At 40.7% G+C, this 121,896-nt stretch overlaps 4 protein-coding genes across 6 annotated transcripts; 3 read left to right on the top strand and 1 right to left on the bottom strand.

Moving 5' to 3' along the window:
- Nucleotides 1-3,215: 3,215 nt before the first annotated feature.
- LOC141964592 (homeobox protein CDX-4-like) lies at nt 3,216-13,246 on the top strand. Its single transcript, XM_074915175.1, has 3 exons — nt 3,216-3,645; nt 8,608-8,753; nt 12,464-13,246. Exons 1-3 carry the CDS (start codon nt 3,216-3,218, stop codon nt 12,668-12,670), a joined length of 783 nt encoding a protein of 260 aa, XP_074771276.1. The 3' UTR covers nt 12,671-13,246.
- A 12,268-nt stretch (nt 13,247-25,514) lies between these two features.
- CHIC1 (cysteine rich hydrophobic domain 1) lies at nt 25,515-48,466 on the top strand. The gene is made up of 6 exons (XM_074915399.1): nt 25,515-25,678; nt 32,698-32,752; nt 39,462-39,617; nt 42,333-42,389; nt 42,620-42,679; nt 43,434-48,466. Exons 1-6 carry the CDS (start codon nt 25,515-25,517, stop codon nt 43,482-43,484), a joined length of 543 nt encoding a protein of 180 aa, XP_074771500.1. The 3' UTR covers nt 43,485-48,466.
- A 3,326-nt stretch (nt 48,467-51,792) lies between these two features.
- On the top strand, nt 51,793-83,582 carry LOC141964795 (uncharacterized). Its single transcript, XM_074915546.1, has 16 exons — nt 51,793-52,293; nt 53,096-53,135; nt 56,107-56,191; nt 57,482-57,588; nt 58,666-58,724; nt 59,807-59,917; nt 62,524-62,654; nt 63,376-63,500; nt 65,572-65,677; nt 67,127-67,325; nt 69,305-69,331; nt 71,816-71,873; nt 73,448-73,503; nt 74,858-75,056; nt 77,011-77,169; nt 80,944-83,582. The coding sequence occupies exons 1-16, from the start codon at nt 52,200-52,202 to the stop codon at nt 81,074-81,076; spliced, it is 1,689 nt and encodes a 562-aa protein (XP_074771647.1). The 5' UTR covers nt 51,793-52,199; the 3' UTR covers nt 81,077-83,582.
- Nucleotides 83,583-83,691: 109 nt separating this feature from the next.
- On the bottom strand, nt 83,692-114,503 carry LOC141964794 (ligand of Numb protein X 2-like). Of its 3 annotated transcripts, XM_074915545.1 has the most exons (11): nt 114,391-114,503; nt 101,229-101,691; nt 98,427-98,653; nt 96,840-97,036; nt 95,123-95,491; nt 92,613-92,798; nt 91,368-91,542; nt 90,988-91,198; nt 88,462-88,620; nt 87,091-87,256; nt 83,692-84,496 (listed from the first exon to the last, which is right to left on the bottom strand). In XM_074915545.1, the coding sequence occupies exons 2-10, from the start codon at nt 101,627-101,629 to the stop codon at nt 87,121-87,123; spliced, it is 2,061 nt and encodes a 686-aa protein (XP_074771646.1). In that variant the 5' UTR covers nt 101,630-101,691; nt 114,391-114,503; the 3' UTR covers nt 83,692-84,496; nt 87,091-87,120. The 3 variants fall into 3 exon arrangements, with proteins under 3 accessions (XP_074771646.1, XP_074771643.1, XP_074771644.1); XM_074915542.1 differs by lacking the exon at nt 83,692-84,496 and having other exon boundaries at nt 84,505-87,256; XM_074915543.1 differs by lacking the exons at nt 83,692-84,496; nt 114,391-114,503 and adding an exon at nt 113,845-113,964 and having other exon boundaries at nt 84,505-87,256.
- Nucleotides 114,504-121,896: the final 7,393 nt, after the last annotated feature.

The raw sequence follows: 121,896 nt of genomic DNA, 5'->3' as shown, positions 1-121,896 counted from the left end.
CCAACAATCCATCTCTCTGAGGTATGCCAAAGAGCATGGCACTCTTGCTACCAATACCACACAGATTCTTCCTGTTCTGTCTTTAACAGCCACTGCAGAAAATTGTATAAATACAAACCTCCATATGGATGAGATTTGTGGATGTCTAGCCCACCACTCAGAACAGCTTTTGCTTTCCCACCAACCCAGAAAGTCATGAGAGGGGCCACAGTAACACAACAGGCCCACAAGCCCTTTACACAGGCTGAGGCAGCACACCAGCCCATCCTCTACCACCAGCAACTCATTGCCATCCCCTCACAGTGCAAATATGCACAAGGCAAGGGCAGTTAATTTTTTTCCTTTTTTTTTTTTTTCTTTTTTTCTTTTTCTGAAAGCAATGTCCACTAAAAGTGTTCCTGAAACTGCAGTGTAAGTTCCTGCTATATGCTGAAGATGCAGTGGTTCTTTGGCTCTGAAGGTATTGACATGCTGGATCTGAGCAGGAAGGACATGTGCATGGCCAAGAAATGACTCTTGGGAAGGCAGACTCAGATTAACAGTCAATTAGCTCTCAAAAAACATCAACCCTAAAATTTTGGTAACCTCAAACTACTAGACTACATGCAAAAGTATGGCTCCTTTTTAATACACCCACATGGTTGTTACACAAAATGGAAGGCATAAGAGTCAGGGTGCAGAAGATCATCTGAATGTTGCCATTTTAGTTATCTTATTCTCACTTGGGTGTTAAAAATCTGCAGTCCTACCCAGCAATCTTATCCTGCTATGTAAATCTTTTTAAACAAAATGCCTTATTCAAAGCTTACTATTGTTAGCAGATATCAAATCAGTGTAGCAATTCGCCATCGGCGTATCTTGATCTAATTACGTTCTGGAAAGAATCGAAATAGATCTAAAGAAAATTCAGATAATGGAACAGGCAAAACAAGAAAGGGAAAGGAGGAGCATAAACAAAAGATAAAAGAAGAACAGAGAATAAAGGATAAAGCTTTGAGATACAAAAAATAGGATTAGGTGATACTGAAATTGTGGGGGGTATGCACAGTGGCATCCCATAAAGAAAGAGGAAGACAAGGGATTAAAAATGTTACCGTCATCTAATGCACTCTATGAAATTAAATGTCATTCACTGAGATGTGAAAACAGTGTGCTTAGGAGTAGAAGTCAAACAACATCTCTGATCTGAAATGACCAACCAGTGTTCATTTGTACTATGTCAATGGATTTCAGATACAGTCAATGGAGACAAAACTTCACCCTCCTATGGATCTACCTATGACTGACAGCTCTGCATAACATTTAGCAGTACATCAGAATTTAACTGCTGACATAATGCTCACAAATAGGCCAAAGATTTCAAGGATACTTCTAGTATAAGAAACATAGCTTGTTTAATCTGGATGATGCTCAGTGTGTTTAGTACACACCAGTACTAAAAAGTCTGTGGGCTCTCAGACTTGTATTACAATTCCTTTCTTTCAAGATGAAGTGAACATGAGTCTCTTCCAATTTTTTTTAATGTCTATTTTTATAAGGATACACCCATTACAGAAGGCCTTACTTTTTCCATGTTCTATCCCATGATGTCACTTTCCTCAACATTCTCAGATCCCAAGGATTAACAAAGAAATCTGTAAATATTGCGAAATTAATTATAAAGATTTTGCTACACTTCTCAGTAAAAATTCTTTCATAAAAAAAAAACCAAACCCAAACCAAAAAACACCAAAACCAACCAAGCCCCAAAACCCCCAGAAGATTAATATCTTTTCTGTCTTTAAGTACACACTTAGAATCCTTTAGTGCTGGAATTAGAAGGGATGTGTGAATAGAAGTAGTGTCAAAATACAAAGGATACTGAATGAAACACCACACCTTTGTAAAAGGAAACAACTCATTGTAATTTGCACCTCTTTTGCAAGCATATCCCTTGACAAATAGCTGATGGCAAAGAAATCCATCCAAGATAAAAATATATCAAATTCACTCTACAAACTGTAGCTAGACAAACATATAGAGGCAATTCTCAAGCCATAAGATATGGTTTAGTTCTCCCATGTTAATGTCAAGCTCTTAATAACGGCATAAAAACACGTACAGAATATTTTTTTCTAAGTGGGAACCCTTACATTGACCTATCGGGCAGCCGTGTGTCAAGCTTTACAGAAAAGCATCAAGGCAGTTCTGATCCACTAACTTAACAACCCAGATGTTTCTCCCTGCTGATTTCACTTACCTAAGCTGCCACCACTGAAAACAGACTACTACACAGCAGTTTCAGAGGAAGGAGCTCAGCCTTTCAGGCAGATAAAGGTTGTTTTCAGTTTAAAACAGAAGCCAACAATATTACTGGGCTTAATCAAAGATTTTTTTCACTGCTTTTTACAGTCATTTTCTTTGTACTTCTGGCACCATCTTTGTTAGGAAGATCTATTGTTTGCTTTTTAAAATGTCTCTGTTTGCAAAGGACACCAGATGAAGGGAACTCTTTAAATCACTCTGTATGGGGAGAGTGTGAACATGTGCATCACAGTTAGAGCTTTAATTTCTCCCATGCTGGAAAACCACTTACAACCATCAGTAATGAGGGGAAAATCTTTGAGACAGTTATATTCAAGACATGCTGTTTTACAAGGTGCTCTGTATTCTGAAGTTACAATTATTAAAAAAAAATAATTTTTTTTTTGAGCATCTGAGAAATTAAGAGAGTAACAGATTTACTTGTTGATTGATAACCTATCCCAAAATAATGGTTTCAGACAAGAAGCATTTGAACACCAAACATCGCTATTATAATTATCACTGTCTTTTCTTTAAAAAAAGCTCTATTTACTAGGTTACAAATGCAAGCAACTGTTGCATCATCTTACAGTACTGGAATTGCTATTGAATATCAGGGAAGGGTAATAGGATAGATAAAGGTTCTCTAAAAGAGAAAGCACCAGAACTAGCAAAAAGGTGGGGTTGGTCAGCCCTTCATTTGAATGTAAATGTAATTATGAGGCAGGCAGTTAGGCTGACGTCAGACAAGATCTTGGTAAACCATTACCACCAGCAACTGGTAACACAGTTGATAATAAAAGAGGATGAAGTAGAAGATTCCAAGCAGAGTGGCATTATTAGAGAAAATCAAACACAATTATTTTTAAGTGAGAAAAGAAAATACCGAAGAACAAGATGTTGTGACAAAGTATTTACGATCTGTGACAATCATGTATGTGAGCTCTCTCTTGGATAACGAGAACAGCATGTATCCAGGATCTGCAAGGGAGAACAACAACCTGCCAGGGCAAAACTTTGTGTCTACTCCACCCTATTCAGATTACATGGGATATCATCCTGTGCCAACTCTGGACACCCATGGACAGCCTGCAGGAACATGGGGATCGCCCTATGGCCCACAGAGGGAGGACTGGAACGCTTACGGCCCAGGACCTTCCAGCACTGTTGCTGCTGCACAGATCAATGGCTCGTCTCCTGGACAGGTCTCCTACAGTTCTGCTGATTACAGCTCCCTCCATCCTGCTGGATCTGGGGGGTTACCTCCTGTAGATACAATTAATACACAGCAAATCTCTCCCAACAGCCAAAGGCACAGCTCTTATGAATGGATGAGGAAAACAGTGCAAGCTAATACTACTGGTAAGTGTATATTCAACTTTCAACCTGAGAAAGCGTCTTCTGCTATCACCAGTCTTATAAATAATTAACTTTACTTGAAGCACATAGGTTGGTGGGTCATTTACGACATTTATTTAACCTACTGCTGTTTAATGCAGTTTTAACTAAATTTGCACTAGTTTCACTTTCGTCCCATAATGGCTTTATAAGGTTACTATAGAGGAATGGCTGTTGTGTTTAGATATGACTACATGTCACTCAAGCCCAGGAATCTTTGTTGTAAAGCATTTTGGATTAAAAACATGATACTCTTGACAATGTTATGGAACAAAGAATGCAGCAACATTTAACAGCTACAAGCAAAAATACCACATACTCTTTTGTGCCTCAAGGTAAATATCAATATAAAATCAGGTTGATCTTTTTAAATTTTTACAGATTTTTCAATACTTTTAAAGAAAATTATGTGCTCTGATCCAACTGTAGTGATTATGCAATTTTCTGTGCTGTTCCTTTGTCTTATTTTTCTGCCTATATTAGGTGAGAAGAAATATTCCTAGAGACATAAACTGATCAGCATAGACTATTTTGTTTGCAGACCACATATCTCATCAGTCCTTTTCATTTAGTTTCAAATCAGTTTTACAAATTTTTCTCATGTACCAGAATTCTGAAGCTTGCCACAACTGTACAATTAAAAATCACTTTTTTGCAAGTGTCACTCGTTGATATGCCTGGTTTTGTTTGCAAGCCGCATGCCAAATGAACCTTTAGGTGTATATTCCCAAAGTGTAAATTGGGTATAGCAAGGTTTGCTAAATCTATTGTTAAGGTTAAAAGTAGTAAGTGTGTGTTAGAAAGCATCAAAGAAAATGCTCTATAGAAAAGCAATTACAACTGGAGCAATCTTAGAAGACACAGAAAATCAGCACTGCTTCTTGAGACACAATCCTCCTTCAAATGGTTATTACTCAAGAGCAAAATTAGTCTGCTAATTGTTTCTTTGTTATAAAGCAGATAGATACACACTGTTTTCTCACTGTTACTAAATAGAAAATGCCTAGTGAACATTAAGATATCACAATGCCATCCTTCCACTTGGAGCCTCTACAAATGTCTTCAAAGCCAGGCAGATCTATAGTTTTTTCCCCCTCATGTAAATCAGCAGTAACTTCATTAATATCATTGGAGATTTCCAGGTGTAGAAGTGATGCAAGGCTTGAGTGTAGACCAAATTCAACCGAGACTACTGAATGTCAGTGAGGCAACCCTGTCTCTGTCATGTTGTCACTGAATTTTAAATGTGTTACCCTTCTTCAAGAATAAAACATACTTAAAAATCTAAATCCTAGTTTTACACTTACTGCAGAGACATGGAAAATCCTGAAACGTTTTTCATGTGCTTGCTCAACTTCAGAAAATAGATATGCAATTCAGAAAAGCAGTTATGTGCTTAAATTCGTTTCTAGTCTGAAAAATACTTACACAGAATTCACAGACATGCTGAAATACTTTATGAACAATACTGGACAGGTGAAACAGGGCCTGTCAATAGATACATGTCCTGAGGCTGTGCATTCCTAGAGCCCAGTCCTTTGAAGTGTTAAAAACAGCTCAACACTTGACAGAATTGGGCTCAAGACACCAATCCAGTTTAAAAAAAGGGTGTGGGAGAGTAAACCAACAATGTGGTATTTTGCAATACAAGAAAAGTACCGAACAAATTTGGCTTTTCATTGGTGTTTTTAAAATAATGCTAACTGTAAAAAATGGAAAGTTTTAATACTGACACATAAAAAGTTGTGAAAAATTAAAGGAAATTCAAATAAATAATAACGATAAAATTATGCATGTAACAGCTACATATTAATTTAGCAATGCTTACTCTAGAAGATAATGTAAGAAAAATTACTTTATGCCATTATAACCACTCTTTGAATCAGACTTGATCTCTGTTTTTCCTTACTGCCATAATATTCATGCTATCAAAGTAGCCACTGGCTCCTTCGCTTCAATATTATTGCTGCTTAATACAGTTCATTGCTCTAAGATTTCAGAATTACAGCCCTAAACTTCAAGAATATAAGAAAATATGTGTATGTCCTTAACTTCACTAGTGGCATGTACTCACATTGATGTATGTGAGCAGCATGGAATAAGAGAAATCAAAACACATCTAATTCAATGAGGGAGCCTGCTGAAATACTGACCTAAAGAAAATGGGAATTGTTTTGGGGAAAAGATGTAAATGGAAATTTTTTCCCCTCTATTTAGGTTCTATTAAATACACAACATTCTGATTCAATATTCATATTGAGCATTTTATAGAAAAAAATAAATTGCAGGAAAAGTGAAATAAAAAATTACCTGAACAAGTAAATTCTCAGGATGACAGAACATCATGAAGACAGAACTATGTCCTTTCAACAAAAAAATTTGTTTTGAAATTACATATCCTCTTACTAAAAAACTATATATTCAGAAACAAACCTTTTTTAAATTTCAAATTGCAAACATATGGGGCAATATGACATTTTAAAAAAGAAACACTGACAGTGGGCTTGGTAAAGATATCTTCCCAGACAGGCTGAGAAAAAGAACATCTATCAAATTCCTTACAGTTTGATCTGGTTTTTACTAAAAATCAATGACAAAATGCCCTAACAACTTCAATTATGTAAGAGCAGAACTTCAGACCAATTAATTTCTAAAATCTGTGTAATCAAGTGTAAAATGTATATTTTATGAGAGCAAGTGAGCCTTCAAAGCACGAAACTTACTGAAAAGAAGTTATCTAAACAAGGGCCTAGAAAACAGCTTTTGTATCTTTTAAAAATTCAACTGAAACATCTGGGAGTGACCCTTTCCAGAAGGAGAACAGACTTTAAGGGGTTGAAACAAAAGGACAACATTATTTTTATATTTTTCAAGATCAACCTCAGTTTCTTGGTTTTTTTAAACTATAGTCCTCACATTTTAAGTCTTTATTTAAACAACCTGTGATGTACAAGTAAATCAGATTACATGACAGCAGAAACACAGCCAGAAAGCAAAATAGAAAAGCAGGAAAAAAAGGCTAGGCCTCTGCTCTAATGCTAATTTATTTTTCTTTGTAAACTACTTGTGACATCTATTTTCCACTGGCCTACATTGTCTGAGGTTTTGAGGCCTATCTGCCATATTGAGGCAGCAGACCCTTTTAACACTTCACTTTGCTTTGATATGCAGTCTTGTCTCTTCCTTCTCCCTCTTTTCTTCAGGAGTTATATTGCCGGAAAGGGTGATGATTTTCACAGCAAATAAAGAGGCCTTCTCCTAGCTTTATTGTCTTCAGAAGAAATGCTCTGTGAATTTTATGACCAAGGGGAATGGGGAAAACTACTCCTTTTCTCCACCCCCTCAAATCATGGTCATATTTGCTGATTGTAGTGAAGCCGGAATAACCCTGTTGAATTTTAACCTATTTTCAAAGATTACCTTCTAAGCCTTCAGTTTATAAGGAACCTGAATATCTATACTATTGTTAACATTATAACTATCACTTAGAGCAAATATTTCAAAGCCAACAATTTGTACCTTGAAAAAAGTAAACTTAGTTTGATGATTGTTTTAGTCCTGCAAATTTAGGCAGTAAAACCTTGTACACCAGAAGTCAAAGTGGCATAGGATTTGGGAAAACCTTCTTTAATTATGCATATTTCAAAATGTCTTAAGCTATGTCTACCTCTAGCCATCAGATAAAAACACTGCAGTCCATTCTCAGTGTTGGTCCAAAATTAAAGAGAACAGAGGAAAAAATATTCCTTCATCTATTTCTGTCCTTTTTCCCTCCGCTAAGATGAAAGAGTCTGACATTTGTTTAGGGCTTGTAAATTCCAAACCAATTGGCTTGTGTTTCTGAATGTGAAAGGGGTTCTTGATAAGATCTCCTTGTCGCTCCTTTGTGTGGCGTGTGCTCCATCTTAACACCTCAGTGGATTTTAGGGAACCACTTTAAAGGAGTCTTTGTCCTACAGTTTGTCCCAGAAAACTCACATCAAAAAAAACCTGGGAAGATCAGAAGAAAAAGGAAAACTATCTGGCTGTTGAAAGTGCAAAGGAGAATAAATAAGTGGAAAAGTGATCTCTCTGTATTATTACATGAAGAATTGTTTTTAAAAGCCTATGAAATGAGAGATACCTTCTAAACATCACATAATGCTTCTCTTAACAGTATTTATCCAATATATCTAAAATACTTCTTTTATACACTAGAGAGAGGATGATACGGAAATCCTTTTACAAGCATTTTATTGCCTCGTCTTACAAACTGACAAGTGCCTTCAGCTGGAAAGGGAAGCTCAGCACACAAAGTACCCCCAGTAATACCTCTACAGGCACGCAGCATCTTGGAAGACTGAATCTTTTTGAAAAAATAAATTCAAAAAGGTTGAAAGTTATTTAACTTATTGAACTTATAATCATGTCCTATGGCCACGCAAGAAAGCAAAAGCATTTCTAGTAGGACATTTCTTTGTGTTAGAGAGGTGATCTTTAAAAACTCATATAAAGAATTAGGACATGGTGCAACTAAACAAATTGTGACTGAACTTCAGTCTAGAAATGCTGTGGTTTTATGCCTGCATATGCACAGAAGTCACTTCATGAGCACTGAAATGAAACCCCTTTGAGATGAAATATAGCCATCACCAATTATGTACTGCTGTGAATTATTTAAGATGCTTCAAGGTGGTTTTCACTTACGAGCTTTACATTTAAATGTATCTTTACAGAGAGGAGGAGGTGAAGAGGGAAAACCAGTTATGATAACCAGTACTCACTTACTCACCCTGCACATCCTATTCCTTCTCTGTAACACAGAAAACAATTCCATGCAAGTACTCTGTAGGTCAATTAATATCTGTAAAATGTTTGAGATGTTTGAAAGAAAGATGCTTTAGAAAATAAAATTCAACATATTAATAATATTTCTTTCTTAAACAGGTAAAACAAGAACAAAAGAAAAGTACCGAGTTGTTTACACAGATCATCAGAGACTAGAATTAGAGAAGGAATTTCACTGCAACAGATACATTACAATAAGGAGAAAGTCAGAACTTGCAGCAAACCTGGGACTATCTGAAAGACAGGTACACAGAGACTGTCCGTCATTCATATGCACCCATTCATCAGACACTGTTACTGCCAGGGGACGTGAGCAGCATCACATTCGGCATCCAAAAGTAGTGCAAAGGCAACCATGATACAGCTTCCAAGTATATTTGACACAATGCAAATACAAATTAATAAATTGGTTCATTTGACAAAAACCTCCAGTTATGGGTCACTGAATAATTTATAGTAGAAAAAGTACTTATGTGCATAACAGCCTGTGAGACAGCTAGACTTTAAACAGCTATTCTTAACATTATCTCAAGCTATGTTCTCAAGAGTTATGATATTCACCATTTAATTTCTTCTTGCAAACACAAAATGGTGGCCAGAAAAATTCCAAAGTACTGAATATATTTCAGCTGTAAGCCAGGAAAATGAAAACTCAGCACTTGAGGAACAAATGAGATATCTGTATTTTTTTGTTACAAATTTATTGCCACTATTTCCATAGGCCACATTCTTCCTCAGTCAGTTGGATTTCAGCACATTTTAAACAGTTTTTACAATCTTTGATTTTCAAGTCAGGATTTCATTTTACTATTATGTTCACAGGTACTTCACCTACAGTAGTAGCTCACACCCACTATATACACAATGCTTCAGGCTGTACAATTTGGTGCCAAATTTTTATGTGTATTATACACATATATGGAGCCAAGACTATCCATTCTGGAAATTTTCAAGTGCCTACTTAGATCCATTGCTTCTTTGGGAAGCAGCTCTGCATTCATTCATATCAAGTATAAGCTCTGTCCTGAATAAAGATAGTCTCTTGAGCAGAGGCCCAGGTATCGTACAAAGCCTAGGGGGATTCAGGCTAAAGAATTTCCTAAAAATCACAGTGTTGAAGAGCACACTTACAAGGCACAGCTCTGCAGTCTGCACATATATTAACTGTGGAATCCAACCCTCTTTATACAACAGTTTTGCAATGGTTCTGCTACAGTTAGGAGGATGAGGAAAGATTTGGCAGTACTGAATAAGGCATCTCATACCTTAGCAACCAGATTTACTGCCCTCAGGTAAAATAAGAGACCTTTCATTTCAGAATTTTACAAACTTCATTATTTCTGAATATACACATTCAGTTCTTTAATATATTCTCTTTCAGTAGCCTCCTTTGCTTCTGCATTCAGTCTGTGCAAGAATATGGAACAGAGAGGGACCAATTGATGCTGGAAGTGTAAGGATACATAGATAAGCAATGGTATTTAAGGATCGAGCACTGCATTTTTACAAACATATTGTGGTGCACTGATGTTCAATCCCAGACCCAAACAGTACATAGATTGCACTCTACACATTTTAAGTTGCCCCAGAAAAACAAGTCTATCATTCATAGAATCACAGAATGGAGTGGAAGAGATCTTGAAGATCACACATTCCCACCCCCCTGCCATGGGCAGGGACACCTTCCACTAGCCCAGGTTGCTCCAAGCCCCGTCCAACCTGGCCTTGAACCCTGCCAGGGAGGGGGCAGCCACAGCTTCTCTGGGCAGCCTGTGCCAGGGCCTCACCCCCCTCACAGGGAAGAATTTCTTATATCTAATCTAAATCTACCCTCTGTCAGTTTAAAGCTGTTACCCCTCATCCTATCCCTACACCCCCTGATCAGGAGTCCCTCCACACCTTTCCTGTAGCCCCTTTAAGCACTGGGAGGCCACTCTAAGGTCTCCCCAGAGCCTTCTCTTCTCCAGCTGAACACCCCCAACTCTCTCAGCCTGTCCTCACAGGGGAGGTGCTCCAGCCCCTGATCATCTTTGTGGCCTCCTCTGGACCCACTCGAGTGGGTCCATGTACTTCTGATGTTGGGGGCCCCAGAGCTGGACAGAGAACTGCAGAGGGAGGTCTCATGAGAATCAAGTAGAGGGGGAGGATCCCCTCCCTTGACCTGCTGGCCACACTGCTCTTGATGCAGCCCAGGACACGGTTGGCTTTCTGGGCTGTGAGCGCACATTGCTAGCTCACAGTCAGTTTTCCATCCACCAATACCCCCAAGTCCTTCTCCGCAGGACTGCTCTCTCCATCTACTCCTCTCCCAGCCTGGATTTGTGCTTGGGATTGCCCCGGCCCATGGGCAGGACCTTGCACTTGGCCCTGTTGAACTTCATGAGGTTCACATTGTTGCCCCCCCCTCTCAGGCCTGTCTAGGTCCCTCTGGATGGCACATCCTTTCCTTCCAGTGTGTCAACTGCACTACACAGGTTGGTGTCATTGGTGAACTTACTGAGGGTGCCTTGATCCCACTGTCCATGTCAGGGACAAAGATGTTAAACAGCACTAGTCCAAACATCGATCCCTGAGGAACGGCACTTGGACATTGAGCTGTTGATCACAACTCTCTTGAATTCTTTATCCATCAAGCGGTCCACCTGTCAAATCCACGTCTCTCCAGTTTAGAGACAAGGAAGTCATGCAGGACAGTGTCAAAAGCTTTGCACAAGTCCAGGTAGATAACATCAGTTGGTCTTCCCTTATCCACCATCCATTGATGGACTACAGTTTGTTATACAGTAGGATATGGCTGCATTGGAAAATTTTTAGAGAACTGCAATTATGATGAAAGATTCAAAACCTCCACCTTAATGTTATGCAAGCTGGCTGATTTAGAACACAGACATGCCTCGTGTAACCAACAATGCCACAAAATCAGCAGTTTCCTTTTACATAGCTATTGCTATTAAAGCCATCCAATTTCTGACTGGCAGATTTCCTTCAAGTATAATGTCCACAAAATACATAATCCTCATTTCTACAGGACTCATGACAGACAAAGCTAAATGCTTCTTACTGTCATTAACTAGTAAGTAACAAAAAGTAACTAGAACAAAATAATGAGATTTTTAATACAAAGCAATGGTGCAACTTTCTATAACATAATGTATTCAACACACCTTAAAAGATATCACAAAAACTGTAAAGTAAGAACACAAAAAATTAATGATAAGGAAAACGGTGTTTTCTACTCATTCATACTTTCACATAAGGAAAGAAAATACAGATACTGAAACTAAAAGTAGATTTCAAACTGATAGCAGTCTTTTCATATGCACAATTAGCCTGGAAAATTAACTGTTATTAAGTAATGCTGATATCTATTCATAGACACAACATAGTATATATGTATCTGTAAAATACATATATATAGTTCAGTAACAAAAAAAAATAGAAACTTAAAAAATACATAAGAATATAAGTACACACAAAAATCACTCACAATATAAATGAAGAAATAGAACCCTCACTATTTGGGTTTAAATTAATCTGTAACATAGATGATAAAGAAATATTCAAAATTATTACATAATTGCATCTTCTTAAAGTATGACACATGCCACTGTCAAAGTTTAGCTGATGAACTAGTTGGACCCCAAGTCTACACGAGTAAGTTATTCCTGTGTTCCTAAATATAACACAGCAAGTTCACTTCACATCAGGTCTAAGAAAGGAGTCTCATTGTTTATTGATTATGATGCAAACAATGAATACAAAGTAACTAAAAATTTTTTTTACTGCACAAATTCAGTGTTTTGTGGTTTTGGGGGGTTTGGGGTGGTTTTTTTGGTTTGTCTTTTTTGGGGTTTTTAATAATTCTTTTAAACATATCTATATTTTCAATGCTGTTATTACTGTAAAAACTTGAGCACTGCTTTGAGTTAATCAGCTATCATTTATAACACCACAGGTGAAAATCTGGTTCCAGAATCGCCGAGCTAAAGAAAGAAAAATGATCAAGAAGAAAATATCTCAGTTTGATGGCAGCGGTGGCTCAGCTCAGAGTGACTCTGGTTCACTCAGTCCAAACGAAATACCTAGCTCTCTGTTCCCACCACCACATGGAATAAATGGATTACAGCCTAATGACATTCATCAAGTCATAGTTTCAGAATGAACAGAGGAAAAAAAAAAAAAAGGAAAAAAGAAAAAAAAAAGGAAAAAAAAAAAAAGGAAAAAAGAAAAAAAAAAGGAAAAAAGAAAAAAAAAAGGAAAAAAGAAAAAAAAAGGAAAAAAGAAAAAAAAAGGAAAAAAGAAAAAAAAAGGAAAAAAGAAAAAAAAGGAAAAAAGAAAAAAAAAGGAAAAAAGAAAAAAAAGGAAAAAAGAAAAAAAAAGGAAAAAAGAAAAAAAGGAAAAAAGAAAAAAAAGGAAAAAAGAAAAAAAAGGAAAAAAGAAAAAAAGGAAAAAAGAAAAAAAGGAAAAAAGAAAAAAAGGAAAAAAGAAAAAAGGAAAAAAGAAAAAAAAGGAAAAAAAGGAAAAAAAAAGGAAAAAAAAGGAAAAAAAAGGAAAAAAAAGGAAAAAAAGGAAAAAAAGGAAAAAAAAAGGAAAAAAAAGGAAAAAAAGAAAAAAAAAGAAAAAAAGGAAAAAAAAGGAAAAAAAAAGGAAAAAAAGGAAAAAAAAGGGGAAAAAAAAAAAAAAGGATGAGTTTTGCCACCATTTGTCCATACACCACCCCCACCCCACCCCCTTTAAAACTCCACTTTGCAACGGACCATTCTCATTTAACTGTCTTCAGAGTGCTGATTTATAAGTACAGGATCTGGGACTATTATTGAAATACTTTAATTATTGTGGAAATCTCAGGGAACTTGTGCTGCTAAGATTCATCACTCAAAATCTTTCAGTAGGAGGTAATTTGCTTCAGACACACAAAAATGATACAATTGAAGATTCAAGTAAACATAGTTCTAGTCTGATCATATGTATACACAGAAAACTAAGTGAACTGATTATAAAATAGAGTACTATTGCATAAAATATAAGATGCTGGGTGGATTTGGTTTGTTACATTTTATATAATTAGAGTAAACTGTAGATGTTAATAAATATTTACACCTAAGTGTACTGAAAAGAATGCTACTTTTTGAAAACAACAAAAAACATTTAAAACACTTTTAAACACTCAAGAAACATAACAATGTTGCTATACCAACATATAGCATTTAATCAAATAGAAACATCTTTTTTGCCCTATGAAAATGTATTCAAACATGCCAATCTCCTAAGCAATAGTTAGAGATATATAATATCATACCAAACCTGCCAAGATTCGTTCAATTTTAAGAAATGCAGCAATTTGTCATGCACATTAGTAAATGCCAGACAGTTTGGAAGGTAAGTATTACTTCAGTCCTCAATAAATGCACATATTATTGCTCAAAAATATGAGCACAAATGTAATGGAAACAGAACTGTTACTACCCACAAACCACCAAAAAGCAAATAAAGAATTTAATGTCTCTAAACCTTTGAAGTGCAATAGTAGCAGTCTTTGGCCACTGATTTTATACATGACACTTATTTTGGGATAAAGGCAAGAAATATTCCAAAGTAGCTGTATTTTGAAGCTGTTATCAAGCAGATTAGCATCCATAAAGTCACAGCGAGCATGTAACAAAAAGTGTTCACTCCATGGGCACTCCTGCAAGAGCTCAAATTAAGGATGAACATGCTCACACTGTGATTAGCTTTAATTATTAGTTCATGTTGGCAGGTAAGAAGGTAGCAACAATATACAGAAGAAAACAGATGAGTCTGGAAAAAGTACAAAGAAAACCCAAAGCACTAAAAAAAACCCCCAAACTCTTCTGTACTACTATTAATTGGAATTTCATACTATGCTCTACTGGAAAATAATATTACTGAAAAGGTCATCAGGAACAAAGGTAATAAAAAGGGAAAACAGAAGAATACTAACAGAAAACACCATTATCTGGCATAGGAAAACTCATGCATCACTTATTTCAACATCAAACTCTTGGTCTCAGAAACAGCAGATCAAATTCTGCTTTTCTTAATGTCAACGACCATTGATATTGCACTGAACAACACAGACAGAACTTGTCAAAGTGCTATCTGGATTTAATAAATCAGATAAATTTGAAGACATGCCTCACTTTTCCATTTAAAAATAACTGTTAGAATAATTCCATGAAAGTAATTCTACTAGGAGTTGCAAGAATAACACTCTTCAAAAATAAATACTAAATCATATAACTGTAGACATAAATGTCTCAAGCTAAACTAGGAAGAAAATTTGTAACACAGGATAAGTTCTTGCTGATTGTAAGCATTTTGTGGGTGCTTTTCCAATCTATTTCTAATAATCTCCTATTCATATAGTTAAATTAAGTGGGCATATCTTAATGCAAACTACTGTAAACAAAAATCTTCTGTATATAAATATGTATAAAACTCAGCCCTATGAGAAATTGAGACTACATCTGCATGGCTTTAATTCTGGATCTTCTAAAACTGCTCACTGATATTATAGTGTTACATGACTGCAGGAACATTTTAGAAGGCAGAGCAGCAGGTTACAGAGCATGCACACACACAGATCTACTTCTGTTTATATACTAGCTATATACATGCTAGCAGACAGCAAGACACATATGTGCTGCTGTGTTCTGCTTCTCATTCAAAGAAATCCATATGTTTGCTCTATAACAGATTTCGGAAAGAAGCTTTTCCCAGTTTCACCAGTCACTTCACCTGTGTTGTCCTTTCATACATGAAGGATGTAGAAGATAAAATAATCTCCCAAGAAACTCATGAAGAAAGAAGCTGTAATACTTTAGATATACAAGAGAAAAAGGGCAGAGGAACTTTACCTTGCTACCCAAATCTCAAATCTTCAGAAGGCCTACCTCTGTGGAAGAGCAGGAGATGGATTTTGTGAATGTTATTGGTAACACAGAAATGGAGCGCAAGAGAAAACTTTTTTCTAGTTTCCAGGTTTTTTTTCTGTGATGAGTTTTCAAATCAGCGTGGAAGAATAGCAAGTAAAGAGCTATAAGATACAACACATCATTCATTATATTTGTATACTAGAAATGCATGGCTTAACTTAAAATTTCATTCCTTCTAATTTATGTCAAAATTGAAATAAAAAACTTACATAGTTATTTACCAGGTTCACATTCAACATATGCAAAATTATCACCTTGCAGTTTCTAAACAAGCTCCAGTCTATCTGAATTGCCAGAGCTGGGAAACACCAAGCTGTTCTGACAAACTGGGCAGAAGAGCCACTGAAGCCATTGATTGTACTTCAGAACAACCACTGTTCATGAAGGAAACATTTTAAATGAGACTACTTCAGATGTCAAATGGGAGTTTGAATGAGATACAGAGCACCTCCTATGACATATTTAAAATCAGTCTTGTCAATAAAAAGTGTTTTCCCTTTTCATGATCTTCACCCTCAATTTTTTTCATCAGGTCTATTTTAAATGTATTCAAAGCATACATTAATAAATATTCAGGGAAGACACCCTCTTTCATGCACGAGGTAATGATCTCTAAGCTTAAAAACTGTATCAGATTATCTTCTCTGACTAGAGCTATGTCAAATAAGTTATTCCCCCTATCTTGTACTGTGCATAACTACCCCATCTAGATCATAATGTCCCTTTAAATCCAAGCATAGTGGCACAGCTGTTTCAAAATAATCTAAGGAAAAAAAAAAAAACACCTTTATTAAATTCTTTTAGACTAACAGGGATCATTTTTAGTAAACTTGATTACAGAGCAATTAAATATGCAGTCATGTTACCAGGTCAGGAAGATGGTAAGCCATGAAGAGGGGAAAATGGCATGCAGCTGAAAGAAGAGAATTCTTACTCTGTCTCTGACAGGGTTTGCACATTTTATCTAACTGTAGCCTACGACATTTGTTTTTTTTCCCAGAAAATGTCATCTCAAAGCAAAATACAATTCAGAACTACATGCTGGCACATTTTAATGGCCTATTAAAGACTACACGACAGCCTGACAATTCATCCTATATTCATGTTCTGCCAAGATCAACATGGGAACACAAGGATCAGGATACGCAGTTGGGTGGAGGCAACACAGACATTACGAAGCCCTTACATCGCTGCTCTTTTCTGGGCAGCTGTGTTTGACTCCTCTACATTGCTTATGTAAAAGAAAAGTTTCACAAGATGGGAATCCAGCCCTTGTATTTAATTTTTGTATTTATGTGGGTGAGAAGAAACTCTAAAAGGCTTCAAATAAGATTTTCCAATATTTGTCTTTCCTCTTTTGAAGACTTCTCCGGGGACTTTAATTAAACTCTCCTTTAGCACCATTAGGCAATTAAAATAATAATAAATCAAACACGATCCTTCTCACCCAGTGGGTATCTTCCTCAAGCTCTCTGTTTCCTGTTTTTTCACTTTATGTCAATAGAAAACCAACACACTGTTGAAATTCAGCTGTTTGATTGGTATTTCGAGTTTGCAAAGTAGTGAGCCACTTTAACACCATGCTGATATCACAAGAAAATTCTGCATCACACAACTCTCTAACTCCAGCAGCCAGCAAATTCCTTCTGACATTTATTTGAATCATCTTTATTCTTATAAGAATACAGTAGAGGTGCCAAAGCTTTGAGAACAACTACCTTTCTCAGTCTATCCCTAAATACTTAATCAAGAAGGAACACTCTACCACTACATGCTGAGACTCAGTGTAGCAGCACAGTGATTTAGCTTCATTAACTAACTTCTAAATATTGATCTGTGGGAGAAAATAAAGGAAATTACAGATTTATCTGTAGTTACAGTAATGATGGATAGTTTAGGCTAGAAATTGGAAAGGACTTTATTATAAGGTAATTTTTAAAAAATCATAATTTACAGAGAAGACAGTATAACTTAAACCCCTAATTGGCTGCTTGTAGTAGTAATACAGGTCAAATAAAAACCTGGATCAGAAAATTTACAATTGCTTGAAACTAAGATTACTATTGAAAATTGACCTACCTCTACATTAGGCATTTTCAGTATAAGCAGCAGACCTGCACGCCCCTGCATAAAGCCAAAAACTTTCTAGGCATTAGAAAATACTTGTACCACAAAACCAGATTCACCAAACCTCTCACATCACTCTTGACTTGCCTTACTTCAACAAATGAACATATCTAAATTTGCCTAATGAGTTACACATTTCTATTTCTAAACAAAAGATTGTGAACTTGCAGCCAGATGCTGGATGCACCTGGAAAGGGAAAAAGAATTCTGCTAAATGCAACATCCAAACCCATAAAAATTACCAGGGTCTTTTTCTCATAATAAATTCCATAACATTAAACAGAATCACCTAGACATTGGTTACAGCTCCTGATCAAAAGTCATGCTTTTATTTCCCAAAGAGTAAACTAGTAGGTAATGCTAACATTCTGAGATTTATTTCAAAAAAGCCTCAGATACTTATCAATCTTAAAATGTGTGGTTAATATTATTTTTTAAAAAATAGTATTATCTGCATTGAAGGAATGATTTTTATCATTCCATGGATGTGCTATACACTGATGATCCTACTGAAATTATCTGCAGCATATGTTGCACGCCATTTGGGTAAAGGTTTCATAATTTGAGAACGAAAAACGTGATCACAGGTGAACAGCTCAACAGGGGACTGAATGCTAGATGGCCATCTTGTAATCATGGATCTAAAACCCATTATTAGCTGCTGCTTCTCATGTGTAATTGTGGCTAAAACTGTTTGAAATGGCTATCCTACCAACTTAATACTTTGATCCACTGAAACTCTCTGGAGGCTGATATTCTTCCTATTGCCCCAGATATCAAAAGCAGAGCAAATGAAATATGAAACATTAATATTAGTGAAAAGTTAGAACACTGCCTAAGGATACCTGAAAAAGAGATGGGATATGGAACAGCATGCCAGTAAGAATCTCGACATTTCAGATGGTGGTTTTTTACAGGTTGCAGAATACTTCTGTGAGACCCCTTACCAGTACCAGTTTTCAGGAAGCCAGTGTAACTTTCACTGAATGAGGCACAGTTCTGCCTCAAGACAGTGCCAGGAACATGCACAATTTCCCAGGCAGGCATTTGGCATGCTGCCACCTGATATAGCTCAGAAAGCCAAACACCACAGCATCTCAGGAGGCTGCCTACAGTAACCAACGCAGCAATAAACACATCTTCCCCACCGCACTGTAGGGCTGAACTAAGAGGCAACAAGAACATAGTGAGGATGAGGTCAAAATCAAATTCAGACACGTACCTCACAAAGAGTCTTTAATTTTCAGTGTTTGACAGAATTCCAACCTGAGCAATGCAGCCATGCAGGTCTCCCAAATTTCATTATGCATCAGATGCTATTAAAGAGAACAGTTCAGCTTTTTAAGGTTTTTCCCCACTAAACTCTTATCTGTTTGTCACAGAATAACTTCAATCAGATCTATTTCTCAACTAGGAAAACAAGCTTGGATTAGTGTAAAAATAATATTTCAGCAGTAGTTTGGAATTCCAAAATGACTAAAAATATTTTCATTGAGATCTGGGCAGAGCTTTCCGTACTACAGAGCTGGTTCCTCAACATGAGGATTACTTTACCAGATCAGAAGCGCACGTCTCCCAATTTCATTAATGAAAGTCATGGAATCCTATCTCTCCTGCAACAAGGCACAGAATTGATAAACAAAAAGAAATTCAACCTCTGATGTGAGCTATCATGTTGCTCAAAAGCTGTTACTAGAAAAAAGTTATGAGGTTTTCAATGATAAAAACATTCTTGCACTCACTTTCTATGCCTCAAAATTCAGTATGTAACTAGAACCATCCTAAAGTCAATTACTGGTAAACTTATTTCCATGTTAAAAAACTCATCAGTTAAGCATGCATTGCTATGTTCAAGAATAAACCTGCCCTAGGGCTGAAGTAAAAGGGCAACCTAGCAAAACGGTGATTTGTAGTAAGGCTCATACACTGTGACCTGGCAGCGTTAGCAGCAGTTGCGTACAAAAGAGGACATTTTTAAAACTGGGTATGCAAAGAAAAACCAAATCATATAGAAGAAACCAATTCACAACTTAGAAACTAAGTACCTAGATAGAAGCAGCTTGGACAGAGAAGTACACAACAGCTACTGGGCAGGCATTCAGTAATGATTCTTTGTACTGGAGGAAAAGAGCAAGACCACACACTCACAGGGCAGCTGGCAGTTTGAAGGCTCTAAGGGGCAGAAGGGCAGCATCACGCAGCTGGGCAGCGTGATGCTGTCATAGAGTAGTCAATTCGGCTTTTAAGGGCACTCAGCCTCCAGCAAAACAAAACAGACTCTTCTTTTCGGCATAAACCTGTATGTAGTCACTGACCTTAGTCTTCTTGACATCTAGCTCATCATGCACATCCAACACAAAACACACCTTTATGTTCATTCATGTGTAAAAATCCTGTCCAGCCCCTCATACCACAGAGGGATGGCTGGAGCCCAGCTAGACTGCTAGTTTTATACTTAAGACTCAGACCATTTTCAAGCTTTGTCTTCATACAGTTCTGTAGGCATATCTGCTAGTTACTGCCTACTGCCATGGCAAATTCCTCAAACGTGATGTGAGTTCTGTGCCCAGACAGGACCATTTACTGTATCTTCCTCTCTTGGAAGAAGAGAAAGTGTAAAAATCAATCTGTAAGGCAATATAAGTCACCAGCAGCCTAGCACATGCAGGGCGGCCAAGAAAACAGAAAGCTTCACTGAAACAGGTTTGAAAGCAGCACTTAAAGAAAGCGGTTGTTCGCCAAAACACTACAAAGCATAAACACAGATGTTCTGACATTACCACAGCTTAACTTGCTTCGGTGTCAAGTTAATCCTGATTTCAACCAAGGTAAGTTCTCCAAAGCTGCTCATGTCACACTGGTGGAAACGATTCTTATGAAAACTGATCTTTTTACATCAGTGGAAGTATTTGTACCAAGAGACACCTCATTACTAACCACCACATCCTACCAGTTGATTTCTTCTACAAGTTTATTTCAATCTTTCCAGAACTTTTCACACAAGGAACTGCAGAAACAAGCTAACCAGGCAAAAAAAAAGAAAACCAAAACAAAACACCAATACCCCCCAACAAAAAAACCTCTCAAGATCTTGTATTCTGAACTCTCTCTCTCTCTCCCAAAGAAATCAGTAATCTCAGTTTATATAAACCAACACAGGAAGGGGGTACCTTACAGGTGAGGTCCAATACTGTTTATTCTGTTAACTCTTTTTGAAAAGGAGGATACTTCTGCTGTATCAAAACTGAGGCACTCACACCTCTAGCAAGGCCCTGAAGTTCTGAATCCCCTCCACCTCCTGAGTCAGTGTTGATCAAGAAACATGATGGTTCATTTGTTCACCAGCCTTATAATACATCCTCCAAACTCCAAGAATATATTCCTATTTTCTAACAACCACTTCCTTTGTTCAAACACCTAAGTGTCTGAAATGAGTGAATTTTGACAGCCAGCATGAAATCTCTTCTTGCATATTCGCCTTTCTGAATAATGACTGTGTGGTGGAGATTTATATGGAACAAAGAAGAAAAAAATATATTGGAAGAAGACTCAGTATCTCTCAGGCCCACATTAGCATTTGCTAATGTTCTCCCAATAGTGCTCTTATTTAATACTGGGCTTTGTTTTAACTCCTGTTTTCCCCACACTCTCCTTTTGTGTTTCATGCTCTATATAACAACACTTTTTATTTCAAGAAAGGAAGTGATATGGGTAGATAAACATTGCCAGAGACCATCATCTCTCCAACAAAGCATTCAATTTTTATGACATAATTGTTTATTTAATAAATGGCATCCCAAAAAATATGGAAAATGAGGCACTGAAATACTTCTTCCTGTGAAGCTATAAAGTTTGACAAATTATACTGAAAAAATTCCCTACAATATTGACATCTGAAACTCAGTACTAAGCAGGCATTCTTCAAATACCGATATGGGTTACAAAAGGTCTATTTTCACCCAGACAGGCATCATTCCTACTAGAAGAGAACCCACCAAAAAAATTAAAAGTCTACTTCAGCTGAACTTTGACTTCAGCCTATTAATTAAAAAGCATAAGACATTAAATATGAAGCTAGTATAGCAAAGCATCTTTTTCAATTACAGAGACTTCCTTTCTTGATTTGCTAATGCCCCAGACACTCATTATAAAGAGGTCATACAGTACATTATGCCAACACTCTACAGTTTCTCGTTTTACACTTCAATTCAGCAAATTATTTTACCACCTGTTTCAGTACCTAACAGAATTCATGCCTTAATTCCACCAAATATTCACTTCTGTCCATTTAAGTGTCGGTAGCATTAGCTTATTTATTAAATTAGAAAGCCAGCTGCATTAAAATGTTGGCTTTCCAATTACACATGCATGATACTGCTGCTGAATCTCCCTGTTTGCCACACCCTTCCCTACCACCTGCATCTCATCGTCATTTCTAATGTTTAAGTTAAAATCCTTGGAGACAAGTACAAGTTTCTCTATGTCACTTTATATTACACATACTGCTTGTCTCTCATTTTGTTTCATCCTTCTAAAATTTTCAACAGCTTTTTATTTGAACAAAACTGAACATATGCACGGAACAGGAAGCAGGGTTGGTTTCACAGCATCCAGGGGGGTCCTGAGCACTCTAAAAAAATCCAGCACAAATCTTCTTAAAGGGCTGGATCCACATCCCAAGGCACTGCAGAAGCGTATTCCAGTGAAAGCTGGATGATGCCAGGAGGGCACAGTGCCATGACCATGTGAAATCCCAGACTACAACCCTCCCAAGTTGCCTCTTTTGCTCTCACTTATTCACTTAAGCAGGCTGTGGACTGCTCCTTAGCCTCCTGTAATTGCCTGTTCCCATGGTTTACCTTTTTCCCTTACGTATCCAAGCATTATGCAGAGCAAGATGTGTAATTGCCAGACAAGGTTGAAACGGGGTTAAACTCCCTCACGCTCCCTAGCTCTGTGCAGCATGGAGCGAGTTTTGCCAAAAGACAGTGAGACATCTCAGTGGCAAACTGTCACCCTCTTATTCCAAATAATTTATAATTATGTTGAACAGCACTTAAGGCTGTTGGATTTCATTAGTAATCTTTCCCTGTTATAAGGGTTGTGTTTATCACTGTCTTTTGGGTTTTATCATTTAACTGGTCATTAAGCTCTCAGGCATCCCTCATCTCAGAGCAGCTTAGTTTCAGCAGTGAGACAATTTTATAGAAAAGTATTCTAAAACCAAAATACTTTTTATCAAGGGACTTGCCACCAGTGTCATTTTAGTTTTATAAAAATACACATAACACACAAAACCACACAGACTTATAGCAGATAGGGACAGGATCTCTCAATTCATAAGGTTACAGAGATGCTGTCACAAGTCATCAGGAAGTCTTTGCTACTAATGTACTCACAACTCCATTAATGGGAGTATTGCCAGACCACAGTCCAGACGAAACAATTATGATAATCAAGAAATACAGAAACTGACAGTTAGTTAAACACATAAAAAGATAGGAAATATCTTTACAAACATGCTTTCACCTAGTTATTCAAGACAACACATTTCATATCTTGGCAAGAGGCAGAAACCCTACCTGTGGCCCTCTATTCAAATTACTCCTTTGAGTAGGGAAGCACCTGCAAAAACTCTTCACTTGTGAGTTTAAATTATGCTAAGAAATAGAAATATTACTGCAAGGTTTATAAAAATCAGTGGTCATACAAAGCTTTAAGAAAACAGTAAGTATTGTAGCACCATGAAGAAGATAAAGCAATTATGTTATCACTATTTTATTCTGCGTTCTGCAGGGACAGTGCTGGCAAATGCTTCCATAATAAACTAAGAACGTGTTCCATGGGTTGCTCTGAAGTAGCCCCAGAGCTGTCTGACTTCTGCTCAGCAACAGAACACAGTCCTGAACCCAAGGGCTTGCACTGAGCGCACTCTCACAGGAAATGCTTGCCAAAAGGACAGCAGGTTACATCCCCTGCAGTTATATTTTAAATACAATTACTTTTCTCATGGATGGTTCACCAAAGCTGCCAAGATAATCTCAACTAAATACTGAAGCCTGTAATGTCAGTGCACTGCATCAGACCTATCCTTTTTTAAAGTGTTCTCAGCTCTGATTACAAGTTTTACCATTTTGACTTTCACATCAGTTAAATCAGACACTGTGAATTTAACTGAGAGTAAAATAAAGGCCAGTACTTTATTAGTAACCCCATATATAACTTTATTTCAGTGGTTTCAAGACTTTCTTTCCATGGGTTATGAATGGCAATCATGTATATACAAATGAAGATGAGTGGAAGAAATATTAGATCCTCAATTACAGAATTATTTCCACTTTTTGGACATATTTCTAAATAGGACATCTTTTTATATTTGGTCAATGACAGTGAGATATGTTCTGTTCCAGACTTACTTTCTCAGCAATTTATCCACAATATTCATTATTAAGCAAGAAAAAATTATTTTGACAAAAACAGAACATAGAACATATATTTTAATTTCATTTTATAATAATATCTTGTCCCTTAGTTATGATTTTTTTTCTCAAGTCATTAGAATGGGATTTACCTGCAACTCCAAATAAGATGGATAATGTGCTGAAGCAAGAGTACGTGGCACTGATAAAACCATAGCTCATCCAATTTTGCTTTCAGCAGTTGCAAAAATTTTCACGATCAAGGCCACTGCATTTTGCTGCAGTCTAGAAAGTCCTGAAAAACAGCAAAAACAATTTAGGAGGGAAGTATTTTCCCAGAATGACAGGGATAGAGATCCATTCTTTTAAGAGGTGGAGGTCCCTTCCTTAAAGTAGCTGTGGGTCAGAAATTCAGATTTGGCCACACAAGGGACCAAACACATCACTTTACAGTAGCTACAGTAATAATAAAACAAAACAAACACACCAAAATTTTAACAACAGCAACAACAAAAAAACAACCAACCAACCACACAAAAACCCTCTCAGAATTTTATTTGATTCTTCTATTTGGTGTTATTAATGGCTTTTTTGGCTCACGTTTGCAGTAGGTGACTAATAGAGTGCTTAACATTACCTCAATAATTACTACACCAAGGGGGGGGGGGGGGGGGGGGGCATTCCTCTCCTCTCAAGTATCCCAATATTTCTCTTCTCCAATTTTGGGACTCCTATGTGGATTTGCTTCCCTCTCACCACCCCATTACCCTTCAGGACTCAACTCGATTTCCAAACCGACCAACAAGCCCAGGACAATTACCTAAACCCTCAGGAAAATTCAACAACCGCTGGCCTCGCCGTTAAAATCGCCCCCTCTTCTTTCACCTCAGCCTCCGCGCAGCTCCCTGCCTACAACCCCGCACCCCCGGTGCGCGGCCCGGGTAACACCTAAGCAAGCAGGCTACTAAAGCTGGCAAGTGACAAGGGGAAGGTAGCCACCCGGATGTTTTTACTGAAGACGCCACAGCAATACACCTGGCACGGGGGTAAAGCCGAGAGGAAGTGCCGCCTGCCGCGCCGGCAGCCGGGCGGGACGCCCCCTCCCTGCCTCCCTCAGCAGCCCCTCGCGAACACCACCCCGGGCGCGCTGCGGCGGGAAGGGGCGCGCGCACCTGAGGCGCGACGGCAGCAGCAAGCAGCAGCCTGCTCTCGGCGGGGCCCGGCTAAGGCCCCGCGGGCACCACCTCCCAGAGGCGGCGGCGGCGGGGGATACCCACGTCCCCTCCGCCGCGGGCGGGCAGCCCGACCGCCTCCCGGCCGCCCCGCGGGGCGAGGCGCCCCCCTGCCCCCTCACGCCCCTTCACAGCGGCGCGCGCGCACACGCCGCCTCGGGCCCCACTGCGCGTGCGCGCCGGCCTCCCGCCGCCGGCGGCGCACGGGGCTCCGCCCCCCCCGCGCGCAGTGCGCAGGCGCGTGGCGAGGCCGCGCGGGGGGAGGGGTTGAGATGAGCGTACTACTCCCCAATATGGCGGACTTCGACACTATCTATGAACTGGAGGAGGAGGAGGAGGAGGAGGAGTCCGAGCCTGTGGTGCGGAGCCAGGAGCTGCCCCGGCCCCGCGATGCGCCGGATCCCGTAGCGGTACGGGGCGCCGGGCACATCACCGTGTAAGGAGTGGGGGCTGGCGGCGGGCACGAGGCAGCGTGACAGGCCGGTGTGGCGGGGCGGGGGCGGCGGCAGCGGCCGGGCGGGAGCACCGGGCTGCTGGCGGCACCGTCCTGCCGGGGCACGGTTGCCCGTTGGCGGTGCCGGGAGGGGGTGAGGATGCGAGGACTGTGTCCTATCCCTTTTTGTCCCCAGCCTCCCTCTGCCCCGTGGAGGCGAGCTGCCCGCGTTACCGTGATCTGCAGCCCTGCTCCCTTTCCACCCCCTCCGTCACCTGTTTTGTGAGAGGAGTTTTGCTTTTAACGTGTTAAAATGGGAAACTTTGTATTTTCCAGTAGCTCGAGGCAACCCAAAGTCATGAATGAACACCTGAAGTTCATTTGCCTGTTCGGTGCAGAAGCAGCAGCTAATCAGCCCTGACAGCCCTGGGCGTACTTCTTTTTCCGAACAATCTGTTAGATAAAAAGTAAACGCCACACCATGTGAGGATGAGCAGTCTGTTCAAACAATTTCACTATGACCCTACCTTGTCTCAGATGAGCCATGGAGCCCCCACACTGCACTGCGGAGGAGGCACACGGCTGCGTTGTAGTTTATCTACTCCAAACTTAGTTGCAAGTTTGGTTTAATTTTTTTATGGTTAGAATGCAACATGAGCCAGAATGTTTGCTAGTCATTTAAACAGTTGGATCAGAAGATGAGCAAACAAGTACACCCATAACAAGTTGTTGGTTGTTACAGTCATTTTCATGTCAGGGAAGGAGGTATTGAAATTTTTGTATTCTGGAGATCCATCTAGCTTGTGTTGCTTTGAGTCTGTCTTTGGATTGCATAAAAGAACACACATTTCTCTCTGTAAATAGGTGCAGTGTGATGTAGCTATCTGCAGCAAAAACACTGGGTGGGGAAGGCTCTCTCATCCTAATGTTGGATTTGATACTGTGTCCGTCATGTAAGTCTAAATCAGGTTTGCATTGAGCTAGTGCCAGTGGATAGTTGCTCTGCTGCACCGCAGTGTACTTGCTTGTGTTGATGGAATTTCTTTCTGTCCTGACCCCAAATAGCATGTGGCCTGACTAAAGGAGGGGTGTAACACAAGCAAAATGATCAGATTACCACATACCCATCTTATTAGTTACTTGGTTTTAAATGCTAAGCTAGAAACAGTGTTATACACTTATTTGCTTTGTCTGCTGTGATGCTTTTTGTGTATTAGCAATGTTCCTTAAAGATCCTTGGCTCCAGCATCTTTTGGGGATGGGCAGGAGCATCTCCAAGAACCCTTGTCAACTAGTGATGTCTACATCAAAAGAAAGCAATACTTGTAAGTGATGTGGAAATCATGAGCTAGCATACGTGTCCTTGTAACTACCCGAACTGAATTACCATCTACTGTATTTTCTCTTTCTTCCACTCCTCCCAGCTTTCTTCCTGTAAGAAGTATACCTGCCTGAATAGAAGGCAGCTTTTATCAGTTCATGGTCCATTTAAAAAATCTCCTTATATTAATAAAAACAGTTAGTGTATGTTATCAATAAAATGCAAATAAACACTGGACACTGTAGTATGTAATCCTAACCTCCATATTAAATGGGGAATATTTTGCTTCCTAAAGAGTTTCTGGTTAGTATGTATCAGCTCTAAAATTCTGTCATTTTTTGATCACATAGATCTGCTGCTTTTGAAATCAGTTGGCTTCCAGAAGCAGCCTGCTCTAGTTACTAAAGTGAGATACATCATCAAGTAAAACTTGTGTTTGTTTTCTGAACCTTTCTGTAATGTTGCTGATAAAAATTACTGTCCTGACAAGTCACTCAAAAAAAAAAAAAAAAAAAAAAAGAAGAAGAAAACTTTATTTTTAAAAAAGCCATTGTTTTCCTTGGATTTTTGTTCCAGGTGCTTTCTGTTCCTCATCTGATGCTGGCCTTCTTGGATACTTTTGGTGTACAGAGAAGGGATAATTCTCTAATTCCAGTGTCATCTTCTGGTCCAGCTTTTCATGTACAGTCCTCTTATAAAACTCCCAAGTTAGTAGATTCAAACTATATACTAGTTTCCTGCATGAGAGCTTTTATTCTTATGACCTTCTCAGTGAGCTGCTGACCCTAATAGGAGTTCTACTGCAGTATCCAGCAGTACTAAATATAAATTCTAAGAATCCAAGGATTTTTAGCAGGACCTTGCTTTCTCCACTGACTGTTTTGCTAACCCTTTTACCCCTGTGCGTGGTAAGCCTGATCATGTAAAGTGTATTTATTTTTATTTTACTCAGAGTGAGAGAGAATGTATGTGAAAGTGGTTAGCAACATTTATGCTCATCTTGTTCGATGCTCTTTCACTCATACTTGAAAAAATTAGTTATCAGTCATACTGTTTTCAAAGAGCTTTTGAATTTTAGCACATAGAAATTACTAGTACCTAGTAAATGCCTTTTTCTTTGCTTCTGAAGTTCCATTTTAGTGAGTTATAAACCCATTGTTCACTGTTTCTTGCATAGTCAGCATGACTCTGGTTGGTGTGTCCAAATATCTCAACGTAAACATTTTTAGTGAATCTGAGTCATATGCTTACCAAAGAAATGGCAGTAACTTTCAAAAACAAAACAGTAAACAAACTCTTAACTTGGTTATAAGTTCTTATTTATCTGATATAACTTTTCTATATCATTAAGTCCATGTGCATGGATAGTAATGACGAAACGAAATAGCCATTAAGCATATTTTTTCCCTTAGTATGCAGCCTTTGATTCCTGCTTAAGTCTGCAAACCCCCTAGTTCTGGATGCAAGTTAACTTTTGTTATTCCATTATGGGAGTGCCCCAGGGATCCACAATCCAGGTGGTAGTGAAAAGCGTATTGTCATCAATTAGGGGAGACGGGGAAGAGCCAGGTGCTCCCAGTTGTGATAAGATGACATTGGATTATTGTCTGATATTAGTTTATCTTCCACATGTTTAAAATTGTAGATTCTACATATTTAAAGTAATAAGTTACCTCAGCCTTCCACCAGTTATCAAAAACTTTGTTTTCCAAAATATCATCCATGGCTAAGGATGCTCTTCAGTAGTTCTGTTGGCTTCATAGGAAAAGCTCTTCGACTAGGAAGAGGAATGTTAAGTATTCAAGGAGGTTTCAGCTCAGGGCTCTTGATGAATGTCATCTTTATTTTGTCATGCTGGATAAAGCTTAGATGGTACCTCATAAAGAATAGTATGTAGAATCGAATTCATCTGTTCAAGGTAGGTTAAACATAACCTGGATTAGGAGTGGGGAAAGGAGACATGCTGAAAGGAGGCTGGAGAGGCTATTGTATGAGAGTTGACTAAACGGGTTTAGCTTGGGTAGTCTAGTAAGACTGATTACTATCTATAAATACAGCAGTGGGATAAATGAGAATGAAGTGCTATTTAAGTCGAAAGGAAAAAAAACAAATCATAAAGCACCTCTAAATATGTCTCGTCTAGATATGAGAAGGTGTTTTCCAAAATTGTCCTGTTTTGGTTCTGGGGATAGGAAACCTTACTTCCTTGTGCTTTGTAAACTAAGGGAAAGAATTTCGTAATGTGATACCAGTTGCAGGTGGGCTTTACAACTGATGATTCAGGGTGTTTGTTTCAGTCTTTAATTTTGACAGATCTTGCATACCTTATTACAGCTCCCTATGAGAAGTTGCATTCTCTCCACTTTACAAATGGGGACAAATGAGGTGATGGGACTTGTCTGATGCCATACATTAAAACAGGGAAAGAGAGACAGAAGAACTAGAAAGTGAGGGCATCCTAGTTCTGTTCCAGTGTTGTTGCCTACATGAAACAGTACCTTGCTTTTAGAGGTATCTGTCATCCAGTGAGAAAATTGCAACTGAAGTATATGGGTGACTTACCTGAATTTCTAAATGTTAGATCTTGGGCAGCTTTCACTGAAGAGCCAGTAAACTAGCCCAGAAATAAGTTGCCACCAACTGATGTTTTAAATGATTTAAAGGACAGGTACTGGAATTTATTTTACATAGCTATTTTTAAATATACTGAATTTTAGAAGACTTCATAGGCCAAATCATGCTAGATCATTAGTCTATTGTAGAAGGTCTAATGACATTACTTACCTCTTAACCAAGATTTTAGGTCTCAACTTTTTTTACATTAAGTATTCTAATAACATTTTGCTACTTTTACAAAGTTGCTTGCAAAGCTGTAGAACTATGTAACATGCTGTGTTAACATTTCTGGAAAAAAAAAAAAAAAAAAAAATTGGTTCTCTAATTCCCCCACCCCATCTAATAGGAGTTTAATGTTTCTGAACTATGTGGTAAATAATCACAAGGATAGTTTATAAAACTTCTAGAGACACTTCAGTAAAACTGTGCTAAAGGCCATCAGTGATGCTGACTAAACTTAGTATAATGTAACATAGTCCTGTTTTCAGTATAGTCAAAACCTTTTATATTTGAGCCATTTGCAGGTGCCAGTGCATTTCTGTAACTGAGGTTTCTTGGTTGTGTTATAACTGAATGGAATGTTTTGGCAACTGATAAAAGTTTGGGGTTTTAAATATGTTTAATGAAATTATCGGTCTTCAAATTTAATGTAATATTGTGGTCTTATATTCTTAACAGATCTGAATCAGAAAGCATTAATTTCTGGTTATTTCTTATGGAACTTGGTGGTGCAGTGGTAATGTTAATGAGTATATGTGACCAATGAGATAAAAGACACTACCCGTGGGTTAGGAAAGTTTTGAACTATGAATTATTGAAGGTCAGAAGAGTGTTCTGCAGAAATGCTAGTACATGTTTGCTTTTTTTTTTTTTTACCTGTTTCCTAAACATTTGTTACTGGCCACTGTAAGAGTCAGTGTTCTGGGCTAGTGGACCTTCGGCATGATTTAGTGGAATTAGTCTGCTATATAGGTAGAGTAATTCTGCAGTATTACCTGAACTTTCCAGTAGTTCATTTATTATGTTGTCTAGTTGCTACAACTTTGTGATCATTTCAGGTAGTTTCATTGCTGATACACAAAAAAGTCTATATTCCTCAGAACAAGCTTCTGTATGTGCTTCGTATCATTAGTCTCTTCTGTTGTTTTTTTTTTTTTAAAAAAAAAAGGCTGAAAAGACTAGTGCATTGGTCTTCAAGCTTCCTTAAAAATAAATACATAGTATAACAAAATGTGGAAGATTTCAGTTTAAAAAGAAAAGCTACACAATGTGGAGGCTGACTTGGCAGATTAAATTCAGAGAGAATGGAAATTTATTTACATTAGCAACCTTTGTGCTTGCCTGAAATCTTACTGGGTTTACTGTTTGTTTTTATAACAAAAAGTTCACTTGGATGTGCAGTAGCCCATGCCCTGCTGATGTTCAGTTTGCTCACATTCAGGTCTAGAAACTTCAGTGAAATATGTTGAATGAAACACACAAGTAGGTGGCAATTGGTTGTAGGGCTTAGAATATCTTAAGAGACAAAGGTTGAGAAACACTTCAATTAAGACCTACTCTTTGGGGGTGCTCTTTTTACACAAGTAGTGCTCCAGTATGCTGCCCTTCACAAGAGCCAGGGCTCTAACTTAAATTAGCCATTGAAGAACTTGATTGGACTTCACCAGTGTTGTTGACAAACATTTTAATTAGCTTACTGGATTTCTAAAGACAGGGCAAGTTCATTTATTATGCTTCTCTCTTCTTTAAGGTTTATTTTACGTTTTTGTATATTTCTGAACAAGTTACACTGCCAAGTTTGGATATCTGAATTATTATGCTGTGCACATGAGTATGACTGTATTATATAACAATAGGGGACTGGTGACGTTTCAGCAATACTAGTATTGGTACAAGTGATCAGTAAGGAGTACTCCGGGTGTTGGTTTGACTCAAAGCAAATACTATCTCTCCATAAGGTTTGTTTCTACAGTAAATACCACAATAGCAACTGTATATCTGCCTCCCCTTTTCAGCTGTGATCCTTTTTTTTAGCATTATTTTTTGAACAGAAATACTCAGGAGATAGATTAGCAGAGCTGACAGTAACCTTGATGTATATTTAACTTGACAAACTTAACATTAAGCTCTGTTCAAACGTAAAGGTTGTGGCTGAGGGGCCAGCTGCTGTTTTATTTTGGTAAAGTACTGCATTGCAAAGGTTAAAGATTTCAGTTACGGTAGAGGGGATGGAAGACGAGAGTTCTTCTGGAGAAGCTAGCAGGTTTAGCATCAGAGCTTAGTTAACTTCTTGCCTACTTAGATGCTTTAAATAAAATTAAAAAGTCAGCATGCACTGCTGGTATCTTGCTGTTCCACAAACACTAGCTTTTTGAAAATTTCAGTTGGTTCATTAGTTTTCGAGCTAGTGGTAACACAGGTTTACAAGCAAAGTCTAGCTCCCTGTAGATTTTGCTGGTTATAATGAAGACTTACCTCTTGCTCAAACCCAATAACATTTCAATGAAGAATAGTCACAGTGATGCCTAAGACTGAATTTTCCTGAAGTTCATAGTTGGTTTAAAACTGTTCTTTGTGGCTCTTACATGTTTTGCATGAGATAGTTTAACTCGGCTCAAAGCAATTTTTTAAAACTATATGGTTATAAATTTCTAAGGTGATGATGAATGGGTTCCTTATAGCTAGCTTTATCTGTTGCATGTGAATAAATTGCATGAGTAAAAAACTAGCAGTAAAAGGATTATTGAACCTAGAAAACTGGAATTTAATAGCTGGAGGTTTCTTAAAGCAAAGATTGAAACTTACTGCCATCCAATCACAGAAGAATTTTTACACTTTTAGTGACTTGAAAGTATTGAAGTAAGGCAACAAGCTATATATCTCTGTCTTGTAAATGACCTTATGAATGATAAATGAGACATATAAACTTAGATTGAAAGTTCATGAAATAATGTAAATGTAAGGGCAAAAAAAATTAATAGGTGTTTTTTTTTTAAATACAAAATCTATTAATTTTTTTTTTTTTATTAAGGGAAACAAAATAAGTTAGGTGGAATATATTTTGTTTGTCTCTTTTGTTTTCAAGGTTTGGCTTGAGCAACAAGTTTGATACAGAATTTCCTTCTGTTCTGACAGGGAAGGTAAGTGTGAGATTAAACTGTTCTTTTAAATGGAAAGATCCAGTGCATCCAGTGTTTTCTGTGTTACAGATACATGCTTGTGAATCCACAGTGCAGCGCAGGGCAGCACTCCACTGCAGACTGTTGAATTAACTCTGTCCTGTATGAACTAGCTGATTGATGACCAGTCCCTACAGTATACTTTGAAACAAGAAAAAACGATTTGCAGTGATTGCTATCGTTATTGACATTCCAAACACAGAAAAGCTCAACATGGCATCATACTGTTTTCATGCAGGCAATCCACGTGAAAGCCAGACTCACTTAACCTTGCTTTGTAGATATCTGGAGTTTGTGCTACCTCCTTTGTGAATTAAATTATTTCAAATACTGAACCTCTCAATATGTCTATCAAGCCTTGAGTTTATATTCAGACAGATCTCCACAAGAGAATCTATTTTATCTGAAGCTTTAAGCAACAAAACATTATAGTGTCAAATCTACAAAATAAGTTTTTCATACATTTTCAGAAATACAATAGTTGTTTAGTTCTGAAAATTAGTGGTGACAGTGTCTCTTGCATTCTCTGTCATCTTACTAAATGCAAGTTTAATAAATATTCATTTGTAGCTAATAATTCATGAAATCTTGTAACAAAATTCTTGGTTATGGTTTTATATTCTTTTCATAGTTTTATTTCTTTTAGACTTTTAAATTTTGAATTCTTTCTCTTTTGGATTTTTTTCTTTCTGCTGTGTCACTCTCTAGTGTTTTTATTTTGCTTCAATTAATATCCCCCTTGTGTATCTCTTCCAGAATTTGTGAGGAAAAATTTTATTTGGCTCTTAGTGCTTTCTCTAATGTTATACCATACAGCTACATTACCTCTGCAGCCTCTTGCAGTGGCTGTTGAGTCATATTAACAATATGCTACAATGCAGCTGGATGGCATCTCCTGGTTCTGCGAAATCATCTGGGGTTTTTCTCCTTCATTTTCACCCCAGAGTATAATGAATAAAATACTTGCTTTGAATTTGTCTCTAGATTTTTTGACAGCAGTGCAATTAAAAAGCAGGTTACTATTTGGAGTTTTTTGTTGTTGAAAGACTGCGTGGAAACTCTGGCCTTGCTTCAAAATCTCAATGAGCTCAAAAGGAAAAGTCTTACTGATTCCATAGTGTCTAGTGTGAGGGCTGGTGATAATACCATTTGCATTTTACTACTTTGCATGTCTGAGGTTTATTCTTTTCTGTGAAGCTCCTTCTGATCACTGAAGAGCCACAGAATACTTTTTGGAAGTAATAATTTTTATGTTCTTTTAGTTAAGTTGTAGTTTGTTATAAATAAGCCTACAGAAAATACCTATCAGAAGATGTTAAAACTTCATTTGATTATGTAATTTTTTCTTCTTTCTGCCTCTCTAAAATATGTATGTATTAAAAAAACAAACCAAACCCAGCCCCCGCAGCCTACACTTTTTAATATGAGCATCAATGCCTGTCACACTTTACACTTGATTGTCCTCCTCTTGTTAATTTAGACAGTGACCAAGAGTTTAATTTGAAGTTCATTTGACTGCTTGGACGTGATTTAGCAGAGAGAGGAAGTTGTTCTACTTGGCATTTACCCTCCTTGTTCTATAGATGTGGTCAGTGAGAATGTAAATCACATGAGCAGGGGTTTGCTGTATATAGGTATGCTTCTGTTGAGAATCTTGATATCCTGTTATCTTTTTCTCATAAGTGGATTTGAGGGGCTTTCTAAGTAAGAAGACTTTGAAAATAAATTAATTCCCTTTTGTGAGGGGAAAACACCAATCAAATAAGATAGTAAACACATTTCTTCTTACTACCTGCCACACGCTGCCATGAAGACAATAAAACCAGTTGTGGTTTTTTTGGTTTTTAATACTTTCATGAATTGCAAGAAATAAGTAATCTGCTTCTTCCTCTGATTGTGGCAGTCAATCACTGTTATCGCTATTGAAAATGAAAACTCAGTTTTTTCCGGTAAGAGGGTTTTCTTCAGATAACCCTGATAAATAATTCACAATATTAAGCATTATAGTCTATTGATACACCACTTTTACTGTGCTTAAAATATGAATTTTTACTTTTTATGAAATCACAATTTATGAATAGCATAGTGACTGCTTATATTAACAATTTGTGATTAAAATGTTTACTGTGAACTTGGATTAGTACACAGCTAATATAAGGCAATGTCATACTTTATTCAGAATGTCTGTGTAACATCGTTTAATGGCTTTGTTGTCCATTGTGAATTGATATTAATAATATATCCCATCTGCTAATGGAGTGTAAAAGGTGAAGCCATTAGGTGGGGTTGATAGATTTCTCTGTGGTAATGTTTTTCTTTTTAATAAGCACAGATGAAGATCTAGGTTTTTAAACACAGGATTAAAATCTATCCAATGCATGAGAAAAATCCAAAATAGATAAAACTAGCTATGCCTTTCACCCAGAAGCACTAACTTTTTGGATTTTTGCCACTGCGTGGTCTTAGGAATTTACTTAAGCTTCCTGACCCTCAGTTTGACCATCTAGATGATGATGATAGTAAACCTTCTGCTGGTTTTCTTTTTTTATATCAGAAATACCCCTTCTTCTTCACCCATCTCCCCTACCTCCTTGTCTCCCAGTCTGGATAGTTATTGTAAATTAGCCTCAAACTAAGATGCATGTAATTACATCTTAAATATTTGAGACGTTTGTTGCTTTTTTTGGAGAGGTCAATGTGTATATGTGAGGATAAAACATAGACAGTAAAACAGTAAAGGAAAGGAAAATATCAGGTAGGTCAGATGTTGGGCCTAGATGATTTAGCTAGGTTGACTTAATATTTATCTTTCGGTATGAGATGCAAGCTTCAGCTGGTTTATAAAAGCTGAGCTTAGGCTATTGAACAGTGCATTCTTTTCAATGGAATATTTTAAGAAAAGATTTGACTACACTTAATACAGAGGCAATATTTAACTTTCAATAATGTGATTGGACTTTGGCCTAAATTTAAATTCTGTATGCTACAGTTCTATAGGATTATTAATTATTTTAAAGCAAGCATTTAAAAGCTTTTAACAAAATACTCTCCATAATATATGACACAATAGCACACACTGCTTCAGGTGACAAGAAAATTATGAAGTTAGTGAACTTTAAGGAAAAAAGTGGAGTTTCCTGCCCTGATCTTAAAACAATAAGGCTCCTATACAGAGATTACTGTGCAACACAGGGAAATGTAAGCCATAAAACGTGGTATTGTGATCCCGTTGCAACATGTGATTGATAGGGTTTGTGATCATGATTGAAGGAGAAGGATCAGGCCTGCTGGGCTTTACTTGCTTTCTTCCTGTGTTTGTAGATTCTCTGGCATCCTGTTGTAAAATATTATGACACCCCCTCCTTTCCTTTAATGTTTTTTTTTTCCCCTCCCTTAAAGACCTAAAAGGAACTAATGTCTCTTTACAAGGTGTACTGCACAGCCAGAAGCTATGTACTTATCTCATTCTTTTCAAGACCAAGTCAGAAACGGTGAGAGTTTCCAAAATTACTCAAATCTAGAGTTTCTTAGGAAGCTTTTGCTGTGCAGGAGGCGCTGTTAATTCTCCATTTGTTTCAAATACATTAGTCATTTCACATTAACCTTTCAATATCTGTACCTCCAAGAAAGGCAAGACAAAATTATGACATAAAATCAAGAAAATTATTTGGTGACTGTTTCATTTGGAACAGTGATTTTATTTACAGATATTTTGATCTTTGTGACAGTATAACAATGTTTAACTCTTACTGAGCTGTAAACTGAGAGCAACAAAACTGTGTTTTGCTTCTGTTTATCACAAAATGAGGTTTATTTTGGTCACCAGTTCCTTTAGTTTCAAATGAAGATATGTCATTGGCTGACAGAAATATTTATTGTGATAACATTTCTTAAACAGAGGAATACATGCAGTAGTTTGGGTTAGCCAACACCATTTTAAGTAATTTCATCTTATGTTGCAGCTGAGAGGTTTGCCTTTACATGAAAGTATTTGATACATTAGCGGCTAGTAGTGGTGCTTTCATAATACTATATTAAGGTAAACATCATGCCGAAATTTCTGAAATAGATATTTTCTCTGTTTCTTGGTGGCATCCAAAGTTGGTTTTGAGTTTAGCTATTGGCAGTGCTGTGCTCTACAGGAAGGAGAGTACTTCAACACTGTTCTTAGAAAGTAGCATCAGACTGTTAACCTGATGTGAACAGTGACTCCCTTAAAAGTAGCGCAGAAATAGGGAATCTCACCATCCCAGTACTTGCTTATTAGGTCCCCAGTTTTTCTGCCAGCTGTGATCTAAATCTAGTTGACTTCTTTTCATGTTGGATGTTATCACTGATGATAAGGTTTCTTCATGTTAAACTACATTCTAGAGTGTGCAGTTCCATTGTTTTTGGTAGGTTTGTACAGCTGTATTTTGGGGTTGGGGTGTCGTGTTGTGAAGGCCAGGTAAACTTTGTGGCTAATAGAAAAAGAAACATTCTCTTTTCTTAGTGGGAATCATTGCAAAAGTACTAATGGGGTCAAGAAAAAAACTATTTTTATCCTTCAGACAAACTGAATGATACATATAAGTTGCAAAAGACTTACCAAAGAAAGTGACATTTGTATGTATGTTAGGAACATACAAACTTCCTTAAGAGCTGAGAATGCTAGTTTGTTAATGTATGTGATCTCAATTTACTTTGAAGCATGTCTGGCTGTAGAAGCTGTACAACGTTACTTGTACTGCATACAACCAACCCAGTTGTACTTTACTGTAAAATATTTTCCCACACTGATGATGAAATTGTCTTGGTCACGTGCATCTGATATTTGTTACATCCTAAATACAAGAGCCATCATTAGCAAAGAGATCTGTAAAACCTTCTGTTTCAGATACATGCAAGTACATGCTAGTTTTCCACATTACAATGTGATTTTTTTTTCTGTTTGTTGAAAATGTCCCAATACATAGGATCTCTGTTTCTCTTTGTCATTTTCTTTTTCTTTCTTTTTTTTTATAAACCATCTATTGTAAAAATATATTTAAATGTTGATGTTACCATCAGTCTACAGAATTTTTTTTTACTTGCTTCATTTGTATATGTAAAAAGAATTATAAGACCATATGTTTAATGGGGGGAAGGGGTGTGTGTGTGCCTGTATAATTGCAAAAGAAATACTTTCTGTACACTTATCAATTCCTGCAGTAAAATAATCACAGTGTTAAATTATGTTCTTATATTACTAACTGTAGGCCTGGCTTGTGTACAAATCCAGATGACCTCTGACTCTATACTGCATGATCTGAATGGCCAGGAAACAGATGTTGTATTTATTTACTCCCTTTCCTGCAATGTTTTATTGAATTTAGCTCTTGTGAATAGGCGGAGGTAGCAGGATCAGGTCCTCTCCATTTCCTGTCCCATAGTTTTGCTCCTTTGGTGAAAGGAGTCTTTGTCATTAAATTAATGCTTTTGTTGTTGTTGCCCTTGTTTGCAGAATCAAATGAACAGTTGGGCTTGCTTGTTGGGAAGGGTTATGTAGTAGTTGCACAGCTTTGTATGCAGACTAATGCTAGCGAATTTTTTCTTCAACATGGCGAGTAGTAAAGAAAGATTTCTTTTTTTTTTTTTTTTTAGTTGTTGTACCTGACTGGTCAAGTCTTTCAAAGCTGGATCTGATTATTCTGCTTTGTGCATTTGAATCCTGGATTGTGTTACAATTAAGAGTGCCATCTTGGAGTCAGTACCACAAATCCATATTTGACTTGTCAGATATAACCTATTTAGATTCTGTAGATAGATGAGGGATTTGGGGTATGTAAATAGGTAAGTGCTCTCTTTCATAAGAAACATGCTGTTAGCAGAGGAAGTAGCTTATTTTTGATAGAAAATGTGGTTTTCCACTGTGACTCTGTACTGGCAACATATAGAAAATACTATTTTGAGTAAGCTCTGTTGAATATTCCTCAATTTAAATAAGTTGTTGTTCAACATCTAGGCTTTATTCATAACCCTGTACAAGATGCATTTCTTTGCCTTGAATATAATCCAATATATGTCTTTCCCAGCTTTCATATTTTAGAAAGCAGCCACAAGAGAAGTTGTGGCCCCAGGCTGATAAGGACCACTTCAGGAATTAATTTGTGGACAGAGGCCTACCTTCACCCAAATGCAGTGTAGACTTCCATTGATACGAAATTAATTTGGACAATGTTATTCTTTTTTTCTATGTGACAACAAGTGTTTTTACTATGAAGCTGTCCCGCATTCCATTGGAAGCAAGACTATCTGTCAGTATTCTGTTGTTTTGTTTTGTTTTGTTTTTTATCAGTGTAGCCAGTGCATATCTTGTACAGCCGTGTTCCCCTTCCAGTTTTGTCCAGTTTTGTTTGGGGTCACTATGTTATCAGGACAATTGATTTATTAATGGTGCAATAACTAAGGATGAGGCTGTTCATCTAATCAATGTTTAGAATTTTAATGCGAGTTTTCACAAAGCATGCACCATAAATGAATTTGTTACAGGAAAGTGACTTTCATGATCACTAGGTGACTAGTGGTTTAGAAGATGGGGTCCTATTGTATAATGGTATTATGTTTCATTTACATTTTAATCTGTAGAGGCAGTTACTGAGAAAATGCGCCCATAATTGCTTCCCACTGAAGTTCTGCATTTCTGTTGCAGGTTGCCCCAGAAGAATTCAAGACCAGCATCAGTCGTGTGAATGCCTGTTTAAGAAAGAATCTCCCTGTCAATGTAAAATGGCTGCTTTGTGGCTGTCTGTGCTGCTGCTGCACACTGGGCTGTAGCCTGTGGCCTGTAGTCTGTCTTAACAAAAGAGTAAGTACATGTTTCATTCTTCTTATTCTATTTATTTTGCAATTACTGATGACATTAAATTACATTTAATAGTATCATTTCCATTTCAGACCCCTTTTTTGGTCTCTCTTGCATGCAAAAAGCTATTGTGATTTCTGTTCCTTAGAAAATAAAAAAAGATGTTTCTTACTGAAGTAAATGATACCAAATTACCAATTGAATTAGTATTTTTAGGAATAGCTAATCCCATCTCAGTTCAAAGAACAGGATGATAACCTAAATTTTCATGATGTCTAAAGGTCAAAGAATTGAATTAAATGAGTGCAGAACTGGACAGTGACCTTCAAAGACTGCCTGAACTGGAGTGAAAATAACTTTTCCTCTTCACACACTCACACCGCAGAATAAATATTTTTTTAAAATTAAAATCACTTTTTTGTATGTGATAGTTACCATTAACATTTCTGAGCTATGGTTTATTTGACATATTTTACTGTGCTGTTTCTATTAAGAACAAATGCAAATTCATTTTCTATTTGGGAGTTTTAAAGACTTCCATTTTATTTATTTATTTATTTCAACAGAAAATTAACAGTTCTTGTAATCAGGTCCAAAGTAATAATTCTGAAAAACACTTTAGCAATATCAGGTAAACATGATCTTAATTACCTCTATGGTTTACACTTAGAAGTGATTTATCACAGCAGTAAACGTTTAGGAAATACATAGGTGCAGTGTAATGATATTCTTTGCAGCTACATAGTTTGTGAGACTTGTAGCCATAAAATCTTATCCACAAATGTAAATAGTATGTAGTGCACTCGGGGGAAAAAAAAACCTCTCACGCTTCTCAATTTAATTATAGGAAAATATCTTACGTAAAAATCTGTTAAAAAGTAATACTTCTGGATTTTGAGAGTTTATGATCTTTAATGAAACAAATCAAAAGCAAAACCAAGGAATAGGTATTGCTTTTCAGAGAAAATAAAACAGAAGTGTTTTGTCAAACTTTCCAACTTACTCAAGGAAGTAACAGTTGCATTGACTGGCATTGAGTTTTTGGTTAAAATGAAATGCACTAAAGGCATAATATGTTAGCTTGTTGAACTGCTGGTCGATGAAGCCTATATCACTAAAAAGTTACAGGGCTTGTTTTAGCTCATTTTAACTGCTTTTGTACATGTCCTTATTGCAGAGGAATATTCTTGAGATACACAGATGGAGTATTTGCAGTTTTAAAACCATATTTAATATTCTTGTGCTAGTGAAAATCTAAATAAATGCCCATGTGATGTTGCAGTATTAATGTAATTCTCAAGGATATAAATAATATGTACCAAGTAGAAGTAGGGAAGATCATGTTACTTCTGTGGGTATATATCTGTGTATATATTAGAGAGATTTGATCACTCTAACAATCACAAGTGTAAGATGGTTCTTAATTTTCTCCTGTGGTGGGTTGAACCTGGCCAGCAACTAAGTTTACTTACTCCTCCCCATCCCCCCTGAGCAGGATGGGGAAGAGAATTGGAAGAGCAAAATTAAGAAAAACTCATGTGTTGAGATAAAGACAATTTAATAAGTGAAGGAAAAAAAGGGAAGAAAACCAAAGTGATGCAAAGGCAAATCACTCACCACCTCCCACCAGGAGACTGAAGCACAGCCTGTCTCTGGGCAGTAGGGTACTTTGGAAAGAATAGCCTCCTGTTTTATTGCTGAGCATGACATTACATGGCATGGGATATCCCTTTGGTCAGTGCTGTTCAGCAGTAGCTAAAACACAGCACCATGCAAACTGCTGTGAAGAAAATTAACTCCAGCCCAGCCAGTCCTCATACACTCATCTAGCAACAAAAGGCATTATGAGATCCAAAGGGTGGAATATGAAACTAAGCTGAAACAGGAAACAATGTGTACTTTTGAATTCCAAGGATGGCTTTGTCACTAGAAAAATTTACAAAGAAGTGGTGGATTCTCCACTATTAAGTCTTTGACTCAGAATTGAATAGCTTTGTATCTTTTTTAATGAGATGGTGCAGTGCACCTACCATTATTAGCTTTAGCAAAGAAAATGGTGGATGGAATTTCATGGCATACTATGCAGGAACAAGAGTAGAACATCACAGTGGTCTCTTTTGACCTTAAGAATCACTGAAACTCCCAAAATCTCCTCCTCTCCCACAACTGTGGAAAGAACAAAACATGAAGGTTACATGCACTTTGATATCCAAGAGTTGAAAATACAGGCACTGTTTGTTGTGAGATGGAGTTCTGTGGTGTTGAGATTTTTTCAGGATTCAGATAATAATTACATTAGCAAAATCTGGAAGGTCCATATATATAAATTAATGTATTGTCAGTAGACCACCTGTAGTGAGTACAGATCTGGCCAGGAGGATGTGGGAGATTCTGTTTTTGTTGGCTTGGCTATGGTAGGTAAAAATGCTAAATTCAAAAGGTTCTCTTATGAAGTAAATTAATTCTGGAAATGTTGCAGTCCTAAATTAACAAAAAAACTTGTGGGTTTTTTTTTTTTTTTCTGAAGAAGATCTGATGCTGAGGAGTGTGGAGTTGAAGTGGTAGAACTTCCATTTATACTTTTTCTTTTGCTTGATTCTACTTTTATAAAACTAACTTATTTTAAAATAATCTTAAGCCAGAAATGCCATAGTAAGATTCTTCTGGATGAGGCTGGCTTCTGAACCATTTATAATACAGTTCTGACTTACTTTTTAGACTAGAAGATCAATTCAGAAGTTATTAGAATGGGAAAATAACAGACTATATCATAAGGTAAGAAAAGTTAGAGTGCTTGTTTTTTTCAGCTTTAAAAATAGTAAGGATTTTTGCATAATTGGCATGTAGAAATTTTAGTCTTGTTATAATTTCCTACTTTATACTGATCTTAAACCTGTATCTGAAGTATTCTAGATCCTAATAATTTGATATTGCTAATGCTCATTATGTTACTAATCAAAACAATGCTGTGATATGTATTAATCCTTCAATAATTATTTTCTTAGCTTGGTTTGCACTGGAAGCTGAGTAAAAGGAAATGCGAAACTAGCAATATGATGGAATATGTAAGTATTACTTCTGTTACTTATTCAGTATTCAACATAACTGGTTGTATAGAAAAAATCCTTAATTTACTAGACTGTCGCCTGTCTGAGATTTCTCAGAAGGACGTGCAGTTGTGTTTGACATGAACCTATGAAGGATGCTTTTAACAAGAGCAGCCATGGCATATATTGAGACTTAGAAACTGTCACCACTAAATGTGTTTTCTCTTCATAACAATTCTACACATGTACTGCAGGTACACTTTCGGTCTGTCATTTGTAATGAGGGAGACCCACAGGCACACTTGGTGCACTGAGGTGATTCCCACACCAGTCCATAGTTCTTTAACACTTATCCACCTTTTCCATTGGTATTCATAATTACTTTGATTCAAATTATTTGTGCAGAAATATTACATTTTTATAGTAGTGGGTTTTTGTCTGGATATTTTATTTTTTTTTGCCAGCTCTGAATTTCATAAAGATTTAACCAGGACAGACAGTCCATGTACGAAAACAGAATTCTAAATATTTTGGTGATCCTACTACTCTGACATCCATTTTCATGTATAGATGTGAAGATTGTGTAGACTTGAAGAGAGATAGTCATCCCAAAAAAGTTAGGCTTTGTTACTCTGGGAAACATTCCCTCCTTACAAAATACCTCATGTATATTTAGTCTAAGGTACTAGCTAATGTTGCATGGAAATTGTGCTGAAGGTTTGAACTTCTTGGTTACTGTGTTTTGTTCTTGTCTTTTTCCCTTCTTCAACAGGTAATATTAATAGAGTTCTTACCAAAATATCCCATATTTCGACCTGACTGAGGAACAGCATTTGGTCTTTCATGTTACCTGTCATTTTCTACCCTTAGTGCCTTGTAGATGATTTTGGAAAGAAGATGGTCTACTTTGCTGTGACTTAAAAAATATCTTCCTTGCTATATTACTTTCTTTTGTTAAGAAGAGAACAATTTGCACATTTTTTTATGTTAAATGAGGCTTCTATGTTGCACTCTGAATTTTTAACATTAACAATAACTGATATAGTTGCCACTAGGGATCTAACATCAGTGCTGCTTAAACTTGTTCTGAGCATGCTGCCTTATTAATTTCTATATTTGCTGTCCTCAAACATGCATTCTAATGCTGTGTCATACTATATTTCATTCTAAATGTTGCAGTCCTATTAACCCTCAGTAGAAATGTCCAGGTAAGCGTCTTGTAGTAATGATCTTAGTATAACTTGCTTGCATAGGACTTGGAATCAACAGCACTGGTTTTGTCCTGCACTTTGCAAAATCATCATTTACATTAGGGGGTTAATTATTTTACCCACTATGGATTTGTAAATATTGACTCTTTGCTAATGTAAAGTGTGGTATGCCAAGGTTTACAGAATGTAATATAGCTCTTATTCTATTGCCAACAGTCTGACATCGTTTTATTCATTACGTTTGCTAGTATCTCTCTGATTGTATAGACCCATTCACATCCTGGTTTTATGGTAAAGCCATAATGAGTTTGTACATACTATCAGATGTGTAGGGCTCAGTTGCACTTTGTTTAGTAAATGGATGAAAAATGCATTTCTGTCTTTTTTTTTAAGTATTTCAGGTGTTGTTTGTAGCACCTGAAATAGGAAGCTTAAATACTGTTGACCTTTGAAAAAGTTGCATTTGTGGGGTAGATGGTGGCTGCTGTTAGGAAAATATCCTAAAGCCTCTTTCTAAGTTAGGAATATATGGATGTCAAGTTTTGTTTTGTTTATAAATGAAGAAAAAATGTGTTTCATAATTGGAGACTTTCATTACTGGGGAGAAAAATTTGGAACAGCCAAGTCAAAGCTGAAGTAACATTATTTTTGTATTGTGATAATATTTCAACATTTTAACAGCCAAGTGACATGGCATCCTTTCCAGTGGAAATAAATTTTATCTAAATCAGAGTAGTGTTTCAAAATATGCTGATGGGAGGAAGTGGATCAGTTGAAAGGCTTCATGTATGTGTTTTGGCATTCAGGCACACTCTGAAGAGCCACAAATGTCTTGTGGAATTCACAAGTATCTTTGGATTCTTCCATGTTTGTCTGATCTCAGGAAGGGAAGTAATTGTAGAAAAACTTCCTATAATGGCTGGCCTAAGCAGGACCAGTTGATAATAGTAAGCAAATAAAAAAATGAAAGTTCCCTCCCTTTCCTAACTAAGAATAAGAAATCAGAGAAAAAAACAGTAGATGACTTGAGTATCTGCAAGTTGTGATGAATGTCATTGTAAGTGTCCAGGCATTTCTTTGCAGCAATTTGACTCCTTGTGACATCATCCCAAGTTGCTTTTCAGCTTCAGGGTGACTTGGGATTTCCTCTGAATGTATTCGCATCTTTTCAGTATGCAATATTGTATTAAAATATAGTATTTAAGACCATTGCATTCTAATAACTGTAGTAGGCCGGATTTCTTGTATGCAGTATTTACAGAAGGCCAGTTTTATGCAAGTTGTTACTTCAAATCAAATTTCTTACTGTATAGCTGAGGAGTGTCAAGGCTCCAGCACTTGCAGTAGTTTCCAATCACAGACTGATGTTTCAGATTCTGAAATCTGTATATTTAGTGCAGAGGTTTCATTTGACTGGTAGATTGGTGACAACTAATTGTGTAATTGCATTTGTAAAGTAATGAATAAAAACCGACTGTGTTGTTTGAATTTAACATTAGCTACACCTTGCAATTCAGACTTCTATTACAGAGCCAAGCAAAGTGTTCTCTCCAATTTATTTTTTTAGGATGAGTGTTAACTGGAAGCAGAAAAAATACTTAATGGCAGAAAAATGCATTGTAAACCAAAACTGAAATAGCACACCCAATTCTATGTATTTCCCTTACAAAGAAGTTTCTGGAGTAAATGAAGGAAGCTTAGCTTAATTAACAAAACAATGGAAGTTTCTTACTGTTATGACAGAACTTTGTTAGTAATTTTCCTTTTTTTGTGTAAGAAACTCAAGAAAACTCAGCAGGTTCTTATTTTCTTCTTTATGTGACTATATTTTCAAAATGTTCTTTTCCAACTGAGAGAACAGGCAAGCCGAATGAGAGTTCTAGTCATTGCCAGCAGTGGATGCTGGTCAGTCTTCAGTCTTGCTGCTAAAAGAATTCCTCTTCAGTCTGTGCTGACTTTATTGTATTCAGTTCAGAATTTCTCAACCTGATTTATCTTGTTTCTGTGAAGTGCTGTGCCAAGGTGAGAGCACCCAGAGCTAGAGGAGCCCCTGGTCTCTCTGGGCTGCTTCCTGGCCACCCTGTGCTGGGTATGACCAGAGATACAAGGCAGAATAAGGTCTTGGCTTTGCTTTCCCACCCTTGTACCTTTATCCCCTTCCTGTGGGCCTGGCCACGTCCAGTGCCACAGGCTGCTCTGCCCACAACAGATTGTCTGTCCCTGGGTCTCTCCTAGGCACTGCAGGCACTTAAGCACAGAATATTAGTATTTAAAGTTTACATTTTAAGTTTGTAAATTCTGTACATTTTACTTTGTCCTTAATTGTTAATTGTATAGTCTTCAAACCATGAAAAGGTCTCTTTCTGTGTTTTAATAGACATTTAAATATGTGGCCATAAAGCAGCAAGTAAAGAGTATGAGCCAAAACTGCCATTTACAGTAAGCTTCATGTTTTAATAAGTAGATAAATTTGCATTAAAATGCAAAACCAGCACGCAGTATTATATTTGCATCTGAAAGACACAGGTTCCATAGCTCACTTAAAGATAAAGGCAGCTGTTAATACTGCTGTGAACTCATGCACTTCTGCCTACAGGTTCTTTTTGCCTTGCCTGTCCTTTGCTTTAACATAATAACATTCAGCATTGCATCTCACGAGACTGAAAAATCTAACTTTTGACAATAAAGAGTCAGCATGAATTGGCAAACCAGTTTATAGAGGATACTTCTTAATTGGAGAAAGAATTTGTAGCAATATAACAGAGATAAATGTTAGCAAAGTGTAGTGGAAGTGATAAAGTGCCTTGACTGGTTCCAACAAAAGAGAAAACGTCATAGAGAGTAAGGAGAAAAGGGAACTAGTAACAATCAGTGGTGTGAGTTTGCAGCAGATTTTTAAAAGCAGTTACAGTCTACCAAGTCAGTGTTTGAATGTTTCATATAAACATGTTGACACTAATTTTCCTTTCTAGTTTTTATCTAGGAAATATTTGGATATGTATCTAGTAACTTTTGTATTTAAGGAGTACTGAAGTATTAAAGAATACTGGCAGAGCATCAAAGCTCTTACCTACTGATTCCCCACTTGGATCTGTGAAGTTTTACCATAGAAGGAAAAAAAAGTGTTCTAAGACATGCACAGACAAGTCTAGGAAGTGTGGATTCTGTTGTAGATGGGTGACTTTAAAACAGAAAACATTTTTGCTAAATCTGGTGTGGTCTTGATAAATAAAAAAAAAAGTTCCTATGCTTTCCTTGATAGGTACAAAACTCCATATGCAAAAACATAAATACATGTTTATTATTGTCCCACTATGACAGTTTACTACATTTACTTGTCAACACACTACCATTGGAGCAATAAAAATGTCAAGCTATTAATAGTCAATGTAAATAATTCATCATTTTAGTAAGTAATGTTATGTGATTCTTCTGCCATACTTTTTGTTTTCTGCTTTTGGTGTCCTTATGGTGTTGTAACATTACTTGTACTGCTTAAGAAAAGTGGTTTTGTTTAAGCTGTATGAAACTGTTCTTAATGTTTTTATTCTGTTTACAAGTGAGCAGCCACTTTTTTAATAGGACCTCACATCTTGAGAGTTTTCTCTTTTTTTTTTTTTTTTTTTAATTAAAATAAAATTCTAACTGGGCTCGCTTTCTACTATTTACTGCACTGGCTTGTGCCATTAAATGAAGCTGGAAGTCAGACATGCTTAATCACTTTGAGACCTTTTTCTTTAATTAAATTTAAACATGAAAACTTTTGAATAGTGCAGTGTGTTTATGGGGAAAAAAACCCAGCTTCTACATCTCTCCCTGTAGCAGCATGCTGATCAGCTGTAAATGGAATGGCTGTAGTGGTGGGTTTTCTTTAAATAAGACACAATTCTGATACAGCCAGACCAGGTGCCTGTATTTGGACTTTCAGTATGGATTGGCTGATTTAAAAAGCAAGACTTGGAAAGCTTAGGAAGGCTTTCCAAAAAAGACAGCTGCAGAATGAGCATTGATTTAGTCTTCCAGATACTGTTTGGTTGACTTACAGACCCTCTGTGTAAGGACTTCTTGTAGGAGTCTCTTGATGCAGCTTTCCTCTCTGAAAAGCAGAAGGGTTTCTCCTGTGCTATTGTAGTTGCACCTCAAAGAGAGCCTAACCTGAGAATGGGTAGAGTGTGTTAATAAAATAAATCACTGGCTTATACAGAGGCTTGTGAACGCAGGACAATGCAGCCTTTTGTGTGTGTGTTAACAGGCTAGCTTTATAGCTGTGAAAGCAGGACTTAAAATTAAAGCCTATGGCTCATCCCTGAGGGAAAAATACTGCATTCCTGAAATGGGCATGTGCAATGTTTTTGTTGAAAGTTGGTGTCCTCAGTTGTTTTGGACAAATACAGGAGCATCTGGGATGACGTGCTGTTTAAGCATATAACTGTTACTGAATATTGTTTGAAGTTAATGCCGTGTATGGGTTTATGAGTTTATGAGATGTAATTGCCTAGACTACTAGCAAAGGTCCATTTAAAGAGTATTTGGGATTTCGCCCCAACTTCTATTGGCATGCAGTTTCAGAATTGTTCAGTAGTGAAACTTACTATAATGTCTGTGCCGATGTATTTATAATTCTATACATCTGTCATGTCAGATTGTTCTTCAGCATAAATAGTTGTAAGTGTTCCAGCTGAGTTTATTTTTCTAGTTAAGCTTATAGAGACTTAAATGCTCTTAGTCTTCATTTGCTAGACAAAATGAAATGTTAGTCTGGAAATCAAAGTTCTCTGTTTCTATCATTCTGCTTGCATTTGCTTGTGTTTATTCCAGTCTGAATTAATTTTCCTTGAATAGGTGTAACCAGAGACAATTAGATATTCCAGATAGTGGCTCATGGATAAGGCACCAGGTACTTCAATGTAGAGAGTTCCCACTCTTCTGTGAAAATAATGTAATCCTTTAAATTAATGGATTAATATCCTTAATGGCTGTATTGTATTTCTGATTCATAGCCATTCTGTGATAAATTTGGGACTTTATCTCCTCAGTCACTTCCAGTTTGTACTTTTTCCAGTGTCTAACAGACACTCATTACTAGTCCCCGTCAGTCCAGACTCATCATTTGACACTTTGTACTGTTGAATTTCTTGTTACTTATATTACAGTGGTCTTCCCAGTCCTTCAACTCTTCTCATATATGTGCTCTCATTTTTCCTATTAAAAAAATCTTTGTCACTGACTGATTCCATCTGCAAAGGTAACAAATGTTTTTACTAAAAAGTAGTTTCAAGATTGATGCCTGAATTCTGCTTGCAATTTCTAAAAGCCCCTTTACTTAGTTCCTTACCTGATGTAATTTTTTCTATTATTTCTCCATTTAGCTGAACCAGTAATTTGCTTGTAGTTCATCTGGTAGATTTAACATATTTAAACTTTGTTGATTTACACATTTTGTAAACATGTGGCAGATTTGGGTCTAGCCTAAACTACTGAATTGTAATCATTGGATCTGCTTAGAGGATTAACCTTTTAATATAGTCACATTTTATTTGACATTCTTTAAATAAACCATAGGATCCATAGTAGCCTTGTCTTGAACAGTAAATTAAAATTTCTGCAGGAAAAAAACCTGCCTTAATTTCACTGATAACAAATATTATCTGAGCTTTCTTCTAGAAAAAAAAACACTTTTTAAAGAACACTCTCACATAGGATATCCAGAATTGTAATAAAACTGGGAAGAGGAATTACAGCAGTTCTCATCAAAGGGTTTAAAATTAAATTAAAAGGCATATCTTTTACAAAAGGTAATGACTGTGATGTGCAACCCTAAATGAGTAATTGAAAATTATTGGTTCTCCTGACAATATCTACAAGGATATCATTGGACATTGATGACAAGGAAGTTTCTGAATAGGGCAACAGAAGTAAAAAGGGGTTATCACGTTGGCAGTGTTGTAGACAATGCACTAGTATGCCTTGTGGTTGTGATGGGTGCCCATATGACTTGCAGAATGTGGTCTGTAAGGACTTTCTGCAAAGAGTAGCCTGAAGGATGAGTGCGTAAAGTGGCTCAGAGTGCCCAAATAATAATGGGAATGGGTAGGAGAAACCACAGCGGTATGGGACAGCTCATCAACACAGGGCAGCTCAACAACTTAATTCCATGCTAGTTTCCCACATACCTGAACATTTCATCCTTCATCAAAGACTTATTTATTTTGACCTTAAAATGACAGTCTGTTGGATGGTAAAATGTGTAGCCAGAGAGTTAGCCCACATCTTAATCTGAGATAGATTATGAATTACAAAGTTGTAAATTGAAAACTAAGCCACCAGTTACCCTAACTGCTGTTTCCATCAAAGAACAAATAAGTTCCTTTCAGATCTAATTTAATTCCTGTTGTTTTTGTTTGTTTTGGTTTTTGGGTTTTTTTTAGATAATTCTCAAGTATTTGTAAGGTTCAGGTGTTATTTTGGGACCATCTGAAAAAAAAAATAAAAATCTATTGTAAAATCTGTTAATACACAACGAGAGTTGTTGGCCACTGCTGAGGCTCTTTGTATTGGTGGCAGTTTTCCACCTCTGTGAGTTAATCTGCAACCATTGGTAGCGTATGACATGAGGATATCGGGGGTTGACTCTCACTATAGTTCAGGGGTCCTGGGGAACAGTTGTCTAATTCCTATTCCAGTTGCCACGGTGAGCAGTTGTTCAGCGTTTCTTTCCACCTGTAGCAGAAAGCAGGGGATGATGAGGAGGAATGGATCCTAGCTACACTTGAACCATAAAGGGAAGAGACGCTTCCAAGGTAACTTTTTGATATATTTGTTGTCATTGTTGAGTGCGTGGAAAAGGTAACTTGCTTTATGATTCTTTATCATTTTTGGTAGCATCAAGTAGTGCTGAAAACCACATTGCTCTAAGTTTCCATGTAGTACTGATGGAATTAAGAGCTTTGAAACTCAGTGACACTAACTTGGTATGGCTACTCTAAAGCAGAAGCTGCCAGATAGCTTTGAATTGTGGAAGAGAGAATATCAAGCACTACATCTTCAGGGTGTAAAATGTGAAATTCACTTATAAGCTGCAAAGCCAGAAATGGGTCATGTAAATCCTATCCAAAAAGTACTCAAGTCTTTCATAGCGTCACCAACTGTTTTGTGAATACCACTGTATTGTCAGAGCAGCCGTTAGGACTTCTGAAATGAACACAAATAGCAGCAGCATTTGCCTCTGGTCACTCCTAAAAACCTCTTTGGGAATTCTGCTGGACTCATCAATCCGTTGGAGGAGCTCCTAGCATCAGGCGCAAGAGTCACAATGGCTGTGCTATTCTGCTCTCAACGGTGAGCTGATTTGAGTAGCTGAAACTCTCTGGAGCCTTAATCTTACCAGACTCATTGTGAAGGGCTGAAGAATATCTTCGTATTTTAGAAAAGTTTCAATGTGACATCCCCATTGCCAGACAGTGCCGTTGTAAAATGCTGGCGCTTGGCTGTGCTTGGGAAGCAGTTGTTAAACTCAGCCTGCGGTGCGCGTCAGATCCTACAAGGGCTGCGGCCGCAGGGCACTACACCAGACCTCGTCAGGGAGATTTACGATGTGAAGTTGAAAGACCCACAGATGGGGTCGGTGACGGTGAAACCCCGTGCCGTTCATGCGCGGTGGGGCTCTCGGGGCAAGGCTCGAGTCTGACTGGGAGACGGAAGCCAGCTTGTTCAGCTGGCGAGTGTCTGCTGCGGCTGCGGGGCAGCGAACCGCGGTACCCGCCCTCGCCGCTCCAGCCCGCCGGGGCGCGGCGCCGCGGCCGCCCCTTCCCGCTAAGCGCCGCTGAGGGACGCCGGGCCGCGCTCCCGCCCTTCGCGCGCGCCACCGCCGCTCCCTCGGCGCATGCGCCGTGGCGCCGCGCATGCGCCCTCGCTGGCCCGTCCTGCGCCGAGGCTCTCGCCCAGGGCCCGGCGCCTTTTGTAACAGCGGAGCGGGCGGCGCTAAGGCCCCGCGGCGGCCTCCGCGCCCGCGCCGGGGGTCTCGCCCTCCTCCGCGCCTCCCTGCCCCCTCCTCGCCCGCAGGAGCCAAAGAAAGGGCAATGGCGGCGCGTTAGCGAGGCGGCCTCGGCGCGGCCCGGCGGCTGCGGACCCCCCCGCCCCGTGCCGACCGCAGCGGATGCGCGCCTCGCCTCAGGCCCCGGCGGGAGCCTAGCGGGGCCCGGGCGGCCGCCGCCGCTTCTCCTCCTCCGCCTCCGCTGCCGCCGCCTCCTCCCCCTGCTGCTGCGGGCGCGAGGGAGGGCGGGCAGCTCGGGGCGCCCCGCTCCCCTCAGCCCCGCGGCGCGGCGGCCATGGCCACCGAGCTGGAGCCGCCGGCGGCTGGCGCCGTGCCGGGCGCGGCGCCGCTGGAGGCGGAGGAGGATGAAGAGCACTGGCTCTACGGGGGTAGGTACCACCGCCCCCGGCCGCGCAGCCAGGCCTCGCCCCGGCCCGGGGTGGGGGGCAACGCAAAGCACCCGGCCGTCCCCCAGCGCCTCCACCGACCCCGCCTGACGGGCCTTCCCCGGGATGGGGGGATGGGAGGTCCCTACTTGCCCCCCGGGCGAGCCTCCCTCTGGGGCCAGGCGCTTCAGTTGCTCTGGTTTTGGGGCTTGGGGGGGCGTGTGTGGTTGTGTTATTGTCCTTTTAACAATAACGCCGTGATGCAAAGAGGTTAACGTGATGCTTTGTTGCACTTTCAGTTTCCTAATCATCCAAATTTTGTTAATCTCATTGATGCAGGTGAACCTCTGGGTTAAGAGGCAACTGGGGAGGGTGTGTGTGTGTGTGTGTCTAAGAAAAAGTATAGGACTTTATTTAAACGTCTTTGTCCTCCGTAGACTTCCCAGCTGAATACTTCTATCATTCTTCCCTGGCATGTTAAAAGTTTCTATAAAGATCTTCATAGTTGACAAGTTACTTACATGATGTTTGCCTTTACTGTTGCTCGGAGACTTTGGATATGTATTTTGAATATGTAATATTGTGATATGTTGCTGTGGTGTGAGACTTCACATCTGCAGATAGGTTTTGTTTGGGTTGGTTTTTTTTTTTTTAGTTGCTCCATTTCTAGTTGAACTCTGAAAAGAGAACATTTGGGTTATAGTGCTTTGGCGCTACTAGGTGTTTCTGTAGCTGTGACGCATTTTATGCTTAGATTTAGCATTTTTTCTTTCCCTTGAATAATTTTTTGTTATTGTTTTTGCAGATGACACCACTGGTAAGCAAGAAGATGGACCAATTTCTGGGTGAGTCCAGAGGCTGTTTATTCATTATACTGCATATAATACATACTGCAAAGAAGATGAAGCCATGTTAAGCATAGCTTCATGAATGCTTTAGGCCATCACTGTTGCCAGAAACAGCAGCTTCTTTTCCCATCCCATGGGGTCATCCCCAGCCACCACACTTGGACTGGCACAGCATTTATGGATTTGGAAGGTGAACTGGATGAGGCAACTGATTTGACTTAAAACCAACTTTTAACCCCTTATTTCACCCTCCTCAATTAGTTTCAAATAAGATCTGTTTTCCACTTTAATTCCCTTGGAAAAATGGTGCCTTGAGGGTCGGCCTTTGTGCTGGCCTGGCATTGGTAAAACTGTGGCCTGTACTTTAGCCTGGAAAAGCTAAAAACCTTGAGCCTAGGTTAAAATCTTGGCATGAGCAAATTACGTGAAATCTATGAAGTATGTGGTTTGGGTAAAACTTTCAAATAAAAAACACTGGGGATAACTCCATGATCAGTTTTGTTTTCTGTGTATGGAAAGTATTGTCTGTCCTTGATTATAACTGCCCTATATTTGTGGCAGCGTGTTTTGCACCAGAAGAGTTTTCTTTCAGCAGTATTATCTGTTTGCTGTTTTTAAATGTAACATGGTTTCCAGAAGACTTGATCTTCTCTGGACTTGTCTGTGCTCAGCACCTTCAAAAGTTCAACAATATTTATTGTCCTTTAAAGTCATTGTGTATTCAGTATCTGGAATTTCTGAGTTTGGTACAGATACTGTCCTACTTCTGTAGTAAGTATCCTGTGCTTAGGGAATATGAAAGCTTTTCAAAAACAAGTTTTAGGCAGAATTGGTAAATTGGTACCTAAAAACATCAAATGAGCTTTGAGAGAATAAACAACTTTTAGTTTAGATAGGTTTACACAAGTTAGCAGTAAATTTCTGTTGTTCCTTGCTACTTTTATCTGAATGTAATTTTACTTTATAAGCAGAATTAAAAATTTGAATTTCCAGCAGCTGTCCCCAGTAACTGCAAGATGTGTGAAGGAAAAGTATTAGTGGTCATGCTAGCTCTCCTTTATTTTCCTCCTTTTTTTTTAAATTTTCTTTGTTGCACAATGAGAGTCTTTCTAAATGAAGAGCTGTGGGGTGGTTTAAGAAAAATGACTCTTTGTTTGCTATGTTGTCAAAGGCTGGAGCTCCAGGGACACATTGCTGGCTTGTCTAAAGTACTTGTCTCTACCCATGAAGCAGAAATCAGTGTAGTTCGGGATGCAGTATCCATTAACATTCCTTAGCCTAAAGGATGCATTAAATACCAGCAGTCTGTGCAGGATGCTGTTACATCGGCAGTGCACGGGGTTATGTTGGCATTCTGGGGAAATTAAATAGCTGCAACGTTGTTTTGCATGCAGATGATGGCTGTGGACTTGTCAGATTGGTCATTCCTGGGAAGCAAACAGGTTAGGGAATGACTGTTACTTAGCAAATGTTTATTTGAACTCCAATTCATAAATTTTAATGCACACCCACAGATACTTCATGTGACTTGAAGCTGAAGGTAATACTTGTCACTCTTCCTTAATTCAGTCATCTTGGATTCTTAAGAAAATTCTGGGGTTGAGGTCAATGTTATGAGTTGCTTGGATTTGACAAACAAGACAAAAGGTTTCAGAGCCATCTGTGAGATTTTCTCCAGTGGTACCTCTTTTGGTCCTTATATAATAGCCTATGTCTGCAGCTTTGAAATACTTTGAGAGGCTGATTTTCCCCTAGACATCTTGGCTGCTTTTTATAACTTGAAGTGTCTTCAGCTGCCACCCCAGGAATTTGGCGAAAATGGGACCTATGCTTCCTTGGTTAGCTGCTGAACCTTCATCCCTTCTTTTTGATCTTGGCTTGATTGTTGAATTTCTTTGTATATGGGACTTTTCTAAGATGGGAGCTTCAGTAACTGCTCAAATTGTTCTTGTTCGTTTGGTCTTTTTTTATGCTCAGTAATGCTTTCTGAGTTGTGTTAGTGCAATCTTTTGGCTTCCTTGTTTGGTGCCTCCTTTCCTGCTGCCTCTGAAATGGCTTTAATCTGACTGGTGTTTGGATTCTGTTAGGTGTTACGTACATTTCTTTTTAAAGAAAATCTTGTGTATGTTTATTATCCGACACGGGGTTTTAACTTAATAGCAGTGTCTCCACAAAGTACTGGTGGAGAATTGAGTTGACTGGGCTTGGTCTCTTTTGAAAAGCCGGAATTATTTTGAAGTTCTACTAGGTTTTACCTATGACATTAGAGAAAAATCATCTCTCTTTGTATTTTAGTTTTGTAACACTTATCATACTCTTTTCTAGCATGTGTATTACCAACTTGACTTTCTTGCTTGGCTAATGCAATAAACAATGTTAACATTCGTACGAACTCTTTAATTGGAGAGAAATCTGAACCTGCCTGTTGTTGCATTAGGACTAATTTGTAATGAATGAGAAGATTGGGTGGATAATTATCTGTCTTTTCTTCTTTGAATTTTAACTACTCGTTAATGTAAGCTATTTGTAGAAACACTAAAATCACTTTTTCCTTGATTTCTACGGGACAGATGCCCTTACTGCTTACTAAATATATGTATAATTATTAACATTCTTAAGGACAAGGTGAAATTTTGATTATTATGGTCTTATTTCTATCAGTTGTGGTTGTGCTGGACCAAAGCTGAAAGCTACTATATCTGCCACTTATATATTAGCTATTGAGTGGTGTTTGGCTGTCTGTTGGGCGCTCTCTGGAAGTGCTAAACTAATTCTTTCCAGTGAAGGGGAAGCCAAGCAAGGATGATTAATTTTTTGTTGTATAGTTGAGCTAACTGCCAGCAGAATAAACACACTACATGAATAAAGCCATTATATGAAAGTCACCTGGATGAATGCTTTAAAAATGTTTATAGGTGAACCTCTAGATTGGGTTTCTCCACTTTCTTTTATCTGTCACATTTACTAGACATGCAGAATCTTCTCATCCTTTGCAAGATGCTCCTCAGGAGAACCGGCCTGTCAGCAATGAAGACCGAGAGATGTCACAACACGTATGTGTTCTGCTGCAAATGGTAGACATAGTTATTATTGTGCCTATCAATACTCATAGATAAAAAGATGTAAATGTAAAGATGCTGGTACTGCCTAATACATTACGTTTGTGCTGTAGGAGTGTACTGGTAGTCAATTCCCAATGCTAACTACAGCAACAGGCTTCTCTTCACAGCCTACTGTGGGTAGTGAACCCTGATCTAAGTACTGCTTATGCTCGCCCAAGAGACAGATGAGGGCCTTTGATGCTCCAGTCTGGCAGAAAAAGCAGAACACGATGTTACCTCCAGCTCAATGTTTAGCATGACTTCTCGAGGGTCAGTAATAGTTGGAAACACAGGGATAGAAAGCCTCAAGTGCTGGGAATCACTTTTGATTCAGGCTCAGACCTCGAATTCATTCTAGTAACTCAGGGTTGAAAGAGGAGGAGGAGGCTTGCTTCACACCCCTCTTCCTCTGGTCTTTTTTACAGGTTTGTTTTCTGCCACTGTGGTCTGTCAAGAGGGCTCATACACAGTTCTGACAAACCTGTGTGCCCTGGAAAAGGAGGGAGGGTTAGGAACACCTTCCTCATGCTATTTTGTAGTGGTGAGGTGTTAATTCAGCTTGTGCATCTTGCACAACTGCACTGCTGGATATCTGGAAGGCTTCCTTTGCTTTTGTGCCCCAGCAGTGGTGTATCACTGGAGTTGGAATTGGCAGCTATAAAGTTCTTATGTAAAGTTAAGTGAGCTGTGGACTGATTCTGGCAAATAAGCCAAACTGAGCTCCTCAGCAGCTTCCTACTGCAGAAGTCGTGGTGAGAGTATATTTGCTTCAAGGTTCCTAAATGAAGCTTGGTGAATGTATTTTCGTGATTTTTATTTGTGATTCTATACTTTCACCATGGATCTGGTGAATGAGATGTGTCAGTAAACCCTTGCTCTTTCAAAAAGAGTAGGGGAGAGGAACTGTAGGACATGATGAAATTCTTAGAACTGAGCTAAACCTTCCCTACTTTCAGAAATTTCATCTCGATTCTCTTGTAGGGTCACTTCTTCAAAGGACATAACAGTTTCTTTGTGGGCACCTGTCCATTTATGTTGAAGGCTGGGTGCTTCCATGGTTTTTGCCTCCAGAGACAGCTTTGTATAGCCTTGGAGTGCAGTAGAAAGTTATGTCTTTATATCAGAACCATTCTGTCCAGTAGTCCTTCCATCACACAAGCTTTGTAAGATTTGGCTTACTGTCCCAGGGAATTTATCAGTTTTATGTATTAATGACCTCCTTTGTGCTTTTGTTGTTGCTAGGCCCTTCCAAGTGGTGAAGATGATGAAGATGACAGCGATAGCGACAGTGATGACGATGATGTGAAAGTTACTATTGGCAACATTAAAACAGGAGCACCATCGTACATGTATGTATTGCTGATCAAGGTGTCAGTTTGTGATCTGAGGTAGCTCTGGCATGTTGTTTGGGATTGAAAGTGGGGATGAGAGCTGATCTGTCTTCTGGGAGACATGGGAGTAATGGCTAGAACCCTGAAATGGGATTAGAAGCTGATGGGCAGCTCTGTCCTGCAGTTGCTTGTTGAAGAATCTGTCTGTAAAATAGGAATGATAATTCCTGGGTCTGCGGTTGGAAAATTAACTAAATAATTACTGTGCTTCATCAGGCAAAATCAAAGGTGGGAAGTTAAATTTAACTCATCATCTGTGAAAACTTCAAAAACCAAAATCTGAATTGATAAGAATTTGCATAAACTGTGAATTTACTGATTTTCAGCTGTCTGGGTTTTTTAATGATTTAGAAATGGTGAGCCTGGTTTGGCAAACCAGGAAATTATGTCACTGACTTAAAATTCTACCTAATTTGCATTGAATAAAAATAATAAGGCACTGTTTTTGCTTGCTGCTAACAGCCTCTCTATAAAGTGAATGTCTTACATGTGCTTTGCAGCATATTCTAATTCTTCCACTTCATGGATATTTTCTTTCTCTTGTAGAGGTGGTTTCAGTGCATCACTCTGAATAGCAATGCTCCATCCGTTAACAGCTCACTAGATTGTGCAGACATCCTTTTCAAAATCTGCCTCTACCTTTCTCTCTTCATTCTGTGTTCTTTGTGCAGCTATTATTTCCATGTTCTTCAGTTCCATTTAACTACTAAGTATGTTCCTAGGCAGAATGGTAACTACCACTCTCTGAAAGAACTTCTCCCTTCATGTTCAAGACAGTTCTCTTGTGTTCTCTTCTGTTGTTGGTCAGCAAGCATGTTTGCTGGGTTTCTGTAGGGTTAGAGGAACTTACATGGCGAAAGAATCTCATTTTTAAGGTGTTGAGACTTAGTACCAAAAATTGTAGCAAGGCATGAATAAACCCAAGTGAATTAAGTGTCTTCTAAAGGATGTCAGGGATTGAATATATTTTGTGTGAAAATCTTCAACCAAGTAATTTGTTCAAATACCAACGTAGTGATTCTTTTCCATATATAGGGGAACTCCTATGAATCTAAACTTAAAAACGGGTAGAGGCTATGGAGCATCTGCTTCAGGTATTGCTGTTATTTTTATCCTTCACCTTTTGCAATATTTCACTTATCTGGCAGTGACAGTTGCAGCAGCTACAAATCTTGGTCTCTGTTTGGAAGGATATAAAATTAGTGCAGCTTTTTAAAGTAGGAATAATAAGTGTGTTTCCTAAAGATAAGCACTCCTAAGACAGTCTGAGGGTCCAGTGTGCAATGGAATGATTTAATTACCCATCACTGCATCAGCTGATTATTATTCTATTTAAACTAGAAAAAAAAAATACATTGATTGTTACTTCTGTAGTGAAAAAAAAAAAAACAACAAAACAAAACCAAACCAGAATATTTCTAAACTATATTGTTGCACTGGAGCCAGTCTAATTGCCTAGAGAAGAACTTTAACTCTGTGGTCAGTATACTGAGCTACTTGCAGTGCAAGATACTGAGAGAAACAAACTGGCCTTGAGTATCAGCTATGCATATTTCTGCAGATGAAATCTTCCCCACCATTCAGTTTAGTGTGTACTGTATATTGAGACTTGGATTCTGTCCTTCCTCACATGTGAGACCGTGCTTTCATAGACTCATATGCCTCCTTCCATTAATTTCAATCTGCAAATTGACTTATCTTCTGATTGAGAAATTAAGAACAAATTACCCTTGAAGATTCTGTACCTGACAGATTTTTACTGTCTCCAGTTAGTACACGGTCCACTTAAGACTGATACTGAAAGTTTCTTTTTATGAGAAAATGTGTGTATCTTGGGAGAGAAAAATAAGTATTTTGCCTGGGGAGAAAAATACATTTTTTTCATTGGGGTAAATTTCTTGCATGCTCTAAGAATTTACTGTGTTTCTCTGTAGTACAAGTCTGGGTTGAATTTGCTTCCCTGCTGTTCAACTGCAAGGGCTGTACACCCTAGCTGTTTATTTATAGAATGACTAAAATAATTTTTATTAAAAAATTGATTGTCGTTCCCTATGTGCTATAAAGTCAGCAGTGAATTCACAGTAGTGCTTTATTTTTGACTGGAGTAATTCACTCAGCAAATTAGTGGATTAAAGACATTGCATTAAAAGTAGTAACAGTTTCTCTTTCTCCAAAGCCAAGTTGCAGCCCAAAGGTATTGACTTAGATGCTGCAGGGAATATAAATGGATTGCCTGTTATTGAAGTGGATTTAGATTCATTTGAAGATAAGCCGTGGAGGAAACCAGGTGGGGCCTCACAGTTTCTTGTGGTAAATATTTTCTGCAGTTTTAGTTGTCTCTATTTAATTTCACATTTAATTTCTGTCCATTTATTGCTGCCAGGGAACAGGGAAGTTGGAACAATATGTATTGCTCAGCCTCTGATGCCTGTCTAGACAATGTGACATTTAATGATTGATGAAGCCATGCTTCTACCTAAAATGGGGTTGCATTTACTCTATTAATTTAACTTTCCTAAGGGGAACAACTTTTTTTTTAATGTTCTGTTTTATTAATTCCCTAGTTCCAGAAAATATGACACTGATATCAGTACAATAACATTTGTTGGCCTTGGAGTCAATTGAGTAGGATCAAGATTTGGCTGTTGATGATGTGTGGTCTCCTTTTCATGTGCAACAGCTTGCTTATTCTGTCTCACCATGGCCAAGCTCAGTCACCCCCATGTACCCTTCTCATTTGGGTCCATGTTTTTGCAGGAAGGTACCCCTTGCAGAGGGCAGCGGTGGTAGGAGTTACCATGTAAACCCATGTCACAATAGGAAAGCCATCTTTTTGTGCTGAACTCTCCTGCTGCAAACAGTTGAATAAAAGGAAAGAAAACACTGTCTGCTCTCACAAGAAAGGCTGGGATTTTTCTTTTAGAAAAGCTGCATTGCCTAATTCTTTGCTAGATTCTGCCCTTAGGTGTGTAACTGTGAGTGAGCAGTCCCCACTTATTTCTTCTGGACGATATTATCTAGACTGTGTCGAGACAAATAGTACTTTGCACAGCATGTATTAAAATGTATATGGGCTCTTTTGTCTTCCTGGTTAGTGTTGGGGAGATTTCTACTCCGAAGCAGCTCTTGCGTGACAGCTGTAGGATGCTACAAATAAACTTCTGGTTTTCATTTGACTTTGATATGGAAGTAAATGAAGGAACCCAAGAGATCCAAATCTTTGCTGTGCTACACTTGTAAAATGTGCTATGATGGAAATGTTAACAGAAGCAAAAAATCCACTTGCCTCTTCTTAGAAATAATTCTTTTCCCCACCAGCCCCTGTACTTTATCTTTCAGAAATATTGCTGTGCAAAGTAAGTAGTGCTTTTATAAGGTTGTCTGTGGTGTGGTTTTGGTACCTCTTGCCCACCTGAAATGAAGGGCATCTGAGTACATAACAGTGCTGATAACTACATTGATGTGTCATGGTATCAGACCAGCACTGAATCACTCTGTGATGAATAAGTACAGATGTAACAGAAAACTTAGCCTTTCTTCTGCAGGGGATTTTCTGTTGATTGTGAAGTGAGAAAGTGAGCTTGGAAGAAAATAAGTTAGAAGGAAACAATGAAGTGAAGTTCAGAGATGAAGCATGGAAATTGTTGTGGTCATGCTGGCATCCCTGGACCAAAATGAAGCCAGATAGCCTTAAAACAGTATTGAAGTACAAACAGAAGGAAGGTGTCGGGAGAGGCTCATAACCTGTGAGTTTATTTTAGATGGCAAGTAGCTGGTTACTCAACAGCCTTTCAGGTTTATGTCCTTTAATTGTTCAGCAAGTTGGTATCTAAGTGAGTGAGAGGAAGAAGAAATATGGTGTGGAAGAACTGATAGAGGGCTGAAATATAGGCTGATAAAACAGATAATGTAGATGTCATGTTGCTGAGTCTGTGTTGGTGCAATCTTTGTATTTGGGTGGTACAACAGGAAGGGCGACCTACCTAGAAGATAAACCTTGTTGAATAGATCCAAGCTCAGCATGGTCAAAGTCCTTTGCTTAGCCCTTATGTATTGGCTCCTTGTTTTAGAATTGATCTGTCTAGGAATACCTTTGCGAGAGAGATGTTTGAGGGACACCTCAGCAGGGCTCGGAGTTGCTTTGTAGTGCTTCCAGTTATGAGGTATGCCCTAAAGAGTTAGTTGCAGCTGTTTGTCCCTCTGCATCTACATTTTCTTGGCAAGCAGTTTGTGGCCACCTCTCTTAGTCAGAAGTGCTCATGCTGAATTGACACTTTTCACAGAAGACTGTCAAGAAAGATAACAATCTTGGGAGGCTGTAGTTAGGATCATGACTGAACTGTAATTACTTGTGTGGTCTGAGATGTATCAATAAAAAACTTCCACTTTAGCCTTGTTTCACAAAATGGGTGAGTCCCGGAATCTCTTCTCAAAACAGCAAAGGTAGTGATGGTCAGGAGCAGGATGTGTTGGCTTAGCTCTGCCAAGAAAAAGGTTCTGTGGCACCATCCCGTTTTTGTGGTGGTAGCTGGAACTGTCATTCCAGTGCTCTCCCCAGCACTTGGCTCATTTGGACAATTGCAAGAAACCACTCTGAAAAAATCCAGTTGGTGAATAAATGCTTGCAACCATCGCTTTTAATAGCCTGCATACGTGCTGTATTTTATGTCCCAAACAGTCCCACTGCTGTTCAGGCTGTAGTACCCCTCCCACTGAAAGATGCAGCCATCTTCGCTGTGGTACACAGCAGCTTTCTGACAAAATGAAATGGAGAGTAAGCTGTGCTCTCTAGAAGATTTTTGTTTTCTTAACTCTTCATTTAAGCAGTTACAGGACAATTTGAGAATGCAAGTCTGCTTGAATCCCGGTGTTAACTGCTACTCCCTTTGTCAGGTGCTGATCTTTCTGATTACTTCAATTATGGATTCAATGAAGAAACATGGAAAGCTTATTGTGAAAAGCAGCGAAGGCTTCAACTTGGGCTGGATCCTGCTCCTCCCATCAGCACTGAAAATAAGATCACGGTAGGTAACATTACTCCTGCATATGGCTACCATAAAACTGGATTTGGTTTTGTAATCACATAGATGAGAGTATAAGAGCAGAAAGTACTTTAATATTTAACTGTTCTGTGTTCCTTTCAGTGATGAGAAATACAATCTTTAAAGATTAGATTTCTTTACAAAAAATCTTTTCTCTGTGGAGCAAACAGTTCCAGCTGCCTGGCAGGGCTGAGCCACTACAGTAGCAAATGAATTTCCAGTTGACTGTGAGGCTACCCAGCTATCGGGGGGTCTGGTTGGAAGATCCTGCGGATGTGAGAGGTGTAGCGAGGGGAGCTGGGCATCCAGGGCTGTTTTGCTTGTTGCTGTTGACTGTTACCATTGTGTGGCTGCCTTTTGTGTTTGGAGACTGCTTTGACCATCAGAAGTCTACCAGGTGGCCAACATCTGTTAATCAGAACTTCAGCCAAAGAGTCAATACAGCAAGTATTGTTACTTCCAATTTTGAGTTAAGGACTACGTGAAAAAGGACGTGAGACTTATGGACTTCTGACAGGAGAGAGTAGACAGCAGTTTACAGAAGTGTCTGTTGCCTTGACTGGAGAATAGGTTGTTTGTTTGCAAGAGCCCTGTGATTGTTTCTCAAGGGAGCCCTTTTCCTTTGCTGAGGGCTAATCTCTCTTGCTACATTCAGTTGAAAGTAAGGGCATCAAACCTGTGTGTTACATACTGCCTTCCACAGGTTCAGCAAGGAAGAACAGGAAATGCTGAAAAAGAAGTGGAAAACAACATAATCAAAACAGAATTCAAAACAGACTTCTTGGCTCTGGTGGGAGGACGCATGAAGGCTGGGCCACCTCCTAATAGGTAAGAGATGATGCAGACATAAAGCCTGGGTGCATGATGTTCTTCATAGGAATAGCTGGGATCCACCTGGGCCACATCTGAATCTCCTCAAGCTTGAAACAGAAGAAGCTTTTAAACTTTATAAGGAAGCTACTGTGGCCACTCGTTAACGATTGTCTTCAGCGGTGCGCTCCTGGGGGTTGTGCAACCCCTACCTACACATTTATGTCTCTTGGCAATATTGTCAGTATAGTGCCACACAGGGAGGGAAACCTGTCTCGCAGCTGAAGGGACACATTTCTGGAAGTGAAAAAAAACAAGGCAAATACCTCAGCTTTCAGGGTTTATACTGCTGGCTGCTTGTGCTTACTTGGCTTATTCTTACTCCCACGATGTTAATCTTTGCCTCCTTAAGTGGAAGTGGATTACATGTTTGGCAGCTGATAAGAGGAGCTATTGGTTTCTGAACCTGTATGCTACACTGCTTGATGCGTGCTGATTAGTTATTCTCTCCAATGAGAAAGAGGATCCGCAAGGCTGGACAAAGCAAAACAGTTGAGTCGTTTTGATTGGCAGCCACTGCTGGGAAAACTGCTTTGATTTATGAGGTTGATGAGTTTTTATCAAAAGCTTCAGAAAAACAAAGCTATGTGAAACCAGAAGAGCCAGACTTTTGGGATCTGGATGTTTCTATCACTTTATTCACATTACATCTTTTGCACACCTGTTTTGCAGAAATCAGTCTTGCATTCCAACTTTCCAATTTGTCTGGGAAACAAGTATGTGCTTCAGGTTTAAGCTTTAAAACTCTAGTTTGTCTGTTTACATTTAAGCACTTTGGTATCATTTCTGTCCCCCTTCATAGTGCATCGAATGCAATCAGGTTTGTTTCCAGCTCTTAGCGTATCTCATGATGTTTTTGAAAATTTACACCACCGCAAGATAAGCTGATGCTATTGTAACTATACAGTATTTTTGTCCATTTTAACTTGCAGTCTGGTTTTGAAAATACTGACAGAGAATATTCTGTTCCTGCAGCAGAGCTTTTGGTCAGGACCAGAACAAGTATCTTTATACACTGCAGTAGCATCAGAACCATGGTCTTAGTAATGAGTTGTTTGGATTTTTTTTCTTAAACAAAGTGAGCAGACTTCAGTGAGAGAACTTTGAACTTTCTCTCTAACTAGCCAGCATTTTTATAACCACTTTTTTCCTACTGAGAAAATTCTGCCATCTGACTTGGAAAATTGCTGTCATTTTCCCGTCCTAACTTCAGAAAGGCATGTCTAAGGCCATACTTGCACAAATCAATTGTTGCATGAATATAGGATGAGGGATTCTTAAACTCACTTGCGAGTGCTTCTCTCTCTGACAAACCTTTACTTGTGACGTTACAATGAGGTCCTATAAAAATGTTCTTCCCCTAAGAGTGACCTGGGTATGGAGATAAAAGAACATGGAAAATTGTAGGTTCTGTGACTGGTTTCCACTGGTGCATAGACAGCACTGTTTCTTGGCTACATTGATGTTTGGGGGTTTTTTTCAAGGATCTAGCCTTGACTTCATTGAAGGCAGTGGCAAAACTTTTGACTTTAATAGAAATAGTGTAGACCTCAGGGAGGTGAGCTAGAAAGTGTCTGAGAATCTGACCTGTAAATAACTTCAGTGTTACCAGCAACATTTGGAATATTAGACAGAAAGTAGGAAAAATCTGGGCTGATAACATTAAAGGCTTCTGATAAATGTTCTCTCCTTTCTCTGAGCCTGATCTGGGAATGATTATTCAAATCTGGAGAGTCAGTAAAGGATTTCAGCTCTGAACCAGAGTGTGCGATCAGTGTTATTAACCCATACATGGTGATTCTTTAGGTCATGTTTCTGGGCAGAGAGACATAACTTACCTTTGCAAGAAGAGCTCCAATTGCTCAGAAATGAAAAAGGGCTTCTCATTCACCTCTTGTCCGATGTGAGTGCTGCCTCTAAAGATGTTTGCTGGTGGAAAAGAATGTACAAGAGAATTTTGTCTAATAGTGGGAAAAACTGGTCCTTCTCATGTCTTTTTGCCTAAAAAGATGCATCTGCTTTGTACCAGGAAGCTGGGTGGGACAATTGATGTGATTGGTGGCCAGGCAGGCACAATCCGGAGAGTAGAAGGAAGACGACGTGATAAGCATGCCTCTGAGGAAAACCCAATCCAGGTAAACGTTTTGCAGTGTCTTGACAATTTTCTGATTTTATTGCACTTCTAGTGAACCCTGAGCAAATGTCAGTGCATTCCTGACCTCCCATGTCACTGTTTGTCTGCAAAACAGTAGGTAGTACATGAGCCCTGTTGAGGTGAGGTGTATGCATGTATCAGTCCCTTCTGCAGGTTGTATTAACTTCTGTTGTTAAAAGCTTTATCTTGCTAGGAGCTAGGGATCATCCTTTAAAGACTAGCCTCCCCACCTGAATGATAAGACCCCAGTTTCTTTTCTCATCAGCTCTCCTGCAGTATTCGTTGGGGTGTGTAGCTGGGACGCTCTTACATGAATTATTCCCTTCCCCTCCACTGTCGGGTTGGAAGCCCCAGTTCTGCAGGGGAGGACTTCTACTTGGGGCTTGTGTTTGTTTTTAGTTTGAAGTAACATTTGGTCTAAGCATCATTAGATGCAGCCTACACTTCAGACTTAGGGTGGGCCTGTGTTACTGGATCTTGTCCTTTATAAGAAATAAAAGTCTGGGCTTTAAAACTGGACACAGTTCTGACCTTGTATGTCCAGTGTGTGACCGTAATGTTCTGGTTGGCTTCTAGGTAGGAAGGTGCTACATGATGTGTAGTGTTTGAAGACCATCTGCCAAGAACTTCTCTTAACTGCTTTTCTCTTACCAACCACTCCTAACTCAAAAAAAAGACCCAAACCAAAGATGAAACCTTTCCCCTGTCTAGACATAATTCCTGGTTTTGCTTTTACATGTGTGTTTGTGGTCTGGTTTTTTTTTTTTAGTGGTCAGTTTTCCAAATTTTGCCAACAATGGTCCAAAAAAGAGTTTGCCTGAGAGAAAGAATTTGCTGGGAAATAGTTGTAGTTCCTCCCACTTACAAGCATTGACACCTGTATTTCCAGGTCATTCTGGTATCTCTGTGTATTGATCATTCCTTCAGCAGTAGTGGGTAGGTGACCTGCTCTTGTCTGACAGATGTGAATCCAGTCTTCCTTCGACCTACATGAGCATAATCTAGAGCAGAATTTGGCCTCTTGCTGCCCTCAGGAAAGATAAATTGAGTTTAAAAAAAAAAGCACTACTGTGTCACCCTCAAATACGGCAGTTTTTAATCTGAAGCTTCCAACAGTGGCAGTTCCTGTAAATAGAAGTTGTTCATAACACTGAAATGTCAACTGTCCTGCACAGTTGTGAATACAGCTAGAATCTAGACTTGCTGCTGTTCTGCATAAGATACCTTGCTAAGCATATTGAGTGCTTTGATCACCCTTCCTTCCTCCTCAGAAGAGGTTAGCCCCCAGTATAGCACAGCTTTTACTCTTTCCAGGTATCACAGTGCTGCCAGTTTTGGTGCTATGCCTCCTTTATGCCAACACAGTGAGGTCCTAGCTGCAGGAGCAAAGAGATTAAAATGCTCTCTTCTCATTCCTCTGCCTTCTAAGGTCCTTGGAGACCACGGAAGTAAGCCACAACCCCCACAGCAGCCCCAGCAACCATCACAGCCCCAACAGCCACCTCAGCAACAGCCGTTTGCACCACCAGCAGGCCCACCGCCTCCCCCGCTCGCTGGGCCACCTCCACCACACTTCCTCCACCCTCCTCCACCCGTTACTTCTGTTCCACCTCCCCTGCATCCTCCAGGTAGGTGTTCACACAGCAGTATGTGGAAGTCTGAGGCTGCAAGTTAGAACATCCTGGGCTTGAAGCAAATCAGAGGTTTAATTGTTAAATGCTATGGGACAGTTGAGCAATCGGGTACCAGGTCCTTAGACCTGGCCAGTCTTTGTTCAGTGTCTCCATCACCGTACTTAACATTTGTCCTTGAATACCTAAAAAATGGCAGCTGTTCCTTGTGAACAAACTCTAGGCTTTGTTTCCTTGAGAGCACCTTTGGGTGTTACCAATCTATTAGCTTTATTGATAAATGTGAAGAAATGGATTCCTGTTTGTGTGAAGGATGTTAAGAATATAAGAATGGCTATCCTGTGTCAGATCATCAGGCTGTTTAGTTCAGGATCCTATCTGGCTGTGACCAATTCCAGACATTTCAATGGTGATGCTGGAACTGGCAATTCTGCAACAGCAGCTCTAACAAACAGCTTTCCTCCTAATCCAGGTCAGTTCTTGGTTGGTTTATGCCTTGAGATACCAAGATCTGTATCTTTCTGTATTTGTTTCTATGCGTTTTATTGTACTAGCTGTCACTGCAGGATGATTCTTACTGCTACAAGAGTCTAATGTTCAGTGCAGACACTGGAACAGTGCTTCATTTTAAAAGCAAAATATAAATAATATAAATGAGGTTTTTACCACTGGTTTCTAGCCCATTGGGTGTGGTCAGTCCTCAGCACTGGCAAATTCGTGTGCTCTGATCAATAACCAGATAGGTTTGTATTGTGCTAAGAGCACTTGACACTTGAGAAGACACTGTCGAGATAAGTCCTGTGTCTGCAGGAGTGCCCTTTGCCCCTGCAGTTACAGACTGAGTCCTGAAGCCTAGTGAGATAGCATAGGTAAAATTTCTAACTTTTGTATACTTTGTTGTCCCGAGCACCATGGTACAGAACAGTTTCACTGTCTCTTCTGTGCACGTAATAACTCCGTTTCCAGTTACTTAATGCATCTGCAATGTGGAGACCAGGAGTACTCTTTCTGGGTACCAGGCAAAATAGAGCAATACTGGTGGAGAGAACAACGAACTTTGCAACTGAAAAGGCCAAATAAGCATACTCATGCAGCATTTTCCAGGGGAGAGAGTTGCTTTTCTGTTGACCCTTTTCAGTGCAAGTTTACAAACATACTGGCCACAGCCTAAGACACATTTTTCCATCTTCATTTCCTATGAAATCTGTGCATCTTCTGATCCAGTTTGAGTCATGTCTGTGCCCCTGTTGCTTCTGCCTTAAACAGTGCATCAAGGTTGAAGGGAAGGTTGTACTCAGGCTTTCCTTGTGAAACCAGCAGCCGGACTTCTGAGGAGTCACTAGGAGCATGTTGTGCAGTAATTCTTACATTTTGCACTGGCTCCACATTCAGAAGATACAGAACAAAAAATACAGTAAAATCTTTTAATCTGATGAGGATTATAACTGCAGTACTCACTGGTGGACCATGGTAGCTTTTCCTACTGCCTTTCATTAAAATGATTGGCAAAATCAAGATAAATTGTTCATTCTTTCTTTTGGTTATCGACCAGGTTGTCAGATTTCAATATGCAGTTGTGATTGAATTTAAAAAAAACCAACAAAACCACAACAACCAAACAACAAACAGTAACAAGCAAGAAAAAGAACACACTGGCATCTGCAGGAGTTTGTCCTCTTCAGCTCCTTCAGTTGTTCTGAAGGCCAAGTCAGTTGTGTGTTAACACTTGGAAAAAGGAATTCTCCAGTGAAGAGAGCAGCAACATTTAAAATTATAATTTAAAGAGATCAGCATTTGGGAAAATGATATAGTTTGTAGGCTAGTTACTGCTTAGCAGCACCATTTTTTCTACTGGTCTCTTTGCTCAAATATGTGAAAATTATTCAAGGTGTGCTTTTAGGTTTATCTTGAGGTACAGAGATGAGGTGTTTTACTTGTTGTCCTCACTTGTTTTGCTTGCTTGTTTATTTCCATAGGTCTACCGCCACCCGGTCCTATTCCAGGTAGGTGTTAACTTGCTCTTAATAACAGCAGTGATTCTGAACACACCAATGGCCCTGTCTGAGCATTAAGTAACACGAGCTAGGATGACACCAAGACTCATTTTAAAGAACAATTAATTTAATGCTAATAAACTCCAATGCAGCCTTGAACTCCAGCTGCTTATCTTATATTCTGGACCTAAATAATAATCTGTAAGTCTTCTTAATACTCTCTTGTTTTTTCTGAAGACCAATCTAGAAAGTGAAATGGAGAACTTCAGATGGCAAAAGCCACTTAGATTTGAAATGGTTTAGTTCTTGTTACGGCATTTGCACAGCAAAAGTCTGAGTGACAAATTGCTGCGTTGTATAGGAATTTGGAGTGTGAAACTGAGCAGAACAAATGCAATTTCCATCAGAAGCCTTTGCTCCCTGGTGCGCAGAAGAGATGGTGAATACTAATAAAAAAATGTAACAACTAACCTTGTGCTTAAGTTAAGAACCCCACTAATTCAGAGCTACTGTAAAACTAAGTTTCCTCTAGCTGTAATGTTTTTTTTTCTACTGGACATTTTGCCTAGTCCAGGAAAAACAAATTTAGCTGTTTGTCCATTCAAAGTGATAGTTCTGAGGGGATGCCATACATCTGAAAATCCAAGGCTGATGGTGACTGGGTGTATGCAGTCAGGCTGTTCCCTCTGTATTACATTTGATTCACGTACTTGCAAAAGGTCTGCACCCAAAGGACTTTGGAGTTGATGTGCTTGTCCTCACTATGTGTCAGACATGTTGGACTTGATTGGCAGCTTTTGTATCCGTGCTTTTGTATTCATGCTCTGCCTTGGGCTTTCCAAGTGGAAATATGGAAAACTACACTAAATGGGTTGTCCCTCGTACTGAGAAAATTCCTGTATTTGTAAAATGTCAATTTTCTTACTCATTTCAATGTACATTAATACTACAGAGCTGGTTTTCATTGTTGTACTAGAAGGAACCTGCTCATAATAAGCTTGGCTTTAAAAGAACTATATTGTAGTGAAACTGGATGCAAATTGGTCTTGACTGTAGACATTGCAGTACCCAGTTGCTAGTCAAGTGCATTTAGATTAAAGTTGTTTGGGAAGGGTGAGGTCTCCAAAAGGGCCAGGCTGTGGCAAAGAACTTCCACTTCAGGTAACTGGGTTGGAAAGGGAGATGAGGGAGAATACCTGCTAATTATGGTGGTGATGATGATGATCCACCACCACTAGAGTTAGTTCCTTATAACAGTAGTACTTTGAAGTACTTGCACTTGGTGAGCGATTGAAATGCTCGAGGCATTGCATTTTGTTGGAAGATCTTAGCAAAAGGATGGGGGGGAGGGAAGCATCTGAAAGTGAAATGTGCCCCCCAACTTGTTAGCAGCATAGATCTCTGCTAGGTTAGCTGGAGACTTCAGGCTACCTCTTTTTACAGGGAGATGCTTCTAGGGAGAGGTTCTCCTGACCCATTTTAGGTGTTCACAGTAAAAGGTGATGAATTGTCCCACAGTTTCATTGACTATGCTGGCTCAGTCTCCATTGACTTGAAAAGGAACCTGGAGCTGCTAGCTTCAATGTAAATGACAGCAGTTAGTCAGATGACTCAGAGCCTTTGTACAAGTACAGTTTGCTCCCTTTTTTGTTTAATAATAAACAGAAGTTTTTATGCAAAGTCAAGCCAATGGGTGGTTAGTCTGTTCTTGTTGGCATTAGTAATTGCCTATAGAAGTAGTAGTTTCTTGTAGTTGTGGAGACAAGTTTGAGAAGTTCCCTTAGGAGCAGTCAGCACGTCCCTCTCGCTTTCAAATTGATTAAGGTTGAAGACTTTGGCTTCCAAGCTTATGTCACTTTTAGAAGTGGCCTTCATAAACTTATGCTTAATTCTGCCTTCTTGAAGATACCGCCCTGTGATTTTTGTATAATAACTCTTCATGTGTTTGACATTGGGCCCATTTTAAAGTGTCAGACCTTTCAGACAACTCTCGGCATCATTGGTGCTATGTCTTTTCCTGATTTTTACATGTATATGTGCTCAGAAAATTGACTTTCTTCAAAAACAAACAAAACCAGGTAAATTCTGTTACGTACTTTGCAAGAGACGAAGTTCCTCATTTTAATTAATGTAGCAATAAAACCTTTGCTGTAGTTGCAATGTGTCTGTGTCCCAAGAACCAGGCTTTCTTTGTTTTCCACATAATGGTAAGCGTTAATGTTTACTACTTAATAAATCTTGCATTTAAAATGAATAAGCCAAGATAGAAGGTAGTTCTTCCTTTATTTTTCTTTCCATACCCCTACAGAACTAACACTGCTGTAGGGCTTTGGTAGGAGATACAACCCTGAAGGAAAATTATTCCATTTCAAAGAGGGCCTTGTTTGGAGTAAAAAGGTGCTTTAAGTGCGTTTAACTGTAAACAGCAATGAAGTCTTGTTCCCTCATGGCAAACTGTGAGATCTTTGTGATGACTTGCACTTCTGTCTCTAGGGTTGTTCCCGCCTCCTCTGGCACCACCACCAGCTCTCCTCATTCCAACCTTGGATGGGTAAGACTGCACCTGGCCTGAGCCATTGGTACAGCTCCCCTGTAGAGAGTGGGGGAGGAGAATAGGTCTAAAATTAATGGCAGTAGTTCTTAGTCTGGTCTTGGATCAGGGTGAGGGGGTGAGAGCAACGTCTGTAGTGAATGGCTGGATGGTTGTACTCAGAGAGTTGCAGTCAACAGCTCGATGTCCAAGTGCCGTTCCTCAGGGGCTGGTGTTAGGACCAGTGCTGTTTAACATCTTTCTTGGTGACATGGACAGTGGGGTCGAGGCACACTCAGCAAGTTCACCGACTACACCAAGCTGTGTGGTGCAGTCACATGCTGGAGGGAAGGGATGTGCCATCCACAGGGACCTGGACAGGCAGGACCATGCAAACCTTATGGAGTTCAACAAGCCCAAGTGCAAGGTCCTGCCCATGAGTCGGGGCAATCCCAAGCACAAATCCAGGCTTGTGGATTGAGAGCAGCCCTGCGGAGAAGGACTTGGGGGTATTGGTGGATGGAAACCTGACTGAGCCAGCAATGTGCGCTCACAGCCCAGAAAGCCAACCGTGTCCTGGGCTGCATCCAGAGCAGTGTGGCCAGCAGGGCGAGGGAGGGGATTCTCCCCCTCTGCTCTGCTCTTGTGAGACCCCACCTGCAGTGCTGTGTCCAGCTCTGGGACCCCCAACATCAGAAGGACATGGACCTGCTCAAGCAGATCCAGAGGAGGCCACGGAGATGATCGGGGGCTGGAGCACCTCCCCTGTGAGGACAGGCTGAGAGAGTTGGGGGTGTTCAGAAGAGAAGGCTCTGGGGAGACCTTATAGTGGCCTTCCAGTACTTAAAGGGGGCCTACAGGAAAGATGGGGAGGGACACTTAATTAGGGGGTGTAGGGATAGGATGAGAGGTAATAGTTTACACTGACAGAGGGCAGATTTAGATTAGATGTAAGGAAGGAATTCTTCCCTGTGAGGGTGGTGAGGCCCTGGCACAGGCTGCCCAGAGAAGCTGTGGCTGCCCCCTCCCTGGCAGTGTCCAAGGCCAGGTTGGACGGGGCTTGGAGCAACCTGGGCTGGTGGAAGGTGTCCCTGCCCATGGCAGGGGGGTGGAACTAGGTGATCTTTAAGGTCCCTTCCAACCTAAACCATTCTGTGAATCCTTTGTGCATTTATCATGATGTGTCGTTCATGACACAGGAAGAAGTCAATAAAATCTAGGCATGTGCTTAGGTCTAGTTCAGAGTAGCTGATAGAATGTTACATTACTCCAGATATTTTCTGTAAAGATTGTCCAGGTACTTTGTAAGCCCTGGGTATTGCCCAGGTAGCCTGCCTGATATACCGAAAGGAGGGATAAAGCAGGGCAAGCACTTTAGTTACAGCTGTCTCAGAAGCTGTGGCAAAGCAACTGCACCTTTACGCATTTCTGATAGGTTGCAGTGTAAAGTGAAGGAGATCCACTGAAATGACTGGTTTCCCATGAGGATGTTGTACATACCTTCAGAAAAAAATCGGGTAAACTTGCAGCACAGACATACCTGCAAGGGCTCACTGATGTTAGTAACTTGCATCCTTTTCTCTCTCTCTCCAAAGCCAACCGGCCAGCTACAATAACAGGCAGCCTCCTCCATTTGGTTACAACTCTGCAGGTGAGCACTGAGGATAACAAACCGTCAAACTGCTTATATCTGTTTTCAGGTATTTGGTAGTTTAGGCTTTTCTTAAGCTGGATGGACATCATGCTTGAATTAACTTTATGGTCTTGCTTGTGCCGCAAACCATCCCAGTCACTAGACACATGTGCTGAGTTTGACTGCACCATAAGGTGCTTGGAAAGTTGAATGTTTTGCAGCAGTGGTGAATGCAATTTTGTAGTTGCATGCTAAGCCTCAGATCACTGTTTTCAGTGCAGGTTCTCAGCAACAGAGGAGCTTCCCCGTGTTCCTCAGCAACACGCTCTTGTGCTTGTTGGCACACACACTTGCTCACACTCTTCCCCCACCTTCAGCTTTGCATCTCCTCCCTGAGCTCTCTAATGCCCTCCTCTCCCACTTTATCATCTTTGCATGTGCCTGTAGGCAGGCATTTGTCTCTTTTTGTTTTGTAACAGAAGAGGCAGTGCCAGAATTTCGGTGGATTTCCTTCCCTGTTGCAGCCCTGCCAGCAATGCCCATGATCTCTCCCATTTCCTTAGTGACCAGCACTTGGAGTGGCACCTCCTGGCTGTGCTGAGCTGGGTCACAGGCAGCACCACACTGTCACCTCTGCAGGAGATGGTTGGAGGAGTGGGCAGTGTGAGGCCTTGCCAAGAAACGGGAGCCTGAAGCACTGTTGTATGTGCAGTTTTTCAGCAGCTGGTGCTGCTTTGGGGTATGACCTCACTGGTCCAGCTGGGCAGGCCCCAGCAGGCCAGCGTCTGGATGGGGAAGCACTGGTAGCTCATCAGGTGGCATCCTTCATTAATAGCTGGTGCCCCTGACCCTCCCCACGTGCCACCTCTTAGGTGAGAAGGTACCTGGTGACAAGTGAGACCTTGTAAGGGTGAGCCTAGAGCTGACTAAGCTCAGCTGGCTCAGCAGCAGGAGAGGGTGTCTCAGCATCGCAGGCACCTTGGCCTTCTAAGTCAGGATGTCTGGGAGGGGTGGATTGAAACTTTTCTCAGTGGAGACCTTGTAGCCTGCCCTGTATATAGCAGGTCCTACAGAGAGCAGGAGTTGGGGGAATGCATAGTCCTTGCAGTAATGTGCTGTGTAAGGGGCTGTGGAGATTTTTCAGCAACATCTGTAAATACCTGGTCTTGCATGCATCTTCCTCAGGGAAGAGGTGTTCACATGTTCTTGGCAAACTCCTGAAAGTAAAAAGAGAGTGGGGCCAGGCTGAAGCTGGGCCCTTGTGGTCTCCTTGGATTCAGCTGTATCTCCAGAGGGTGTCTTTGGAAAGGGAGCAACAGAGATGCTGCTGTTAATGCTTCAGATGAACAAGGATTCTGCTCTCTCACTGCAGATTCAGGTTTCATCAGCTACCCACCCATCTCCACATCCCACACGCCCTGGGTGACGACGGTGGACAAAGGCACAAGCAGTTCCAGCAGCAGCCATTGGGAATACTCCGGCTCGAGACGCGAGAGGGAGCGTGAGCGTGAGCGGGAACGGGAGAGGGAGAGGGACAGAGACCGCACTCCGACCACTAGCGAATACAACAAGTGAGTGCTTCCCAGTACGGAGCTCTGGCCTTGCTCTGGAGCGCAAGAAGGTCAAGGTCTAGGATTACAGATTTATACCAGTTTTGTAATTTTCTGAAATGTCTGGGAAAGAGATACTTTGGATCAATCACTAGAGGACAGACTAAGAGCCAATGTCACTGGCTGATTTCCTGTGTCTGTGTTTTGTTTAAATCCAGCAGAACCAGTTAGGCTTGCTCTCCCACCTGTAATGTGAGGCCAGTAGATGACATAGCCCCTCTTTCTTTACTAGATATTTCACATCTCTGTGTGAAACATTGGCCATAGAAGCTACTGCTTCTTGTTTCTAAATGTAACTGTTAGATCAAAGGAAAAACCACCCCTGCTTTACTCAGTTCTCCTGTAGAGGCTTTCAGGGCCAAGGAGTGCTGTTCACCAGGAGTCAACCATGAAATGTTAAGCCTTAACCAGGTGTTTCTGCAAGCAGCACTGGAGACAACCACCCACCTTGGTGAGAGCCGGTGTGATCTCTGGCAAGGCAGTACTGGGAATGCTCGGGGAAAGAAGACTTTCAGTCTCCCAGTGCTGGTCTGGAGAGCTAAAATGAAAGCTAGGCTGCAAAGCCTCTTTCTACACTCATCACTTTTTTGTTCTGTCACAGGCAGTGTCAGTGTTTTACAAGCTTCAGGCTCAGAAATAGCAATAGTAATTCAGAACATGATCAGAATGTGCATTCCTGGCAGAGAGGTGCTGCCTGCCAGGGAACTTCATGGCCCATGGGGTGAGCAAGTAGGGCAACACTTTTTTTTCCCCCTCTTCTTTTCCCGTTTTCCCGTTACAAGCTTGTGGGCACTGTGGGTGGAAAGAGGAGGAATCGAACAGAGACAAATGTGCTACAGTTTGAAGAGCTCAGACTCCTACACTTCTTGAGCAGGTTCATGCCACAGCTAAGTCCTGTGATCAGCACTCCTGAGCACATTGTTAGCATTTCTGGGTGCTTTCGAGCATGCTGACCTCTAAGATCGTGTTTGCCAAAGCAGGGCAGGTAACCGTGTGCAGTGGAGTCCTTTGGAGCACTCCCAGGTGATTGATACTGGACATTTATTTCTCTAGCTTATTTCTGTGAGTGTTAGCACAATGTTTCAGACCTCCTTTCACTCACAGTCTGAATATTGTTTCCCACAGTGGGATTTGTCAACCCTCTAGATTTTGGCTTTTAGAATTTTCATGGGAACTATGAGATGTAGACGGAAGGGGAGTGTGGGATGTATCTGAATTTGGGGTACATCGTGCACACTCCTGTACGTGGATTGAATGAGGTGCCTTGAGCAGGTGGATAGGTACAGGCAGAAAGACCACATCAGCTATACTCACAATTTGAATTTTTGAGCTCATGGGGAATAAAATAGTCCCTTAGTCTAACTCACAAAAGAATTACAGGTTATCTGGGTCAACAGTGTTGTGAGGTAAAACCCAGCACCATGGGAAGCAGAATGGTAAGAGGAGCATGTTTCTGTTGTTTTTGAACAGGGTAGCCAAATGTCTTGGGCATATTCCAGAAGGATTGTGAGGGCAAAAGCCCTGAGATGTTGGCTGCGTGCCTGCTGCTAAGGTACTCCCTTGGAAAATCTAGAGAACAAATTTTGTAAATCCTTTGCCTTGAGAGGCCAGAAGAAAACCATGATACTCAACTGTTTGGGCTTATGAGCTAGGCGATAGGCAAATGGAGAAAGTTATTTCACTGTGGTTAGAAACTGGGATTGGGTTGCAGCTTGGGTTCAGTAATCAGCAGCAGCTTATTGTTACAGGTTTTTTTCAGAAGCATCACAACAAATACCTCAGCCTGTTGGTAGAGTAAGAGGTGGCATATTTTGTTGGTGAGGATGGGATTCTACAGTCCTGTAAACATGGCTCCTGACTTTCAAGTCCACGGGGGGTGTGTTCCTCTGCCTCACTTCTTCTTTCATTTCTTAAGCGATGATGAACGATACCGCTACTACAGCCGAGAGCGCAGCTATGACTTTGAGCGTGACTACCGCCGGAGTCGAGATCGCAGCAGGGAGCGAGAGGATCGTCACCGAGAGCGCAGGCACAGAGACAAAGAGGAGAGCAGCAAGCATAAGTCTTCAAGACGGTAAGAACTGGCTGAGGTTGAACTGGGCTGTTGATGGGAACACACCTTAGCAGCAGACAAGAAGTCTGATGCTCTCAGAGTGACCTGTCACCCTGGGTCATGCTGGCTTCCTGTGACCTGCCAACACCCTGAGACATGATGCCCAGGCAAGAGGAAGCAGTCTCGGGCACGTACCTGGGCAGGAGGCAGAGCTGTCTGTAACAGGGAGAGGAGACCTTGGTGCTTGTACCTTCTCAGTAAGGCCCCTCCTGGCAGGATGTCGAATCACTGACAACAACATGGCGGCACTGGTTGACAAAGGAGAGGTTAACCTGGGCTAAACATCACATCTGAACAGCATAGCTCCCACTGTTAGAAAGGACACACAAAGTAAATGCAAAGCCATAACAGAAGCATCAGCTTTCAGTAGTTCGTGTTCTCATGCAGAAGAGAAGAGCTTGCTTCAGCGTGGAATTGGAAATTACCTCTTGGAGCAGGAGGCTGAGCACTGTATGGTCAGGGCTCTGCACCCCGTGCTTCTGATAGGGAGGTCAGTGATGATCTGGACAAAGGTGAAACACTTTTGGAGCAGAGCGGGATGTCTTAAAATCCCAGCTTTTCTGGAAAAAATGTATTTGCTACAGATGATCTTCCTGTGAGAACATTCTTCTAGCAAAGTCTGGTCTCTGGTGTGAGGCAATGCTCTGTTGGTGTGTCAGCTCACATCCTGGCAATGACTTGAGCAGACTTGCTCTTTGTTTTTTGTGCTTCAACTTCCTTCTTTTAGATTAAATTAATATCAGCTCTGTTGGCAATTACCCTTATTTTGAAATTTATATCAGAAAAACTCTTACATAGTGACTGGAGGCAAAAGGCTGTTCTTATCCTTAAGGAGATGAATAAGTTTTCAAGGAAGGACTGACTGCTGAAGGCTTGGAAAGAACTGTAATCAAAATTGGATACAAAGCAAATTGAAGCTGAGCTGATACTAGACTAATGAGCCAAGAGCTTTAAGGGTTATTTCTCAGCTTCCTCTGCTCAGAATTGAAATCTAGTGTGAGATACCTGACTGCCTGAACAGGATGGAATTCACCACATCAGTGTCAGAATCTGCTTGAGATCTCAATTTACAGAACAGGGCTGTAGCATGAGCTGGGAATGAGGGGACTTCTCAGCTCCTCAAACCACACACAGATGCTCTGTCTTGCTCAGAGTGATAGGATGGGGAGTGTTTGTTACCTAAGGCAAATGGAGGAATATTTTATTTAAGGGCATTTCAAGTGCATATCAGGGTCCCTGGTTGAGGCACTTTGAGATTTGAGCCTGTTTAAGGCATTTGCAGGAAGATGAAAGGGTTTTCTTGTAGTTTCCAGTTTACTGCAAATTGACCAGTCTGAAGGAAATTGCTGATGCTTGTTTAAATATTAAAGGACAGTCACATTGTTCAAGCATAAACCACTGTCATGTTGCTCTCCACAAGGTGGCTGAAGATGTGTTGAGGAGAGGCAGGAGCCTTTTTTTATCTTTTTTTTTTTCCCCCCCCATTTTAATGACTATGAAACCATTTATTAAACAAGTCAGAAAATTACTTGAAGCTGGGAGCTTTTCAGCCAGGGCTTCAGTGGTTCAGCCAGTTAGGTGTCTCTGCTGGTAGACTGGTATTCAAGCCGTGGTAAGAATTTGTCTCTACACCTGACTCTCCCCACTCGTGGGGCTGTGTGTCTGTACTGTGTAGCCATACATGTTCCTGTGACAAATTTATCTACTTTTTCCTGTACTCTGTACTCTGTTTTAATTCTGCCACCTTCACACCAAGATCAGCTCTAGAGAGCTCACTTGGTTTTCAACCTGTGAGGAGAAATAATTGCATGTTTGAGAAGCAGCAGAAACTCTCCTCCCAGGAGGGGCCAAGAACCAGAGTGGGCAAAACCAGAGCTCCCAACTTCCCACTTTCCCTGATGGAGACAGAGGCTGATCTTGGGGCATGGGGGTTGTCAGGCACGTGGTGCAGCTGGCTGTGGTCAGCAGCGCTGGGCTCGGAGCCATGCACAACTTAGAGTTACTTCTGGCTGGGATTTCTCCCACATCACAGACAACCTGTATGAATGTCCACAGCTATCCAGCTGCATCTGGAAAACAATTCTGGTTAGGAGATAGAGGAGTTTTAAAGCACAAAGCTAGTGCCAGGTCATTTATGTGTAAGCAGAAGTAGAAACAGGATCTGTATCCCATTAGGGATGTTCTCTAGCTACACTGATCCCTTTCTTACCTCTAGTCCAGGGATTTCCCCAGGATGTTCAGAGGAGTGAAAGTTTCAAACACCTCTCAGATTAGGACTGTTGTTTCTCTCAGCAGCCTCAGTGCTTCACAGTGAAGCTTGAGATGTGTCAAAATTGTTACAGCTCCCTTAGGAGTAGGAAAGACACGAGATACTGCTTCTAAAAACTATACAAAAATTATTCTGACAGCAGTCTGTCCACTATGGCTTGATGTCCAAATGGAGAGCAGTGACGAGTGCCATTCCTTAGGGGCTGCTGTTAGGACCAGTGCTGTTTAACATCTTTGTTGGTGACACGGACAGTAGGGTTGAGGCACCCTCAGCAAGTTCATAACTACACCAAGCTGTGTGGTGCAGCTGACACACTGGAGGGAAGAGATGTGCCATCCACAGGGACCTGGACAGGCTGGAGAGGTGGGACCGTGCAAACCTTACGGAGTTCAACAAGGCCAAGGGCAAGGTCCTGCCCATGGGCCGGGGCAATCCCAGCACAAATCCAGGCTGGGCGAGGAGTGGATTGAGAGCAGCCCTGAGGAGAAGGACTTGGGGGTATTGGTGGATGGAAAATTGACTGTGAGCCAGCAATGTGCGCTCACAGCCCAGAAAGGCAACCGTGTCCTGGGCTGCATCCAGAGCAGTGTGGGCAGCAGGGTGAGGGAGGGGATTCTCTCCTTCTGCTCTTGTGAGACCCACCCCCTGCAGTGCTGTGTCCAGCTCTGGGACCCCCAACATCAGAAGGACAGGGACCTGCTCAAGTGGGTCCAGTGGAGGCCACGAAGATGATCAGGGGCTGGAGCACCTCCCCTGTGAGGACAGGCTGAGAGAGTTGGGGGTGTTCAGCTGGAGAAGAGAAGGCTCCGGGGAGACCTTAGAGCGGCCTCCCAGTGCTTAAAGGGGCTACAGGAAAGGTGGGGAGGGACTCTGCATCAGGGGGTGTAGGGATAGGATGAGGGGGGTAACAGCTTTAAACTGACAGAGGGTAGATTTAGATTAGATGTAAGGAAGGAATTCTTCCCTGTGAGGGTGGTGAGGCCCTGGCACAGGCTGCCCAGAGAAGCTGTGGCTGCCCCCTCCCTGGCAGGGTTCAAGGCCAGGTTGGATGGGACTTGGAGCAACCTGGGCTGGTGGAAGGTGTCCCTGCCCATGGCAGGGGGGTGGGACTGGATGATCTTTATGGTCCCTTCCATCCCAAACCCTTCTATGACTCTCTGAGATTCTGTACTGTGTTGCCTGCCTAGACCATGTGCTGATGCAGCGTGTGGTGTAAAGCACCATCTCCAGCAGTTTGCGTAACCTGCCCTTGGTTCAGCCACATGTGATATCAGATTGTCCCAAATAAACATGACGGAGCCTTTCAGTGGCACCATGATGCCCTCAGCACCTCTGATATGTCTCCTGTTTATTTGAGATCAAAGCGCCCTGTCCCCGTGCATGCTGCATTTGGGTCTCTTCTGTGGTGGAGCTGTGCTGATGCAGGCTCTAATGTAATTTCTTCTCCCCCTTCTTCCCCACCACAGCAAGCAACATGAGAGTGAGGAGGGGGAGAGCCATCGGCGTCACAAGCACAAAAAGAACAAGCGTAGCAAAGAGGAGAAGGAGGCCAGTGAAGATGGCGCCCAGGAGGGAGAGGAGCAGGATGCCAAGGAGTGACTCAGGCCCACTGTCAGCCCTCAGGAGGAACTCGCTCCTTTTGAACCAGCGTGGCATTGGTGATGTTTTGGTTTGGGGGTTTGATTTTTTTTTTTTTTTTTTCCCTTCCCCCCAAGAGAAGAGAGGCTGACTCTGGGTGAGCAGTGAAGCATGTTGCAGTGGTTTGAGAGCTGAGGCTTCACATGCGGTTAAAACTTCTTTTTTTTGGATACAAGACAAAATACAGCAGTACTAGTATACAAAGCACTGAGCTACTCTACTCATAAACATCCCTAGGGAGAACTTTGTTGTATCAGATCCTATGGTTTCTGATGGAAGATGGCTTCAGCTGAAACTAACGCATTTAGGTAATAGTTTTTGTTTATTTTTTGTCATCATCATTCCTTTTTGAAAACTAGGACAGTAAGTGCAACTTGAAATTTATTGTCCAAAGAAAAGTGTGATTTAGACCCTGAGAGCCAGCTTAGAGTCTGGCTTCTAGTAGTGAAAAGTCTCATCCCCAAATAAATTTCTTTATAGCTACAAAAATATCTTCCGATTTCTCTGTGGCCAGCCGGGCAGCATGTGAGGAAGAACTGCTTTTACTGGTGGGTCACAAGATCCCGCTTTGGTCTGACAGCTTTGAGAAGTGTTGTGTGTGTGTACACAGGGTGTGCAAAGACTTTAAACCTAGCTTTTTTTTTCCCTCCGTTGCAAAAATAGTTCTGTCATGTATTACACCTCTAAGTGGGAAATCAACGGAAGACTCATAGCAAGAGCATGAATGTCTCTTTAGTTTTGACTAACTCTTTTTTTTTTTTTTTTTTAAACTAAGAGTTGACCTGAATAATTTAGCTCAGTAGAGAATGTGAAGTCCCATCTAGCAGTTTGCCCTCATGGGGTTGGCTTATTTCTATTTGGTTATCACAACACTCCTGTGCAACGCATTCCTTCCCCCTAGAGCTCAAAATAAATTCAGTCAAATTCCAAAGTTTGTTTGGACTTAGTATTGGTTGCAGAGGGTGACAACAGAGATGGTTCTGGGTGGGAAGAACAGGGGAACTAATTTTGAGGGGGTTTGGTATGTCTAGTACTTAGGATACTGCATTTCTGTTCATGTAAGTCCACAAGTCTCATTTTTAAGTATTTTCACTACTTTGACTTTGTTATTTAAAACTGTCTTAAATCTTTTCCCTAAAATAATATGGTTCTGAAATGTTATGTTCTTTTTCTTTTGTATTGTAATCTTGCGAGTCTGAATGTCATGTGAAGCTTAGAACAAACCTTAGAGCCTTGAGCCAGTGTAGCACTATGATAATATTTTATATGCTATGACAGTGCATTTGATGAGTCGTTAACTGCAAATCCTGTGGGGAGAAGAAAAAAGTGAGGGGTTTTGTTTGTTTTTTGTTTTTAATGCAGCTTTTTAAACATGCTTTCAGATCATGGGAAATGTGTATGCAGCGGGGAGGTGTGTGCACTGAACCAGAGTTCAAGGGCAGAGCCTGGATCAGGCTTTCAAGTCTTCCTCCCTCTGCAGCCCTGTCAGAGCTGTGGTAGGACGCAGCATTTAGGAACAGGGCACGGCTCCGTGGCTGCCCCGTTGGGCACCAGCCGAGGGCAGCGGTGCCTTGCCAAGAGGTGAGCTGCACCAGCCCCGGCTCCTGGCGTGGGGTCAGGGCAGTGGGTTTCAGCCGTGATTACCTGATGGCTTTCAGGAACTTGGGGTGAACTTGCTTTTATCCAGTTGTGGTATGGTGTGGGCGGAAGGGAAATCAAACCAGAACTGGTGAGAAGGATGCAGGAGCGCTTGGTACGGGCACCCTGGAAACGCCTGTCTGCAGCGCAGCGACAGGTGTGCCTGCCCTCCATGTCCAGCACACGTGGGAGCGTCAGGGGGGAGAGGGGCCAAGCATCTTCCCTGTGCCTCCACGAAGAGCCTGTATTCTGTAATTCTGAAATCTGATTTGTTTTTTTCCTAGAACATGAACTCTGAAATGGCTAGGGCAGCTGGCACCAAGGGGAAGGCCAGGCAGTGCCCCCAGACCAGACTGAGCTAGTTTTTGCCTCTCTTGAATCAGGGGGAAATGCTGGCAATAGAGTTTTATGCTAAGCTAGGTCTCGGGTTTGGCCCCCAGTCCATATTTCTTCCATTTTTTGCATGCTAAGATGTACATGGTGCCTGTCCATGGGTGGATAGAGCTGTTCTACATCCACTCCTCCAGTCTCTTGCTCTGTTTATGAAGGTGACAGTAGCTATTCAACCTGTAAATAGGTGTAATTAATGGTGATCACATCCAGTCCACAGCACTCTGCACTGGGCTTGCTGATGGGGGTGAGGGGATGGAGCATCTTGTACTGACAAGGCAGTGCTACAACTTCCTCTTGTGGTTTTTGAATGTTTTTACAGATGGACCCAAGTACTTTACTGATGTTAGCAGGCTTATGTTGCCAGAAGCAGCTGTGAATTTAAGGAAAATAGTTTGAAATGGTTTTATTTTTATGAAATAAATAGAGGTGAAATGTTTGCCTTTAATGTATTAGGGAAGTCTAAAGTTGGGGCTTTGGAAATAACCTTTACTTGCATCAGGTAACTACTGCAGGTTTCATGATCATGTTCCCTGAAGATACAGAATGGTGACTAACAACTCTCAGAAAAGAGGCCAGTCCTTGGCTGGTGGCATCAAGACTTGTTCCGGAGCAAAGCTGGAGATGAGAGATGGGCTCGTGTGTTACTGAGTGCAGAATGCCCCAGGTGCTGAGTAGTGCTGCAAGGGCAAGCATCACGGCCAGGGAGAAGCGCTTGCACAAGCCTTATTACAAAAGTGCCAGCCAGCTTCATGTGGAGAGAAGGTGTAAGGCAGCTTGGGGAACTGGGGCAGGTCCTGCAGCTCCCAACAGTATGAAACAGGCACAACGTGAAGGAGGAGAGAAGCTCACTCCATGACAGTGGTGCAGCATATTGTTAATGGCAATGATGTCTTTCTCCCAGACCCTCGGAGGCTGCCCTTCCCCTCAGGGCTGTTCTGCAGCAGCAATCACACCAAAAGCTAAGCCAGCCCCCAGCCTGGGCATGCAGGTCCTCTGGGAGCGGCAGACCCAGCCTTGCCGCGTAGTTGCTGAGCTGTGCAGCACACTGAATCAGGGAGTTAAGCCTCATTAAATAAAGCTTTATTTATTCCCTGGGTTAGGCTTTACAGTCCAGTCAATTCTGAGCCCCACAGGCACTAGTGGGCTGCAGGCAGGGGCACAGCTGAGGGAAAGGGTACATGTGATTTACTTTTGTTCAGGTTTTTTTCCCAGTCCCAGCTACAGGATAGTCCAACTCCTTTCCTGGGAACAGCAGAAGACTATTACACTTGTCTCCTGCCTCACAAGGTCAGTTTCTTGGTGAAGTGTCTCTTGTTGAGGCGACCTATTCTGGGGGCATTAACTGATACACTGGAAAGAAAGGTTAAAAAAAAACAAAACACGTATAATCCATGTTTTTCAGTAATATTACAATAATTTATAAAGGCATCAAAATAAATTCAACATCTATTAACAAGCTGATCTTGGAAACAATACATAAATTACCAGGACATTTTGATGAAGTTGAAGGCACCTTGAAACGCAATGGAGTAATAGTAAAAATCATGCTGCCTTCTGCAGCATCCTCTTCACTTAAACTGTCTGACCACCAGCTGCATGGCTTTTTCCTACTGTACTTTATACTACTCAGCAGGAATTGCCTTCTCTCTATCTACATAAATATTTACTGTTCCATACCAGGCACAGATTCTGCACATTGATTGGAAAGAGACAAAAATTGCTTCAGGTTTTTCTGTGTCAGACAGAGGTCGAGTGACCAGTTCTCCACAGGCAGCTTTCTGACTTTTAAATTATTTTGCTCTCAGCATGCAGTAGGAACAACAGGAAAAAAAGGTCCCAGAGCCCAGCTGGCCACAGTGTTCTTGCTGTCCAAGTCCTCAGCAGTATTTATCAACCAACCAAAGGGGCCACACTGTGTGCCAGGGAAGTTTTTGTGACGATTGGATTCTAAACTATTTCTGTGTAATAGACTCTGATAACAGGCCCTGCTCTATACTGCCTTAAGCTAACAGCCAAAGGAAGAGAAGTCACTCTGTATGCAAACAAGTGTGTCATGTAACAAGGAACAATTCTGCTCTGCAGTAATAGCTAATTATGAAGTAGCCAGCCCTAAAATGATGATGGGCAGTTGCCTGCAGGGAATTAAACATTCATCCTAGGTAGCATTTTTACAGGGGAGAGAAACTCCTTTGAGTCTTACAGTCTGAGCTGGCCCCATAAAGGGCACAGCAGAAACAGCAGAAGAGTAAAGATCTTGATCAGTGTGACCTGATTGGGAACGGTCCGTTATTTCTACTGCTGATTAACAGCCTCCTAAAAAAGGAGGGAATTGTTTGCAGGTAGGAACTTCACAAATCAACCTGCCTTGGTTTCAGTTGTTTTATTCTGAATTTTAACTATGCAGTGGATTTGAACTGAAGCCAGACCTGGCCCACTGACCTTCTGGAGGTAGCCTGTTTTCTACGGTTGGTACAACATGGCCAAGACAGACAGCCAACGAGGCTCACCCTGAGCCAGTGCAGTGAGAGTTTGCTCCTGCTGCAAGAGGGACATGAACAGAACTGCAGGAGCTCCTCTCACCTCCCTGACAGTACAGGGACAGCCTCCTCCCCCCTGCCTTAACTCTGCATCTGATCACTGGGAAACTGATAAAAGTAAGACAGCAGCCTGGGACAGAGGTTTCTTGAAACAAGCCTGTTTACTTAATCATCTACCTTCTGTAGGAAAAGCTGGCCATTTTGCCAAGTCATAAAATCAGGGAAACCAGGTTGAGGAAAGGGATGAAAATTAAGCAAATTCCTTATCTCTGGCTACTGTGATGAATGCACTCAACTCCTTACCCAAACTAGCGGTAGTCTGGTAAATGCTGCAGAGGAACAAAGTTGTGGGTACAAAGAGTCCCATTTATACCTTTTCCATCACTTGTAATTTACTGCAAGCCAGCCACTCTGTTCCATAAATGTGAGAGCCTTTGAGCTCTTCCTGGTAAGCATCCTGGCTGCAGCAGTGATCTCCCCTAGAGCTGGGACACTTTTCACCAACAGCAGATCTTTGGTAAGCGACCAACATCACATGTAACTTTATAGTACAGTAAATTTGTGCAGTGAGCAAACCTTGCCCTTGAACTTTCTTAAAGTTGCACTTCTACAACGTATTTCAATGAAGCCACTTTTGCTGATACCGTTGATGGCAGTTTTTTAAGCAGTCTAAATCGCCCATTTGTGTCAAACTGGTGTAGTCAGCAGAATCTTAAATCAGGATTCACAACAAATTGGCATATTTGGCAGGATTCATGATAGCTGCCTGGTGGTAGGACCTTCATACAGGTCACCACAGCTCCACCATGCTAACATAGCATCAATTCACCTGTCAGCTGAGACAATTTTTTTTTCATGTATGAACACCTTAATTAGGTTTCAGTAGCCTGAAAATATCAAGACTAGGGGCTATAGGAACTGCTTAATTGGGTCCCCATCCTTACAGTTTTATTTGTGGCTTTTAAAAGTCCATATAACATGGCTCAATGTCCAAGAACTGCAGTCAGAGATAAGCAGCAGGACTGTCTTAAACTAGCAGGGGAAATCGGACACTCATGTCTGTTTTAACCTGTTCAAAATCTTATATGGAAAGCAGAGCTCTGAAATGGAGGAAAGTGCCTCAAAGGCAATTTGTAGAGAAACACTGAGAAAAAGAGCTTTCTCTGCAACACCAATCCTACAGCGCTTTAATGTGCCCAGGAAGCTACAACAACTGTTTGCATTAACTGTTACTTTGAATCCAAGAACCAGATTTGTTGATAACCTCAGCACAGTAAAGAAATAATCTCTGCAAAAATGAGGGCAAAAGTCTTCCATGGTGATACAGTGTGTAGCAGGAGTTCAGCATTCCCTTGATTTATCTGTGACACATTTAGCTTTGGGTGACGGCCAGCTGCTACCCGATACCTGAAACTGTTGTGGGTTTTGTTTGAGCTTTCACACGAGGCTTCCTGGCCAGGACACCACAGTCAGCGTGACTTTGTTCCTTTGCTCCTTCAGCATTGGGATTAGTTCTGAGTTGCTCATTCCTATTGCTGGCACTCCATTTACTGCCACTATTTCATCTCCACACCTAATCAGAAGACAGGAAACATGCTTGTCAGGACTTAACAATAATGAATTAATTAACACTGCACCCTAGGACCCCCAAGGTCATCTAGCCCACCTTAAGACAAGACCATCAATTCCTTGTTGAAACAACATTTTCACTTTCGAGTCAAAGAGCTCAAGGGAAAAGGAGGACACTGCTGGTACTTGAGTGACACAGCAGTGAAAGTCACCAAAAGCGTGACCAGCTGGCCAGTCAACAGAGGGAGGGAAAAAGATAACAGAAAACAAATCTGGCTGATAAAGACACTCGTCACCAAGGTCACTCCTACAGCTACTTGACTAGCACTTGCTCAGGTGAAGTGCTCAATGAGGCAGAAGCAAGCTGGCACATTGTAGCTCAATAAAACTGAGGTTTGAGAGTCCTACTTGACCTACCCGTTCCATGGCAGTGTGGTGCTGAAGCCAGCCAGCTCCCTTCCTTTGGCTGGGTGGGAAGACACGGCTGTCCTAGCACTCACCTAGCAACCCATCTGACCCCAGTCCTCCCACCAAGGCTCACTCAGCTCTGGTCTTTCACACCATTCTCAAGGGAGCAAAGCGCAGCTCCCTACACCATAACGATGTCCCCTGCAAGACAGCAGCCTCACTTCTCTCTTTTACAGTACTGCGCTTGCAGCCCACTGCACGTGTGCTGAGAAGCCAGCTCTGTTGCTTCCCAGAGAGAACACCATAAGAGTTCTGTGGGGTCCTCCAGCTCCACTACTCACTCCTCCACTCGCCCTGATTACTGACAAACAAGGCAGCAAAGCTCCGCTTCAGTTTCCAGCACAGAAGGGCTCCCATTGCTTCCACTGGGCTACTTTTCCTAATCCAGGAGATTCTATACTCTAGAACCTCCAAGATTCACCTCAAACATCCTCTTTCTACTTTCATCTAATTACTCAATTAAAACCTTTACAGCCTTTTAAAACAGAACTGTTAATTCCTTTTAGTTGCACCTTTATAGAGAAACCAAAACGCTCATTAATACAAGACTTAGTTTGTTACAACTGTGCTAACTATTAACTGCACAAAGGAGTGTCTAAGAATTAGAAGTCATTAACTTTTAGCTCAGCTAGCTAAAAGGGTGAAAGACAGACAGCTCCTCATTAAAACAGTGCAGTGACACAAGTATTGATAGTGGGTTTGATACAAACACCAGAGACCCGCAGGGCAGCTTGTACATACTTCAGTTTCCTGTCTCGGAAGGCAGGAGTCCCGGGCACTATGGTTTTGATGAAGAATGGCTGGTTTCCTTTGCTTTCCTCAAAGCCTCCAACAATGCTGAAGCCCCAGCTTTCCAGGTTACCTTTACTGAGGACGATATCTTGACAGCAGTGAAGGTAGCTGTGAAGACAAGGACAGTCAAAACCAGAGAAAGCTTACGAGTGTGTTTCAAGGAAAACTGCCTGACCAATATTAGTTTTCCCTTGTAGAAAGCACAGCTATGTAACAGCCTTATATTTGTTTTCTTTCTCTAAGGATTTGAGGTAATGCCTTTGCAGGGCATGTTACAAGGATAATTCTCAAATCTGAAGATGCCTGTCCTTTAGCAATCTTTTCTCAGTATTGTCAGTGCTAGTTGCAGTTAACAGAAAATTACCATTCTCTAAAGGGGTTTGTGACCTGAAAGATTCATGAATAACTTCCTGAATTCTACTCATGAACAGGCACAGTACTAAGTGACAAAACCAGATAAATCGTGAACAGCAGTTACACCCATGCAATTAATGAGATTCCAGCTCTTTTTATTCCATCTGTATACTACACGTTTGGTACAATGAAGGCATTCAGCAGCTCTGTATCACTGATGGAAAGCAAACATAGGAGGTATGGCAGCCTTTCTTCTACTAACCACCACATCGGAGTATGACAGGTCTGTGCTGCAGGAACGGTGCCCAGGATTGCTGTGCACAGTGGACTCCTCAGAGGGAGATCACGGATCGCTGTTTCTGAACAGCAGCCATGAGGTACCTGTCGGTAAGGCTGGGGCATGCTGCGGTGCTAGGGCTGCCTTGGAGAGGGTGATCTGTAAGTCCTAACAGCACCTGCTCCTTGAGTTTGTAGCACAGAGACACACAAAGCCTTTGCGAGGCGTCTCAGAAGGTGTGGCAGGAGCACAGGCAAGCAGCCGTGTGTGCTGGCTCACAGTCAGGTTACATTCTGGCACGGAGGCACTGCCAGAGCTACACTGTGTGAAACTGCCGCTGATCACCCCACTGAGGTATTCCAGCAGCTAAACTTTTCCTAATAAACGTTTTTGCCTGAAGGGCTTTGCTTGAGCAGTTTGCAGATGAGTTTCAGATTTCAAAAGCCTTCTCCATTAACTTCTCACTGGGAGAAATATCCAATTATCTACTTTCAAACTGTAATTTACTTTTGTAGGAGTTCTTCACACATAAATGCTGGAAGATCCAGCTCTAGCTTACTGATGCCTCCATGGTTTTCTTCTGCTAGTACCTATCACACAAGTGTAGAAACACGGCTATGAGAAGTTTATGTGGCAGGTAGTGCAAGTAAGTAGCCCAGAGAGCAACAGTGGTAGGCACTGTGCCAGCACAGAATAATATTAGACATTCTCCAAGACTTGGAAAAGGCTGATTGCTTAGAAACCAGTTTTCCATATGAGAAAGGAAGATGTGTAATGTGCATCTGAGGGTTTGTACTCAGGCCTGGGCTGTCCAGGTGCAGCTCAGGGCCTGCACAAAACAGACAGGCCGATGCCCTGGGAGAGCAGAGGAAGTGGGTAGGATGGTGCTGAGTACAAGCCAAGTTACAGTCACTCGAGACACAAAAGCTACCTTCCTTGGGCTGTTTTGTTTAGCATTTACAGGCTACTAAGTAACACAAGAGAAACGTAGCAGAGGCTTTGTTAGTATTTCTTTCAGATGCCTCAAGAAACAAGGCTGTAAATAATCTGGGCTTCCCACAGAAGGGTTTGGCTTTGTTCCACGTGCATCTCCCGCACGATCCTCCTCCAGTCAGCTGGAATGACAACAGACTCTCAGAGCTGAATGTATTTTTATGAAACTGCAAGAGTGAGCAAACCAGAGGTTCACCTCTTCAGGACGGAGAGAAATTCAAGCTTTCAAAGCCCTAAACCTGTCAGCTGGAACTTACCATGTTGTTGCTAAAATCTGTGCTGTCTATGGTCCAAAGCTTTGCATCAGGAAAACTCAACTATTCAGAATCATTTCTGCTTCATGCTAAAGATGACACAATCATGGCAGCCAAAAAGAATTAGACTGAAAGAATGCCTGCCCCCGAGATGATCAGATTAGAAACTATAAAATAGCACAGGTAGCTGTTGGCTCCTATTATATGGTCCAGAAAAGAGTGATTTCAGCATATATTTTAACAGGGACTGTGTCTATGTTGACTGTATGTCAACTCAGTGCCTCAAATGACAGAATCTATACTTCCTATTTTCTGTGTTAGTTCCCTTGGGAAAAAGGGTTTTCAGGAACTTCTGAAATACGGTTACTGTCCAACAGAAGTAGGGGAATGATGGGTCACACCATAAAAAGCAGTGGAAGTTTCTCATGCTTTCATTATACTGTGATCTCGTTGGCAAGGCTTTTCACTGCCTTAGAGCTATATGAGAATCCAAATAATGCTTCCAAGTCAACCACCAAAGAAATTAACTTCTAGTGTTTGAGTGAAAGTCAACTCGCTAACTGAACAGACCTCTATACAGTCACCGAACAAATGTACCTGGGCAATCCAAGCCATGTGATCCAGAGGGGAGACCAGCTGAATCCTTGCTCCTTGATGTCCAGAGATGGCTCTGTCGAGTTCAATGAAAGGATTTCCAAGGCTTTCAGTATGACTGAGTGGGAAGCTGCATTAGATTTCAGTGCTGAGACAGCTTCATAGTAGTTCAGATGGGTCAAGTCAATGCCATTTATGCTCAGAAGTACATCTCCTGTTGATTAAATAAGATAGGATTATTACAGACCTTTCGCTATGGAGGCCATTGCTGCCTCAAGGTCTCATGTGGAACCCTGTTTCCAGCCTCACTTTAGTGTCCAAGTCCAACTTTCACTGAAAACCCCCCAGTTCCTAAAGAATCAAGGATCTAAGAGACTTCTTACCTCGCTTGATTCTGCCATCCCTGAAGAGGCATCCGATGGGCTGCACACTTGTTACATATATAGGGAGCTTGTTTTTGTTATCCCTTCCACCTCCAATTGTTATTCCTAACGATTCCTTTGGTTCCTTTTTTATTGCAACTGTCTTTTCATGACTTGCATATCCCTGAGGTAAATCCTACAAAGTAATGACAGTACAAAATGCAGCTTCACTAATGCAATTAACATGAGAAGCACACATCTGGAAGAAAATAACATCTTGTATCTTTAATCCAGAACATTTCAGCAGTGTTGCTGGATGGCAAAGTCATCTTCTCAGGTACTTGCTCTGGGGAGAAATACTATCCTGTATTTCCAGAGTGATACCACCACAGCTCTCCTAGCAATCCCACATTCATTTGCTGTCGAGAGATGCTCACTCTAAGGAGAACAATTTTGCACTGAGGAACAAGCCACGAACTAATTTCAAGGCTATTTGTATCAAGGAGTCAAACTCTCTCTGACTACTACTAAAACTAAAAGCACACATTATAGCATGTGCTGTAGAAACAAGATGTAAATTATATGCTAGGATTTAAATCAAGGAACCACACTCCAGCCGTTTATGACAGATACTTACTGAACTCCAGAGACATTTAAACACAGAAGTCCAAGCAGTTGTAGCAAGTTTTCTTACTCAAATGGAAGTTCTAAACAGAGTAAATCTCTGTACAACAGACCAGCAAATCTCCTCTTGCTCATACTGTTTCTTAGAACATGCAAATGGATGGCACATCCAACACTGAAGTCACTCAAGCCCCAGGAGCACTACAGTGTAATTTATGTAGTTTCTCTTACCATAACCCCTCTAGCTCCACACCAGCAGCACACCTGAGTGTCATGATGCAATACTGTGAACGTGTTGTGCTTGATGGATGTCAAGAAGCAGGTCCCAAGCTTCTCAACTCCCATAGTAAATTTCCCCTTGCCCTTTCCTGACATGAAAGGATTAAACACTGGTTCTGCATTAACATTAGAGACATCTGAAGAAATCTGGACATGTTTTTCCCCTAAAAAGTATGTTTCCAAGTAGATGACAAATGTATGGTTCTCCATACTAAAAGCCACAGACCTGCTGCTTTTTAATAGCTCAAGAAGAAATAGAACTGCTGATCAGACTTGTATGATAAATTGCCATCACAGAGCAATCATAATAGATCTGCTAGAACAAGAATAACCTGTGCTTTTGCCATTATCTACAAAATTTACCTTCTGGTAGTTAGATTTCCGTCTATAGTGATTCTGCTCTAATCGTCTCCGGTGGTGCACCGGGCTTCCTCCATTGCTGCTGCTGCTGCTGCTGCTGTTATTCGATGTGCTGCCATCTTCTACCGTGTCCGACAGCTGTACGCCTGGCTGCCTCAAGATGACAAAGTTCACTTTTGATTCAGTGTTCTGCCAGGAGAAACAACAAGAGTGTAAATAAAATAGACAGATAGAAAAATAAATTAGAAACCCTGTCATTTTCTTGGGGAGGGAGAAGGGTTGGCATCAGTTTCTACAAAGGGTCTGAAACAAAACTATGCAACAGGATGCAGTGGTTTTTTGTGGAGAGCCACAGAATCCATGGTAAGAAGGAATTAGCAAATGTTAGAAGGAAGAGGAGTAGACGCAGGCTTCACTCATGCCTCCCTCCCCCACAGATGCCAAGCAAGAGAAAGTAGAAACGGATAATTAATTGCTCCACTTCAGTACAAATAACCAAAATAGCATGTTTTGCTGCGATACAGAATGAACAGGGCTTGAACACTGACTGGTCCACACAATGGATGACCATGATACGAGCACTGGATGCTTTTTCTTTTATTGTAAAGAAACTTGTTAAATCTCTTTCCCTCGCAGCTTATGTACCACGTCCATTGTTCAACATCTCCCACCCATTTTTTTCCCAGAGTACCTGACGACATGACCTTTTGTCTAAGATTGCTGCCAATTAAACACTTAACCAGCTGTATGTCTGGCCTTGGCAGAATTACAGGGAAAGTATTCACTATTGTTACTGCTTTTCTAATTTGGTTTGTTCTTTCAGATAATTTGACAAAACCTTATTGTGAAGGACTCCATTGGGGTAAGGCGTAAGTGCTTACTCGGGGCATTTCCTGCAATGGAGGAGAGAAGTACAGTTGCCACTCTGACTCTGTGACATGGGACCCTGTTTCTCTGGTGCTGCAGCACCCTGGCAGCAGTGAATTCCCAGACCCTGGAAGAGGGGCTGCATCAGATGGCTTGGGTATTCTCTTTTTAAACTCTTATAGGGGAGTTTTGCTTTCTGAAACAGAATTTGAAGGGTTTGCCTCCAAAATCACTTCAGATAGTGCAGTTTTTTCCAGACAAGCTGGCATGCATCCATGTCTTTATAAAATATATCATAAATATCACATCCTAAGATGGGGATTTGCCCTCCCCTTCAACCAGGAGTACCAGATTATGTACAGTATGTGCATATATATACACATATATATAGCTGTAAATGGTACTTTACAATACGGGTAGAAGGACTCTTTTCTGCAAATGATTTGCAATTAAAATTACATTTAACCAAGCATTTGAATTAGCCCTCAGAAGAACAGATAATGTTTGGAAGACTGTCAAAGTTTTACACAAATGTCACTTCAAAAGGAATTCAATCCCCAAACCTAATGAAGCTGGTTCTTAGACTTTGGTTACTAATTTCAGTGGGATCAAGGAAGAGTTCCCCATATGGGAATTACGTTCGCACATTACAACAGAAATACAGCAGCACCTGTGGGATGCAAACAAAATTCTAAGAGGCCACAGAATGGAATCACTTATATAACATTGAAAAGAATCTCAGTACTGAAGCTCTGCCCTTCCTCTTCTTTTCTCCCATGCCACTGCACTCCTCTGCTGATTACCAGGAAGAGAACTGGCTCCCTCTCACTGCTGACCTCAGATCCTTTCCGGGATATAAACAGTATGTGATGAGATGTATTGTGTCAGGATCTTTAGATAAAAACAGAAACTGGAGGTCATCACCTAGGGAGATAAAGAATTTAAACTGATGTGCATGGTATCTGCTGCACATGTAGCAATCCTTAATCCTTAACCAAAATTCCTTGCCCACTCCTTTCACCAAAACATTTGGCATGCTGCAACAGAAACGCATACCTATTGTACAGGGAAGGACCACCTCCCTACTACCCATTTACTATTTTAGAATGTTTTTAGCCCGAGGTGCCTCATGGTGTTTTTTAGACTCCCTTCCCAAGTACAGGTAAAATCAGGAGGGCTCTAGATCAGTCAAAAGGGTTCTGTTGTGTTCTGCCAGCCTATCACATCTCCCGAACACCTTCAGTTTGACTGTTTGAAGCATGAGAGGTTGTCCTAATCTCTCCTTGTCTCTGCTGCATGCATCTACACAGTGCATACAAATATTCATTCGGCAAGGGAGGCTCCAAACACCACACCACAAAGGAGATCCAGTTGCCTGAGCTGAATTAAAGTGCTATGAGCAACTGCCTCACTTCAGACTTGTCAGTGATGACTCACGATGGATTCCCACTCTTCGTGTTTATCTTCATTTGGAAGTGGTGCTTCCCACACATCCGCAGAAAGGTCACTTTCCCAAAGAGATATTTCAGGGAACGCAGTTTGCTCTAGTGTGTCCTATTAGCCCTTGGGTCAGAGCAGGAGCCCTGCCATCAACGCAGACAGCTGCAGAGTCATTAGCCATACAATCTCACCATGTCATAAATTACCTGGATTATCTGCGCAGCAGCCTCAGGTGTTCCTTGCCTCAAATCCTGGCCATTTATTGACAGGACTCTGTCATTCCGACTCAGTTTTCCATTTTTGGCTGCCAAACCTCCCTCTAACAGATCTAGAATAAAAATCCCTGCCTCATCTGTCTTCCTGATCAGTTTGATTCCCAAGGGTTCGGATCGGTCTCTCTTTATCAAGGTAACATGGATCACTTCCCGATTTGTAGCAGAAGCAGAATCCTGCTGTGCAGTCTTATTGGAAAAACCCTTCTCCTGCAGGACCATGAGGTGGAGAACAGGACCTGGGTGGCGCAGGAAGGAGACAGCTTGGCAGTGAGTCACACTGCTGATGTTGACGCCATTCACCTAGAAAGACAAACAAACCAGAGTCACTAATCAGAACCTACCTAATTTAGGCACTGTCCACAGTGCGGAACATCACAGAGTTTGAGACAGGATGTACAACTCCCTGTGCAATGTCGTGACTGAAGCAGCTGCTTCTGATGCACATTAGAGAGCCGGGTTTTCTAAAAAAGAATGCAGAAGAAAGCAGATGAAATTAGACCATATTTGATGGTGAATAGCTAAGGACAGGGACAAGACAGGACAACTGACATAACTAACAAATTTGAAACTGCAAAATATTAAATCATTACATCCATCCCCTGGCAATGCAGAACTGCTTTCCCTGAACTTCCAGCATTCAATACACACTTGGAGAAGACTCAAATTGGAGACTACCCATCCTCACTTTTAAGTTGAAGAGTGGTCCATAGTCTACAAGCTTCTGGAATCATCAGTCTAATCATGGTTTTACCATGGTAACTCTGAGAAGCTACTTTTTGCTTTGTCTACTGTCACATAAAGACACTGTGCAGTCTTCTTTTAGGATGCCAACAGGGCTACTAAGTGTGGGGACCTGCCCAATTTACAGCCCAGCCAAGACTGAGACATGTACAATTCAACTTGGATAAAACAGAAGTTACTCTATTGGTCTAAGAAACCAATTCAGAGATCCTACCAGCCACTTGTACATGTGGGGCTACAGCTAGTTCTTACTGAAGTTCACAGTCCAAGAGGGTAAGTAGGTCTTTATGGCTTGTCAAATGATGGAGCAGCCATAGCCGGGAGGTGCTAACAGTTGTGGCCACATGTAGCCTCCACTGCTGCATACAAGCTTCTGGCCCCTTGATTAGCCCACTGCCACGCAGCGTGATTAATCCAGAAACTGAATCTGGCCGTGGGTCAGCATGGTATGAGGTTGGTGCTCTTTAATACTCACAATACATATCTGATACCTACTTCAAATTGTAAGGTCTTAAACTCTGGACCTGCCATTGAGAATATGCAGCTTAAGCAACATAGTAGAGCAAGCAATTATAATACTTCCTAACTAGAGCACCATCCTTTGGAGAAAAATGGTGCCACTGGGTGAAATTTATCAGATAGAAATCTTTTTTAATTTATCCAAAATGGTCTAAATTTCAAAAAGCTATTAAAAAAATGCAAGGTAAGTATGAGTACAACTGCTAGGAACCTCAGAAGCCTGCTTCTGGGCCCCAGCAGATACACAGCACGACTGACACACAAGTCTGATCAGTGCTTTTAAACCCTCAGCTGTAGAGCTGTCCCAGTTTTTCTAAACAACTCTCCTCCCCCAGCCCTCATCTCAAGTCAAGAGAAGCAATGGGACTACCAGTGGGGTGTTACATACCTCAAGAATATGGTCCCCAGGTGCTATTCTTCCATCTGCAGCAATGACAGAATCCCGCAAGACTTCCTGAACAACGATGTTTCCTAGAGGGGTGTCTTTACCCCCAACTATCCTCATTCCCAGCTCCTCCTCTGGGTCTTCTCGATGAATTTCAATTGTGGTTGTCTCAGCCACAAGACTCGTTCTCTGAGGAAGGTCTGATTGTAGAAATTGAAGAGAAAAAACAATATAGTAATAGAATTTTCCTTCACAGAGCACCACAGGATTTGTAACACTGGCAGATCATCTCCAAAGTGGTTCTGGAGGGAAAGCAGCTATCAGGAGAGGGAACAATAGGTCAGATTAAAAACCTTAAAGGCCCCCAGAAGGTTTCCAATCTCCTAGTTTATGGCAAATTTACAGTCTTTCATTATTATTTCTTGAGTTTTATTAAAGGGCATTCAGTATGTTTCACTTACTATTTAGAGATTTATTTTTCTACTGTGACAGCTGGCCTACTAGAAGTGCACACATAACAAATGCCAATTTCCACAATGCCCATTAGAAAAGGGGACTACTGAGCTGTAATTACTGGTCTGCCCTTGCGGTGACTTTACCACAGGCAGCTCACTGCAACTTCCCTCCTCTAATTTCCTTTCCTCCTCTTTTCCCATCCCCCTTTAAAACAGGAGTAATGTTTACCTATTTACAGCATACTGAAGACTAAGCAATGCTTCTCAGACACTTTGAAGATGAAAGTTGTTGTTAGCAAGTTGTATTAAATCTGCCAGCACTGCAACATTTAGGCAAGCCCAACACTCCAATGAAGCCAAGCACACTGCCTGTTAAGGTGAACTGCAGAGATGCAAAACCTGCCCCAGGTGTACTTCGGAAAAAGCCAACAGAGAAGTAAACTGACCTGTGTATTAACTCTGGCACAGGCACAGCAGTTGCCAGCTCCAGCACCTGCACTCTTGGAAACTGAGACTAACTTTGAAATAAGGCACAGAGATTTCCACGCTGCTGTCTTCTAACAGGGTTTGAGACAAGCAGTTCTGTACTGAAGTGGAGATGGTTACTTTCATAAGGAAGGCTTTCATAACTGACTATTAATCCAAAAAAATAAGTTAGGCGATAAAAAACATATTTGCTGCATACATTTAGGGAGGCACTGACCACTCCAGGAAACTGTATATTTAACTTTCTTAACGAGATTAAGAAGCTGGAACATTTCCTACTTACTAATTATTTGGCTTCGGCAAGTGCTTTAAGTGCTGCATGCTCCCATGGACAGGGACTACCTTTGTTTGCAAAGAATACTGCAAATATTCACTGCAGTATAACAAGGATTCTCCAAATTGTTTTGCACAGACAGCTTTGTGCTTGTGAGCAGATCCTGCCACACCTGATGCACATGCATGCATCTCCCTTCTGCTCAAGGACAAGCTGAGGAAAGAGATTACTCCAAAGGCTACTAGTGGCTGAATAGCATTGAGGATATCTAAGAATGTTGAAGATACTTTAAAAATTGAATTGCCTGAGATAATTACCTCATTTTTATATTATAAAAGGTAATTACATAATTACATTTCTGTATCAAACTCTCACCTTCTTCAGTCTCCTCAAAAGCTGGATTAACCAGTCCAGGCTCTGCAGTCCCGAGCGATACCACAGCAGCTGCAGAGCTTTCTGCCACAAGTGACGATCCTCCACTTGGTACCTCTGGATCCTTGGGTGTGTTTGTCTCCACCTTGGTAGGAGGATCTTCCTTCCCTTTGGAAATGGGATTCTTTTTCCGCTGTAGTTCAGATTTGTATTTCTTGAAACCAGGACACCTAGAGAGAGAGAGAGTGTCAGTGACTAAGTGGCTAGTCTTTGCCCTTGTGGCCAACCCAGCACATGCAAGCTCTGACTGACAAAGGTACGTGAAGAAGCATGTTCAAGATCTCATCAGCTGCAAAGATTGTAACACAGATGCTAAAATTTATTCTCATTTGACCTTCAGATTCTACTTGTACTAGGATCAGTTTAAGAGCAGTCTTGTTATTTTATTATTTTCAAAATTAAGCAAATTCTTTAAAAAAAGGAGACTGTAATAGGAACAGGAGTCTCCCTTGCTAAATATTTACCTGGCAAACTCTCAGTGAAGAAAACAATACCTCTTAAAATACAAGCAAATACTTAGCTCTGACCTTTTAGAGATGACTATGAACTGTATCTTTATGCAAAGGAAGCGTCTCAAGTTTCAAGCTCAGCCTTGAATTAAGCTTCATTTTTAACAAATCAGTAACATGCAAGCAGAACTTGCTTTTTTTTTCTTCTGAATGAGACCTGACCCTCAGACAGCAGTCCACCTCCAGTCCATGCAGGTGATGGCTCTACTTGAATGGGAGCAATTTAGAGGAGTTTATAATCCCACTGACTGCTCCCCACACAGAGGTTCAAGAAGTAATTACACATTCAACAAAATGCACTCTGTATGCAGTCACACCAAAACCAGCCTATCTCAGCAAAAACGAGTGAGGAAAAACAAGCTCTTTTATCAAAAGTACTTATAAAAAAAGTGGAGGTAAGGAGGATGATGAATGCAAAAGCATCACTTTCGGAGACATGAGTAGTATTGGGTGTTTACCAGAATCACTTTTCAAATTAAACTTGACTATTCACATTCTGGCTAAATAAATTTCAACCCAGTATTCCTTTCTCTGGTTCATTCCGAGTCATTTATTCTCCAAACAGTAAGATGATTCTGAAACTTAAAGACAGAAGCTGATTGATCCACTTGTGCACATGTCCCTCTTAAGATGTCAAGAAACAAATTCATTTTACAAAGGGCAAAGAAATCCCTCATGAAAAATAGTTGCCAGATGCTTCTTATTCCCTTAAATCTCCTGCTATCGATTAATCTCACTTCAAACTAAGTAACACGAACACACAAATCACAGTATTTTTTTTTTTTTTTTCCCTTCTTCATTTTTCAGTCTAACTATGGTTACAGCCCAGGTGAAAGAGCCTTGATTTTTAGAACACACCCGCCCCAAGAAAGATACAAAGAAATATGAAATGTATAAGATTGATACAGTTTCCAGACAGGTCTCTAATGTAAACATTTAAGGGTGTCTCCCTCTTGTGCGTTTAACTCCTGTGCCAAAGCGATTAATAAGCAACAGAAGTTTACTGATACCAGAGTAGATTTACAAAGCAGAGAGGAAGGCCAAGCCCCAGCTACAGATCAGCTGGGCAGCCCTGTCCCTGCAGTCTAAGCATTCAACCCTGACTGATAACAAGCAAACAGTACGAAGAGTTATTTCAAGAAAAAGGAGATGCTAAGATTGAGGGAAAGGATACAAGAGCATCTTCCCTCACTTCCCCTGGCTGTAACACCAGCTCTCAGCTCAGTGGGTACCAAAGACGAGCAAGAACTGCAGGGATACATCCTTGGCTGGAACTGTAATAAGCATAACTGTTCCCTGCGCACTGGTTGACTTATTTTTAAACATGTCATTGCCACAAAAAGCTATGACACAGCTAAAGGGGAACAAGCCTGTTGCATTTCTCATTGCACAAAACACTGACAAAACACTGCCAATGAAGGTCTGCTTCCACCTGCAGTAGGGCTTGTACTTAGCTCCCTTTCCTGCAATCATTAACTAGGTAGGACCAAGTGTTCTTCAAGAGTCATGGCAAGAGCTCTTTGTCACCTGCTCTTCTTTTAAAGCTACAATATTCTGCTAGCCACCAGCTCAACCAGCAGTGGAAGCACCAAAACACATCTCTGCTGACAAGCACAAGAAAAAAGTCTCCCTTCCTCTAGACAAGGGGAAAAAAGGACAAAAAACCCACCTATTTTTCATTTGCTTCTCTTTCTTAGTAGAAGAATAAGAGAAGATAATGGAATTATAAGTAGGTGATTCAGCAACTGCGTAATGTGCAGCTTGGAGGGACTTACATTATTTGGATCAAAGAGTTATGTATTGCACGTCTTAATTGGACCAATTAAACTGGCAACACTGCACGATCTCTTGCTTCCAGAGTGTTGACTTTGTGCCTGTCTTTCTTCTCTGCGCAAGTGAAACAAGAATAAGCATGTTTATAATAATTTTGAGTCAGGTGCCCCAGATCAGGACACACAGATTTATATACATTTGATAGGTCTTGTGTCTGTGGACAACTTGCATGCAAGCAGGCAAGCACCTCACCCTTCGTCTCTGAAGCACATGTGAGCTGGCCTCCGTAACACACACAATGACGCTGCCTTCACCCACACACCTCTCTGGCCTCACCCTCTGTCACCTCTGGTGTCCCATTTTGTCCCAGATTAAGAACTGTTCTGAGAATGGATCTTCCTGGTCAGAAGCACAGCAGAGAGATGGCATTATACAAGGAATAATAATGTAAATTTGAACGTACCTGTTCTGCAGATGAGCTTCTAGTTCACACCGCTGCATTGTCTGCTGACACTCCGCCTTGAAAGGACAGAAGACGATCAGCTTATCCAACAGGTTTCGTACTAGAAGGCTGGACTTGTGGCACTGCTGGAAGGAGAGCTTTTTCCGATCCATAGGACAAAAATTATACTCCTGCATGAAGTTTTCGAGGCACTTAAAACAGTACGTATGTCCACAGGGGGTGTCCATAGGTTGGAGCAGAGGCTGAAGGCAGATATGGCAGATGAGTTCATCGTCCACTTCATCCTGGAAGTTGTAGAGATGATTGTCCAGCAAGAGGTGGAACTGACCACATTCGCAGCAGAGTTCACTAGCTTGGGAGGTGTGATCTTCTGCTACAGGATCAGCCATGATAGCCAGCATCAGGCACTCTCGGCCCAGCAGCAAGGAAACCTGTCACGGAGTAGCTGTCTGACAGAGGACCTCTAGTGAAAGGGAAAGAAAGAGAGATTTCCAGCTAACTGTCTGGTCTAGATCTAGCCAATTAAAAATTAAATCGTACTTCTGCCTTAAGTTTCTCTCCGGTATCTTCACCCCCACCTACACCCCGCCAAGGGTTCTTCCTTCCAGATCGACCCTGTGAATGATCAACCCAGGGACCAGAGAATTCAAGAATCTCCTTCAGTAAAATGATTTAGCACATTTGATAAACTGAAGCTCAAATTCTTTTACAGTGACACAGACTAGATAAAACCCTGCTAAACACACGAACTAGAAAACCTGAGACAAAAGCTGCATGTTCTTGAGGGAAAACAACCCAGAGAGGGAAGGGAAGGGAAAGAAAGGATAACCAAGATAATGATTTTTAAACTGACAATTTTTCTCTCTGGCTTTCCAGATTATACCAAATACTTCAAAAATATGTATGGTGGAAACATCAGTCTAAGGACTTCTAGTTGTCTGGACTTTCGTTTCATGTTTTGTGGGTGGATGACAAAAAAAAAAAAGAAGAGGAAGAAATTTCAAAAGAAACAAATCTAAACCACATTTTCTTCCTTTTAAGCCCACTCCCCTCAAAAAAGTTAGTTTTAACAAACAATGCATTGTTCCCCACTCATCCATGCCTAAATTCACCCATGGAAACAATTTCCTATAAAAAATTAAAACTTTCTAAGTCAAAAAAACGTAAAATATTGTCCAAATCACAATTTGTTGTAACGTTACAGAAAGGCTTGAGCTTCAGCTTCTTACGGTTAGGGACAACAAGATAAGGGACAAACTGAGTTCTGTGTTGCTGTCACTCTTCGATTTTAATTGAGATGTCTCCAAACACATCCATTTTGAATCTTGTCTATTGTAATTAAATATAAAATTCCCTTGAATTTGCTAGCAGATTACTCTACAGAGACTACTGCAGGAAGGATTTTTTTAACCTGGCAGTTATTTTAATGAAGAAGGAAATGTGGCACCAGATGAAGATAACACTGTATTACACAGTGGGGAGTTTTGTTGTGGTAGTGGTGGTGACGTTTTTGTTTTGTTTTTTAAACTTTACGTTAAAAAAAATCCCAAAGTCTTCTAAAACAACAACAAAAAAATGGCAGAACTGTGATGAAATGGAAAATTTCTGAGAGACAGCATGGAAAAGATCTGAAAACAATTGCTTTATCTGGAACAGGTAAAAGCCTAAGCAAGAGTGAACACTGGTCTGCACCAGTGCCTGGAGGACATGGCTGGCACACAGCAGCAGCTTTGGAGGAGGGTAGGCAAGAACAATAAGATAGCAAGAACGGCAAGAAAAAATTAGTCATGGGTTTCTAATAAAAATCATACATCACTCCAATTAATTGTCAAGCGTAAGTCAGCTATTTAATTAAAGGGATAACGTATCACCAACAGAATCAAGCCATTTTACAGGCGAATTTTTACCTAGCCATAGAAACTTGTTCACTTCAAAAGACTAAAACATTACTGTCACGGTTCCAGGTGGGTACAGGGCATGAGTTGTTTGCTTCTCCTGCTGCTGCAGTGCCAGAAAGCATCTTCCCCTTGAGGAAAGCACTCAGGCTGGATGTACATACCTAGCTCTTCTGTTTGCATTTACTCCTTAACTCTTGCATGACTGGCTCAGTGCTCCCCAAAAGAGAAAGCACAGTTCACAAACAGCACACAAGGAAATTCAAGCAGATGTATCTATGTCCTCTCTCTTAGAAATACCCCTGTTCTTTGGTACTTAGGTCCATCTCAAACAGGCATCCCTACTGTTTGCCTTATAAAATGTCTTCATGTGATCTTAAATTATCTTACAAATGAAAAAGAAATATTTCAACATCAGACAATCACTTAACATCACCTACTAATTCTAATCAATCAGCTCAGCACCAGCAGTCAACGAAACACCAAGCTTCCAAGGCAAACATCTACCAATAAGAAATACTTGTGCTTCGGGTTGTAGTATTTGCATAAAACTTTGGCAGGTGATTAAACAAATCTACTTTCTCAGTGAAAACAAGCCCCATGGTAATTTTGCTGATAAACTACTTTTATATGGGGATTTTTCAGATTATTTACTAAATTCATTCTCTGTTCTCTGTGTTTAAAGGTTATACAAGATGAATCCCATTTATGAGTCATTTAAAAACTTGTGGAAGATAAAAGTATCAGCACAATCTTACTGCTTTTTTCTTCCCTGTAAATCTAAACTGTTCTGCTCTTTCAGTTCTAGGTCCTTGAAAACAAGGTGTGAAGATTTCATTCAAAAGTGTCGAAGTAAATTTGCTTGTACACCACTGTCCTTTCAATAAGGAGGACACTCCTGCAGACACCAGGGAATCTAAGCCTGACACCTCTGTGATGAAACCCAGCCCACACCCTTCGGCAAGGCAGGAGTTAGTGAGCAGTGCAGAGAGGACAGCAGGCTCAAACAAGCCTACCGCTTGTTCAGTGATTCAGTCAGAAAGCAGATGTTCTGTAAGAGGAAAATTGCTAACATCTCGTTCAGCAAAGATGACTACTTCAGCACAACAAGACAGATTTTAAGTGTCTAGAGAATGCACTGTTTCAACACAACAGGCATGGTTCCCCTCCGCTTAAACAGACCAGTTTGATATATACTCAATCTTTTGCAGTTTCCATCAAATTTCAGTTACTCATTCTAACCTGTAGAATGACCAAACCCAACAATCCCCTTCATCCTTGTGTTGCTCTTTTTGTTATACTGTTCACCCTCTCCAGCTTCCTCCCAACTATGCCACCATGAATGGCATGTTCCCTGCTCCTGTCCACCTCTGCAGCACTGGGCTCTCTCCCTAGGCCTCACACATGTTTTGGCTTACACAACAATGCACATAGTATGAGGAAATCATAAAATCAGGATCTAGCTTGGTCCCAAGTTACTACTTACTGACTATATGAAAATGGTAAAGCCTGACATATGCTGCTGCTCTGATGGACTCTGCTCTAACAATATAATGCCTCTGGAAAAATGCCTCTGGAGTCTGAATTATTTAGAAAGTAATACACCATTCCTATACATGACAAAGAAGTGAAGGAAACAAACCAGCAGAAATCTCTTTGTATTTCCCCATTTCTTACCCTCTGTGGGCTAGAGAAAAGATTTATTTGGTATCACCTTTATCTTTACTGTATTTTTTTAAAAAGCACTGTTAGCTTTTTTTTTAAAGTAGGATTTCTTGTACTGTAACTGACTCAAAGAATAGGCTTTTTTTTTTTTTAAGGAAGACTTATCAGGTTGTCTAATCTATTTCCCTGCCAAAGCAAGACTATTCCTGACAATATTAGCACATTGCCTATTCTTGTTTTAACTCTGTTAGGGCACAGATATACACCCCCTCTGCACATCTACAACACTGTTAATAGCTCTAGTAGGGAGTATGCCAAGAACCACACTGACAGTGAGCCACTCGGCACCATCCCTGATGGACAAACTTGGTTCAGTTCTCCAAAGCAGCCCAGACATGTAAATAGAACCAGTAAATTACTTCTACCGATTATTTTTTAAAATCCTTTTAAAAGACCATAATTATCTAAGAAATCTTGTCATCCCTCCACTTGTGCTACAGTGACTGAAAAGGGGTTGTGGCAACCTGGCTACCCCAAGAGCAACATCCCTGCTTCCAGTATTACCGTTTGAAGGCTCAGCATTTCCAAATGCAGCTCTCGCTCCCTGTTTCTAAAGCACTTTACTCCACCACTGTTACTGTGGAGCACAGATTATGGCACAACTCAGTCCAGGCCTGTCTGCTCATACAATTCCAGCATTTGATACACTCATGAGCATATTTCATTAACATATTTACCTTAATGACATCTCTGTGAGGTATAATATTATTACTATTCCCATTTAAAGACTGAGAAATTACATAAGGATAGGCTAAAATACAGACCCACAGAGACATCAACTCATGGGAATTTAACACTTTAGTATGTCTCTGAATAGGATCTCAAGTGATCTACCTAACATCACAGAGGAAGCTCGGGGGGGGGGGGGGGGGGGGGGGGAGAAACAAAAAGAAGAAAATAAGATCAAGCCTGTTTCTATTAACTAACTATTAACTAACTGATTTATAAAACCACAAGTATGGTGAGTGAGTCTGACCACATTCCATATTGCAAAATAAAGAAACATGCAGCCAGTCTGCGGTAAGGACACAGAAGTGTAAAATTTTTCCTAACAGATTAGGATGACTAGAGGAACGCCTCCTACTGCTTTAGTTAAAAAATAATTTGAAAAAGAAATCTGGCAAATAAGTAGTTCTCAATATTAAAAAACTACTTGTGCCATGGCAAATATTTTGGAAATACAATGGGTTTTTGTTTTTATGCACTTGTAGGTTAGCACTTAAATGCTGATACAGATTGTTATTGAAAGCCCCAATATTAAGAGTTGGCTTTGAGATTGCAGGGCGCGTGCCCTACGTATACTGCTATGTAATAGTTCACTGCAATAATTATGCCAGTTATTATATTTATAACTACATTTCCCTGGGAGACTGGAAATGCAACATTCCAATTGAAGGCTAAACAATTAATTAATTATTTTTGGGGTGGACAAAACAAAGCCAGCACATTCTGGATTAAGATGGCTGAGGGCACACACCAGCAGGGCACTAACCCAAAAACCATCTGCTTACATAAAAGCAAGTTCAAGATGGATTCTAAAATAGCAAACCCAGTGCTCTAGCAAGAAACCATAAGAAAAAGTGGCAGAACTTTTGCTAAACGTTATTCAAACAGTTTTTACTCAGTTAAGAAGTTTTGTGTTTCACAGAGTGGCAATTTTCTTCATTCTAGAGACAGACAGACATACATTGTGAACACGTTCTGTAAAAGGGTTTTTCTTGCTCAATTTCATCTCTACTTTGAATGAGGATTTCATCTATAGGTTTTATTTGAAATGCACTACTGTCCTGACTGAACACTTCCAGTGTGCTGCTGCAGTGTTTCACAACCATGAGTACTGTCCTTAGTTTACCATAGTGGCACAGAAAATAGCATTGAAATATCAGAGGATTTTTATAAGTAGGTCAACTGTTACAAAACCCACAATACTAAACCCAAGAAGAGTTTCAAGTCATGACACAATGTCCTATTATCTTTGTTATTTTCTGATATTGCTGAAGATCGGGCCACTAAATGTAAAAATAGGAATTCAAGGCTTCTGTAAATGGTAAATTTATGCAGCTAAATAAGAAGCAACCCTTTCACTAATTAACCTTGCCTTCAAGCCAAAGGGTTTCTAATAAATCACCTCCAAGAGTGACTGCTCGGCACATATATGAACACTTTGATTAGAAACTCTAAATCACAGCTGCTTTACTGTATTCAGTATAAAGGAATATCAACAATTTTTAAAGTTTTCATTGCCCCCATCATTTATGTTCATTCTTTAACCAAAAATCTGAAAATAAATTGTATTCTGACTCCCTGGTGTTTCTCTGCTCATTGGACAATCTTGTATTTAATCTGCTTGAACTTCTGGGCAAGTATCTGGTTTCTCAACCAGAACACAGAAAACCAATTGTGTTTTCATTAATTATAGTCAGAAGCATTATCCTGTTAGACTAGAAAAGACTTATTATTCCAGGAAACTCTATTCTGAGAGATGTGCTAAAAGGCTTTGTTGACTTGAGCAAGACTATCCCAGGGAGTTTTCTCCTGAGCAACTTTGCAGTATAAACTCTCCAGCATGGTACATGGACTTAAATTTTTAACGTAATGCACTTCCAAGATAGATTTTTTTTTTTTTTAATGTTTTGTTGGTATATTTGGAAGTTCAGCACAAGAAAAGATGTCTTAGCTTTGTATTACTTATTTTTAAAATCTTATTAGCAATCAACATCTTAAATTGCAAACATACACCTAATTTTAGAAGGAGGAAAAGCTGACATGAAAAATTAAGAAGCTGGCACTTACAATTAATTTCTCTCCTTACCATATGCTCTTAACATTTGCTTCTCAGCTCAGTTAATATCACCACAGTACAGTAACTGTCTCACCAGTGACCCAGCATGCTAAAATAGTGGGACTACGCAAATGTCATTTCAACAATTAATACCAATCCTTTCTACAGAGCAGGAGATTCTGGTGTTATCATTCAATTAATATTATCTGGGTAACAAGAACCAATACATTTCCTCTCTCCTCCCTTCTTAAGGAATTAAGTAGTACTGTAAAATGCTTTCCACCTACACTTTTCTTCCAAGGGGATTAAACAGTGACTATTTTAATACACTGCTCTGAAAAAGGAATAATTTAAATGCCATCAAATAGAAGTGCTGCAGAAAAATCCACTTTATTAATAGTTTTTTCTGCTTTCTCACCTTGCTACATACACCATTCTTTCTATGCCCTGTCTTCCATGCAAATGTGCAAGTTGCTGGTTTTATGCTCACAGAAATTCTTCTCTTATGCCACTGAAATCAATTTGCTTCTTTGCAGAATTTGACCCAAAGACTCCTACGGAAGTTTCACCACTGGCAGCATGCATGGATTTTCTTTGTGTGTTCTTTATTTTTTTCCTACTGTGTTTAATCATCTCTCTCTAGGAAATTAAATACCCCCATCTCCACCCTCACCTCACCTACCTTTTGAATTTGGCAGCTATCTGCAATTCCATACCTAAAAATCAGTTTGATGTTTGTGGGAGAAGTTTTCTATAGACAAAGAAAGAAGGAATCCAATGCTATAATTTAAGGATAAAGAACCTAATCTGTAATTAATAACCAAGGCTTCTCTTGCAATTAAAGCAAAAAGCCCAAAACCAAAACAAAGAGGGATTAGGAGATTTGCTGCTAAAATTTAGGTTTATCTAAATAGTTGGTAGCATGCTTACTTTCCAGAGAGTTAGATCTGAGGACAGGAGGTAAAGATCATGTGTCTATTGGCTATATATGAATACCAGATGCTCTTAGCACATCACTCTCTGTGTGTCTACCTGTAAATTCCTTGTATACAGAAAGAAAACAGCACCATGGTTTTCAGAATCTGAAATAAGCATGTAATACCCAGAGGCTTGTCTTGAGTATAAGCCTTCATAACTAGCCAGCCCTGATAGCTACTACTCTTGCAGTAGCCTGACAAAAGAAAACCTGTACAATGCTGTCCATTTGTAATCTGGGGGGTGTATTTGCAATATAGGTCAGAAAAAAAAACAGATGCTTTCTTATCACAAGATTTCTGAAGCATACAAGGGAAGAAGCAGACAGTTCATTATATAACTGTATGTTTTTAAAAGTCACTGTTTGAATACCCTTACCAAGGCAGTCATCACTGTATATATGTAAAAGTAATGTGAGTAGGGGGAGAGGGGAAGAGACAGACTGTTGCATTTGGTAGACATACTGTATTTCTATAGCTCTAAGCCTTGCCTGTCTTGTGAGAAAGTCCTACAAAGCTTTAATCTCTAATCACACTCTGTCAAGTGTTACTTTAAAATTAAATAAAAATAATTTCAGTTTAAAGAAATTAATCTTGGCTATTCTCAACCTTGAGCATGAAATCATCTGTTTTCAAGGGTAGTTTAAAAAAACCCGAACACTTTCACAAATATTGTTTTCTACATAACTTTACCATAGGCGATCCAGCAGCATAAAAGCAGTTTTGCACCTGGTGATGAAATATTTCCTATCAACAGACAGCTAGCTACAGCTGTTAACATCAGAAACATCAGATTAGGGCTTGACTGCAGGATATAAAGTAGCACAGAACTTTTCATTACTCACACAAAGTCAAATTCCAGTCTCAGTTGCAGTAGCATTTTTTTTTTTTTATGGTGTTCTGTTTTAAGTTAGAGCATTTGACACAACCTAGGACATCATCCCTTCATAGCAATAGGCACTTGGAATCTAAACTCTGCAAAATAAACCCAATGATCAGTGACAAACATGCAGCATGGATGAGTGCTATTCTAGAAGGACCATCAAGTTTCTCTCGGTCCTCGCTCTTTTTTCTCAACGGCTCCAGACTGCCCCAGCCTTTACTTGATGCCGTCAGCAACAGGAGGGCAGATCACCCTGCTCAGTATACAACACCCCAGACTTCCTTTCACAGGGTAAGAGGGCATTTTATCAAAACCGGTGCAAAGTACTTTCTAGCCCAAGCTTGTTCCCACTAACTAAACTGAATTAAAAGATAATTTAAGTCTGTAATTCCCCTTTACATTCCATTTTACCATCAGATCACGGTAAAGGGAAAAGAAAGAAAACAAGTTATCTTCATTTAAACAAAAAAACCCAACACCTAATTCCCTAGACCACATCTTCTTAGACTGTGACTCCTCAGGGTGGCGTGCAGCTACATTTGAAGTTAGTTTAAACTCGCGCCAGTGCCTGTGGGCAGGCAGAGCTGCTGCAACCAGTAGCTGAAACGGCCTTTGCCACAGATGGCAGCTCCTAAGTAAATAAGCACTCTAGTAGAAGTAAAAAAAAAACAAAAAAAAACCAAAAACAAAAAAACAAACAAAAAAAAAACAACAACAAAAAAAAAAAAACCCCACACCTTTCCCTAGAGATTTAGAGAACAATGTTATGGCTCATTTTTAAAAGACCTGAGTCGAATTCTGCTGCAAAGGACATCTGTATTTCAGGTTCATGAGTTTAAGTACAGTTGCACGTGTAATTTAAGATGCCTTTGCACCACAGAGTTTCTCCCGATGTATCTTGTTGACTTCAGACTTAAAGCAAACAACTCTCTCAGCTATAGGGAAACAAAACTGCATGAGGCATTTTTTATTTACTTTTGGCCTTTTTTTTTTTTCAAATCCTATCCTGATTTAAAGCTGTGTCCAAGCTGGTATCAGAAACAGGTCTTTAACAACCATTGTTATCTTACCTTACTGGGCACATATTTACAGTATACATAAATCGGTAATTATGTTATTGTTTCCCTTGTTCTAAAAATAATTTTTAAATGGGTATGGCTGTGTCACCAGTTAAGAGAGCTGGAACAACAGACCAAAGTCCTTCCACTATCCATAAATCAATGCAGCAACCGCATTCTTCCTTAGCCACCGTCCGGATATATGTAGGAATGGGGAAGCAACCTCCTTTCTCTGTTCAGTTTTCAGCCTGTTGAGATTAGAAGTAAAGTAGCCAAGTAGCCCCAGGTGTTAACCTCACAGGGAACTTTTTTTTAATCCTAAATACAAAAAGGCCCAGAAGACCCATTACGTTTATTTTTATGTATCCTACTTGAAATAACCATACAGCAATTTTTGTTCACTACCAGTTGAGATCATGTAAAAGAGGATATCCTCAGATCTAAGGTTCCCAGGGCAGGGACTGTTTTACTTACTTATTTTCTATTTAGAGACCAGGAATAGCACTTACTAGCTGAGAAGAATTTATCTGTTATTTATTAGTCTAGGGGCGGGAGGTTAATAAATCTGAGAACTTTACAAATAAGGCTGATCATGATTTACTGGACTTTCAACAACTGATGTCACAGGTGAGCCCCTTAAACTCTCAGAGGAACAGGTCAAATTTTACCTCAACCCCTTTTTAAGAGGTGTCAGAAAAACAGCTTTTAAAGAGAGTCTGCTGCAGCTGTTTACAAAACTTGCATGAGTTAAGGCCCAGCCAAAGAGCAGACAAAGCTAGACAACACAGTCTTTTAAATACATAATCACTTCCAGTATTTCCCTTCCAGAATATTCCAAATAAGCAACACTACAGTCTTCAAACAAAATTTGCATAGAGACCCTCTAAACTCAGGGGACCACTATATAAACATAAAACCAGCCTTCGCCTGTAAACTGATGATTGCCTCTCCAAATTCCTCCAGCTTTATTCCATTTCTATCCTTCCAGCCCTGAGTGTTTTTTCCTGGACCAGCACAGTAATTCCTACTACTCATGTTCATCTAAATCCCCTCTAACACTTCAGATGGTTCGTGAGATGGGCTTATGAGCAATTTCTTACCCAAAGTATCAAAAAAATTGCCAGATGTTTTCAAACTCAATTCATGTCAAGAAATTTATAAGCCAAGAAGAACATTTTGTGTGTTATAAATCAGGGAACAAACTGACAAGGGACTGTCAAAGACAATTACTAACAAATGTATGAACAGCACCACTAAAGTAAGCTGAGAAAGAAAAGCCAAACAAGAGGGTTTTGTATTAAACCAGCAAAACATACACAGGCCTGTGAGTAAGACAACAGCTGCAACTACTCTGGCAAGATATACACGATCAGAATGAAATGATGCAGCTTAATTTTCAAAGTGAAATCAATACAACAGTTGCAGCAAAGTTTGGGGTTTTTTTTTAATGCAGAAAACAAGAAATATATGGCAATGCAAAAGGAAAAGTAACAAAATAGAGCAGGGGGTGCTTTGTGAACTACAGATATTTTATTCTGCAATTATATTTATTCTTTTAAATTTACTCCTATTATACTATTAAGTCTAAGACTCTACAATCTCATAAGCATGTGTGGATTGATCTAGTAGCCATACTTCGGGAAGTACAGCACTACAATGGTTTACAAAACCATTAATTACAATTTCTAATTGAAGTTACTGGAATCAACATTCAGGTAGCACTAATGTTATCCAGAGTAGTCCTCAACCTGCTTCATCCAGTATCTTTGAACTTCATGGAGTTTTTTTTGAGGTCTTTTAGCTGCCAGGTCCCTTCTGGAGCTGTTTCTTCCACCTTTTGCAGCTCTCATTCCCAGGCCATATGGTCGGGTTTGTTTCTTAACTCTTGTTCACTTCCCTCACTATTCATTTGGTTAGAAACTTTAAAAGAAACTTGGCTTCAACAGACAAGGTTCCTTTTTGCTGCACACCACAGGTCCTTCTCTCTGTTTCATTTTGTTGGGGTTCTATGCTAGTGCAACTCCGTTATTTAAATGAGTTACATATACCTCAAGCTTGCATACTAGAGCAGACATATAAATAAGGTGAATGAAGGTGTGGATTTACAGCACAGCTGAGTTTTCCAACAGCTAGTGAACCCCACATAAAGTTGGCCTCCTGTTTATCATTTCCCTGCTCAGTCCTCAGCCACACGAGTCCTTTGTTTTTCCCTGCAGAAGCACTGGTGCTGTTCTGACTTCGTGATCTGGTTCAGAGAGCAAATCTCTTTGGGGGAGGGAATAAATATTACCTCTGCCTTAGACCCTTTCCATAGCAGACACACTACATCTGTTTAGTCACATTGTAAAAGAAGAGTGTGAGTGTGTAATTTAAGAGAAAGAAGTTTTGTTTTGAAGGAGCCATGTGCACAATCTGCTTTCTCTTTGCTGGAGAACTGCCAAAAGAGCTCTGGCCTTCAAGCATCAAGGACAAACGTCAGTGCCATCCCTCAGAGGCACAGCACACAACTGGCATTGCTGCAGGAGGACAACTACAGTTCTTTAAACTACACCACACCACCCAAACCTTGGGCTGCTCTGGAGTCTCCAGAGGCTAAAGGATTAGACTGGACAACTCTGGGGCTGTGTGTCAGTGACAGAAATTTCCCACGGCTGCCTACTATCTCCATAGGCTTGTACACCGTGACCCTGCCCTGACATACCCTTTCCACAGCAGAGACCCCCCTCAACACTTACTATCTGCACTTGAGCTGGAATAGCGTTTCATATGGAGTCTTTATACAGTTCTGGTCCTTTCGCCTTGGCTAAAAACCTGGAGCAGAAAGTGAAAATATTACCCCTTTTGGCTTGTTAAGCAATAGGGAAATATTCATTTTGCATTCCTTACTTTACCAAGGTAAAGTAGGACCAAAAAAAACACTCAAGGAATTGAAAGTGCTATTTCAAGCATGGTTTAAAGCAAACTAAGCCTACACTGCCACCGAAAGGGGCAGTCCCGCTCTCCCTGCCACCTCCTATGCTGGCATCAGCTGGCAGCTGCCTGTTCTGTTCGTTTTCAATCAGATAAAGAGGCTAATGTCAGAAGTAGAGAGAGGTCAAGTGCACACAACCGAGCAGCGAAGCAGAGTGGGATCGTCCCTTTTAGCAGCACATGGCCCCACCTCGCTTTAAATGCCCCACGAAAAACTCCTAAATAAAAAGCATTCCAGTCATGTAGCATCCCTTAAACGTTTCTTTCCAAGCCTCTTACAAACCTCTCCAGAGCACTACTTCATATTTCACATCACCTGTATTTCTTACCTTTAAGGCATTTCCAAAATGTCCACATCATCACGTTACTCTCCTTTGCCTGTTATCTCAGCTCCTATTTATAGGCTTTTTCTGCATTAATTACCAGCACGGCACCAGAAACTTGCCAACTTAATACCTCTCCATCTGCTAGCCAAGGAATTTTGCCCGAGCGTCCTCCTCCGACCCACACAAGCGGCCAGAACGCCGAGTTTGGGGTGTCCGGCCCAGGCCCGAGTGCTGCTTGCCTGCCTGACCGACCTCGGAAGAGTTAAACCCCGGGGGCAGGCGGGCGGGCGGGCAGCCGTCACCTGCGCTGCCCAGCCCCAGCCGTGCTTACCGCACGGGGTGAGGATACCAGCCCCAGCTGACTCTCCCCCCTCGCTCGGTCACGGCTGGGAAACCCTCGGCCGGGAGAACCGGGCGCCTGGGCAGGAGCTGCCGCCCTCCGCCGCTTCCACGGCGGATCCGCGACCCCCCGCGGCCTCCCGCCCCTCAGCCGCGGCGGGAACCCCGCGCCCCTCACACACACACACACACCCCGCCGCCCCCCCTCACCTGCAGGCGCCGGGGGCGGGAAGGGGGCTCGCTCGCCCCCGGGAAGGGGAGGGAGAAGGCGAAGGAAACCCAGCGCCAACTCGGCCTGCGACGGCGGCAAGCGCGGCTCCTCCACCAAGTTTCCGGGCGGGGAAGAAAGTCGAAACCTACGTGAGAGGAGGAGGCAGCGCAGCCGCCCAGGTGTCGCCCGCCCGCCCGGCACGGCTCAGCCCTGCCCTCCCCGCCGCGCTCCCCTCCTCCTCGGGCCGGCCCGGGCCGCCCACAGCCCCAGCAGCCCCGCTCCAGCCCCGCCAGAGAGCGCCGGGCCGACGCGGGGCGCCTTGTTGTCCTCGGCCGCCTGCGCCGGGCTCTCCCGCTCCCCTCAGGCTCTGCCCGGCCCCGGGGCTGGCGGGGCCGCCGCGGCGGGCGGCTGGGGCGGCTCTGCCCCGCTGTCCGGTCGCGGTGAGCCGGTGAAACAGCCGCGGAGGGCAGGGGCTGGGGGCTCACCTCAGGGCGGGACCCGGCCCGGGGACCCCGGCCCTGTGGGGAGCGGCCTCTGCCCTCGCCTAGCGACATCTCTGCTTGTGGGCTGAAGTGATTCTGCCCACCCCAGCAGTGCCCTTAAGCCTCTGCCTTACAAAAAAAAACCCCTGTAAAATAAAATAAAGTGCAAAATCTGATGCTGCTCGAGTGCAAGGAGCAAACTAGTTCAGCGAGCTGAAAGAAAAAAAAAAAAAAAGGACAGAATTTGAGGAGAAATTATTTATTTGCATTCTGCCCGCTTTCAGTGATAAACAGAAATACTGACAATTCAGAAGTATTTGGCTTGCACTTGCATTTAATTTGCTGGCAAGGCAAATCGTAGAAGTCTAGGAAGTTAGTGAGGTGGTTGCTGATCAGCTGTCGTGCTGTGGGAGGAAGCCATGGGACTGCGGGGCACTTCGTGCCACTTTGGGGCTGGTAAGAGCCAGGGAAGGGATGGCACTGGAGACAACAGAGTGCTAATTTCTGTGCTGTTACTATGAACAGGAAATAGGTCCAACTTCCAGCACTCCTGTTTAGGCAGCTCCCTGTAGCCCTCATGCTTCAAACCAGCAAAGTGCCAAACCAGGTGGGGCCTGAAAGTTTTCAAGCTGTGTTAGCATGTCCAAGCTATGAGTTTATCCCAGAGGAAGAGACCTTCCTGGATGTGTATCATCCCTTTCTTTGTACCATATCTCATTTAAGTCCACACAGTGAATTAGAACAGTTTCAAGCCAAAAAAACCCCAAATCAAACCAACCCCCAACCCATAGTATTTTCTGGGTTATAATTTCTTTCTCTGGTTCATCACACAGCCTTGGAAATACTCTTACTGCAGTCAAGAGGGTCATGAGTAATAAAGAAAATGACATTTCTGCCAATAAAGAACAAAAATATAGAACATCAAGCCATAGTTTTAGAGGAAGATCTATTAGGAAGGAAAGCTTTGTACATTGGCATAGGTAATAGCACACGCCTGTCTGCATTTGATCATTTAGGCATGTCCCACAGTTGCTGAAGTAGACTTAAATGGAGAGAGGAGTAAGTGCTTTCAAGGCCTTGAAAATACCTTCTCTGCTTTAGTAGGGCTAGGGGTCTGTGTTCTTCAAGTAAGACTATTCAAGAAATGTTGGTGCAGAGAGGAGATTGTCTTTTATTTCAGACATGGACTGATTTGGCTCAATTTACCCATCTTCTGTTAAATTTCCTATGTAATCATTTTGGTTCTTTGCTACCTTACAAAATCTTTATGTTCCCTGTTTTTGTCTATTGAAGTCTTTGAATGAGGGGCTGTGAGCTATGCTTGTTAGTGTGCGAGAGGATCTTTGTGTTGCAAAGGTGAGACAGTAGGGAGATGCACCATGTACCGAAAATGCAACAAGACCCTTTCTTTTAATTTAGATCACTGTTGGAAATATAATGGAACCGAGGAACACCAGCAACACATCTTTGCTCGAGATCCATGTTACCACAGGACATGAAGTGTAAGGTATTTTTGTAGAGCTTGACTAAGAATTGTGATCTAGATTTGCAAAACCATCGATTTCGATTAGACTAAATTAATCATTTGCAGAATTTACTTTGAAGCACCAAGGCTGAGATGGCTGAGAAGTCTGGATAGCATCACTTCTTCCAACCGTTCTGAACAAAAAAAGATTTTAGCAATAAAGTGTTTGGCTGGTCTGAGACTCTGTGCAATTAAGGTCAGGTCTGGGGAGGGAACAGCAGTCAGCAGCAGGCCAGAGCTGTGTGATGGCTGAAAGTGTGTTGCCAGCTCAGACACAAGCACTGGAGCCTGGTGCAGAGACATCAGGCTGTGTCTGCACTGTCAGCCAACCTCACACCAGAGCCAGTACACATTAAGTCAGAATTCATTTATATGGAACACTGGCTTGCATGTAAACAGGTAAAGGTTTAAGCTAAGCTCTGTGGAGCTGGAGCACTCTCAAGAGGAGAGGTTTAAACCTTAGCACAGAACCAATCTCTCCTTCTTGCAGCCTGCAGCTGAGTCTGTGAGGACAGGAAATGTGTGGGTGAACTTGGGGTATTAGAAAGACAAACCCCAGGGAAATTTCAAATGGATGCAAATCTTTAAAATTAGGAATTCTGTCTAGTTAGCACTTGCTTGAGATTTCTATCATGTACCATGACCTGTTTTTCTGAGTGGACAGTGTGCCCATTTATAATTAAGATATGGTGAAAGTTTATTGTATAAGTGTGCTGGAATTTTGGTTTGGCTTTGCAATAAAGGAATCACACTGAGTCATGGTTACTAAATGGACTCATGGAGGATACAGGTCTCTTTTGCAGAGCTAACACAAATGTAAGGAACTGAAATTAATTTCTTTCCTAGTCCAGGCAAAAGCAGCCACATCATAAATAAGGCTGTGGTTTGATGACATGAAGCCTTTGCTGTATTACTGGTTCCTACCCGCTCCTAGTTATTGCCCTTGCAACAGAGCACACCAACCCTTAGCTGTGTCTGCAGCTCTTTGAATGGCTGAACTGTGAACCAGATCAGGATACTGATTGATCTGGAAAATAAACCAGGTGAAAAGCTCTAGAAATATATTTTATTTAAAATACTGAAACATATTTAAAATAGATGCATATATTTTTTAAGCCAGATAGATCAGTTCCCCAATCTAGTTTATAATTCAGAAGTTATAGGTGGATGATATTCTTCCCTACTAGTACAGAAGCAACAAGTTAGAAGAGCAAAGTGGCTAAATATGAAACTGATCCTGGTGAAGAAGCATCCCAAACCACAGCTGACTCTTCAGTCTGCAAAGTGTAAATGGATTGCTCCATTGGATTGTTGTGCTAGCCATTCATGTATTATGTAAATCTGAAGAGCAGCCCGTACAGTTTCAGATGTAAACATTTTGCCTGAGAAACATCGCAACATTTGGGAGAGAAATACTTTCTCCAGTAACACTCAAATTATAACTTTGGTTAACCTTAAGTTGATGAGAATCTCAGTCTGCTCTGTCTTCACTGACACCTCTTGCAAACCCCACAATGTGTTGGTTTTCACTCTCTATTGATTTTGAAACACCAAAGTTCTTCTGCAGAACTAGATGACTTTTTATTTACTAGCAGTTCTTCTAAATTACTTGTGTAGATTTTGATAACCGAGAGAACTCTCTATGAAAAAAGACAGAAATCTCGGTTCAAGCTTTTATCTGCTCTAACTGCTGATAATTTCCTCTGTGTGATGGTGTAATTTGTACAGTAACCGCTGTGATGCTATGTGGAGAGAGATTGTAGGCCACATACCTGTGCAATGCATATGTCAGGATTAAAATGCCACTTTCTGACAAACAGAATTAGATATAAATATATTGATTTAATGTACTTGTGTCTTTACAGAATATTAATATTTTTAATATACTTGCATGTTTACAGAATATTAATTTTTTCTATTTCACATTAATATTTAGAAAGCTTTCTTTGTAAAATCTGAAAAGAAAAATAGACAATAAATAGGAAAAATAAATAGGAAAATTGAATGGGGTAGCAGAATCACATCACACAAATGTTTACAGATTGGTTTAATCCCAATAATGTTGCATAAAACTTGGTAACTGTGTGTGTTTCTGTTGTCCTCTTGTGGGAAGGTGCAAAGAGTATATGACTGCACAGTATTAATTTGAGACTCAACTTTGATGTTTCATCACAAACAAACCTAAATTCCCAACCCACACACAAGAATGTAAACACAATTAAAAAACAAATCCCACAAACAAGGAGAGAGAGTCATCCCAGGAATTTATGATTAAATGGCCTGGAATCTCCCTTTTGTGGAAAGCAGAGCAATGGAAGTACGCGTGCATGAAGACACAGTGGATCCTGGTAAATCCAAGGCCCTAAGCACATCGGATTCATTCTGCCAGGTTCTATAGTACTTTTGTTCTTTTTGCAGTATTTTATTATTTTTGCTGCAAATTGTTGCGACATATGAATTGCATACTATACATTTATGGGAAGTAGTCAGAGTTCCAGTGGTTGAAATTTATAAATGGGAGCCAACAGAATATTAAGAAATACAGTATGAGAATCTTGAATGTGTTAGTAATATCTTAGGACTATTTTACATTATCTTTCCTTGTGGTGTTTTATTAACAGTGGTCAGTTATTAACAATGCTGGAGTACTTTATTTGATGGATCTGTGGAGTGTTTTCATTAGAAGTAAACAGCTTGATTCTCTGCTTATAGAAAAGTGTGTCTTAGCAGATATAAAGAGGGCATCTGGCTTTTCTTAGGAGGGGAATAACCCATCTGGCTTTTTACAGTGGAGCAGATATGATAATGTAAGGAAAAAAAAAAAGGTACATGAAGCAAATTGCTTTCCTGATTTGCTGTGTTGAGAATAATATTGATGGCTATTTCATAATTTTTAAATTATACTGTTGAAATATTGCAGCTGCTTTGTAACCAACTCAGATTCCTTTTATCACAATGCATCTGTTGCAGTATTTTAAATGAGACTTCAGAAATATAACACCTGTCAAGAAAGATATTGTAACAATAGATAAAATAGCATTTTATTAGGCCAGTTTCAGGTCCCACTGAATTTTCTGTTATTATTTTACAGGACTGGATTTGATCTTTTGCAATGCTGAGCCCAAATGCCTTGACTTACTTCCCTTCTTAACTTCTTGAAGAAAAGAGATAAGGTATCATCAAGTTTCTAGCAATTATTTTTTATAAAGCAACTATGATGGTCAATTTACTTTATAGCCTGTAATTGCATCACTGTTCTCTTAGTTAAAACTGATAACAGGTACTAGGTAGACTTGATCCAATTCAGGAATATTACCTGTATTAATTTTGTGCCTGGGAAGTACTGCTGCTCCCTGATTATAGTGTATTAACTAAATAAGGTGTTTCTGCAGGGTTTAGAGTTTGACATCTAGCCACTTTTGTCCTGTTAACTGTTTAAAAACAAATGCTGACTTTCTGCTGTCTGTGTTTGTGAACACGGCTTGTTGGACAGTTGGGTCAGAGGAAGAGGCTGCGTATGACAAGAGGTATTATCCTGTCTCTAACAGGAAACTCTTCCCCTTACAGTCCCAACTGAGCCTGTAGCAGCTTGCTGCCGTCTTCCTGGAGAAGCAGGAGTCACATGAAGTCTGCAGCACTACTAGCGTAGGTAAACTCCCTGCCACAAGGGTTTAGTAGCAACAGCAATGAGTATGTCTGTGTTACGGAATATAGAGCATAGTATGGTGTTTCTGGAGTATGTTCAGGTCTCGTTCATTATTTATATCAAGGTAAGAGACGGAACACCTTTATTTCTCTGGCGTAAGTGTAAAATACTCATTAGATAGGAGCTTTGGGATTTTAATCACCTTTCATTTTTAATTGTCTGCCAGTGGGTACTCTTTGGATGACCATAGGGCCAGTCCCCTTCCAGTCTTACAAGGTGTGCTGTCTGCTTTAACAAGGTTTCTTCTAGGACAAAGGCTGTATTCTGCTTGGCCATACAATGTTTGCTAGGAAGACATCTACATTCAGAAAACTAAACCCGAGATCCCCTTGGTTCATGCCACCACAACATCTTTCAAGTATTTTTCAAGAGCGGTATCTTTCAAAGTGTCTATTTTTGGTTGCATTTCATCCAGCCATACAGGTGCAACCTCCACCTGCATTCAAGAAATTACTGCATCAAGTCCTGCATGTCAAACTAGCCATCATCAGTGGGGCAATGTGCTTTGATAGCTATGCAAAGAATGTTAAAGAATAAAAATTAAGATCCTAAAACTCATAAAAACTGGCAGGTTACGTTCATAATCTCTCTACCAAGAGCTTGCTGCAAGCCATTCAGCACAGCAGGTGCCAAAGTGATTTAAATATGTATGTAGAAAATACCTCCTTAGGGATTACTGCATTGCTGCCTGATTTAAGATGAGACTCAGTGTCCATGTATTTAATAGGGTATAGCACCCTCCTACAAGAGAGTGAAGAAGCCTCTCAACATCAGGGTGTTAGAGAGGCAAAATGTACTGAGACGCTTTGGAATTTTTTTTTCTCCCTGGAGCTTTTAGTTACTAAAATTGCCCTATAATACCTTTGGTATTTACAGCAATCAATTTTTAATAACAGCAATATACACCCAAAAGGATTGAAAAGAGGAATGTGAGATGGCTGCAAGTCTCATCAAGTTCTAACACAGATTTGAACACATACTAGGTAAATGTACTTGTTCTTCAAAACTCTGTTCAGGCAAAGTGACATTTCTAGTGAGACTGTTCAGTCTACACCAAGAAAAAGACATGTCCTGAGGAAAACCAAGATCCATCCAAAGTAATTGCTATGTGCTGCAGCTGGAGCTCTGTTTCCAGAAAATAGCTAAATATAAACATTCCTGACTGAATGGGTGGGAAGCCAGGACTGCCTTGCAGCAAAGATACCCACTAAATAGGATTACCCATCAACAAGCTAATCTAGAAGAATTAATTCTGCCACAGGACTGAGAAAGAGATCAGGGAAATAAGCAATATAGCTGCTTAAAGTACAATTACACCATTAATAGGACTTTTCTGAAAATGCCATTGTGGCATCTGGTATGAGTTATTTCTCACATTCCTAGACCAAGCTACTCCATATCCAAATCATGAGGTTACATTTTTTTAGCTGACAGTTAGGAACTCTGCAGACCATCCCAGGGGACCTGCAACTCTAGCTGTTTTCTTCTGCTTGTTGCAGTACCACTGGAGATAATGTGAGAAGGAGAGCACACACAGTTTCAGTGGTTGTGTCCCAGATGCTAGCTTGGAAAGGACACCACAACCTTGACTATAGGGCTTTCCATAATCTTTGTACTTGCAGATCACTTCTTGTTTTTTAGGTGAACTCTGGGACAGAAATCTAAAGTGTCACAACAATAACACAGCTGTGAAAAAAGAATAAACCTTTCCTAGGAATACTTTATTTTTTTTAATAATTCTGCCACAACTTGGAACCATTACCAGGCTGGTTTTTGGTGGACCAACAGCTGT

Source organism: Athene noctua, chromosome 11 (assembly GCF_965140245.1).
Source record: "Athene noctua chromosome 11, bAthNoc1.hap1.1, whole genome shotgun sequence".
NCBI classification, from domain to species: domain Eukaryota; kingdom Metazoa; phylum Chordata; class Aves; order Strigiformes; family Strigidae; genus Athene; species Athene noctua.
This window is presented reverse-complemented; position numbering and strand designations above follow the sequence as displayed.

Coding starts and splice junctions, on each gene's coding strand:
- LOC141964592 (XM_074915175.1), top strand. CDS start 3,216: ATGTATGTGAGCTCTCTCTTGGATAACGAGAACAGCATGTATCCAGGA. Junction 3,646..8,607: donor AGTGCAAGCTAATACTACTG/GTAAGTGTATAT, acceptor TTTCTTAAACAG/GTAAAACAAGAACAAAAGAA. Junction 8,754..12,463: donor TGGGACTATCTGAAAGACAG/GTACACAGAGAC, acceptor ATAACACCACAG/GTGAAAATCTGGTTCCAGAA.
- CHIC1 (XM_074915399.1), top strand. CDS start 25,515: ATGAGCGTACTACTCCCCAATATGGCGGACTTCGACACTATCTATGAA. Junction 39,618..42,332: donor TAGTCTGTCTTAACAAAAGA/GTAAGTACATGT, acceptor CTTACTTTTTAG/ACTAGAAGATCAATTCAGAA. Junction 42,680..43,433: donor CTAGCAATATGATGGAATAT/GTAAGTATTACT, acceptor CTTCTTCAACAG/GTAATATTAATAGAGTTCTT.
- LOC141964795 (XM_074915546.1), top strand. CDS start 52,200: ATGGCCACCGAGCTGGAGCCGCCGGCGGCTGGCGCCGTGCCGGGCGCG. Junction 52,294..53,095: donor AGAGCACTGGCTCTACGGGG/GTAGGTACCACC, acceptor TTGTTTTTGCAG/ATGACACCACTGGTAAGCAA. Junction 62,655..63,375: donor GCACTGAAAATAAGATCACG/GTAGGTAACATT, acceptor TGCCTTCCACAG/GTTCAGCAAGGAAGAACAGG.
- LOC141964794 (XM_074915545.1), bottom strand. CDS start 101,629: ATGCTGGCTATCATGGCTGATCCTGTAGCAGAAGATCACACCTCCCAA. Junction 91,543..92,612: donor GGAAATCTAACTACCAGAAG/GTAAATTTTGTA, acceptor ATTACTTTGTAG/GATTTACCTCAGGGATATGC. Junction 88,621..90,987: donor ACATGGCTTGGATTGCCCAG/GTACATTTGTTC, acceptor TTGTCTTCACAG/CTACCTTCACTGCTGTCAAG.